Source organism: Peromyscus californicus, unplaced genomic scaffold, assembly GCF_007827085.1.
Source record: "Peromyscus californicus insignis strain IS unplaced genomic scaffold, ASM782708v3 Scaffold_5__1_contigs__length_169319896, whole genome shotgun sequence".
In the NCBI taxonomy this organism is placed as follows: Eukaryota; Metazoa; Chordata; class Mammalia; order Rodentia; family Cricetidae; genus Peromyscus; species Peromyscus californicus.
The window spans coordinates 105,708,403-105,813,477 of NW_026294573.1; the positions used below are offsets into that span (position 1 = coordinate 105,708,403).

Consider the following 105,075-nt stretch of genomic DNA (forward strand, 5'->3'; position numbering starts at 1 on the left):
GACTAGGAAGCCGCGTTAGGCTCCATTTTTGTGTGTTTAGAACCTTTTATTAACGCTTTCTCAGGTCTTCTGTGGATATATGTGGCCTGATGTTGGGCAATATTAGCAGGCAGATTTTTCTGTCCTTCCTGCCAGCTCCCAAATCTTGACACAGAGACTTATTATTAATTATGAAAGTTTGGTTGATAGCTCAGTCTTGTTTCTTCTTCTTTTTTTTTTTTAAGACTTATTATATATTCAGTTTTCTGCCTGCATGTATGTCTGCACACCAGAAGAGGGCACCAGATCTCATTGTAGATAGTTGTGAGCCACCATGTTGTTGCTGGGAATTGAACTCAGAACCTCTAGAAAAGCAGCCAGTGCTGTTAATCTTGGAGCCATCTCTCCAGCCTCCTTAGTCTTGTTTCTAATTAGCTCTTATAACTTAAATGAACCCATTTTTATTAATCTATGTTCTACCATGTGGCTTTTACCTCTATCTCATTTTGTGTTTCCAACTCCTTCCCTGTCTGTCTGGCTTCTCCCATGTCTGGCTGGTGACTCCCCCTTCTCCTTCTCCTTCTCCTCCTTCTCCTTCTCCTTCTCCTTCTCCTTCTCCTTCTTCTTCTTCTTCTTCTTCTTCTTCTTCTTCTCCTTCTCCTTCTCCTTCTTCTTCCCAGCATTCTTGCTGCCCGAAAATCCTGCCTAGTTGTTGGCTGTTTATCTTTTTATTAAACCAATCTGAGTGACTCTCAAAAAGATTATTCCACAACATGTCTGTCTACACCACCCCATAAAATGTAAAAATATGAAAAAAATTCAATCATATAAAAATCAAAAGACCCAGGTAACACACACACACACACACACACACACACACTCTTCTTATATATTCTTTGTTACCTTCCCAGCTGCCTCTGTCCATGAGTGGCCCTTCTCTGGCCTTCAGGAAGCCTTCCTTGGTAGTTTATACTAGAAAGAAAAGGCCCACATTGTCTGGTTGGCTCTTGATGCCTCGTCAAACAACTTGACACTGGCTCTTCTCTTCCTTTTTTTTTTTTCTCCCCCTTTCTTTTTTATTTTGAGACAGGGTCTCACTAGGTTGCAGCCTTGGCTAGCTTAGAACTCATTTCTCGCAGAGACCCTCCCGCCTCTGCCTCTCGAGCGCTGGGATTAAAGGTGTGCATGACTACTGCCTGGCCTGTCTTTTATTTTTGAGACATTGTCTCACAGTATATCCTTAGTTGGCCTGATACTTCCTACGTAGCTCAAGGTGGCTTTAACATGGGCTTAAGGACTGGGTTTAAATTCTTACTCCTCAGGGTTGGGGAGCATTTGCTTAACATGTGGGAGGCACTAGGTTCAACTGAAAAATTATATGTGCTCATGCCCCGCAGAGGCAGTCATTCCCAAGATCCTTTCTCTACAGCGTTCTTTCCCTTGGGCAAATAGCCATGATTCTTGGTCCTGCCTGCCTTATTGCCCCCAGCCTCCGCCCCCATGTTCTCTGTACTTGAGGCTCTCCATGACTTTGGAAAGGATGAGCATCCAGGTGCACTGGGGCTGCAGGAATTCTGGCAACTGGCAAATGCCAGGGTTGAAGTGCATCCCCTGCCTAGCTGCACAGCCCCTGGGGGACCATAGGAAGGGAAACACAGTTTCCCTTCCTGAAAGGGTGAAGTGGGTGAGCATGGAGCTCAGGGGTGGAGAAAGGTGTCTAGCATGTGTAAGGCTCTGGGTTCAGTCTTCAGCATTCCACAAAATGAAACCAACCATTGGTAGGTGGAGACGATCTAAAGGCCTGCCGCTGGGGGAGTCCACATTGCAGAAGACCTGCCAAGCAGAATGGTGGACAGCCACACATTGCAGAAGGCTGTGCTCCTACCTGGGAGCAAATTAATCTCAATGACAATTTGAATGAAAAAGAGCACATCCAAAACCTCATGCCTTTGGGTGTGGTGGTTAATCCCAGCACTCAGGAGGTAGAGGCAGGCAGAGCTCTATGAGTTTGAAGCCAGCCTGCTTTACATAGTGAGTTCCAGGTCAATCAGGGCCGCATAATATGACCTTGCCTAAATACCAAGACCCCCTTCTGTAGGTCCGATTTATTTATTGTTTAGAAGGTGTCACGGATGTGTGTGTGAACACAGAGAAAGGATTAGAAGATTATCCAAAGGTCAGCAAACAGAGATGGGTTTGTCAAGGTGCTTTTGGCTCTTTTGTATTTCCAGTGATTAAATTGTAAATTTTAATCTTTTCCCCTTTTCAAAATTTCCCCCCAATAAACCATTATATCTGATGGACGTCTTTGCCTATGCGTCTGTAAATAGTTAAAAATTTCAGTTAGGTCAACGTTAGTGTTTCCAGGCACCAGCTTGATCTGCCAGATTCCTAGTGTGGTACTGAGGGAAAGGTCAGTGGGAAGTGGGTGACTGCCAACCTTCCATGAGCAAACAGCTGGACAGCAGACGAAAATAGAATCAGAAAACTTATCTATGGTCTGGTGTGGTGGCGGTGGCACATGTCTTTAATCCCAGTACTCAGGAGGCAGAGGTAGGTAGGTCTGTTTGAGGGCAGTCTGGTCTACATACAAAGTTTCAAGCCAGCCAGTGCTACATAGTGAGACCACGTCTAAAAGGAAAAAAAAAATTTATGGAGATATGGTCTTGCTCAGTTTATCCTGGAATGCACTGTATAGCTTAGGTTGGTCTCAAACTCATGGGTATCCCCCTGCCTCAGCCACATTAGTGCTAGAATTATAGGCATGAGCTACCATGTCATTATTTTTTTATTGTTTTTCCAGTGCTGGGGCTTGACCCCCCACACCCTCATCCCCCCCCCCCCCGCCTTTTTTTTCTTCAGATAGTGCCCTTCTGTATAGCTTCAACTGCCCTGGAATTCACCAGGACTGGCCTCAAACTCACAGAGATCCACCGGTCTCTGCTTCAAGTACTGGGATGCACTATCATGCCTGACTATTGCTGGGGCTTGATCCTAGGGCCTCTTGCTTGTTAGGTAATCAGCACTCAGTTACATTCTCAGCAGACAAAATAATTTCTCAAAGACAGATGGAATGCCTAAGGACACATCAGAAGACTGACCCGTGGAACATCAACACTACAATTCATTTCCAGGGGCTTCACCAGCCCCCACCACGTTAGCTTTCGCCCTCCTGGTCTGCTGCTGCCTTCACAAACCTGTCTTCATTACTGAGCAGGAAGGGCTCCTTCCCTCTGGTCCTGATTCAGAGTTAGGAGGAGGAGCAGACACTTGCAGCCAGGACCCAAATCTAAGTCAGTTGCAAGACACCAGAAGGTCTCCACCGCAGGGCAGAGAGAGTGGCTGGACTTGACAAATAAAAATATAGGATGGCCAGTTAGAGAATTTCAGGGATATGGGGTTGAAGAGATGGCTCATTGGGTAAAGACGCTGGCCGATGAGTCGGACACCTGAGTTCAAGTCCCAGGACCCATATGGTGGAAGGAGAGAATCAACTCCTGTGGGTCTGCCTCTGACCTCCGCCTGCACCCCTACTCACTTCCCATAGGGCATGGTGGCACATGACTTTGGGGAGGGACAGGATGATGTCTGGGAGTTCAGAACTACCCTGGTCTACATGGTGACTTCCCAGCCAGTCAGGGCAATACAGTAAGCCACTATCTCAACACACGCTCTCATACACACACACACACACACACACACACACACACACACACGCTCTCATACTCACACACACACACACACACACACACACACATACACACGCACACACACATACACACACACACACACACACACACACACACACACACACACACACACACACACACACACGCAAGCGCGCTTCAAAACCCAAACCAATCAACTAAACAAACAAACAAAAAAACCCAAACCACCCCACGTACAATAAATAAAATGATGTTAAAAAACAAAAGTTTAGGCCGGGCGGTGGTGGCGCACGCCTTTAATCCCAGCACTCGGGAGGCAGAGCCAGGCGGATCTCTGTGAGTTCGAGGCCAGCCTGGGCTACCAAGTGAGTTCCAGGAAAAAGGTGCAAAGCTACACAGAGAAACCCTGTCTTGAAAAAACCAAAAAAAAAAAAAAAAAAAACCCAAAAGTTTAGGGCAGGGTGTAGTTCAGTAGTAGAGCATTGTTGTTTTTATGGTTTTTTTTTTTTTTTGTTGTTGTTAGCAAAAATAGTGCCTCAGATAAACCTCATTGGTTATGATACCGCCATTTTGCAAAGCTTGTTTGTGCTTTTTATCTTTCTTTCTTTCTTTTTTTTTTTTTTTTCCGACAGAGTCTCCCTAGGTAGCCCTGGCTGAATGTAGATCAGGCTGAGCTCACACTCACAGGGATCTGTCTGCCTCTGCCAAGCAAGTGCTGAGTTTAAAGGCGTGGCTACCCTGCTCTGCTGGATTGTTTGTGCTTTTTAAAAAATGTACGTTATTTGTTTTTGTATGCATCTGTGGAGGTCAGAGGACAACCTTTGGGAATCAGTTTTCTTCTTCCATTATTTGAGTCTTGGGATGTGACTCAGATAGTCAGACTTGGACTCACCCAGCCATCTCACTATCTGCTTGTTTTTTCTGTTAAATTTCATTTTATTTTATGTGTATGGGTGTTTTGCTTGCATGTGTCTGTACATCACATGGTGCCCACACAGGCCAGAAGAGGGCATCAGATCTCCTGGAACTAGAATTACAGACAGTTGTTATTTACCATATGGGTGCTGGGACTCGAACCCGAGTCCTCTGGAAGAGCAACAGCCTCTTTTTTTTTTGTTGTTTTGAGACAGAATCTTGTTTTGCTATACAGACTTGGCTGGCCTGGTACTTGTTATGTAACTCAGCCTTACTTCAAATATGTGATCCTCCTGCCTCAGCTTCACCAGTACTGGGATTAAAGGTCTTCACTTACCACACCAAGTGAAGACCTGGGATTGATTCCTGGCACACAAAGAAACACATACACACTATTCAGAGAAACAATTAAAAAGTTTTTTTTTAAACTATAAATATATCTTAAACATGGCAAATACTGTTTCTCTGAAACTCACATTTAACTGTCTTGTATTTTGTGTGGTAACCCTATTCAGAGGCTACCCTTAGGAGAAAGAGCTCTGGGTGTGCCCTCTCTGTCCCCAATTATCTGCATTGATCCTGTCCAGACTAGTGCGATTCATTATTCTGATCCGTACCTGCCTCCGCTCCTGGTGCCTTTAGCTGCCTCTCCCCTCTCCTCTGTGGAACCGTCTGTCTCCTAGCTTCCAGGTTTTTAGCAAGGAGACCACCTTCTGCCCTGCCAGCCCTCCCAGGCAACGCTCTGCAAACACATTGCTTCACTGGCTCTTCCATAACTTAACGCTGCTACCAGCTGGCTCCACAGCCTCTGGGCAGCCCAGGGCCCAGGTTTCCACCTCCCTCCCACCCATTCCTTCTTAGTCCCCCTGTACCCCACCGTCCTGGCCCCCCCTTCCTGTGATTCCCGGATAACCCTGAGATATCTGGGCTGATAGCACCTGCTCATTCTTTGACTGGACGCTCCTCTGGAATTGGCTGGAAGCCCAAGGTCTCCGGGGTATAGTAAAGAGGCTCCACTCTGCTCTTGGCTTAGTTAGATCCCTTGAGAGGCTGTGTGGCCCTTGGGATAGAGTGGAAACCAGGTAAAGCCTTTCATAGTAACTCGGGCCCATGCCTTCCCGCTCTGTAGGCCACTCTCCATTTCCAGATTAGGTTTTCACAATCCTCTGGGGCCTCAAGCAGCTTCAAGAGAGGTTCTCTTTCTCTCTGGCTGAATCTTGGAGGATTCAGCTTCCATGTCGCCTTTTCTGGAAGACTCTTGCCTCTCTAGATTGGATATTCCTTCTGCCTATTACCATGAATTCTAAGTTTCCTTTGCTTGCCTGTGAGACAGATGGGGCTGTCTCCACCTTGGTTCCACATCCAGTTAAGTAAATGTGCCCCTTGACTTGACCCTAACATGGATTCTCTCTCTCCCTTTCTAGTCTAACTGCCAAGCTCTGGCTTCATGGGAAACTGTGGTTGGGGTGTATTGTATGAGAAAAGATTCTATTTTTTTTAAAGCTTTATTTATTTGACTCAGAGTTTCTCTGTGTTGCCCAGGCTATCCTCAAACTCAGTACTTTTGACCAAAGCCTTCCAAGTGCAGGATTATACGTGTGCACCACCCCACCTGGTTCCATAGCTCCCCTACCTTTTTTCTTCCTCCAAGAGAAGGTTTCTCTGTGTAACCCTGGCTGTCCTGGTACTCGCTCTGTAGACTAGGCTGGCCTCGAACTCACAGGATTAAAGACGTGTGCCATCACACCCAGCCCATAGCTCACTCTTGACCTTACTTGATCTCTGACCGGACCGAACGCATAGGGCAGGGGTGAAGACAAGTGTCCCTCTTTCCCAGGGTGCAACTCTCCTTCCCTGGAAGAAATGCAGCAGTCTGAGCCCACTTAGGATCTGCTAGGGAGTGAGAGAGAACCTTTGACTTCTGGGACTGCAATCCTGAGCGGCTGGGAGAGTTGTGTTAGGTGTGTGTGCCTGCTCTGCAGGTTCCAGACATGGCCTGGTCTTTGGCTCCCTCTAGAGGACAGTATTTTTCCTCTCTTCACCCCCCCCACTCACTTTTTTCTTTTCTCTCTCTCTCTCTCTCTCTCTCTCTCTCTCTCTCTCTCTCTCTCTCTCTCTCTCTCTCTCCTTTCTTTTTTTACCATATATAGCACCATCTGGCCCAGAACTCACTATGTAGACCAGGCTGATGTAATTTGCCCTGCTTTCCAAGCACTGGGATTACTGTATGGCTCTGGATGACCTGGAATTTACTATGTAGTCCAGGCTGGGCTCAAACTTGTATCCCTCCTGTCTCTGCGTCATGGGAGCTGGCTGCAGACATGTGCCGCCATGTCAAACGATCTCTAGAGGATGGTTTAATCGCCATATAAGACTTTTGTTGTTGCTATTGCTATTTTTGTTTTTGAGACAGGGTTTCTCTGTGTAGCCCTGGCTGTCCTGGAACTCGCTCTGTAGACCAGGCTGGCCTCAATCTCACAGAGATCTGCCTGCCTCTGCCTCCCTAGTGTGTGCGCCAACACCACCCTGGCCCCATACAAGATTTTGGGGCCACCGCCTCCTATAACTTCTCCCATCAAGAAGCTGTGGGTCTCCCTGGGTTTCCTGCCCACGGCTTCCCTCTCTAACAGTAGGTGCCCACCCTCAGGCTTCAGAATTGCAGTCCCTGCTGAAACTTCTACACCTGCCCTGTTCTTCTAGGCCCATCCAGGCCCCTGAATCCAGAGGACCTCTTTGACTATAGGTGATCCTCAGGATCCTTCCTGACCCCACCCTCATCACTGAGTTCCCATTAATTTCCTGAGCTCCAGCCCCGTGCTGGGCCAACTGGATTTCCCCCATGGAGCCCAGGGCTTGTCTTTCTTAAGAGAGGCAGTGTCTAGAACACAGGGCCTAGGATGGGACCCCCAAAAGACCAGGTCTGGATTTTCCACTCCCCTCCAAGATGGGGACCCCTGAGGACAGGGCCTAATTTCCCTCACTCTTCTTCAGGTTGAGGGCTCTTTGAGAACTGACCCAGGATTGCTTTCCCCATCCTTCCTCTTCTCGGTTGACTTCTGGAAACTTCTACCTCCAGGCCCCATCTACATGGCTTTCTCTACAGCCTGGGTCTCAGGAGCCTCTGCACAATTCCACAGGCTATCTCTGGCTCTGGCCTTAGAGATAAGCCAGACACTTGACTTATAGGATTGGCCTTTCCTCTGGGACTATGACCCAGCTGCATACCTGGAACTTCACCTCTGATCTCACAATGGCTCAGAACTCCGTCTCCGTGGAGCTACTGGCAAGTGGCACAGGGATGCTATTCTGGGCCGTGTGTGTGGACTTGGCTTAAGTGGCATGAGCCAAACCCCTACCCTGCTGACCTCTCCTCTGGAGGAGCACAACACAGGGCCACCTTGGACAGGGCTAAGAGGCAGGCTCTAACTGAGGGCTCAGAGACGACAGAGCTCCCGTCCCAGCTCAAGTCTGCCACCACGATAGAGGAACAGACTCAAGGCCAGTTTTGACATTAACCGAGGGACCCAGATGGAGTCTGAGAAACACCTCAGCACTTCAGCAGAGTGAGTGGGGCTTCATAGGCCGGGACAAGCCCGGCAGGGACCACCTAGGGGTGACTATGGAATTGTTTGGGAAAGAAGGTTCGTCAGGAGTTGAAGTATGACCTTCTGTTCTGGTTCAGCCCCATGTGGCTGTGTGACATGGACAGATGAGCTGTAGCTCGGCCGTGGCAGAGTTGCTGAGTGGGGCAGAGTTTGGGAGGGTCTGTTGTGCTATGCCTGCTGGAGGGAGGAAGGAACCGCTGAAGATCCAGTCCTAAAGACTGGGCAGAAGAGAGGCAGGTCAGAGATGGATCTGCTGCTGGCTTCTCCCTGGAATCCTCCTCAGAGGCTGGGCCAGGACACAGCAGTTCTGTCATTAGGGTTAAGGATAGAAATTGACACTTCATCCAGAGAAAACTGGATAGAGCCTGGCCGAGGGCAACTCAAGAGTTAACCTTGACAGCATGAGAGGATGGGACACAGGTAAGTTTTAGGATAGGTGGGTAGATGGCAGACTTGGAAGACCAGGAGGACTTCTGAAGAGCCTGGTCTTGAGGTCCAGGGTCCTGAGACAGCATGGGTAAAAGGGTGGGACTGCAGGGCCCCTAGCAACTGCTTGAGGTGAACTTCCTCGCTCCCTCCCTATGACCCCCCTCCCTCAAGCTTGCCTGGGTTTGGGGGAATAACACTGGTAAGAGCTGCCGGATGACTTCTTCCCTGGGAACCCGAGGTCTGCTGGGAATGTGGGGTCAAGTTCCGTGTCCCTCAGCCCTAGGTTCCTTTCTGGTTCTGCAGCATCTAAAAATCAGAAAGGTAAACAATGAGCCCAACAATCCAGCCAAGGTGGTAAGCATCCCTCGTACCCCCAGCTCTAGTCCCTATCCTTAGCCCAGAGCACACCAGTCCTGTGCCTAGCATTTCCCTCAGGGCAACTGCTCTCGTGGGCCCCCTCTTTCCCACCCACCCAGTAACCCATGGGGCCCAGCCCACCTTTCTCTGATGCCCCATGGCACAGCCTAGATCAGGTTGGGCTCTGGGCTGAGGGAAAACTCTGAAGATCAAGATGAGGATCCAGGCAGGATTGGTGAACAGGTTCTGACTGTCCTGGTGTAAATGACACTTAGCTAAACCAAATCCATCACTTTTTTGACTCTTGGGCACAGCTCTCTTGGGGTGAAATAAAAGCCAAGTCTTTGCACTGGCCATGGCTTGTCCTCTGCCCCAGGCCTCGCTCTCCTTCCTCTCCAGGCTGCACTGACACATGCTTAGACTCCTTCAGCATCTGTTCCTTCTTCCTGGAGCTCTCCACACACATATCCACACAGTCCCTCCTTTGCCCCCTCCGCTAACTTCCATGAGGCTTCTCAGTAAGGCTTCCCGGGATTACCTCACTTCCGGCCACACTCCTTGCGCAGACCCTGCATTCCCAGTTGCCCTTCCTCTGGTTTCCAGATCTCCATAGGACTTGTCACCCTCTCAGGCAAGCACACTTGCTTATTCCATTTACTGCTGACTGCCACAGGAGCACAGATGTTTGTGCAGGGCCCTCTCTTGGACTTAAAGACGGAGCGGTTCCTGCATTGATGACACTGCTCTCTCAGCCATGTCCTCCCTTCTGGGCTTTAGACCCACTTCATAAGACCTGCTGGGGTCTCACCAGCAGCTCAGATCCCGGGTGAAAATGACCTTCTCCATGCCCCCCGACCTCCAGCCACATACTCTTCTTCCTGTGGTCTCGGCTCAGGGCTGCCCTTCTCCTCAGCTCCAGTGAGAAGTCAAGGCCACGCCCCCAACATTTCCCTTTCCATCATGGCTCACATCTACTCACTGATACCCTGAAGCACTTAGACCTCATGTCTCCCACCTTTGAGTCTACCACTAACCTGTTTCCTCAAAGCCCACGCAGCCACATCTGCCCTATTTCTCTTCATCCTCCAGATCCAGCACCTCCCCACATGCCAGCCCTGCGCGCCCCCTAACAGACACTGGTTCCTGAAACTCATTTTTCGTCTAGCTGCCCCTCCAACAGAGATTTTATTGAGCAAGCCTGAACCAAGGGTGAGGCAGGTTAGGAAGTTTCGGTGTCGATCTGGTTAAGAACAAGAAGTAGATGGCCTGGTTCTCATCTATTCAGCCAGTATTCACTGCCCATCTGTGGGCCTGGCATGAGGATACCTGGGGCAGTAAGACTCTGTCCCCCCCTTTCTTCCTCTCTATTGCTTGTTCATTCGCTCTCTAGCATCTCTGTGCTGGCCTGGCTGTGGAGCCCAGTGCATTTGCTGAACCCTTCCCTCATCTTCTGAAGAACCTAGCACTTGCTGTTCAGAGAGCCCAGCATCAGATTTTGCCATACCTCGTGTGCTCTACAGAGCGGCCCACTGCTCCTAAACCCTGGCCTGTGCCCCAAGCTCTGACTCCTGCGAAGAGACAGACACATTCAAGCACCGTTTCCCATCTGCTCCCCCCAGTCAACGCAGACTGCACTTTGAGCTCCTGGCCTACCTACCCTCTTTGCAAAGTGGCCACGTTGGTACACCCTTCTTCCTACCTGTTCCGTCTGGGGCTGTAGGGAGAAGGGGACTAGCTGGGTCATCTCTCCATGTCCCCGTGGTTCTCAGGTATCTCTCATCCCAGCTCTCTCTACTGCCCTGGGCCAGAGAAGGGGCATGGGGAGAGGCTACCAGGTTACCCATTAACTCAGCCGCGAGTTGAAGGGCCGATGGGCAGGAGGCAGACTTGAATCTTCTGTTGGTTGGTTTGGTTTGCTGCTTCAGGTCCACCCCGAGACCCACGATGGCCCCTGTGCACGTGCTCAGGCCCATGCAAAGGATACTGCAGAAGGAGATGGTGCGGGAGTGCCTGGCAGAGTTCATGAGCACCTATGTCATGATGGTGAGTGAGAAGGTGGCCTTGGGTGGGTGGGGGGCCCACTGCTGACCCCACGGGTCATAGCATTTCTCCCCCCGCCTCTGAGCTGGGAGCTTGGGAAAGAATCGGAGGAAGAGAAGCCTTTCTCATCAAGTCCTTTTTGGGACAGAAAAAGGCTCCTGCTAGGTCAGGATAGAATGGAATCGGGCTGGTGGATGAGGGAGGACGGAAAACCTATAGTGAGGAGATTGAGAGGCAAGGCGTGGTGGTGGGGGTGTGTGCAATGTCAGCGTTTGGGAGACCGAGGCAGAAGGACTGAAGCAACTTTGAGGCTAGCCTAGTGTACATAGCAAGTTCTAAGCTAGCCAGCTGCAAGGAACTGTCTCAACAGAACAAAATACAATGAATCAACAAGTCAGACAAGAAAGAGACAATGTTGAAAGACCCGGGCACGGGGGTGCACACCTGTAACATGAGCTTGAGGCAGGGCAGCTGGGAATTCCAGTCCTTCGTCTTACTGCTGCATCACAAGTTCAAGACCAGTCTTGGGCTACGAAAGGTGGGGAGACCTTTGAGAACTGCTGTGAGGGAAATGGAGAGGCTATCAAATGGCAATGGAGGGATGGCAGACGGCTCAGCAGGTAAAGGTGCTTGATGTGCGAGTCTGATCGATGACCTGGGTTCAATCCTTGGAGCTAAGGTAAAGACCGAAGGAGAGCATGCACTCGCGCGGTTGTCCTCTGACCTCCACACACGCACTCACTCACACTCGCGCGCGCGCGCGCGCGCGCGCACACACACACACACACACACACACACACACACACACACACAATTTTTAAAAAGTAGTAGAAGGCTGCAGCCGTATTTGGATTTCACAAGGTAACTGTGGGAAGGAGCCTGTCATCAGGCTGTTGTCGTTGGGGTTGGAGAGTGGGTGTTGACAGAGCCAGGGATGGAGAACAGGCAGACGGTGGGGAAGCTCTGAGGGGCCGTTCTGGAGCACAGTCGTGGGGGAGGTTCAGGAGGTCGTTAGACAGGGGGTGCTGCTGCTCAAGGGAGCCCGCAGTGAAAGAGGTAAAGTTCACCTCGCAGGGTGGTTATAAAAACTGTTCACACTTAATGACATGGGAGGGACTCTGGACACCGCGGCTCTTCTCCTAACCCTGACCATCAACATCTGGCTGCAGCAGGTCTCTCCCTGGCTCCCTGGGAAGCCTGACTTCCCAGTTTCCTGGTGTGGAATCCCAGCTCCTGGGTTTGGGAGTTGGGTATGAGTTCAGCCATATCATGTTCCATGTGATGCGCATTTTAACAGTTCACAGTTAGATTCTGTGCTGGCAAATGTGAACATTGGCATTGAGCTGGCAGACGTATATGAAGAGAGCCAAGTGCCAACACCCAGTATACATCACACACACACACACACACACACACACACACACGTACGTACATACGTGTGTGTGTATATATATATATATATATATATATATATATATATAGTTGGTTCCTTGTTATTTATTTATTATTATTATTTTGCTTTTCTAAGATTTTATTTTTAACTTTACATGCATGTGTGTGGGTATTGTATGCTAGCGCAGGTGTCTGTGGAGACCAGAAATGAGGGTTAGCTCTCCTGTGAGCTGCCTGATGTGGGTGCTGCCAACTGAACCTGGGTCCTCTGGAAGAACAGCCAGTCTTCTTAACCTCTGAGCTCTCTCTCCAGTCTAGGTTTTTTCAAAATTAAAAAAGTTTTTAAAAAATTGTGTGTGTGTGTGCACGTGCATGTGTCTATGCATGTGTGTGTGTATGTGTGTGCACGTGCATGTGTCTATATGCATGTGTGTGTGTATGTGTGTGCACGTGCATGTGTCCATGCATGTGTGTGTGTGTGTGTGCGCACGCGTGTGCACGCCACTAGGTTCCTTGTCATTTTGGCAGGCACTCTTGATACTCTCCTCTCTGCATCCCCCACCTCCATCCCTACCTCCTTTGGCTCCTGAGCTGTGGGGAGGACAACCTGATCTTGTTCCTCCTTAAGCCAGGGCAAAGTAATTCATTGATGACAACATTCCAGTCCTGTGAAGGCTGTTAGACCTTGGAACTGGGAGGCTGGCGGGCGCCTAGCAGGGACTGCCCATGGACTGACACACGGCCTGCATCTGCTTTTCTTTCTTTCTTTCTTTGGCGGTACCGGGGCTCAAACCTGGAACCTGCGCACTTGACAAGTGCTCTGTCACTGGATCCCGGTTACACCCTTGGTCCTTCCTTTTGAAGTTTTGTAATTGATTTTTTTTTCTTTGACATGTGTACGTCTTTATATTTTGTGTGGGCGCAAGCATGCCGCAGTGAGAGCTGGAAGGCCAGAGGGCAGCTCATGGGAGTGGGCTCTCTCCTTCTACGTGGGTCCTGGGGATGGAACTCTGGTTGCCAGGCTTGGCAAGTCCTTTCACTGGCTGGGTTATCTTACCAGCTTTCTTTCCTTTAAAAGTTTTATTTATTAGCCGGGTGGTGGTCGTTGGTGCACGCCTTTAATCCCAGCACTTGGGAGGCAGAGATAGGCGGATCTCTGTGAGTTCGAGGCCAGCCTGGTCTACAGTGTGAGATCCAGGACAGGCTCCAAAGCTACATAGAGAAACCCTGTCTCGAAACCCCCCACCCCCCAAAAAATTATTTATTTAAAACAAGACATTTCTGCACAGCCTCGATTGACTTCAACTTTGAACTCCTCTGCCCCTGCCTCCTGAGTGCTGGGATTAAGGGTGTTGTACCATCATGCCTGGCCTGAGGTAGGTACTATTATCACCCCTGTTTTACAGATGGGAAAATGAAGAGGTTCTGTGAGACTAAGTCACCTGCCAAAGTCGAAACCAAATCCAGGCCAGGCTGATGTCTGTCCTGATCCCTCATCTCTTTGCCCTCCCACTGAGCTTAGAGATGGCAAAAACTAGCTAGGGTCCCGGCATGCTGACTCTCCTCCAGCTGGGGCGGGGGGCACTTGCTTTCGGTCTCTGGGGAGTTGAAGAACACCTTCTGGGCTTCAGGCCCATCGGTACAGTGGGGGCAGAAACATTTGCTCCACTGATTTTCTGTGAGGTTTGAGAAAGACCACTTGTAAAAAGACCTTTCTGAGGCTAAACTTCTCTCTAGGACAGTGTGCTGTTGTTATTTTTAGTTCCTTGTCTTGGGCCAAGAAGTGGGGGCTTTTTTGGTGATAGGAAGCTCAGTGGATCACCAGGGTAAAGGTTATGCCAAAAAAGGCCAGTGTGACCTTGGGCTCTATTCTCTGCAGCTGGGATGAGTTGTTGTTCTGAGAGCGGGCTTCCTGGCCGTTGCTGGCACTTTGATGGGCTGGGCTACATTCACAGACCCGGGAGAGGAAGGGCTGGAGGCTTCAGAGCCCTGGAAACCTGGCTGTACATGGGAGGTACGGAGCAAGGATTGCAGACTCCCATGTCATGGACTGACGGAAGGGTGCAAAGGGCTTTGGTCCTATCTGTATAAGGGTGTAGTCACGGAGAGTGGAATGAAGGCCACTATTCCCAGATCGTCTCGTTTTTAAGAGCAGCTGAAACTTCCAAAATCAACTATGCTGGGTGGATCAGGGCCATTCACTGGCAGTTGGGAAGCCTGGCAGCAGGATCTCACCATGTGAAACTGGTTCACTCGTTCATCATCTTTAGCAAATTTTTAAAAAAGATCTATTATTTATTTAATGTACACTGGTGTTTTGCCCATATATATTCTGTGTGAGGCTATCCGGTCCCCTGGAACTGGAATTACGGACAATTGTGAGCTGCCATGTGGGCACTGGGAACTGAACCTGGGTCCCTCTGGAAGAACAGTCAGTGCTCTTAACCTCTGAGTCATCTCTCCAGCTCCAACAGATGGTTTTGAAGCAAGGTGTGGCGGCACATGAATGTAATCCCAGGACTCCAGGAGCTGAGGCAGGAGGATTGCCATGAGAAGGTCTGTCTCAGGAGCCAACAACATAGTCAATGGCGTTGAATGAGGAGAACGGAAGTAGGACTTCCTGTCTGAAGCCCCTCCATGCTCATCCAGGCCTTGCCGCTTCCCGTATCTCCCAGCCTGTCACCTGGCCTGGCCGCCTTCCACACCCATCAGCTCCTGTTTGCTCATGCTGTGCTCCCCCACCCCACCCCACCCCACCCTGACTGCACGTCAGGCCATCTCTGGGCACCTTGCCCCTGTCCTGGGCTCCTGCAGGACCCAGGGAGCCCTGCTCAACTGCCTCTCTCTGCTTTGGGGGCTGTCTCACTTTGCCCCCTAAGGTTTGTTTGTTGGTTGGTTTTACAATTGTTTGGTGTGTGTGTGTGTGTGTGTGTGTGTACGTACTGGTGTGTATGTGCATGTGAGTCCAGGTGCCCACAGAAGCCAGAGGTGTTAGATTCCCCCTGAAGATGGGGTTCCAGGCAGTTGTGAGCCCCCCTGACTCGGGTACTCAGAACTGAACTCAGGTTCTCTGCAAGGGCAGTGTGTGCTCTCAGCCACTAGCCAGCTCTCCCGTGTTTTTGTTTGTTTTAGACAGGGTCTCACTGCGTAGCCCAGGCTAGCCTCAGATTTGGGATTACAGGCTTGTCCTGCTATGCCCAGGTGCCTTGCTTCCTTTTTTCCATTTTTCGTGTGTGGTGTGTGGAGGCATGTGGAGGCCAAAGATCCAGGTTGAGAATCACCACCCTTCCACCTTAATCACTGACACAGCGGCTCTCAGTCAAACCTAGAACTTGCTGATTTGGCTAGTCTTTCTGGCTGGTCGCTCTGGGGATACGCCCTGTCTTCGCCTTCTGGGGTTGGAATTACTGGTGATTCCACACCACTCAGCGTTTAAGTGGGTTTCTGGAGATTTGAACTCTGGTCCTCACACTTGGGTGGCACGTACTTTAACTGCTGGGCTATCTCTCCAGCTCTTTTTTAGAGACAAGGTCTCACTACATTTATAGCCTTGGACCCTGACTGGCCTGGAAGATACTATGTAAAACATGACACCTCAAATTTAGACTAACCCTCTGCCTCTGGAGTGCTGGATTACAGGTGTGCATCACCATGCTAGGCCTGGCTCTTCGCAACTGTGCCCCCCACTCTGGAAACTGCTTGACCTGCCGCTCACCAGAGGAAATCATCAGGAGGCTCACTGTACCCAGTTCCTCCCCTTCCTGTGCCTCTCACCTGTAACCTGTGCATGTACCCACCTCCCTTCAGCTGGAGCAGATGCCTCCTTCCAGGGGCCTCTCCACCTCTGTACCAGTCACCCCCCCCCCCAGGTACTTTGCCCATCTCACTCTCCTCTCTCTCTCTCTCTCTCTCTCTCTCTCTCTCTCTCTCTCTCTCTCTCTCTCTCTCTGCCTATACCAAAGTCTCTCTACCCAAAACAACACAAGACCCAAACCTGGCACCAGTCTGGACCAGCTCTTTCCACTTCCTCCTTGTCTTTTGGGGTCGCGGCTCAATGGCACAGCACTTTCCTTGCATGAGTGAGGGACTGATTTTTCTTTCACCCTTACTGCTTCACACAACAGGAAGAATCCAACCACACTGTCCCTCAGAATTATCTTTGCTGGACCCAGTGACGTGTGCCTGAGACGGAAGGATAGTTGAGCTTAGGAGCTTGAAGCTATTCTGAGCAATATAGTGAGACCTTGTGTCCAAAGCACAAAAGGAAACAAAAAATTAGACTTTTCCTCACCACCATTTACCGCTTAATCTCTGGACCCAGCCACTGCCCCCAGGGCCTGACAACACAGGACTCAATACCTTACAGATGACTTTTGGAGTGTCACACCCGAGGGACTGCTCCTTAGACCTTTACACTTGTGACTCAGGCTGCCAAGACAGAGCTGACTCTGCCCTCCTCAGGATGCCATCTCTCCCTGGTGTCCATAGCATAATTTCTCCATTCTTCCATTTCAATATATGCTGCAGCTGACATTTCTAACACTTACCCTGAGTCCTGCACAGGCTCAGCTCTGTGCCCTCTCCTGGTATCATCATCCATTGATGGAGTTGCTGCCAGCTCTCATACCCACAATTCCTTAGGTTTTTTTCTTTCATAAACAAAGGCATACAAAGGAAACGCAATCAGTCAGATACGTAGTCTTTTCATAGTAGCCACATTAAAAAGGCAAAAGAAACAGGTGAAATTATTTTGAATTATGGTATTTAACACATATATTCCAAACTTCATGTCATAAGTAGTCAGTGGAAGACTACTAAAGTGATCCTCATTTCTGATTCTAGGTATGTGAAACCTGGTACATGTTTTTACACCTAACGGCAGGTCTCGTTTGTAGTAGCCACACTCAAGCACATAACAACCACGTGTGGTCAGTGACTGCCACGTTAGAGGACACATAGGCAGACCCTTTGCCAGCAGCCCGACAGTAGAGATCTCTTCACAACACATGTGCGAACACATGGACATCTCAAAGGAAGTGTCATCTGAGTATGTTTTTATTTTTAAAAGTTTATTATGAGCTGGGCAGTGGTGGCCGATGCCTTTGATCTCAGCACTCAGGAGGAAGAGTCTGGTGGATCTCTTGAGTTCCAGGCCAGCCTGGTCTACAGAGCGAACTCCAGAACAGCCAGTGCTACCCAGAGAAATCTTATTTCAAAAAGACCAACAGCAAAGTTTATTATGCTTTATTTGTGTGTGTGTGTGTACAAATGTGTGCTACATCACATCAGTGGAAGTCAGAGGACAACTTTTTGAAGTTGCTGTTCTCCTTCTATTATATAGGTTCTGGAGTCAAACTCGGGTTGTTTGGGTGGTGGTGAGCACCTTCTCCTGCTGAGCTGTTCTCACTGGCCCCTAAATGCTTTATGATGTAGGATCAGGTATTACAGGCAGAGGGGGTAGTTTTTGTTTATGATTTGTTTGTTTGTTTGTTTGTTTCTGGACAGGGTTTCTCTGTGTAGCCCTGGCTGTCCTGGATCTCACTCTGTAGCCCAGGCTGGCCTCTAAGTCAGAGATCTACCTGCCTTTGCCTCCCGAGTGCTGGGATTAAAGGTGTGCTCCACCACCGCCTGAGGGGTTAGTATTTCTAAGAACCCAAAGACACTCATGGCAGCAGGGATTTGCGTAGATGACTTCTTAGAGTCATGCTTGGCTCATCACGTGACAGGTGATGTGACCTTGAATAGGTCCTTCAGCTTCTTTAAGCTTCAGGTAGCCCATGTGTCCGGTGGGGAGAATAATAGTTCTTTCAGATGGACTGTTAGAACCTCCTTAGGCACGTAGTATGTCTTGAGGGGGCCAATTCACACCAGCTGTCCTCCTTGAAGCCCTGCTCCCACTCCAAACTTGAGACTAGTTATAGATCTAGCCTCTGAGTGTAGCATCCTATATCTGGATCTTTTTTATCCCCATTACTCAGCTCTCATTGACTCTGAGATGCTTCACTAGGGGCCAAGGAGGGAAGTTTATAAGAAAAGACTGGAGAAAGAAGGCATGGTCTTTTTTTTGCGGGGAGGGGAGCGGTTTGAGACAGTTTCTCTGCGTAGCTTTGAAGTCCTTCCTGGAACTCTCGGGTCTCCGCCTGCCTCTGCCTCCCAAGTGCTGGGATTAAAGGCGTGTGCCACCACCACCACCACCACCACCACCTCCACCACCACCACCACCACCACCCCCCAGCAGAAGGCGTGGTCTTTATAAGTGATACTGGGGAGGCCCAGGGACGAGGGCATAGGGGTGGGGTGGTGAGGAGCAGAAACTGAGTTTTGAGCCTTCCTCCGATGGGGGAGGTTGGGCCGGCAGCTCCCTCAGAAGTCCCTCCCTCACAACAGGTATTTGGTCTTGGTTCCGTGGCTCATATGGTTCTGGGACAGCAAAAGCATGGGAGCTTTCTTGGTGTCAACTTGGGTTTTGGCTTCGGAGTCACCATGGGAGTGTACGTGGCGGGCAGCATCTCCGGTGAGTGAGCCCGTATCTGGTCAGGCCAAGACTTTCTGGTGGGCTGCTTCTGTCCTCTTCAGCAAGCCTCTTCCCTGGCACAGAAGCCCCTTCTGCTGCACCTTTAGGCGACCCACAGGGAGGGGGGCCCCTGTGAAGCCCTTTCCTCTGCCCCTGTCTTCCCCAGACTCCTCACGGACCCTTTGACTCCCCCTTTTCACCAGCTGGCTTATCTTAGGCCAAGGAGTCACCTCTCTCCTCACTTGCCTTATGTAAAAATGGTGATGGCGGCCCCAGCTTTGTGTGGCCTTTTAAGGGTTACGTGAGAGAGTTCTTGTCACAGGAAACACACTCCATAAACAGTCGCCTTCCGTATTTATTGTCGCTGTTGCTGCCACGTTCATTTTGTTGCTCATTTCTCTACTTTTAACCCCCACCGCACCCACCTCTTCTCGTGATAGGGGCCCACATGAACGCAGCAGTGACCTTCACCACCTGTGCGGTAGGCCGAATGCCCTGGAAGAAGTTCCCCGTATATGTACTGGGCCAGTGCCTGGGCTCCTTCTCAGCTGCAGGCACCATCTACTTATTATTCTATAGTGAGTGTTCTTCCCGGGTTGTTTGCCTCCAGCCTCTTTTTCTGAACTATGGCTAGATGCCATCTTGGTATCTAGTTCTGGAAGGATGAGAAACAAACAAACAAACAAACAAACAAACAAACAAAAAACCTAGCCTAGTAAAGCTGTTGAAGAATTTCCAGCCGCTTACTCCTCAGGCTCCTGTCTTTGTCTCCACAGGTGCCATTTACAATTTTGCAAGCGGAGAACTGTTGGTGACAGGTCCCAAGGCCACGGCAGGCATCTTTGCCACCTATCTCCCTGAATACATGACCTTGTGGCGGGGCTTCCTGGATGAGGTCAGTGATGAGGGTGACTCACCTCAAGTTCCCGGTGACAGATAAAGAGGACGGATGAATCCTGGATGGGATTGTACCAAGACGTGTCTCTGCCACTGCAAATTTGGGGTCCTGCCTGAGCGCCTGTGACTTGGCCCATGTCCTCAGTGGGTTGCCATGACATTTACTCTCCAGGTATTCTTGACCGGAATGCTCCAGCTGTGTCTCTTCGCCATCACTGACAAGGATAACAGTGCATCACTTCAAGGGGCTGATGCCCTGGTGATAGGCATCCTTGTTTGTGTTATTGGGGTGTCCCTCGGCATGAACTCGGGATATGCAATCAACCCATCCCGTGACCTGCCTCCCCGCATCTTCACTTTCATTGCTGGCTGGGGCAAACAAGTGTTCAGGTACTGCCCCTGCAAGACCCCGTTCCTCTCAGCTTCTTGGGTGTCCCTGCATGCAGAGGGTGTGAGCTGTCAGGGCGGCACAGGAGAATCTTAGGAAGTCTCCAGGTGGTCTGGGATCGGGAGGGGCCCAAAGATCCTCAGCTGTGGATCCTGCTGTTGGACTGCCCCTGATTCAGGCTGAGAGTCCCTTAGGGTAGATGGGGTGGCTTCTTTGCTCACCCTGTGGTGGTCTGAACTAGATACAAGTGACATCCTGGGCCTCAGTGTCCTGAGCAGGCCTCCTCCTCTTTGCCTGCAGCGCCGGGGACAATTGGTGGTGGGTGCCAGTGGTGGCACCCACCCTGGGTGCCTACATAGGTGGCATTGTGTACCTGGGCATAATTCACCCCAGCATACCACGGAATCCTCAGAGACCGGAGAACTCTGCACCAGGAAACCAGAACGTAACCGTACCACCCAAGGTCCCCCTCACCTCCGTCACTTCCACCTAACCCGCCCCACCCCTCTGTGGCTCTATGCCTCTGGAGAGCTTCTAAGTAGAGCTCTCTGTGACCACAATCCTGCTGCAATAAAGCACACCTCACTGGCAGTGGTCCTCCTGCAGCTGAACTCTCTCCTGGGCTCTTCTGGGACCTTGTCATGTAGAGCAGGCTGGCCTTGAACTTGTGGCAATCTTCCCACCTCTGTCTCCTGAGTGTTGGGGATATAGGCATTTACCACCCTGCCTGCCATATTCCAGGGTTGTTCTTCTGGGCTCTTTTCTTAGCACTGGGGCATAAGGGCCAAAAGACACCAGCTCTTTCCAGCTCCAGGAGTGGTGTGCCTGGGAGAATGTCTACTTGGGGCCTCACAGTGATATAAAGACACCAGACAGACTGGTGGACCTTCATGCATTGGTGTATGTGTTGGGAGATGGGGGCCAGATTTGGGGACTCTCTGAGGGTATCCTGGGACGGTACTCCGGGGTCTCCTGCTTCTTCCTTCCTCCAGTTCTGAGCCGGAGAAGGCAAGGCCAAGAGTTTACACCAGGATTTCTCAACCTGTTTTCATGAGTGCCTTCCTCAGTGGCCTTTTAGAGTCACCCCCTGTGCACCCCCTCACCTTGAAACAGGGTATTATGTAACCAAGTCTGGCTATGAACTCTTTTTTTTTTTTTTTCCTGCTTTTCAGGACACAGTTTCTCTGCGTAGCTTTGTGCCTTTTCCTGAAACTAACTCTGGAGGCCAGGCTGGCCTCGAACTCACAGAGATCCTTCTGCCTCTGCCTCCTAAGTGCTGGGGTTAAAGGTGTGCGCCACCACTGCCCGGCTCCCTAGCTGAAATTTTAAAACTCCATTTCCAAGCCTGGTGATGGGATGAGGCAGGGGTCAGCAGACATCATCGTTCTGTCCTGTCATCAATTTCCATGAATGCTGAGTGAGCCCTGACTCTGTGCAGGCTCTGGAAATGCATGATGGATGAGGCTGGGCCTTTGTGTCTGAGGACTGTGTGTGTGAGTGTGTGTGTGTGTGTGTGTGTGTGTGTGTGTGTGTGTGTGTGAGAGAGAGAGAGAGAGAGAGAGAGAGAGAGAGAGAGAGAGAGAGTGTGTGTGTGTGAGTGTGCATGTGTGTATGTGTGTTGGCAGAGGGTGGTGAGGTGGAGGTGTGTGCAGTGTCCTTTACTGGGGCTGAGGGTCACACTTTATAGCCTTAGAGAACAGGGGACAGAGGAGGCTGGACTCCTTCTGGAGGTGGGGGACAAGGTGAGATTTATTTATTTATTTATTTATTTATTTATTTATTTATTTATTTATTGGTTTTCAAGACAGGGTTTCTCCGTGTAGCTTTGTGCTTTTCCTGGAACTCACTTGGTAGCCCAGGCTGACCTCGAACTCACAGTGCTGAGATTAAAGGCGTGCACCACCACCGCCTGGCAAGCTGAGATTTTAAAAGCTCACCTGAACTATACTACCAAGTGTTGGATGCTGGAACTGGGACAGATGGGTCCACAGAGAAAGTCATGAGACAATATGCTGAGAGGGGTATAAAATAATGATTATAAATGTTGGTTTAAAAAGGGGAAGTGTAAATGTGAATTTAACAGGAAGTTGTAGACTTTTCAACACTGTACACAAACTCCTTTGTTACAAATCAATATTTATGCTTCTAAAAAAATTATGCCGAGAGGAGCCAGCAGGGCACGTAACGGGCCAGCTCAGCACTGTAGCCTGCAGATGGGTTTTGCTCCATCCCTACAAGGACCACTGGCGGGGCGACATTTTGTGGGCATAACAAGCAATGCCGGGGATGGAGCTAGGGCTGTTTGCAGAGCTCTTGCTTAGCATGTGTGAGCCATGGGTTAGAGCCCCAGCACGCTACAGAGCTAAGTGTGGTGGTATATACCTGTACTCTCAGCACTCAGGAGGCGCAGGCAGAAAGGCCAGCCACGAGCTTGAGGCCATGGGTTACACTGTGAGCTCCCAGACCAACCTGGGCTACAGAGTGAGATTCCATCTCAAAACAAAGAACAGAGCATAAAGCCGTACAGTCTAGTTGAAAATAAGCAATATAGTCTCTGGACTTACACATGGATGTAACAACACTATTTAAAAGGAGAGATGAGGACTGGAGAGATAGCTCAGAGGTTACAAGCATTGGCTGCTCTCCCAGAGGTCTTGAGTTCAATTCCCAGCACCCACAGGGTGGCTCACAACCATCTGTAATGAGATCTGGTGCCTTCTTCTAGTGTCTAAGCACACATGCAGGCAGAACACTGTATACATAATAAATCTTTGAAAAAAAAAAGGAGAGATGATTTCTCTAAGGGCATGTTCAGAGCACAAGTTTCATGTAAGATTTTAATGATTCTCTAGTTCTAGGATTAAATGTATGAATTTGTTATGTGATTTTGCCTGATAATATATTGTGATATAAACTCCCCTGTGTATATGTCATGTATTTAAAAACAAAAAAAGAGCCTGAACTGAGCACAGTAACTCACACTTGTCATACTGAAGGTTCAAGGCCAGCCTGGGCAACTTAGTGAGACTCTGTGTCAGAACAAAAGTAAAATATATATAATAAAAGAGGGGGAGTGGGATGGTCGGGGGGGGGGGGGGGGCAGAGCTGCCAAGCCTGACTACTTGGGTTTGATTCCTTGGTCCCACACGATGGATGAAAGGAAACGACTCCCAAAAGTCGTTCTCTGACCTCCACATGAATGCTGTGGCAGTTGTGAGCACGCACAAACATGCACACGCATTTACACACACACACACACACACACACACACACACACACACACACACAGACTAAAAGAGATCAGGATGTGGTTCGATTGTAGAGTACTCACAAGAGACCCTGGTTCAATCCCCGGTACCACAAAAGAAGTAAGCAGAAGCTCTACAGAGGAAATAATCACAGCATGGGAGTGGAAGGAGGCTGACAGGCATGGAGAATGCTGGGATCACACGGGACCAGGAAGGGAAGAGAAAAGCTTGCGTGTACCTGGTGTCCCATGCTAGGAGGATGAAAGCCAAGTGATCCAGAGCTGGAGGTGACCAGGAAAGGGTTGGCCGCTACACGGCTCCAGCCTCTTGACCCCGGGCAAGCTCCTTCTCCCCAGGGGTCTTGTGAGCATGAACATATGAGAGGTCTACACAGGCTCCAGGGATGAGGGTCTGTCTTATCCTTCTGTTTATTGATTCTTTTCCCCATCCACTCCATGCAGGTGCTTTTACCTGCTGAGCCCCATCACACCTGCCCTGAAACGAGCTTTTGGTTTGCTGTTTTGAGACTTGGTCTCTTTATGTAGCTCAGGCTGGCCTCTAACTGATAACCCTCCTGCTGAGATTCCAGGCCTGTGGAACCATGGCTGGCTCCTGTAACACCTTTCAGTTTCTGCTCAGTGTCAGGCTCACAAGATCGTTGACCCCAACCACAGATCAGGCCTATCCATTCTCTCAGTAGTCGCTGGTTGAAAGTCTGTACTGTGGCAGGCACCATCTACCTTCAAGGATATAGACACAAGGAAGATCTTGTTCTTTGGCGTTTATATTCATGCACAGTCCATGGTGTGTGAGTGATAACGCCAAGGAGAAGGAAGAGGAGATAGGAAGTGGGAAATGTGAAGAGGAGGTGGGGGGCTGGAGGAGCCTTCGTGCTGGAGAACAAAGGTGATGAAGGGTCGGAAGGAGATGAGAGCAGAGAAGCCAGGCCTGGGAGACTGAGGCCAGGCCCAGGGAATAGTTGAGGGTAAGTGTTGGAGCAGAGCTGAGGAAGTCTCCAGAGGAGAGACAGGTCTCAGTGCAGGAAGGAAGGAAACAGCCAGGATGGGTGGGGTGGGCGTCACAGCACTTGTGGGCCTCAGTCTTTTGGCTTTGCTCATAACACATTCCTCTGCCATTCTTCCTGCCCCAGCACACACTGGCTGTGTGCCTCTCCCCTCTTCCGGCCTTGTTTTCCCATCTGTACAACGAGACTTGGATCTGTTGGTGTTTGGTGGCCTCCCAGATGACTTTTCCAGCACCTTGAAGAGCCATGTTATGACCCCACTCTCCATCCTGCCCCCTCTCCAGTTGAGTCTGCTGTTGAGAAGAGCAATGGGGATGAGGAGGAACACCTAGTCCAATGCTGGGCTCCTCTAGGTCTCTGGTTCGCTTCTCAGCCTGGTGGGAAGAGTCCCTCACTCCTTGTTGGGCCTGCCTTCCCACTCACTCTGGGTCTTGCTAGGGACGCTGGCTGCACTCAGCTCCGAGTGGCCTTATTGACCTTCTTCAGATGGAGTCTTGCAGCCTGGGAAGTGGTAGGAAAAGTCACCTCAGCCCAGGTGTTGCTGGTGTTAGGAGTCTGTCCCCGCACCAGCTCCATGACCGGCACATTCGAAGTTCAGGAGCTAAGCAAGGGGTCTTGCCTCTTATGTGCACGTGGCATGGTGCAGCTCCGTAAGCCCACCTGCGGGGAACCTTTACCCTCAAAGAGCTGGACACAGACCCCCCTCCTCTGTCCTCTCCTCCCCCCACTATCTCTTCTCTGTCTCTGTCTCTCTGTCTCTCTGTCTCTGTCTCTCTCTCTCTCTCTGCCCTCTGCACATGCTTCTCCCCCAGGCCTGGTTCTTCTGCCCTCCCTCCTCCTAATAAAGCTCTGATACTGGGTTTTGTCGTGGCTTGTGGCCTTTCCGTGCGGTAACTAGCGCCGCTTATCATTTTTCTTTTTTTCCAGAGCTGAGGACCGAACCTAGGGACCGAACCCAGGGCCTTGCACTTGCTAGGCAAGCGCTCTACCACTGAGCTAAATCCCCAACCCCAAAATTACCATCTTTTTTTTTTTTTTGGTTTTTAGAGACAGGGTAGCTTTGTGCCTTTCCTGGAATTCACTCTGTAGTCCAGGCTGGCCTCAAACTCACAGAGATCCGCCTGCCTCTGCCTCCCGAGTGCTGGGATTAAAGGCATGCACCACCACTGCCCCCACTTATCATTTTTAACAGATGTCCTGTACGTGAGGAGTCTGTAGCCACCCCTACCGGTGTACCCTCATTTGGCTCCATAGCCATCTGCACTGACCTTATTACAGGGAGCAGGAGGTCTTAGATCCTGCCACTTATATACATAAGGATCATATTGTACACTTGAAAGCCCAGTGAAGCCTCCAGCCTGGATCCAAGTACCTGCTCTGCTATCACTAGGTGTATGACCTGAGCTAAGAGGAAAACAGCTCCCATCTCACATTGCCGCTGCCGGAAAGACAGGGCTTCTGCCTGGCACACAGGTCTTATGCTGGCTGCATGTACTATGCAATCTCTCATCCAATCCTCTAACAGTCAAGGAAATTGAGGCCCATGTGTCTTGGCACCTAAGGGTATGAGCTTGGCTAGCTTTGGGTTTTGAATTGTCCAATTTTTCTGTAACAAGAATATAAATAACATATAGGAACAATTAAATGACAACCTCCCCCCCCACCACACACACACAAACACACACACACACACACACACTCACACACAGAACAAAATAAGCCAGCTAGGCATAGCTGCATAGGGCCTATAGTCCCAGCTATTCGAGAAACTGAAGCAGGAGGATTGCTTAAGCCCAGGAGTTTGCAGGCAGCAGGGTAACCTGGAGACTCACCGTTTCAAAACAAAACAACAAACTCCCTCCTTATATTGAAAAGCCCACATTCAAGTGTCCTGAAACTGCGGCAGGCTATTGAGACTCTGCGCTTCCCTTTGCTTCCTTGTAAGACAAAGACGAGGCTCAGGACTGAGGAGCTTTACCTTTGCCATAAACATTTCCCTGTGATCGAGCGTGGCTGGGTAGAATCTGCAAGAACTCATTGCGCCAGGCTGGAGTCCTGCTCATCAGAGACACGGGAGCTTCAGCTACAGGGAGCCAAGGCTCAGGGGTATGAGGAGGAGGAGGCAAGGCAGGGAGTGGCCGAGGGCACCACTGCCCTGGTCCTCTGCCCTGTCCTGTCGCCTGAATGATGTAGGCTTGTCTTTGTACCTCTTCTTTTTGTCCACTTCCTGGACACGATCTCACCATCCTTTAAATACCATTATGTATCATAGCTCCCCAAATTAGCTCCCGAGCCCCATCCTGTCTCCAGACTTCAGACTCTCATGTACAGCCACCTACTGGACAGATTTCCATCTCCAAAGCCGGTTCCTCCCACACTCTCCTGTGCAAATGGCAAACTCAGTTTCTCAGCTGCTCTGGCCAAAAACTTTGAAATCATCCCCGACTCTCCTTTCTCTCACATCCCACATGCTGCCAACAGATCCCTTAGGTATTATCTGCAAACTGTCCCCAGAACCCAGCCACCCCTCGCCACCCCACCACCGTCACCGCCTCTCTCGGATGACGGCCAGCATTGGGTGATAGCCTCTTTGCTTGAAGATGCTCGTCCTTGCAATCTATTCTCAATACAGGCTGGGATCCCTTATTACTTTAAAGTACTTTTTGTATGTGGGTGCTGTGCACACCTGTGGAAGCCAGGGCCACAGGACACCTCTAGAGCTGGAGGTTGTGAGTTGCCTGATTTGGGTGCTGGAAACTAAATTTGGTCTCTGGAAGAGCCATTGCTCTAGGCCTGGATCCTTTGTAAAAACTGAGCTAGATCTTACACATTATTTTGCCCAAAGTTTTCCATTGACCAACAAGGCCTGATGCTATCAAATTCCCTCTGCTGACCTCTGGATACCTGCTCTTCCCTGTTACTGGCTTCACAGCTCATGGCCGGCACCACTGCGGAGCCTTTGCAGGGCTGTTCCTGCTGCCTGGAATAGTTTTCCTTTGGGTATCTGCATGGTTTGTTTTCTCCCTCTGTGTCTACAGTCTGTATTAACTAGAGAGAAACATCTAAAAAGAAGTGAAAATGTGACCAAAAAAAAAAAATAGCCTTTAATCCCAGCACTCCAGAGGCAGAGGCAGGCTCATCTCTGAGTTTGAGGCCAGCCTGGTCTACAGAGTGAGTTCCAGGATAGCCAGGGTTACTGAGAAACCCTGTCTTGAAAGACCACAAAAAAAAAAAGGTGTGTGTGTGTGGGGGGGGAGCCAGGTGGTGGCGGTGCACCCTGTCTTAAAATATATATAAGGGAGGGGGCTTGTAACTTTGTAACCGTTACTAAAAAATTTGAACTGTAGTGCTTTCCTGATGCTAAGTACGCATCCCACTCTGGTTTAGGGTTCTATACTGCACTCTAGTGGCCAATGTAGAAAAAGTCCTGTCTTCTGAGAGGTTCAGCTTGTTCTGTTTGGGGAGATTTGGTGCATCTCCCTGCCCACTTGACTGGACCTGTTGGGCCACCCCGCACCTCCCCCCGCCCCACCCCCAGGGACTCTGAAGAAGCTGCCTCTGTTCTGCGGCGAGGACACAGGAGACCTACTAAGAATCTCAGATTCCCTGTTGTTTACGGGTGATCTTCAGAAAGTGACCTAACATACTTCTGGGGCTTCGAGGAGTAAAGGATGAATGTGCTCGTCGTGCTTGATCAGGTGGTTAACTGTTAGCCACTGTTAGGAAAGGCCACCTGGAAAGTGTGCAGAGATGGACTTCGGACTCCTCCACTCCTGTGTTGGGCACAGCAGACAGCAAAGTGGGGTCACTGAAAGCTCCCGCCCTTGCCAGTGCCACCTGACCACTGCTCCATTCCTCCCCTCCCCCACGCTACCTGCTGGGTGTCCAGGTCTGGGCTGGAGGCTTAGCTGTTCTGATGCCCTGTGGCATGTGGAGACGCTCCACCTCCCTGAACACCACTACCACCCTCATGATAGCCTGGGCCAGCACACAGGCAAGAATCATTGTCCCACTGGGAGGATGCAGAATCTGCTCAGCATATGAGCAGGGACCATCACGCCACCTGATGGATGCAGAACCTGATGCCCACTGTAAGCAAAGTGCCTGGGTCAGAGCAAGCCAAGGCAGGAACAGCGTTACCTCAATGTTCAGTCAGGCTCTCTGCACAGACATCTTAGCCAGGCTAAGAGCAGCCTGGACCGCTGGGAAGGACTTCCAAGTGAGTTCTACAGGAGGAAACTGGGGGGGGGGGGGGGGGGGGGGTTATAGCTCATTTTCTTGAGGACTTAGCTTCCTCCTGGCCTGTACACCAACCTTGATGCGCCACACACTATGGTCCCAAGGAGTCTGTTTCTTCCAGACTTGGCCTTTGTTAGCTGAGGCGCAAGAGTGGCTTCCACAATTTCTTCGAGGGAACCTTGGGAAATGGTACAGGAGATGCATGCTGAGGTCACGGGATGCGTGAGAAGCAGAACTTTCTTTTGCTGTGGGTCACTGAGAAGGTAGGCCAGTGAAGGCTGAGATGCCAGTGTGGTCTGCCAGTCTCTCCTTTTAGGAGAGGAAGCACATGTCCCACTTTCCTTAGGAAGCGAGGTCCCCAGCCTTTTAGACAGGAATCCTGAAGTCCAGCAACACAGGAAGGAATTCCTCAAACCTAAATCTACAGGACAGCCTCTCCCCTAGGCCTGTCTCCTCTACTCTGGCCTTTGAAACATGGCTGGACAGGATCCAGAGCTGTCTCTCCCAGACCTGCAATCAGGAAGGCTTTTCATCTAGCCATGAGATAAGAGTTCATTCTCTGGAAAGCTCTGGCCATAAAGAACACTTGCAGAAAGGATGGGGTGGGAGACAAGATGGTTGTGCTGGCACCCACGGTCCCTTCCCCACACTCCAGCCTGAGGTCAAGGAGACAAGTCCATGACCACATTCCGATTTTTTTCCCTTTTAATTTGAAAATGGCTTGGGAAGTCAGAACATTTTCTAATATGTAAAAATCATGATTTGGGCCCAGGCAGTGGTGGCACATGCCTTTAATCCCAGCACTCAGGAGGCAGAGGCAGGCCGTTCTCTGAGTTCAAGGCAGATCTCTCAAGTTAAAAAAAAAAAAAAAGGGAAGTGTAAAGTTTAATGTGAAGCCCCACACTTTCTGTTTCAAATGTCAAGTCTAACTGTGTAGAAGTTCACTGAGTTCTACAGACTTTGGATCTGGATAATTTTGGTGCTATATTTTTATTTGCAAGTTCCTTTTAACCTTTTAACAATAAACTTTATAATTAAAAAAATATTTACGCCGGGCGGTGGTGGCACACGCCTTTAATCCCAGCACTCGGGAGGCAGAGCCTTGCGGATCTCTGTGAGTTCGAGGCCAGCCTGGGCTACCAAGTGAGTTCCAGGAAAGGCGCAAAGCTACACAGAGAAACTATCTCAAAAAACCAAAAAAAAAAAAAAAAAAAAAAAAAATTTTACTCTGGTCTCTATGGAAAACACCTGTGGACTTCTGATACATACAGATCATAAGTGCAGCCTTGCTACCCTGGCTTGGGGTTTGTCCATGGCTTCCATGACTCACACAGATCCCTGTCAGCCTCAAGCCTCCCCACCAGCTTTTCTCTGCCCACTCTGGACAATTAATCCTCCCTCAAGCTCCAGCACACCTCCTTTTCCAGTCCCAGCATGAGGTTGGCACCAGGCACTCATTCACCAGGAGAGGCCCAACCGGCATCACATTCTTAACTCGGTTAGCGTTGTAGACAAAGGATGCTTCTGTGCTTTCCAGATGCCAACTATCATGTTCATGGACTCTGCATCTGATGCACCAGGGTGCGATTCCTTTAGTCCTCACAACCCAAGTCAGACAGGAGGAGCCCCCATCTATGCACTGGCAGGCCTAGATCTGAGAAGCATACACACAGCCAGATCACCTACTTCCCCTGGATTACAGCTGCACTTCCTGTTGGGTGTGAGGCCAGAGACCCTGTACTAAACAGGCCCAAAGAGCCACTCTGTTGTTTCCCACCACTTCTCTCCAGTCGCCCGTTCATACTGCTACACCTCATGCCTTCCTACAGAGATTAGGGTTAGGACCAAAGCGCAGCCCCGTTTTTCCTATAAAATTAAGTGCCTCTCAGCTGGGATTGGTGGTAGAGACCTGTAATCCTAGCACTCAGAAGGCTGAGCAATGAAGATTGAGAATTTAAAGCTTGAATGAGCTTAAGCAACTTAGTGAGATCCTGCCTCAAAAAACAAAATAAAAGTAAAAATTAAGTGCCTTGTTTTATGATTCCAAGCTTCTGGGGCTTAAAGGTTATTTTAAATTGAAAAGAAGCCAGGTGGTGGTGGCACATGCCTTTAATCCCAGCTCTTGGGAGGCAGAGGCAAGTGGATCTCTGTGAGTTCGAGGCCAGCCTGGTCTACAGAGTGAGATCCAGGACAGCCAGGGCTACACAGAGAAACCCTGTCTTGGAAACAAAAACAAACACACACAAAAAGAGTCCAGCTTGTGATGAAGAGGGGCCAGTAAAGATGGCCACACACCCGCCTTAAAGGAAACTGAAGAATGCCTGCAGTGGGCTGCTGGGCATAAGCTCTGGACTGTCGACATATTTCTTTGACTATTCAAACAGCAGTTCAGAGCTCAGATGTAGGGAGAGTTGGTGTGGCTGCTGAAGGCCTAGGAAAAAGCAACACAGGACAGCTGTCTGCATGAGAGTCTTTATCAACCAGAGTGGACTCAGGGCTACAGTGGACAGTTCACAGACCCACAACGTAAACATGGCAGAAGAGAGCTTGCTCCAAGTTCTTACCATTATGGGGCACAGTTAAACTGTCCCTGGGTAGGCTCGGTGATGTGGTGGAAGAATGCCAGGGACTTGAGAAAATGTAAATCTATATCCTGACCAATCTAGAGTTTTCAGTCCAAGTCTTAGATAAGACGGTTTAAGACCTGTATGATTCCAGACACGGTTTACCAATGGTCAGTACTTCATGTGTCTTTCCACATGAAGACTGTCAAGTCCACCTGGTGAGCAACTGGACAACCAAGACTATGGCTAAGTGCCACAAAGCTAGTTTGGGATAAAAAGTCTGGTTTATCCAAATAAAATACGATACTCCCTAACCCTCTTAGTAATCACAGTGATGAGGTGAGAAGCCTCTTCAATCACACAACTAAAAATCCAGTGGCTACACAGCCAGGGAGCTGGCCACAGTGAGATACTCGGGACAGGAGTAGACAAGGGGTTCTGACACTCATGCTTTGGATGTATCAGCACAAGACAGCGCGTGTCTGGGATTCTGCCGCGCAGCAGGAACGAGCATGATTTATCTGCTGGCAAATGAGTCTCCGCTACACAGAATCATTCTTTTATCTAAATGTATCTATCTTCTCAGTCCTGGACATCAAAGTAGTCAATCACTGGCTCCTTAGCTATCTTCTGTAAATTACTGCTCCCAGGATTCCTGCAAAGCAAGCAAAGAACAGTCAGTCTTGTCTTCTCTAGGGGAAATACACGACCCTGTTTCAAAAAACCAAACTCAGACCCAAACCCAAACATCAAAACCACGGCTTGTTTGGATGCACAGACCCTGCTGACCCAAACCTAGGCTGCCTGGGTAAAGAGAGGGTACTCTTGCTGAGGCTGTGCCTGTCCAGCTGACAGGAGCACCAATGGTTACAGTCCTGAAGATGGCCTTGTAAACTACCGCAGTCACCTGTGCAGAGGCTCTGTGCAAGCACGATAGTGGAGACACTTCCAGGACTGCCGTGTGGAAGGCTGGAGAGGAAGAGGGACCTGTGGGTTTCAGAGTAACTTTCAGCCATCTCCCTTGGCTCCAGGGGAGACAGGGAGGGGAAGGAAAGGAGGTGGTCCTCCTTTGTGATTCTTCAATATGCTGAGCATTTAACTGCTCTTGTACCAGCTCTCCTAAAGCCTGCAGTTTCTCTGTTGTTAAGGGCCATTGCTGAACCCAATGGTTAACAGGCTTGTCTGTTAACCATTTTAAAGGTTGGTGTCTTTGAAAGATAAACAGTTGTTGTGCCCTGTTCTTTTACAATCTGGATGGCTGGTGACTGCTCTTTATAATAATACCTCCTAATATTTCTCTCAGAAACATGTGTTAGTTTATGGTTTATTTCTCAGGTTGGAGGAGTGTTAATCTGGGTATTCCATTGTTGTAATAGATCACGGCCCCATAAATTCATAGCTATATTTGCCATATATGGCTTTAATTTTCCTCTCTGTCCTTCTGGCCCTATACATTTGAGCCATCTTGCACTCTATTTCACTTGAGATAATGTTCCAATCCCTAACAGCTGAACATTTACCTCCTGAAGAAGCCAATTTGAATGCCAAAATTCTGATGCAATTATTGTCACATCTGCACCTGTGTCTACCAAACCTTCCAAGAGAACGCCATTTATTCATATTTTTAATTTTGGTCTATGTTTATTTATAAAAATTTGCCAAAAAATTCACTTTATGGCTTCTCCTGAATTTCCTGTTCTCTCTGCTACAGCTGTTCTATCACCCCGAGCAGCCTGATTTATTCCAATAGGCATTTGGTTATTTGATTGCTCTGAGAAATATGTTTCTTCTACGATAGCAGGAAAAGTCTGAACTGAATTTGCCATGGGGGCTTGTGTGAGGCCCCTCTGGGAGTTTCCCAATGGCAGAGGCAGAGGATTACCTTGTCTGTCCCTTGTTGATCTACATTCGTTGGTCCAATGTTTACCCTTACCACACTTTCTGCATAATCCAGGGGCATTCTGTTGCCATTGTTCCTTGAATAAACATTGTTTCTAGGAACACTCTGTTTACATTCCCTTTGCAAATGATCTTGTTTACCACAACTAAAACACTTGACATTATTATTTTTCCTCAAAGCTTTTGATATCACCTCTCCTATCCACATATCATCATGGTCATGAGACTCAATATTAATTGTGTCCCTGATCCAATCCTCCAAGGGTGCTGATCTGGCCTTTAACGGCCTGATTATTATTCTGCCTGCTCCATTCGCATTCTCAAAATCCAAAGATAAAATTATTATCTGTCTAGTTTCTGAATTTGGTATCATTCTATTTACTGCTGCAGACAGCCTTTGCAAGAAATCTGTGAAGGATTCTTTCGGGCCTTGTATAACTTGTATAATAAGTGATTCAATTTTCTTCCCTGCTTCCTCAATTCTGTCCCATGCATTCATGGCTGCCATGCTGCATAGAATTAAGGTTTGGTTATCATATAAACATTGTCTTTGTATGTCAGCATAATCGCCTTCTCCAAGAAGCTGATCCTAGGAAATCTCCACAGCTCTAGTCCTACACTGTTGTCCTATTGTTTTAGCTTCCTCTTTCAACCAAGTTCTCCATTGTAATTATGCTCTGGCCTCTAGGACAGGTGTAATTAATTCTTTCCAGTCCTGAGGGATAATTCTATTACAATATTTCATTCCTCTGAGTACCCTTTGGGTTACATCCTACTGGTAGTGGAGTCTGATTGTAAAAAGAACAAGTAGGACATTTTCTAAGTATCCCCATAAGACTACTAGTGTCCACAATCAGTAGGAAGTAGCCTAGAAAACTACACCCACATTCCTCAAAAATGGATTAAGGACATTTGTCTTTGTTTAGAGATTGGTTACAAATTGTTATTGGTCATAGTCAATATCTTTCTTTCTTTCTTTTTTTTTTTTGGAGCTGAGGATCGAACCCAGGGCCTTGCACTTGCTAGGCAAGCGCTCTACCAATGAGCTAAATCCCTAACCCTGTCAATATCTTTCTAAAGAAAAAAGGGGGATAGGATATAGATATGATAGGATGAAAGGGTAGATTATTCAATATACTTTTAAAGAACAACAACTTGTGTAAAATGTTTTACATTGCCATAGATTTTAGTTTATTACAAATTTAAAGTTAATTTTGCTATACTGTATGTATATTTCTACTCTTGTTTAAGGTATTATGTTTGTACAGCTCATTTGAAATTGTAATGTATAATTAAGAAATACAGATTAATAATTAGTCTTCTATGATAGTCAAACTTATAGTCATATTAAGTTTTCTAGGTATACATAGATATAATTCAATTAGGTAGGTAATCTTCAAACTCTTCAAAGACCTATAGAATATGGCATTTAAAATGTTTTAAAAACTTAGACTTTCTGGACAGTAAGACACATCTGCTCCTGGCAGCACCGATTTACTTCAGAGAAAAAGATGGGCATCGAAGACACTCCATATGGAGTTTATCTTCTTCTTGGCAAAAATAGCCACTTGGGCAAGAAACTGTTCTTGCCTGAACTACTTGACAAAATGTCTTATAAACTGGACACACAGGACCCATAGGAAAGGAACCACAAAACTTTGCAAGGCGAGATGCTCCTTCAGGTTCCTGCTTCACAGAAGAAACTGCCAGACATTCTACAGGACACAGAGAAAAAAAATGACCGAGAGACTAGGCCTATGGCTGAATATGGATGCCCCAATGTTATAGAGGAATTTTGGATGACTGTCCAGGCAGGCAGCTGTCTCTGATATTCTAGATTTTTAGAAGTTGCTTACAATGCTCTTCCTGTTTACTTAGATAATATTATATCCTTCTGGGGTCTTTGATGTAGTTGAAGACTAGGTAGTTATAATTTTCCTTGGTTATGATAAAAGATAAATTAGGCCGGGCAGTGGTGGCGCACACCTTTAATCCCAGCACTCGGGAGGCAGAGCCAGGCGGATCCCTGTGAGTTCGAGGCCAGCCTGGTCTACAGAGTGAGATCCAGGACAGGTGCCAAAACTACACAGAGAAACCCTGTCTCGAAACACCCCCGCCCCCCAAAAAAGACAAATTAGATATGAAACTTTAGACTCACAAATATAGGATAGATAAAATATTTTTGCCAAATACAAATAGACTAGATATTGTAACTGTAATTCTTGCTAGATAACTGTTTTGTTATATGTAATTTTACTATGTTGAAGTTAAAACCTTCCTTTTAAATAGAAAGAAAAGGGGAAATGATGAGGATGTCATTCCATATGCTGTGAATATGTGTTGCTCTGATTGGTTGATAAGTAAAGGCCAGTAGCCAGGCAGGAAGTATAGGTGGGACAAGCAGGCAAGGAGAATTCTGGGAAGAGGAAGGGCAGAGTCAGGAGTCGCCAGCCAGACACAGAGGAAGCAAGATGACAAGGCAAAACTGAGAAAAGGTACCAAGGCACATGGCTAAACACAGATAGGAATTATTGGTTAATTTAAGTGTAAGAGCTAGTCATTAATAAGCCTGAGCTAATGGCCGAGCAGTTTGTAATTAACATAAACCTCTGTGTGTTTACTTGGGGATGTGAGTGGGAGAGATTTGTCCTGACCACTGGCGGGCTAGGACACACGAAAACTTCCAGCTACACCTCTGCTCAGCTGAAAAAACGCCTGGCAGATTCTTGCTTTTTTCTTTATACCAAAATAATATTTTTATCATAAAAATCATTTAAACCCTAGAGAAGTAGGTGGAGCAAAATGTGAAAGTCAAGGCTGGAGGGATGGCTCAGAGTACCACTGGCTGCTCTTGCAAAGGACCCAGGTTCAATTCCCAGTGCCCATATGGCAGCTCACAGCCATCTGTAACTCCAGTTGGAGGAGATCCAACACCCTCTTCAGAACTCTGTGGGCTCCAGACATGCTTGTGGTACACATATATACATGCAGGCACATGCATATATTCAACAGATCCGCCTGCCTCTGCCTCCCAAGTGCTGGGATTACAGGCGTGTGTCATCATTGCCCAGACTTTCATATGATTTTATTTTCTCCCTTTAACTATAATAAAACAATATTTAGAGTAAATACATTAGTAAAATGATAATGTCTTAACTGGTGGGTCTGTAAACACAGGCTTATCCATCACCCTTACAGGCACGGCAAATGCTGTTTCTTGAATTGGTCCCACCATGGACCATCTGTTACCCATCCCAAGTCACCCCTTGCCTGGCTTTATCTTCACTGTGTTGTGTGGCCGCGGTACTGAATCTCATCCCACATCTGAACTTCCTGCAGTGTCCATGTTTTTGCTGTTTTCACGCAGAACGCATCTGATCTTCACCGTGGGGTCCCGAGTCTTCCTGACAGTGCTGTCACTCCCAAATGCTGCACCCCTCCCCCTTCTTCAGAACCATCTTTCCCCGGGCATTGTCTAAGCTTGCTGTTGAACCCTCCAAAACTAAATAAATCTCTGAAAAAGTGAAAATCTCGACTTGCCTGCTCCACTGCCAACAGTCCCCCCACATCACTTCCACCTACTGTTAACTGCATCCATTTCTAAATGATCTGGAGTGGCAGATAACCCACCATACACTGTGGGAATTACATTCAGCTAGCCTCTCTTTTGTTTTTAATATTTAAAACATTTATTTATTTACTGTTATTACTTTGTGAGCATGGTGTGTGGAGGTCAGAGGACATGTCTGTGGAGTTCACTGTCTCCTTCCACTTTCTGTGGGTCTCGGGAGCTCAGTCAGGCTACCAGGCTCCCACGGTTAGTGCCTTATCTACATTGCTGACCCAGTGACTATTCTCTTAAGGCTTTGCTGGCTTGAACAAATGTGTCTGATGCCCTAATCAAAGCCTATCTGGACACTCACACCCTAAAGACAAGCCAAAGCAGGCCAGTGATGGCAGATGTAGCCCAGTGGTTACCCCTCCTAGCTCCTCTGCTCCCACAGTTCTACTGAGAAGCAGCTGAAGAATCCTTACTTGTCTGTCTGGTGTCGGTGATGAGGGATTGGTGGCGGAGGCCGCGTCTGTGTTTCTCTTTCAAGCACGCTGGTCAGCGAGGTGGGAGGACAAATGGATTTCCCCCTGAAGGAGGTAAAGCAGAGCGTGAAAAGTGAGGCCCCTGAGCAGACAGCCGGGTCAGAGCCCAGCCTCGGACCAGGCGGCTCCACTGCTGCACACACCCAGACACCACCTGTCTCAAGGGTGGTCAACCTGCATTCAATCTGTCCCCTCTGCCAGACCTGCTGCCCACTTCCTCCCATGCCACACTTGGTTTTTGTTCACTGTGCAGTTCTGTCTCACACTACCACCTCCATTTCCTCTGATGACAACACCGAGGCAGAGTCCAGCATGCTTTCTGTCCCCATCATGCCAAGATTAGAGCTGGGAGGTCAGAGGGAGGAACAGGAGACAGAGGGGTAGGAGCGCAGAAGTGATGAGCAGGCATTCTGCTCACACCCTCTCCACCTGCAGAAATGCCACCCCCAGCGTCTGCAAATGATCAGGGCAGCTGTGAGAACTGGGTATTTGCGTGTCCCTGCCCTGTGGAATGAGGTGTGGGCTTTACTCTTTGATGAAAAGACTTGTTCCAGAGAAATGTATTTCCCTTACATTCCTCCAGGAGGAAGAGGAAGTAACAAGAGCATATTATGGTGGCTGGTGTCACGCCTGCCCTGCTGACAGCAAGATCAACCCACCTGACGGCAGTGACCACGACATTGCGCTTTGGTTCACTGTCATAGCTCATGCTCTCCAGGCCGTAGACTTGGGCCAGGTCATGGATGATGCGGCGGTGGTCTCTGTTCATGGGGGGGAAGCAGTGGCTTTTCTTAAGACTCTTTCCCTATTGGAAGAAGAGAACACTGATGAGCATCGTCCCCTGGAAACAGAAAACACTCCTGACTTACCCGAACCACCACAAGAGCATAGCTAATCAAGGTGATTGATTGAGTTTTTCCTGTTGGAATCTTTATTATTATTATTTGTGCGGAGGTCAGATGATGACTTTGGGAGTTGGTTCTGTGCTTTCACTGTGGGTTCTTGGGATCAAACTCAGGTTGTCAGGTGTGTGTGACAAGTGCTTTTACCACGGAGCCATCTCATCAGCCTGTGACCACCTTTTTATAGAGGTTCAAAATGCCTACCATTCCCTACTTGTGTGTGTGAGCATGGCATCTTGCTGCAGGCAGGTGGACAGGGTAAGAGACAGAAGGTAGTACAGAGCTAGTGTTTCCTCCTGAGGGAGTCCATAACTGAGGAACGGTATTCCCAAGAAATGCCTAGGTACACTGAGGACTTAAAAACAAGGAACTCTCACGCCCCACAGAAGTTTGCTTACTCCAGCTGTGAGGTCTGCAGCTGTATGTACACAAACATAGAAATACATCTGCTCAGGTTTCCTACACAGAGAAGGAACACATTGAGTTTCCTTTTCAGGTTAGTATCCTGCTGGAAGTGGGAAGAGGAGGGAAGGAAGGAAATGGGAAGCGGGGGAGGAAAACAAACAGCCCCTTGGACCTCACCCCCAGTGACTGCAGAGGGAGCCAAAGCAGTACTGGCTCCTTCTTAACAAATCACTTGTTTCCCTTTTGCAGACAGGATCTCACTGTGTAGCCCTGGCTGTCCTGCTACCTGCTATGTAGACCAGGCTGGCCTCGAACTCAGAGATCCACCTGTCCGTTTCCTAAGCGCTGGGATTAATGGTGTTCGTCACTATACCCTGGTTACTAAATTACTCCTCCACGTGGAGTTACCACTTTGACATCCCTGGCGGAACGGGGCCCATCCTCCTCAGTCTGTCCCCCATCTTCACCTTTAGTCTCCCCCTTTGAGAAAACAAAGAGTGTGCCTCCTATCACAGGCGACCTTTCAGTCATCTGAGGGGCCTTCCACGTCTTCGAACTCCCAGTTACTGTTGAGCCGCCGCCTCCTCCTCCTCCTCCTCCTCCTCCTCCTCCTCCTTCTTTTTCTGTTTGTTTTTTGAGACAGGGTTTCCCTGTGTAGACTGTCCTGGAACTCACTCTGTAGACCAGGCTGGTCTGGAACTCACAGAGATCCATCTGCCTCTGCCTCCAGAGTATTGGGATTAAACGTGTGCGCTACTATGTCTGGTCAAGGGTTATTCTTAATGTACACTTAATTTAATTGTAGATACCTTTTCTATAATGATGGAAACAATCCAGGTTTCCATGAATGTTATAGTGGCTGGGCATTGGGAATCTGCAACCTTTTCCTATAACCCTCTAGGCTAACCGTGTTTCTGGAACTTATCTATTATTATTATTACTATTATGTATGTATGTATGTATGTATGTATGTATGTATGTATGTATGTATTTTTAAGTCAAGCTGGCCTCAGAGAAATGCCCAGTTGGGTGAGTTTACTTCCACCTTATTCACGGCCTCCACAAGCGTTTCCATTTCCTTCTCAATGTCGCTGACAAACTTTAGGTCTTTCCTGAAATGAAAAACCATCAGTTAATTCCATCTGTTCTTGCTCTTCTGGGAACATCTTCCACTCACCTCCTGCCTCCACAGGAAAGAGAGGCCAATGCTGGCAGAAAAAGCGCAGAGGTGAGGAATGTCACATGACAGAGTCGCGGCACAACCACAAAGAAAAGAAAGCAGTAGGAGCAAAGGAGGAGACACAGCCAGAGCCAGAAAAGGACCTGTCACTGCCCCAGAGAAGCACCTTGTGACGGTGAGACAGGGGTGAGAGGTGGCTAGCCATTCGTCTTCAGTACAGCCAATGCAGCCCTTGGAAGGCCCAGACAACTACTATGGGACCAGCCCTCAAGCACAAGTTCAGTTCTTCAAGGGGACAGCTAAACAGCATGTGATTTCTTGCAACATAAGTTAACTTTATCTGGCGTAATAATGGGGAAAACATACTAATTACAATATCTTATAATACTAACTAGAATACTCACAAGCCACAGGTTTACATACCTGGCATCATCTTTCAGACTGTCACTGAATTTTGATGCTGAAGAACGTACATTGAAAGGATCAGAATCATCACTGATGTCAAATGCCTCTGCCAACCTCCTGAAAGTGATTGAGAAACAAGCAAATGTAAGGGAAAGAGGAGAGGGGAATATACCATTCTGGCTTTGGGGCAAGGCGGTGGTACATGCATATGTGTGGATGTGGGGGGCAGAGGCCAACCCTGGGTGCTGTCCTCAGACGCTCTCCACCTTAGTTTTTGAGACAGGGCCTCTCCCTGAGACCTGGGTCTTGGCCAAGCTAGCCAATGAGTCCCAAAGATCCTGTCTCTATCTCCTCAGCACTGAGATAATAAGCATGTGACTCCACACATGGCTTTTTTTTTTTTTTTAAAGATTTATTTATTCATTATGTATACAGTGGTCTGCCCACATGTATGCCTGCAGGCCAGAAGGTGGCATCAGGTCTCATTATAGATGGTTGTGAGCCACCATGTGGGTGCTGGGAATTGAACTCAGGACCTCTGGAAGAACAGCCAGTGCTCTTAACCTCTGAGCCATCTCTCCAGCTCCCCCCCCACACGGCTTTTTACACAGGTCTGGGAAGCAAACTCAGGCCCCACGTTTGTGTGGACAGAGCTTTGTGACTGAGCTAGCTTCCCAACAACCCATATTCCTTGTTTGTTTGTTTGTTTTTCAAGACAGGGTTTCTCTGTGTAGCCCTGGCTGTCCTGGAACCCATTCTGTAGACCAGGCTGGCCTTGAACTCACAGAGACCCACCTGCCTCTGCCTCCTGAGTGCTGGAATTAAGGGCATGCTCCACTACCGCCCGGTTCATTTTGTTTTTGAAACAAGGTCTCATGTAGGCCAGGCTGGCCCCAAAATGCCTATGTGGCCAAGGATGACTGTGATCCTGCCTCTCCCTGAGATTACCACCATACCAGATTCATGGGGTGCTGGGATCAAACCCAGGGCTACTTGTATGCTGTTTTTGTTTTCTATACATACAAACCTATAATAAAGTTTAATTTACAAGTTTGGTGCAGTAAGAGACGGACATTAGCTTACCATAGACTGTAGTAACCTCAGCAGATGCTCTTACGTAAGTCAAGAATCTCACCCCTTTCACCACAGAAGTCACCCCTGACACACACTTTATTTTATTTTTTTTGAGACAGGGTCTCATGTATTCCAGGCTGGCCTCAAACTCATTAAGAGACAGGAAGGCCTTGAACTCCTAATCATCCTGCTTCCACCTTCCAAGTCTGAGACTACAGGTATATGAGGTATATTGTTTTGTTTTGGAACAGGGAAACAGTGTATGGCAGGATGGCCCTGAACAGCAATCCTCCTGCCTCAGTCTCTCAAAAACCAGCCAAGCAACCAATCAATTAGCAAAAACCATCCCCCCTACACACAGACACAGACAGACAGACATACACACAGACACACACACAAACACACAGACAGACAGACAGACACATCCTAAGCAAGCAAGCAAACAATAATAACAAACACCCAAACCAACCAAACCCTAAACAAAAAGCATTCCTACTCTGGAGCTATTACAAGGATTACTTGGACACAAACACTTTGATATTGCCATCAGCTGAGCTGACAGTTGAGATGCGTAAGTGACAACATGTGCGTAGTTTATTTAGTGTGGATATGTGGGACAAAGGAGTGAGTCAGACCCCAAGACAGAGTGGACAGGCATGAGGTTTTATTGCTTCACTCAAAATAGTGTGCAATTGGGGCTGGAGAGACAGCAGCTAAGGGCACAGCTGTTCTTCCAAAGGACTCAGGTTTGATTCCCGGCACCCACATTGTGGCTCATAACCATCTGTTACTCCAGTTCAGGGGATCTGACACCCTAAGACATGCAATTAGTGCATGGATATACATACAGGCAAAACACCCATGATATACACATGATATAATGAAAAATACCAATCTAGGCAATTGTGGTGTTGTTTTCAGAGAAAATATGCAAAATAGATGGGTCTAAATAAGGAACACAGTAGAGATCGGGATTATTTAGGGAAGGGTCTGCTGGTCTTGAGATCAGCGGAATGGTAAGTGGGGGATGACTTTCTTTGATGCTTAAGAATAAGGACCGGAGTTGGAGAGATGCTCAGGTCAAGAGGGGCTTCTGCTCTCCCAGGGAACTGGAGTTTTAGGTCTCAGAGTCTGTGTGATGCCAGATTCTCAGGCACCTGCATCTATGTGACATACATTCCCACAGACACATAAATACAATAAAAGTAAATCTTTAAAAAAAGACTGAGGGGGCTGGAGAGATGGCCCAGATGATAAGAACATTTACTGCTCTTGCAGAAGACCCAGGTTCGGGTCTCAGCACCCACATGGTGGATTACAACCATCCATAATTCCAGTTCCAGGGATCTTATCCCTCTTCTGACATCTCAAGGCACCAGCCATGTACACAGTGAACAGACAAGCATGCAGGCAAAACCCTCACACACATGAGAAAATAAACCTACAAAACAAACAAGCACAAAATATAAGGGCCGGGCAGTGGGGGTGCACGCCTTTAATCCCAGCACTTGGGAGGCAGAGGCAGGGGAATCTCTGTGAGTTCAAGGCCAGCCTGGTTTAATGTTTGCCTGGTATAAGCAAGGCCCTGGGTTTGATCCTAAGCATTGCAAAGAAAAAAAAGAAACAGGGATGGGGTGAGGGGTTAGGGTGGGAGAGGCAAACGAAACAAGAACAAGAATGTCCTTTTGGGGGGTTGGACTAGGGATCGAACCTAGGGCCTCATGCAGGGTAGTTAGCTCTCCCACTTGGCTATAGCTCCAGCCTTTTGTATTCTGAGATAGTCTCAGTGAGTTACTCAGACTGGCCTCAGATGCATGGAATCCTCCAGTCTCAGTCTCCCAAGTACTGGAAATTTAGGTGTACAGCACCATACCCGGCTTACGTTGTGTCTGTGTAGACTAGATGTTGATGTTGGGTGTTTCCCTTGACCAGCCTCCACTGTATTATTTTATTTTTCCAGACAGGATCTCTTTACATAGCCCTGGCTGTTCTGGAACTCATTATGTAGACCAGGCTGGCCTTAAACTCATAGAGATCCACCTGCCTCTGCCTCCTGAGTGCTGGGATCCACTTTGTTTTTTGAGACAAAGTCCCTTCTTGAACCTGGAGCTTGCCGATTTAGTTACTGGCTGTCTAGGAGACCCCGAGTGTCCGTCTCCATCCCACCCCCACCCCACCCCCAATGCTAGAGTACAGATGTGTGTCATGCCGAGTTTGACTTATGGGTCTAGGGATCTGAACCCAGGTCTTTATGCTTGTGTGGCAGATATTTTATAGACTGAGCCATCTTCCCAGCTCCTTAGGTTTTCAACAGTTTTTAGAGCCTCTTATCTCTGCTGGGATCGGGAAGCTGGCCAGTCACAAAAATAAGCATGTTGTGGCATGTGAAATTTACCCCACACCCAAAACCACACAGCTCATGTTTCTGAACATGCTGAAATTACCCAACGGGTTTATCTTAGATGATTCGACTCTTAATGACCAGAGTCTTCTGCTGACAGCAGCTGAGACTCAGAACAGATGCTGGGTGATGAAGGGATGCCTCCTCCCATTAGCTACACGGGGCTCACGAAGTGACAAGCTATTGAAACCACTTACTTTCTCCTTTCCAGGGCAGAGCACTCCTCATCACACTGCAACCTTGACAGACAAACGAAACAGATGGTCAGGCACAGGCTCTCTAGCTCCCGTCTAGTAAGAAAGCCCCAGGTAGACTATGTGAGAACACAGCGGCCCTTCCTTAGGGCCTGGAAGCAGTTATGAGGCTGTCTGTTCTTCAGGGTTCACGAGCACCCCCTGCCGGGGAATCTTATTGTCTTCCCTAAGGTCCTTCACAAGGGGAGATGAGCAGGTCTCACACTGGAGTCTAGCAGTCCTTTGTAGACTTCAGATCGTTCCTCACCTGCCTTTTTAGACACAGCCACCACTTTGGATCTTGGTTCTGTGGGCCGAGCTAGACAAATTTAGGTCTCCCCAGCTTTCTCTGTCAGCCAGCTGAAGTGAGGCATAGGAAACCTACTTTGGTCTCTGCTGTGTCCTGAGCAGGACTCACTGTGTTGTGGTGGGTATGGTCCCAATATCCCAGTCTGTTGAATGCCAGCTGTGTGTGAGATGCTACTATGAAGGACTGAGACAGATGAATTCCTGAGAAACTGATGAACTGGAGAAAGAAGGCACACACTTCCAAAATTACCTGGCTTGTTGGACTTCCTTCTTGGTAATGAACTTGCTGATCTCCACTGAATCTCCAAGCTGCATGTCCATTATTTTAGAGGCCATAGAAATAGCAGCTATTCTGAAATATAAAAGAAGAAAGAAGATGAGGCATTGTAGTTTCATAAGAGCCTCTGCGTGCTAGGGATACAGAAGCTGCCTTCAAAGCTCATCAACCACAAGATAGTTAGTGTGACCTTGGAAGTTCATCTATTATTACATGTTTACTGTAGTACTACATGTAAACTGCTGACATGTTTATGGTATACATATTCAGTCAGATTCTAAGCAGCTGCACAGGAAGGGAAGAGTTAATACAACTTTCTATCTCCAGAACATCCAGGCCAATGCCCAATATACTCTATTCAAGTAGCCAATCAGGCCAGACATGGTGGCACATGCCTTTAATCCCAGCCCTTGGTAGCCGAAGACTGGTAGATCTCTGTGAGTTCAAGGTAAGCCTAGTCTACATAGTGAGTTCAGGTCAGCCAGAGTTACAAAGTAAACCTTGTCTGAAAAACCAAAAACCAACAAACAAAACTGACAAATAGCCAATCAGATATCTACGGAAGCCTGTAGTAGCCATGGTACACCTTCACATCTAGTTAAGAGATATATATAGCCAACCATTCCCTAACACTCCACCTCTATACACAGATCTCTGTACAACCCCATGGTGTCAATACTTTAGGAGGCTATAAGGATATCTACCAGAACAATCAGAAAACCCAAGCTTGTAACGGACATGGAGTGCCTTAGCTGTGCCGCAACAAAAATAGGTAGAAGAGTAAAGCAATTTACCTAACTTCAAGATGTCTTCCTTCTATCTCATGGTGTAATTAGATGAAAAAGGCGAGGAAAGAATGGGAACAGAAGAAGCAAAGTATTTCTTTTACAAATTAAAGGCAAGAAAAGGCACTTAAATATTTAAAAAAATTATCATTGTATATACATGGTGTGCGTGTGTGTGCGCGCACACGTGCACGCGTGCTGGCGGGGCACACATGCCGTGACACACATGTGGATGTCAGAGGACAATTGGTGAAGTCATTCTCTCTTTCCTCCTTGAAGGGACGTGCCTCCAGGGATGGCACTCAGGTCTGCACTAGAGCCTTTACCTGCTGAGCCGTCTTACCAGCCCGGAAAAAGCACTTTAACGCACCTCAGATACCTTAGAATCTTCTTTTTTCTAAAGATCGACTTTATTTATTTATGTAATTAATTACTGTGTGTGCATCTACTGTGAGGCCATGGGTCTGTGTGGGTGTCTGCATGCAGAGGCCTGAGAGGGCACTGGATTCCCTCAAGTTGGAGTTCTAGGCAGTTGTGAGCTGCCTCATCAGGAGGCTGGGATCCAGACTCAGGCTCTCCTAGCTGCTGGGTCACCTCTCCAGCCCTAGATGTAAAATGCTACTTGAAAAACCGTGTAAGCGGGGGAGGGGCTGGAGAGATGGCTCAGCGGTTAAGAGCACTGGCTGCTTTTCCAGAGGTCCTAAGTTCAATTCTCAGCACCCACAGAGTGGCTCACAACCATCTATAATAGGTTTGGATGCCCTCTGCCAGCAAGCAGAGCACACATACATAAAATATAAAAAAATTAAAAAATTAAAAAAAAAAACCCAAAAATGTTCTAAGGGACTAGCAAGATGACACAACAGGTAAGAAGTGCTTGCAGCCAAGACTGACAATCTTTTTTGCTCCCTGGAACCCACATAGCAGAGGGAGAGAACCAACTCCCCCAAGATGACCTTTTACTTCCACATATGTGCTGTGCCATGTCTATGCACACACGTGCACACACGTACACACACATGCACACAGACAATAAGCACACAATTTTACAAAACACAAAAACAACTCCCAAATAACGACACCACCCAGTTCCTAGGGCTGGAGCTACAGCTCAGTGGCAGAGCACTTATTCAGCTAGCATGTGCAGGACCCTGGGTTCAGCCTCCAGCCTTAGAGAGGAGACGCACGACTCCCCTTCAAGCGGACCCACCAATTTCAAGGACTTATGGAGCACTAACCTTTGATAAGTACCGGACGCTTCAGAGCAGATCACCATTTCTTTTCTTCTTCCACATTCACACTGTAACTCTACCTGAAATATTAGTGAGAACGGAGTGACTCTTCCCACAAGAGAGCCAGGTGAGAACCAGGCAGGCTTCACTTTTACAGCCTTCCCAAATCAAACCGCATGGAGAACAGTCGTGAGCTTCTCTATGGGCTCAAGAGGCTACCCACCATCCGTGCGGACTGCGGCTCGGCAATGGACATGTCCTTTTATAATGCCCCTTCCTTTTTTTTTTTTTTTTTTTAAGACAGGGTTTCTCTGTGTAGCTTTGGAGCCTGTCCTGGAACTCACTCTGTAGACCAGGCTGGCCTCGAACTCACAGAGATCCTCCTGGCTCTGCCTCCCGAGTGCTGGGATTAAAGGCGTGCGCCACCACCACCCGGCTATAATGCCCTTTTCTAGAAAGTACTTCTCTTCTTATTTCCAGTTGAAAGGGCAAACCTAGAATGAACCTTGGAACACTGAATCTGGGGTACACGGACCTGACGAGGGTCCAACCAAGGCCAAGTTCAGATGACCCCTCTGCTTTCATCTCCTCAGGGCAGCCCTTCCCGACCCCTCAACCAAACTAAACCTCTCATTACCTCCCACGAGGGTGCAATCACTCCTCTCTGACACCAGACTCCCAATTACCCGAGTCGTCACTTAGCTATTATCTGTCCTATCGTATTGTAAGGGACTACGTCTCTTGTTCACTAGGGTTGGCACCAGCATCTCACACGGTATCACACACAGACTCATTTCTCTTGGCGACTTGCACTCCCTAGATGCACATCCAGGGGCCACTGCAGTCAATTCTGGATTCACTAGTACCCGGGTCAGCACTTACCTTGGCTTTACAAGCTGTCACAGGGCAGGGTAAACTGGGGGTGGCAGGGTGCCATACATGGGTGGCCACAGTCAGCTCTGGGTGTGGTACAGGGCTGCTTGCAGGCCTCATCCACAAGACATTCTCCTTTGTGACAGAGTCTCTGACATTTGTGCATCCCACAGGGTAGCATGGCACCGCAGGGTAATCCACAAGAGATATCAACCAGGTGACAGGGGATGTTGCTTCGTAACTAGGAGAGAGAGAAGTAGCCAGATTCTCATCTTTGTGTGGGTTCTGGGTGAATTTTCACTCTTAGAATGCATTCTTTTACATTGTTTGCTTTCTTTTTTTTTTTTTCCAGCACCGAGGCTGAATTGGGAGCCTCATGCATGCTAAGCAAATACTGTACCCCTGAGCGATGTTCCTAGACTTTAGACTCTTCAGAAAACGAGCGGTATGTTTTGTTTTGACATGTATTAATTGTGTGTGTGCCATGGGACCCATGTAGAAGTCAAAGAGCAGTTGGCAGGAGATGCTTCTCCAGCTTCTGGCATGTGGGTCCCAGTGACTAAACTCAGGCCATCAGACTTGGTGGCAGGTGCCTTTACCTGCTGAACCAGGGGCTGGCCCTGTTTGGGAATTTTTGAGACAGGATCTCCAATAGTGCAGGCTGGCCTCAAACTATGCAGCCACAGGTAGCCTTGGATTCCTGATTTTAGGATTCTATGCATGTGCCATAGTGCCTGGCTTAAATAATTTTTTTTTTTGGAGGCAGTGTCTTAACTATGTAGACGAGGCTGGACTCAAAGCAGAGATCCACCTGCCTCTGCTTTCTGAGTACTAAAGTTGGGTACCACCACACACAGCCATAAAGATTTAAAAAAACAAAAATCTCTTTAACTGAAAACTGATTTCCCCCCCCCCCCCCCTCCCCGACACAGGGTTTCTCTGTGTAACAGTTCTGGCTGTCCTGGAACTTGCTCTGTAGACCAGGTTAGCCTTCAACTCAGGGATCTGCCTGCCTCTGCCTCCTGAGTGCTGGGATTAAAGTTGTGCATCACCACTGCCCAGCAACAGTTAGATTTTCCAAGTCCAAGTGTCCAAGCAGGCAGGAAAGAAAATCAAATGGGAACTTTGTTTAAGGATAAAGCTGTGGCAGCAGCCATGTGTGACCTAAGAAACTTCTTAATAAATGGGTAATAAACAGATGAGACCAGGTAACTAGGGAATACTTTTGAAATGCTGTAACCATGATGGTGGTACATAATTACTGTCCTAGCACTCAAGAGGCTGAGGTAGGATGAGTGAGTTTGAAGTCAGCCTGTCTTAACATTCCAAGTTTCCCTTCCTCCCCGCAGAACTCCTACGTCAAACTAGAATGAGATGATACCATCACTCAGTCTTTTAAGTCTTTGAGTTTTAAAAACTAAGCCTTATATGGCAGGACAGGAATACCCTTGGCCCTGCTGCAGGGCTGTCTTATGTGACTAAACATTCAGCTATTCCATCACATCTCCCAGCTGATGGTCTCAGAACTTCAGGTGACCCTGTCATAAAGAATGACAAGCTAAGGACTGGCAAATTGGCTCAGTGGGTAAAAGCACACGCTGCCAAGCCTGATGAACCGAACTCAATTCCCAGGACTCTCACAGGAGTCCAACTCCTCTAAGCTGTCATCTGACCTCCACACATAACTCTGTGGCACCCATCTCACACACACACACACACACACACACACACACACACACACACACACACACAATTTTTTAAAAATGAAGGTGTCAGGTAGTGGTGGCACTGGGAGGCAGAGGCAGGCGGATATCTATGAGTTTGAGGCCAGCCTGGTCTACAGAGCTAGTTCCAGGACAGCCAGGACTGCTACACAGAGAAACCCTGTCTCAGAAAAACAAACAAACAAACAAACAAAAGAATGAAGAGGCAACAGGAACTCTCAACTCATTTTATTTCTTGAGAAACTACTTGCTTCTAGGTCTCCCATTTTGGGGGCGGGGGCATTGGAAACTTTACTACTATGAGATCCAAGTTGTTTTTGAGACAGCGTTTCTCTGTGTAGCCCTGGCTGTCCTGGAACTCTCTGTAGACCAGGCTGGCCTCAAACTCACAGAGATCTGCCTGCCTCTGCCTCCCAAGTGCTGGGATTAAAGGGATGTGCCACCACTGCCCAGTTGAAACAGGGTCTTACGTAGTACAGGCTGGCTCTGAACTCTTGATCCTCCTGCTTCCACATCCCCAAGTGCTGGCATTACAGTTACATGCTACTATGCTCTGCTTCAAGATTACTTTTATGTATCCACTCAAATTCCTACAACGGCTGTTGAAATTTGGAAACAATTTTTATCCCAGTACACATGACTTTTTAATTTGACATGGAGTCTTGCTGTGAAACCCAGGCTAGCCCTGAAGTCTGCCTTCCTTCCTTTCATTCACCCTTTCTCACGTTGAGATCACAAGCACTTGCTATCACATCCAGCTCCACTGACCCCCAACTTCTACCTTTGAAGAGGCCTCCAGATCTAGAACACACATGCTCCTAACTGCTTCGGAATCAGGGATATGTTTCGCTTATGATCTGTGCTCTTCTCACCCATTCCTCACGTGACTTGCTGGTATCTTAGCGTCCTTCATAGCGTTATTTCCTCTAGAATGACTTTCTTTGGCAGATCTATCCCCCTAGGGCTCTGCATTCCTCACATTCCTATACTTACAATTGTCTGTTTCTATCTGCTCACTCATCTTGTGTCAGTCTTGTTAACTTTTGAGTCATCCCATACCTAGTCTATTACCTGGCATAGAGTAGGTATTCAATTATTATTTACTGAATAAAGATAACACATGAGTATTTTATAGCACATAAGCTGACAGAGAAAGTAAGATCCACAGAATGAATATAGTGGCACATGCCTGTAATCCCAGCACCTGGGAGGTAGAGTCAAGGGGATCAGGACTCCAAGATGTTTGGCTACCTGGCCAAGTTCAAGGCCAATTTCAGCCATATAAAATCCTGCCTCGCCGGGCGGTGGTGGCACATGCCTTTAATCCCAGCACTTGGGAGGCAGAGGTAGGAAGATCTCTGTGAGTTCAAGGCCATCCTGGTCTACAAAGTGAGTTCCAGGACAGGCCCCAAAGGTACACAGAGAAACCATCTCGAAAAACAAAACAAAACAAAACAAAACAAAACAAAACAAAAATTCTGCCTCAAAGCAACCACAAAAAGAGAAGGAACATGAAGGACTATTACTTAAGTTCACAATATATCATTTTGGGAGTAGGAGAAGCATGTATCACATATCCCTGATTAAACAACAAAATGTTAAAGAGCATTCCTTTCACTGGCTAGGGATAGAGCTCAGTCACAGGCCCTTACCATTTCCGTTGCTGTGATAAAATAGCCTGACAAAAAGAAACAGAGGAGGAAAGGGTTTATTTGGCTTACAATTCCAGGTTACAGTTCATTATTGCATTAAAGTCAAGGCAGGAACTCAAGCAGCTAGTCTTATCCACAGTCAAGGGAAGAGAGAAATGAATACATGCATGTTGCTTGCTTGCTGCTCAGCTTGATTTCTCCATCCATACAATTTAGGATTTGCTGCCTAGAGAATGGTGCCTCTCACAGGGCTGTGTCTTCCCACATCAATTAACAATCAAGATAATCCCCCACAGACACACCCACAGGCCAAACCTGATCTAAGCAATTCCTCATTGAGACCCTCTTCCTGGGGGATTCTGGGTTGTGTCAAGTTAACAGTTAAACCAGCACAAGCCACCCCTAGTCAAGTTAGCACACAAACATGCCACTTTGAACAATAATTTTACATTTCTTGTCCTCAAATCTCATGGTAATATCTTAATATAAAATATAGTCCAACTGCAAAAAAAGCCCCCCAAAGTCTTCAAAAATTCCAACACTTCAAAAGTCCAAAGTCTCTTTAAAAGTCCAAAGTTTCTTAATTGTGAGCTCCTGCAAGATAAAAAACAAGTTACACACTTAAACATTCTTATTCCAAAAGGGAAGAACTGGGGCATAGGAGCAGCTACACTGAAGCAAAACCCCAATCCTCAGGTCAGTGTCCAGCATGGGGAACTCAATCATAATGTAATCTTCCAGGCTCCAGGGGGCTTAGGCAGCCTTCCTTCTTCACCTCTGACATCCACAAGGCACACAGCTGCTCTCTTAGGCTGGATCCATCCACACCAGCAGCTCTCACTGGTGGATATTCCCAAATTCTGGCATCTCCAATACTGTGGGGTCTCCAATGCAACTGAGGCTTCCCCTTTACGAATGGCCTCTCCGGGGCTCTCTGAAGGGACTTGGACCCTGCCACGTGGTATCTGGCTTCAGCTGCTCCCCAGGACCTCTCTGTGCCTTCAAAACCAGTGCCATGTGATAACTCCTACAACACCATTTCTGCTGCAGCTTGCGGTGTAGCCTGGCCCCTGGACAACAGCTACGCTAGCTTCTTTGCTTACCCCAGGAAATCCTGTCTCCAGGAGGCACAGAAGGTTTGCCCCACTGGTGCTGCTCTCCTACCAGTCGTGACTTTCTTCAGCCCCAGTCTGATCAGCACACAGATTATTGGCCAAAATTACACGAAAAGCCCAATTTTTGATAAAGTCCTTACCCCGCCCCCGCCCTCAAGAACCAGCCCTGGAAGGGCACATGTTTCTTCCAAGCTCCTACTAGAATGGCCCATTTAGCTCAGTCAACAGCATTCAATGGCTTATGTAGCCCAGTTCTAGAGTCTTCCATATCCCTCCCCCAAACCACCTGGCCAGATTTATCCCGGCAACCGCCTCAGTTTTCGGTACCAATTTTGGTTCTAGTTTCATCTACGGTGCTGTGACAGAAGAGCCTAAGGAAAGCCCATGGGTGGGAAATGGGTGTCTGCCTTACAGTTCCAGGTTACAACCCACCCCTGCAGGGCAGTTAGGGAGGAACGCAGCAGCTGGTCACACCACATCACCGTCACAGAAGAGGGACTGCTGCTTGTTTTCCTGCTGCCAGCCTGAGCTCTCCATCCTACACGGGCCTAGGGACCCGTGCCTTCCACGGCGGACTGGGTTCATCAATTAACAATGATAATCCTCCCAGACATACCCACAGGCTAGCCTGGTCTAAATAATTTCCCAGTAAACTCTCTTCTCTGGTCATTCTAGGTTGTATCAAGTTGTGTTATCAAAAACTAACCTACACACCCAACATGTGCAAAAGCCTTGGCTTAATTCCCAGCACAGCAAACAAAGAAAGCGTTTTTGTTTTTGTACCAGAACAGCATTTTCATAGCTATCTGTAATAAATATGCATCAAAAAACTGTAACTTGTGTATGTGTGACTGTGTGATCACAGATGTGCCATGCCGCCTGTGTAGAGGTCAGAGGACAATCTGAGAAAGCTGGGTCTCTTCTTCTACCACGTGATCCAGGACTGAACTCAGGCTGCCAGGATTGGCAAGCACCTTTATCCACTAAACCATCTTGCTGGCTCCTAAATATACATCGATACCTAAAAATCTTATTTATTTATTTGTTTGTTTGCTTGTATAAGTCTTTTGCCTGCATGTATGTATGCATGCATACCTTACGCCCTCATATCAGAAGAGGGCACAGGATTCCTTAGAACTGGAGTGACAGATGGTTGTGAATTGCCCTGTGGGTGCTGGGAACTGAAACCAAGTCCTCTGGAAGAGCAGCGAGTGCTCCTAATAGCTGAACCATCTCTTCAGCCTCTATTTACTTATATAATATTTAAAATTCTTTAAGAATTTCACACACAGTCTGGTGGTGGTATCAGACGCTTTTAGTCCTAGCACTTGGGAGGCAGAGGCAGGAGAATCTCTAAGTGTGAGGCCAGCCTGGTTTACAGAGCAAGTTCCAGGATGGCCAAGGCTACACAGAGAGACTCTGTCTTGAAAAACAAACAAGCCGGAAAGGAAATTTCATACACAATGTACTTTGATTATATCTATCCTCAATATTTATTCATATGTATGTGTGTGCGAGCTCGCATGTACACATACACACGTGTGTACACATGGAAGTCAGAGGATAACTGTGGAGTTGGCTCTTTCCTTTCACCACGTGGGCTCTGGGAAGCAAACTCAGTCACGAGGTTCGGCAGCAAGTGCCCCTATCCATGGAACCATCTTGCTGGCCCAAATATGCCCTTTGAAAAAGTTTGTTCTGGGGACTGGAGGTGGTTCAGCAGTTAAGAGCACACACTGCTCTTCCAGAAGACCCAAGTTAGTTCCCAGCACCTATGTCAGGGGCTCACAACCTCCTACAACTCCAGCTCCAGGGGATTCAATGTCTCTGACCTCTGAGGGCACCTATAGTCATGTGTGTACACATACACGATTAAAAATAAAAAAATAAAAGATTAAATTTTAAAAAATGAAAAAATATGTTTAAAAGGGTTTATACCAATCAGCCAAACGTGGCTTATAGGTTAAGAATGAAGGTGTCCCTGTGGTAGAGGCTGTATGGCCAGTAATAAGGATAAAAAGCTGCATAAGGCCTAAGGGAAGGCAGCTGGTAGAGGCTGTCTCTACTCTGGATGCTGTCATTGAACCACTTTTCCTAGGCCAGTGACTATCTAGCCCATGCTGGGCAACCTAGTGTCTTTAAATTCAGCATGTGCTCTCATGGTCAACTCAGCTGCATTTCTTGCTTGTAACCAGATTTTAAAATGATAGAACAGGGTTAGAGAGATGGCTCAGTGGGTAAGAGCACTGGCTGCTCTTCTGGAGGACCCAGGTTTGATTCCCAGCACCCATATGGCAGCTTACAACCCCATCTGTGACTGCAGTTCCAGGAGATCTGACGCCCTCTTCTGGCCTCCATGCACACCAGGCATACACATGGTACACAGACATACATACAGGCAAAACATTCATACACATGAAATAAAATAAATTTCAAAAATTTATTTTACTTTACTATTTACTTTCAAATCCTGGAGTTCGAAATGTGTGTGTGCATGTATGTATGTGTGCATACAACTGTGCTATGACATCCATGTGAAGGTCAGAGGTCAGCTTTATGCAGTCAATTTTCTCCTTCCACCTTTTATGTCGGTTAAAAGGATTACACTTAGGTTGTCAGGTTTGTTATGGTGTCTTTAAGCTCAGGCAATTGTGCCAGCCCCTGGAAATGTTTGTTGTGTGCTGATTTTAACGTCCAAGTGCAAGGTGGTAAGAGAAAGCTTCTGCTCCTTGGACTGTATTTACTCTGAGAAAAGAGACTAACAGAGTTTAAGCAATCAAGCGCACACTTCTGACTGAACAAAGGACGCACAGGAGAGAGGAAACTTACCTCATGCTTGCCCATGCACCACTTCTGAGTCAGGAACGTACAAGGAGGACACTTCTCCTCACTGTGACAGGAATGATACACTGCGAAACAGAAACACGACTTCAGAGATATTTCCAAATAAGGTCACGGATACTATAAACGTGTTATAAATGGTGTGTAACGTCAGACTTTCAAATCCTAGAGTTTGGACTTATTCTAAATGGTCACAAGGAAGTAGAAACGTATCTGGCTAGGAAGATGGCTTAGCAGTTAAAGTCTGCTGCTCTTCCAGAGGACTCAGCTTTGGTTCCCAGCACCACGTTGGTGGCTCACAACTGGCTGTAACTAGGGGACTGAATGTCTTCTTCCTGCCTGTGCTGGCATCCATACATGTAGCAAATACACACAGACATGCACACACACACACACACACACACACACACACACACACACACACACATTTTTAAAAAAGAAAGAGGCTGGAGTGTGAGAAAAGGTAAAAAGATGGGAAGAGGCATGCCAATTCCAGAAACAGGTCAGCCTTCCCATGATGCCCAAGGGACAGCCACCTGGTCTGCCTATGCTTCTGTCTGACTCTTAGCTAACTAATGTCCAGACACCTGTCATCTACTCTGTGTCAGATGCTTCTGCTGTGGGCTGCACAGACAGCTCAACACTTAAAATGGCTGCTCTTCCAGGGACACAGGTACAATTCCTCGCACCCATATGGTGGCTCACAATCATTTGTTAGTTCAGTTCCAGGGACTGATGCCTTCTTCTGGCCTCCAGTCACCAGACATACAAGGGGTGCACAGACATTTATGTAGGCAAAATATCCATTTACAAAATAAACTGTGTAATGATTTAAAATGCTTCAACTGGTTACTTTCAGTGCCATGATTAAGGAAGTCCTCTATTCTTTGCTTCCTATAGTCCCTCTTGTGTTCTAGGTCTCCGACACAAGGGTGGCTGTCTTGTTACTGGGCCCAGCTACATGTATAGGTATTTGACCACTGTTCTCTAACTCTCAGGAACACAGGACTCTAGTAATGGGAGACTTTTTTCATTCTCGTGAGTTCCCTCTGACTGACACCACAATTTATAAGTTTTAAAGTTCTTACTAAGGATACTACCCAGCAGGATTTGGACATTGTCTGTAGTTCCTGCAAGCTGGTGGAAAAGAGGGGCTGCATGGGAACTGGCCTGGACACTTCATGCTGGTATGACTACCAAGAAAGGAATTTACAAACCATGCTGGGAAGATCATTCCAAGTTTCCCAAGAAAGCGTTTTCCACTTCATGATCAATTTGCTTAGTTCTGTTTTACTATATTAACTTAAAAAACTGAGAGCCGGTCATCTAATTTAAAGTTCAAATCACATGGCTAGACTTAGTGTAGGTATCAGCTCTGGTGCCTTGAGTTATTATTTCACAGGGGTTAATAAATGAAACAATGTACCTGCTGTGTATCGGTTTGTCTGAGATTGAAACATTCTACCCTAGAGGGAAGCTCCTTAAGCCAGAGGGTAAACTAACTTGGAATAGTTTCAGGAAGTTCCTGAAACTGACCAGATTCACTAGGTCCCTTGGTCCCTCCCTCCTTCTCAGAATAAACAATAAAGCCTGCAGAAAGTCACTCTCAGACAAGCCAAGCTGCAAAGAAGACCTGAGACCAGACTAGCTGCCTGGAGGAAGCTTACAGCAACTGAGGCACCTGGAAAGGCCACTCTGCAATATGTTGAGCTTCCTGAAGGTTATGCAGAGTGCTCCAGGTTCCCAAATTTTTGTGAACTGTCACCTGTGCTGGGGTGGGCTATGTTGATTCAGCTGTCACTGAGTCATTTCTGTTCCTGTAAGTAACCCCTTACCCATATTCCTGTAAGTAACATCAATAAAACTTGCTGGTTCACCAAGTTGGACTTTGGTGGTATCTATACTTTGGTCTGCTATGGGCTCCCTATCTGGGGGAGTGGATTTATGTTTTGTGTCTCCCCAGGAAGTCTTGTCACAGAGTAGCATCTAATATGATCTGGGACAAGAGTTAGCAATTAGGTTGGGTAGAAAGGGAAGATGTGATGTGATGTCAAGTGGTTTTTGGCCTGGTATCTATAATAGTTTATCAGAGAAAAACTAAAAACAACTTAAATATCCAGCAACATAAAATGGGACTAGAAAAGCAGAGGCCTATCCATGCAACACAGCAGTTCTCAAACTATGGGTTATGACCCTTGGGGGTCAAATGACCCTTTCAGAGGGGTTGCCTAAGACCATTGGAAAACAGATATTTACATTACAATTCATAATAGTAGCAAAATTACAGTTATGAAGTCACAATGAAGTAATTTTATGGTTGAGGTCACCAACCATGGTGAGGAACTATATTAAAGGGTCAAAGCGTTAGGAAGATTGAGAACCACTGATTACCAGGTCACTTTATCGCTATTTTAAAAATCAATGTTGTTGAAGAGATGGCTCAGGGGTTAAGAGCACTGACTGTTCTTCTGGAGGTCCTGAGTTCAATTCCCAGCAACCACATGATGGCTCACAACCATCTGTAATGAGATCTGGTGCTCTCTCTGGCCTACAGGCAGAACACTGTATATAATAAATAAATAAATCTTTAAAAAAAAAATTACTGTTGATTCCCAACATCTACATGACAGCTTACAACCACCTGTAACTCCAGTTCCAAAGGATCCAATGCCCTCTTCTTTAGTGGACACTGCATGCAACTGGTGTCTATTTTAGAGACAGACACACACAGGCAAAGCACCCTCATACATAAAAATAAAATTCAACAGTCTATCGGAGAGCAAGACAGCTCAGTGGATGAAGATGCTGGTCACCAAATCCACCAACCTGTGCTCTATCCTCAGGACCTAAACGGTTAGAGAGACCAAATCCACCAATCTGTGCTCTACCCTCGGGACCTAAACGGTAGGAGAGACCAAATCCACCAACCTGTGCTCTACACTTGGGACCTAAACGGTAGGAGAGACCAAATCCACCAACCTGTGCTCTATCCTCGGGACCTAAACGGTAGGAGAGACCAAATTCACCAACCTGTGCTCTATCCTCGGGACCTAAACGGTAGGAGAGACCAAAGCCACCAACCTGTGCTCTATCCTCAGGACCTAAATGGTAGGAGAACTGATTCTTGCAGGTTGTCCTCTGACCTCCACATGTGCTATGGCACATGTATGTCCATACTAGTACACACATGCATATTCACGTGCACATATACACACAAATAGAATTTAAAATAAATATGTATGTGAGAAAATACAAATTGGTACTACATTGTTGAGATATGGTGGTATATGCTTGTAACCTCAGCACTCAGGACACTGAAGCAGAAGGATCAAGAATCTGAGGCCAGCCTGATAAGACATGGCAAGCTAGAGGTCAGGCTGGCTACAAATTAAGACTATCTCAACCCCTTTGAAAACAGCCCAAGAAACTACACTGTTAAAAAAAAAAAAAAGATAATAACAAAAAATAAGCAAGTTTAAAATCATTACATTCAGAAGGACCTCACTTTGAGTCTAAGAAAAAAGGCAAATATATAATATATATATATGTTTGACATATATGTGCATACAGACACACAACTCTAAGAAGGTGACATATGGAAGGCTAGAGAGACGGCTCAGTGGACTAGAGTCCAGTTCTTAGGACTCCAATAGACAACTCACAACCACCTGTAACTCCAGCTCCAGGGGACCTGACATCCACTTCTGCTTCTGTGCTCATGTACACACACATAACTAAAATAAATCCTTTAAAATGCTATGATAGGTGAATTAATATCAATCTTTTGACCCAACTTTTAAAAAAGATTTATATATTTAATGGATATGAGCTCTATCTGCATGTATGGCTTTATGTCAGAAGAGGGCATCAGATTCTACTAGAGATGGTTGTGAGCCACCAGGAGGTTATAGGGAACTGAACTCAGGACTCCGTAAAGGGCAGATGGTGCTCTTAACCACTGAGCCATCTTTCTAGCCCCTTGACTTAAAATTTTTTTTTAAATTATTTTATTTTTATGTGGTGTTTTGCCTGCAAGTACATCTGTGTAAGGTGCCAGATTTCCTGGAACTGGAGTTAGACAGTTGTGAACTACTGGGTGCTGGGAATTGAACCTGGGTCCTCTGGAAGAGCAGCCAGGGCTTTATTTAACCACTGAGCCATCTCTCAAGCCCGACTTAAGTTTTCTATAATTTAATTTTACTTAATCAACATATTGCTTCTTTAACAAAAACCAAATTCAAGATTTTATTTATTATTTTTACTTATTTATTTGCTGTGTGTGTGTGTGCGCGCGCGCACACGCGCGCGTGCGCATGGAGATCAGAAGACGACTTTCAGGAGTTGGTTGTCTTTCTACCATGGGGAGCAGGGACTCAAACTCAGGTCACCAGGCTTGGGAGTAAGCACCTTCACCTGCTGAGTTAGCTCACTGGCTTTTTTTTTTTTTTTTTTTTTTTTTTTGGTTTTTCGAGACAGGGTTTCTCTGTGTAGCTTTGCGCCTTTCCTGGAACTCACTCGGTAGCCCAGGCTGGCCTCGAACTCACAGAAATCCACCTGGCTCTGCCTCCCGAGTGCTGGGATTAAAGGCGTGCGCCACCACCGCCCGGCTAGCTCACTGGCTTTAACTAAATTATTTTTAATTCTGTGAAAACAACGTTCAGTAGAGGCAGCAAAGGAAGAAAGTCTCTGAAAGACAACAAACTAGGGTTTCTTCCAAACTTTGGGATGTTCCTGACAGCTACAAGTCTAAAGAAATGCGCATGTTGTCAAATCACAGATACAAGACACACCTTCACAGAAGCAGGGGAGCCACGGCAGCTAACCCAGAACGGCACAGCTACACAACACATTCTAAACCACTGGGTAGGAATAAGCTGTGAGGTGTGGCAACACATGGGACTCACCTGGATGGTCACATTCATGGATTCTGGCACAGGTTTGGGTACACTCAGGAGGCCTAGTCCCACAGGGAACTGGTGGGTAGATCACAGAGGCGCCACAGTGACAGGTTAATTCATCAAAACCTGAGGGAATGGATGAAACAAGACAAGCTTTCCTGAGTTTGGGGTACACGTGGATGTAATAATTTGTCGTTGATGTAGCCTCCCGCCGAGTTCTGGGGTTGAACTCGGGATTTTCAACCTACACATTTGCTGTCCTCTTGCCTCTGCCCTGCTCTTCCCCGTACTGTCTTTATAGGAATGCACCACCACGTTTGGTTCCCTGCTCTTCCCCGTACTGTCTTTATAGGAATGTACCACCACGTTTGGATCCCTGCTCTTCCCCGTACTGTCTTTATAGGAATGCACCACCACGTTTGGATCCCTGCTCTTCCCCGTACTGTCTTTATAGGAATGCACCACCACGTTTGGTTCCCTGCTCTTCCCCGTTCTGTCTTTATAGGAATGCACCACCACGTTTGGATCCCTGCTCTTCCCCGTTCTGTCTTTATAGGAATGTACCACCATGTTTGGCTAGGAATAACTGAAAAGTCTTATCATGGTTGAAATAGTAAGGCTTAGGTTAAAAAACTTTTATCATTCTAAGTAAACCAATTGCTCAAACTATGCCAAGAAACTTTTGTTTTGTTTTTGAGGCAGGGTTTCTCTATGGAGCTCTGGCTACATGTAGTCCTAGAACTCACTATGTGGACCAGGCTCGCTTTAAACTGACAGAGATCTGCCGGCCTCTGCCTCCAAGTGCTGAACACAAAGACATGCGCCACTACAACCAGCTCCAGAAACTAAATACACAGCGAGTACTCACTGGCTTGCCAGCAGGTCTGACAGTTCCCTCGGTGACAAGGCTCTTCACACCGATGAAGGCCACAACGGAGTTTCCTCCCACAAATCAAAGGACACTTGTGCTCCTTGTCCTAAGAGGAGAGGTTTCTATTAGTTCATGATTTTTCCTCCATTTCGCAAACAAAATAAAGACAAAGCTGCCCACATTTATGAATTAAAGGACTGTGGGAAGGGCTTCAAAACCATCAAGGAAGCGGGGGGGAGATAGGAAAGACGCAAGATCAGTCATGAGGAGACACTTATTGGAGCTGAATATTGTGTAGATAGCTTCCTGTACTGACTCCCTGCTTTTGTTTGAATTTTCTGATAATCAGAGAAAGGCTTTAGGCTTCCAAACACTGATTTATCAACGTTGGTGTAACACATGATACCATCGCTCTTCACTTTGTCAAGACAAAGCTTTTCACACCCGTGTGCTATGTACACAGGTGTGGGAACGGTTGGAGGCCCGGGGCCAGCCTCAGGCGTCATTCTCAGAACACTCTCGTCTCCTTTGAGGTAAGGTCTCTCATGAACCTGGAGTTCATCAGTAAGCTAGAACAGCTTGCCAGCAAGCTCTCGGGGTTCTCCTGCCTATTCCCCAGCACTGATAATCAAGCACATATCACCATGCTCAGCATTTTTTTTTTACAGTGCTGAACAAGCATACCCATTCCTCTTCAATAGACATTAAATTAATTTGGAAAAAAATCGTAAAGACAGTGGAGAATGTTGGGCAGTACAGTCAGTCCTGTGGTTCTTCTCCAATAAGAGCTGCTCTCTCCAGCCCTCTGTCTAGGAGGAGTGCATCAGCAAAGTCTTGCTTCATCAGACTCAGCCTTCTTGGTCCTCCAGCACGCCCAGCATTTTTAGTATGTGCAAGGGTTCAAATGCAAGTCCTCACTGTAGGGAAAAGGGGCCAGTCAAGGAAACCCACCCTGGATCTGAGACCAGAGCTAGTGAAGGAAACCCACCCTGGATCTGAGACCTGAGCCTGTGAAAGAAACACTTTAGCCCTGAACCCAGAACCCAAGAAACATACTTTGGCCCTAAAACCAGAGCCAGTGAAAGAAATATGCCCAGGCCCTAAAGTTAGAGCCAAAAAGCTAAAAAGGTCGAGTGAAAGCAACACACTTGGCCCTGAAACCAGAGCCAACTCTGGCCCTGATCAATGAAACCAACCAATCCCTGAGGAGGAAAACTAACCAATCCCTGAGCAGAAAGTCTTCTCCCTGGAGAAACTCCACCCCTACCAAACCCGATATAAGCTCCCCTGCCTGTTGAGCTATGGGCTGTCCTTTCCCACTCTGGCAGAGGCAGCCACTCTCCTGGACTCCTCCTTCCCAAATAAATCTCTTTCTTAAAAGTCTTGGGTGAATATCTCCATTCGCCAGTGCTGAACAGAAGACCCTTGCTGAGACTTTCCCTTAGGGGTACTGAGCAGAAAAAAAACCTTGCTGAGACGTTCCCTTAGGGGACTGAGCAAGGCTGAGCAGACAAAATTACCAACTTTTCACGGGAGCCGGAGGAGATTGCTACATTTCTGCAAAGGTAAACCCTTTAGCAGAGTGAAGCAGAAGAAACATCTTGGGCCAGAGAGAAGCAGCAGAGCCCTGCTGGGAAGTCTTAAGGGGGTGCAGAGCAAAGCTCAGCTATAATGGCTCTCTCTAGGAGAGGAGCAGGATTGCTATATCCTTCGGGAAGCCCATCCCCCACTGCACCCCAGCTTCAGGTATAGCCCGACTTCCCAACAAGTCAGGATACCTCTCCCTCCGGAGCTGTAACACTCACACTCACGCTGTGAGGCAAGCACTTTACTAACTTAACTATATCCACTGCTGTAAAATATAATTTTTTTTTCAAAATATAAATTTTTAAAGAATATTGTACCAGGTGTCGTGGTACATGCCTTTAATACCAGCACTTGGGGGGCAGAAGCAGAGGTAGGCAGATCTGTGAATTAAAGGCCAGCCTGGTCTACTCATCTATATAGTAAGTTCCAGGCTAGCTAGGGTTACATAGTAAGACCATTAAAAAAAAAAAAAAAAAAAAAAAAAAGGAACACTGAAGTTTGTATGCATCTATACATAGACACAAATAACATATACAAATATATATTTACACTACCTTGTTATTGTTATTATTCTGCCTTGTTTATATATATATAACCATGTACATATACATACATGTTGCCTTATTTATATGTATCATATAGCATCTCATTACATATATATGTATACACATATAGATAACACAATACCAATGTCAGGTAGTGGTCCAACATTAATTCTACAGAAACAAATATTTTAAATAAATGAAATTGTGCCTTTAAAAAGTGCCATAGTCAGCCAGGCATGGTGTTTTTACACTAGTAATCTCAGCACTAGGAAGACAGAGGAGGCAGGAGAATCCACCCTAAGTTCTAGGCCAGCCTGTTCTACAAGGCAAGTTCTAGGCTAGTCTGGTCTTCTACAAGGCAAGTTCTAGGCTAGTCTGGTCTTCTATAAGGCAAGTTCTAGGCCAGCCTGTTCTATAAGGCAAGTTCTAGGCTAGTCTGGCCTTCTACAAGGCAAGTTCTAGGCCAGCCAGGGCAATAAACGGAGAACCTGTATTAAAAACCAACACCAGCATACTCATTCTGGCCTCTGATATGACTCAATGACTACATGAAACCCAAAGCTCAGATTGCTAAGTCATGCTAGTTTGTGCTGGGACAGCACAGTCACCCCAAAGGAGCACTCTACAGTTGTCTTGGGAGCTGCTTTTGCAGAGGTCCATGTTTGGTCCTCAGCTTCCATGTCAGGCGGCTTACAACTGCCTGTATTCCGTTCCAGAGGGTCTGACACCTCTAGCTTCTGCAGGCACCTGCACTCATGTATACTTACGCCATACTGACCAACACAGACATACACACACAAAACTAAAGAAAATAAAAAGAAAATCTCAAAAAGAAAAAATAAAGCTTCTTAGAACTGGGGTCGGAGGCCTTCTCCATGTCCCCTTCTTCCTCTGTGCCAGTGGATGCTGTGTCTGCTGAGTGCGCGTGGGGACTAGGAGAGCTCTGACTGCTGTTTAGTGGCCACATTCCAGAGGGCTGAGGATTCCAGATGAATGGAACCAGATTACACCAGCAAATGCTAAGTCCACTTACCACACAGCATATCTCGTTACATTTATGCCGTCCACACAATCGTTTCTTGTTACACCGCTTGTCACACATAAATGTAGCATCTGTTACAGCCAATTAAAGAAAAAAATAAACACACAAAGATGTGAATTTTCATTCAACATACCTATGAGTGATTACAGGCTGAAGAAACACAAATGTAATAATGTACATAAATTACTGATGAAAATGCTTTAAAAATATTATTTTCACTTGTCAAAACCAAACCAAACCAAAACAAGACAAAAAAACAAAACAAAAAAACAAAGCTGATTAATACATGATATGGGTAAGGATGTAGAGAAAAGGTGTAATCATTCTTCGTAGATGGAGTACATACATATCTAACAAAAATTCAAATGAGCTCTTGAGAGTCACTTGGTGGTAGGGTGCCTATGGAGCCTGTTGAAGGTCCAAATGATCCCTAGCATCACACACAAAAAAGAAAAGATGGAGTGTAGTTCCATGTTTTATATATACTTTCAAAAGTAGCTAGAGTTAGGTTAGCTCAGTGTTACAGCACTTTTCTAGAATGTGTGAGGCCCTGAGTTCAAGCCCCACCAAGAAAAAAAAAAAAAAAAAAAAACAGCCAGGTGGTGGTGGCGCACACCTTTAATCCCAGCACTCGGGAGGCAGAGGCAGGTGGATCTCTTTGAGTTCGAGGCCAGCCTGGTCTATAGACAGAGATCCAGGACAGGCACCAAAACTACACAGAGAAACCCTGTCTAGAAAAACAAAAACAACAACAAAACAAAAATAAAAACAAAACAAAAAAAGGCCAGGACACCTAAGGCATACACAAAAGGCAGAAAACATAAATTGTACTCAACAAGACAAAATACTTTTGTGTATGAAATTGTAGGACACCATAAAGAAAAGAAATGGCAACAACTCACAAAACAAAAACATTGCAAATTACACACCTCTAAAGCATCTAAGATCCAGATACATATTACAAATTGACAACAGAAGGACGAAGAACCCAATTTTTAAAAAGTACAAACGACTCGGAGACATCTTTTCCCTCAGAAGACACACAAATGGCCATAAGAACATAAGGTGTATAACATCACTAGCCATTAAGAAAATCACAACTCCACCCAATTTACGTTATGACAGCTATAATTTTTTTTTTTTTTTTTTTTGTCACTGTGTAGCCCTGGTTGGGCTAGAACTTCATAAACCAAGTGTGGTGGTGCATGTCTGTAATCCCAGGACTCAGAAGGTATAGGCAGCACAAGTCTAAGGCTAGCCTGGGTTACAGAGTGAGACCCTGTCTCAAAAATAAATAAAATCCAAAAGTTTAAGTTATTTAGGGGCTGAAGAGATGGCTTAGTGGTTAAGATCACTGACTGCCTTTCTAGAGGACCTGGGTTCAATTCCCAGACCCCACATGGCAGCTCACAACTGTCTGTAACTCCAGTTCCAGAGGATCTGATACTCTAACACATACATGCAGGCAAAAATACCAATGCACACAAAATAAAATAAACAAATTATTATGGGGCTGGAGAGATGGCTCAGAGGTTAAGAGCACTGATTGCTCTTCCAGAGATTCTGAGTTCTCCTAGCAACCACATGGAATCTCACAACCATCTATAACAAGATCTGATGCCCTCTTCTGGCATGCAGGCAATGTGCAGACGGAACACTATACATAATAAATAAATCAAATCTTAAAAAAAAGTTATTTAAACAAAAACTTGTTTGAAAAATGGGCATACAGCTTGATGTGGTGGTGCACACCTTTAATCCCAGCACTCTGAAGGCAGAAACAGGTTGATCCCTGAGTTTGAGGCCAGCCTGGTCTACAGAGCAAGTTCCAGAACAGCCAGCATTACACAGAAAAGCCCTGTCTTAAAAAAAAAAAAAAAAAAAAAAAAAAAAATCAGGATGGTAGAGATGGTTCAGTGGTTAGGAGTACAGTCTGCTCTTCCAGACGACCTGGATTCAATTCTCAGTACCCACATGGCAGCTCACGCTCCAGGGGATCTGACACCCTCACACAGACATACATGCAGGCAAAACACCAGTGCACAGAAAATAAAATCATAATTTAAAAAAACAAAACAAAACAAAAAACCTGGGCATAACGGTGCATGCCTATAATGTCAGCATTCGGGAGGTCACTCGGAGGATCAAAAAGTCAAGGGCATCCTCAACTATATAGTGAATTAGAGACCAGCTTGAGCATAAAAACCCCGTCTAAAAATGAAAAAACAAACTAATGTATAAGTTTTATAATGATATTCATTATTCCCAGTAGCCAAAAAGTAGAAATCACCTAAAGAGGTATCAGCTAATGCATGGATAAATAAAATGCAGTATATATATTGATAAAATGGAATATTATTCAGCCATAAAAATGACAAACTTCAAAAAAATGCTAAATAAAATAAACCAGGAAGAGATTATACATCGTAGAACTATTCATGAATTTGACTTCTCTGTTGTTACTTTCAGAACCATCCTCATCAACACTGCTCTCCTGAACAGAACAAAAGCTTCTACTCTGTACATACTGTCATCTAAAACGAGTTTGAGGGTGACTTAGACAAGACTCCATGATGGCTTTCAAGACAGAAAGGTACAGATCAAAGGCTAAAGAAAATCTGAGTTTCTGTAGCTTTAAGACACACTCCAGACCAGCTGTCCCATGAGTGTCTGACCCACTCTCTGGTCTCTGCTTCCCATCTTGCAGTAGGAATGCTGGAATTATACCACATCTGGCTCATGTGGGCTCTAGAATTAAACTCAGGTCATCAGGCTTGTTGGCTTTACCAGCTGAGATATCTCAGCCTTATTTTTATTTCAATTTAGGAGACTATACAGGGCTATAATGCAGGGGGGCCTGAACTTGCTATGTTAATAGGTTCAGACAGGCTTCAAATTCTCAGAATGCTGGACTATAGTCATATAGGCATATAGTCATGTACCACCACACCTGGCGTCAATTAATTTTTAAAAAGTATTTCAAAGTAAGCAGTAGACATGAATGTATTTAGCTTAGCTTTTTTTTTTTTTTTAAGAAATCTACTAACTAGAATTCAATGTATGATTTTCCCCTTTTACTGTAAAAGTTACAAATGTAACAGACAAATCTTCAATGTTTCTTCATTGAATTCTGCCAAACACATAACTCAATATTTTGTGAACACACAGGGCATTATCTTCATTCCAGAAAGTCCCCTTGTGCCCCATTATAGTCATACCTTCACTTTTAAGACTGGTACATGGAAGCTCCTACAGAAAAAGGAAAAGAAACAACAGCCACTTTAGGAGTAATTAAATGATCCTTGCAGAAGAATACAAAATGTAACACTGCTATTCACCAACTCCAGCCTGGAGCTAGCCCAATCAGGGCAGTGTGCTTCACACACAATAGGACCCAGATTTCCTGACTTTTCATGCAACAAGATTCCAACAATCTTTGTGGTTTGGTCTTAACACTCAGAGCAGATTAGGAATCATGAAGTCTGAAAAGAAAGGGGTGGCTAAAGGTATCAAAATGAAGAGAAATAATTGCCTGACCAGGGCACAAACAGCAAAATCCATAAAAAGAAGATTTAAGAATGGAGAATCCAATATAGGCATGCTGGTACACATCTGTGATCCCAGCACTCGGAAGGTACGGTTAGGACAACCAGTTCCAGGATACACATCTGTGATCCCAGCACTCGGAAGGTACGGTTAGGACAACCAGTTCCAGGATACACATCTGTGATCCCAGCACTCGGAAGGTACGGTCAGGACAACCAGTTCCAGGATAGCCAGGCAACATAGTGACACATTGTCTCAAAAAATTAACTCACTAAAAAAAATTAATTTTTAAAAATTAAAAATAGAGCTGGGTGGTGGTGGCACACACCTTTAATCCCAGCACTCAGGAGGCAGTGGCAGGTGGATCTCTGTGGATTTGAGGCCAGCCTGGACTACAGAGCCAGTTCTGGGACAGCCCGCCAGGGATACATTGAGAAACCCTGTCTCGAAAAACAAAACAACAAAGACAAATATTGAAAACAGGTAATAATCTGCCATCATTTAACATAAGGACAAACACCTAACGTGCCTCTGAAAATACATAACCAAGAAAACACTATTACTGTGGTTTCAACTATACGAGAGGACCCCCAAGGGCTTACCACATGCCATCTGCTGCGGCATGACCAAGTGGAACATGTGTGGTAAGGCTGATGGATGATGGGGCCTGCATCGGTTACAGGAGGTGGAAGGCACCTGCTGCCTAGAAGCTGCATCTGTATTGGGCTCATTTTGTAAAAATGGCTCTGATTTACAAAATTGGTAATTGGAGCTGCAAACAAATGTGAAGAGGTATATAAAACTGAAGTGCATGCCTATAATCTCAGCACTCTGGAGGCTGAGGCAAGAAGACAGCCTTGAATTCAAGGCTAGCCTGGGTGGTACAGAGAGGTACAGGGGCTACAAATTGAGACCCTGTCTCAAAAGAACAAAATTCAAACCAATAAAAAGAAAAGAAACAAAACAACATCCCCCAGATTTGCTTTCATCCCATTACAAGAAATATTTTGTGAAAAATTCATGTAGCCAGGCATGGCAGTATATGACTTTAATCCCAGCACTGGGGAGGCAGAGGTAGGCAAATCTCTGAATTTGAGGCCAGCCTGGTCTACAAAGCAAGTTCCAGAACAGCCAGAAACCCTATCTTGAAAAAACAAAACAAAACAAAAAAGAAAAATCCATGTGGTTAAATGAAGAGGCTTCATACATGCTAAACACATACTCTATTACTAAGCTACACTCCCAACTCCTTCACAGTCAACATGGCATTTGTATAAGTATAAAGTCATGCTGCAAAATGACATTTACATATACTGTGACTTTCAGAAAAAATACCTCATAAGCTTCACACAAACTAAGTTATATTACATTTACTTTTCTTTCTTTTATTTTTCCCTTTCATTCTGAAGCTTATCCGTTAAGCTAACTATATCTCCAAACTTATTTGGGAATCAGCGGTTGTCCAGACCTTGGCTACTTTAATAAAAAGAATCAACTGTTGAGGTCTATCTCCACTGCAACCTATGCTCTTCAGAGGAAGTCCTGATAAGTGCAGAAATGACTTCCTGGTAGAGGAGCAGGACAGCTCATTACTTAGAAGGCTCCATCCCAAGACAGCCATGGAAGACTGCAAACCTTTTCCAGTTAGAGACAGAAATGGGTACTAAAGCCCAGCTCCCAAATGCTCAGATGCCACTTTGTAGCCCAAAGCCCAATCAGACTGACTACCCAGGACTAAAATTAGAAACTGAATTCTGACTTCTGTACTTGACTCTCAAGAGGTACTGTGTAATCAAATGCCATTATTTGTCTATGGTTTGTGTCAACTGGATAGTCTAAGCATAGGACACAGAAGCAGGCTGGCCACATTGGATAGTCTTAGGGTCACACAGTATCCACAGCTCTGGAAAGACGGGCTTTATAGGTTAGTAAATCATACCAGTATGACAATAAACCTCGAAACACACAGGCTTGCATGAGCCTTCCTGGCTGGAGTATTCTCTGTACATTGTCAGCTACTGAGAAGGTAATGCTATCCCGACTCCACAGGGAAGGACAAACAACAAACAAAAGTTTCATCTGGTCCTTTCTTGGATTCTTTCCTACATTTCCTCTACTGACTAATTGTAATCTGTGTCCTTTCCTGGTAATAAACCTGCAACAATGGGGCTAGAGAGGTAGCTCAGTGGTTAAGAGCAATGACTTCAATTTCCAGTGACCACATGGTGGCTTACAGCCATCTATAGAAGGATCTGATGTCTTCTGGCATGCAGGTGTACATACAGATAGAGCACTCATACACATAAAATAAACAAATCTTAAAAAACAAGAGAGAAAGAAAAAGGAAAGCTGCAACAATGACTGTGACAGTTTTCAGTGAATTCAAAGAATCACCAAATTATCCAGCTGTGAGTGGTCCTGGGGCCCAGGGACCTGCAGCTCACATGGCAATTCAGCGAGCCTGTTGGCTACTTTAGCAGCTATCTAAACTCTCCAGTGAGGAGTTCCGAGGGCTGTGTCCAAGTCTCACTTGGCTAAATCCCAGCAGTCTGTTCCTTTCTTCACATCCGTACCTGGTAGCACCGCCTGACCCCCATGACTGCCTCTGAACTGTGAGTGCCACAACCCTGAAGGTTATCCTATCCTAAAAATGGTGCACAGTGGGTGCATGTGCCAGTGTACGTCGGTGGGGCTCAGTGAATCATACACTGGAGTAACACGGGGTTACTTTGGTTCCTCCTCGCCCACACTCACCATGTAAAAAGGCAATGATGACAGTGATTTCAATATGGTTAAAGGTTTACCTTTGTTCTGAAAGAGCATCTGCAGGAAATAACTGATGTGCGAGAGCATGGTCCACAGTCTCCTTCATGGCAGACCTTTTCACAGGTATGGATGAAATCTTCAATAAAAAGGGAAAGAACTGGGAGTGAAAATTGCAGTGACTTATTGTGATACTTCCAAACTCACTACCAACACTGTTTTTTCACCTCTACTCCCAGTAACTCCAAAATTAGAGCTGAGGGAAGAAGGATGTGGCCAGTGTTTCTTCCTCGGCTCCCCTTCATCCAGGCTGGGCACTTTCAAAGAGAGCCTAGCATCAGTCATTAGAATATTTTTTGGTATGAATGCTGCTTGCTGAAGCAAAGCATAGATCTCCTGACCTTTGCTTTAGGTCCCAAGTGTTCATATTAGATTCAGATCTCCCTAGAAATGCTCTGGGATCTAAAAGTTATCTGGAGATCATAGGTAATTCTAAAGCCACAATTAATTAAGGCTTTGTCTGTATAGACACGGACAGTCTACATTCACCTCATAGCTAACTAAATTTCGGGTCAACTTTTTTGTTTTTTTCCTTTCTTGAGACAGGGTATTATTATGTAACCCAGATGGTCTCAACTCTCAATCTTCCTGCCTCTTGGCCTGAGTGCTGGGATTACAGGTGTGTGCCACCACACCAGGCCCAGGACAAGTCCTCTTTCAGAGGCTCATGGGAAGTTAACCACAGTTGCTTTCATGTTTACAGTGCTGTTATATTTGCAGTCCAAGTCAGTGTCTCTCTCTCTCATGTTTGTTTTTTAAAATTACAGTTTATTTATATTCAAGCCAGTTGTGGTGGCACACACCTTAAATCCCACCACTCACAAAGGTAGAGACAGGCAGTTTGGGGCTAGCCTGGTCTAGAGAGTGAATTCTGAGGCAGTGAGAGCTACAGAGTGAGATCCTGTCTCAAAAGAAACCAATTAATTTATATTTATTATTTATTGTGTGCGATGTGCACACATGCCACATGTATGTACAGACCTAGTTGGTCTTGAACTCACAGAGACCTGCCTGCCTCTGCTTCCCGAGGGCTGGGAATAAAGGCGTGTACCACCGTTTCTTTTGTTTGTGTGTGTGCAGGCATGCCATGGTGGAAAGGTCAGAGGACAACATGTAGGAGTCAGTTCTCTGCTTCCACCATGTGGGTCCCAGGGACTGAATCAAGTCATCCATCTTGGCAGAAGCACTTTAAACATCGGGCCATCTCACCATTCCTATCAATAGTTCCTTCTAAAATCAATTCAACTTTTTGTTTGTTTGTTTTTGAAGACATGGTCTCATGTAGTCCAGGCTGGCCTGAAAAAATACTATGCAATTTTGGATAACTTTGAACCACAAATTCTCTGCCTCTACTTCTCAAGTGCTGGGATTACAGATATGTGCCACCATACTTGGTTTGTGTGGTGCTGAGGATTGAACTCACAGCTTCACTCATGCTAGCAGCCCAAGAAAAAAAAACTTATACTATCTTTTATAATTACTTTCTAGTACTCTATTTTAATTTTTTATTTTTGGAGTGGATTTGAATTTCCATTTGTGTTTACTTGCTTTTAGCCTGCAGAATTACTTTTAATATTTATTGTAATGAGTCCTTAGGTTTTGCTTATATCACTTTCAAAAGATTGTTTTGCTCCATGCAAGAGTCTAGGTTAGAGTGTTCCTTTCCTTTCTTTTAGCACTTTGACAGTGTTACCTGCTTGTGATGTTCTCTGAATTTCTTCTGATGAGAAACTCAGAAGAAATCTTCCAGAAAGGAGTTCTTTCGTATCTCATGACCTATTTTTCTCTTGTTGCTTTTTAAAACTGTCTCCTTGTCTTTGAATTGAAGTATTTTTATTACATGTCTGGGTGTGAATTTCTTTGCATGGAGGACGTTCTTGATATATAATGTTTTTCAATAAATGTGAAAGTTTTCATGCATTACTCAAGCATTTTTCTTTTCCTTCCAACCTTCCTCAGTCCCACTCTAGGAATACTAATGTGTTTAAAGGTGTCCCACGTTTCCATGAGGCTCTGTTCAGTTCTCTTTTCTTAATATTCTCCCTTCCCTGCTCGCTTATTCTAACACAAGGTTCCAAGTATCCCAGAATTACCTGAAACTCGCTATGCAGCGGAGACTAACCCTGAACTTCTGATTCTCTTGTCTCCAACTCCCAAAGACCATGAGGAACAGGCCTTAAATTGATTCTGTAATCAAATATGGCTTTGAGCCCCCAATCCTCCTGTCTCTATCTCCTGAGTGCTGGGGATCAAAACCATGGCCTTCTGCAAGTTAGGCAAGCACCTTACCACCTGAGTTACATCTCCAGCTCTCCTCTCTCTCTCCCTTTCTCTATTACTTGGGATTGAAAGCAGGGTCTAATATATATACTAGGTAAGCACTGTACTGAGCTACTCCCCTAGTCCTATTGACCATTTCTTCTGTTAGAACAAATCAATTGTTGAGCATCTTTAATGAACTCTGTTGTCAAACTTTTCATCTGCAGAATTTCCATTTGATTCTTTCCTGTTGTTTCTAAAGCAGTCTCAATACACAGCCTCTTAGAATGGCCTCGACCTGAAGATCCCACTGTCTTAGTCTCCTGAATGCAAGTACCATTACTCCAGACATTTTTGTTTGTTTGTTTTGTAGTTTCTCTTTCTCCTATATCTTAGCTGCAGCTCCTTTTCTTGACTGACGTTCCCTGTTTGATGTGACTCTGCCTTCTTCTGCCTTCTTTTACCCGTGTGGCCTGGTTTCCTTTGGTTTAACAAGCACACTCACAATGTCCTAACTCTGACGTCTGGTGCTCTCACAGGCAGTTTCTGTTCCTGCTTTCTTTCCTTGCTTTGCTTTTCTGAACATCAGTTAGCTACTAGTACAGCAACTGTAGATTGCCTTAAAAGCCTCGCTGTTACATAGCTTAAAAAACTAAACCAAGGGGTTGGGGATTTAGCTCAGTAGTAGAGCACTTGCCTAGCAAGCACAAGGCCCTGGGTTCAGTCCTCAGCTCCGGAAAAAAAAAATAAATAAAAATAAACCAAACAAAAAATTATTTATCTTATGTGTGTGTGCATGTGTACATGTGTGCGCGTGCTGCGAGCACCATGGCACTCATGTCGAGGTCAGAAGACAATCTGTGGCGATCAGTTTTCTCTTTCCACCATGTATGGGTTCTGGCAACAAGTGCCTTTACCCACTGAACTGAGATTCCCCCTCACCCCCGAGACAAGATTTCTCTCCGTGTAGCCCTGGCTGTCCTGGAATTCATTCTGTAGACCAGGCTGGCCTTAAACTCACAGAGATCCACCTGCCTCCGCCTCCTCAGTGCTGGGATTAAAGTCGTGGACCACCAACACCTGGCTGCACTGAAAGTCTCTCGCTTTTTATTTATTTATTTATTTATTTATTTATTTTGAGACATTGCTTCATTATGTTTTCTTGGCCGTGTGGAATGCCTTTATTTTTTATTGGACTTACTCATCTTATGTGTGAGTGTTTTGCCTGCATATACATATGTGTACCATGTGTGTTCTTGGTGCCCTTGAAGGACTGACTCCCCTGGAACTGAAGTTGTGGATGGTAGGGAGCCACCATGACCATCATGTGGGTGCTAGGAATCAAAACTGAGTCCTTTACAAGGAAGAGCAACAAGTGTTCTTAGTCACTGAGCCACCGCTTGGCCTGGAACTCTGTAAGCAGATCAGCTAGGCTGGCCTCTAGTGCTCACAAACTTGCCTGCCTTTGTCTCCTGAGTGAGAGTTGGGATTAAAGGCATGTGACAATTATCTAGCTCTATAGCATTTGTGGTTGTGATTTATTTTGTAATGCGGTCAGACTACTTCAAAGCCATCTACTTCCCTTACAGTATGAAGTTACTAGTGTTCTTTGGGCAGCAAAGCCTTGGAAGTACACATTTGCCCAAGGTGACAGCAGGTTTTTTCTAACTTCCTCTTTCCTTGAGATAAACCAATTAAGATGGTTTGGGTAAATGGTGTGCCTTGTTTGGACTACATTCAGGCCTAAGACTCCATGAATCCATTGTTTTGGTTTTTTTTTTTTAACTATATCCGGAGGCATAGATTGCTCAGCAGTCTGATCCTATTAAATGTGGTCAAGAAGACAGTCTTTGAGATTTGTCCTGACTTCAAAAAGGCTCCTTTTAGATACCTCTTTCCCTGGTTCTTTCCTAGTGAACTAGCCAGAATGGCTCTGAGTTAGAGCAGCTGCTATCTCGTTAGGGTCCTCCAAGTGCTGGGACTGCAGGTGTGTGTTACCACATCTTTTTTTTTTCTTGAGACAGGTCTCATGAAGCTTAAGTTGGCCCTTGAACTCCACAAGCATATACCACAACACTTAAAAGATTAGGTATTTCTAAAAAGAATATAAGTTTCCAAAAAAATTTTAACTACTGACCAAAAATAATATCTGCAAAACTTATTAGGCTGGGGAGATGCTCAATGGGCGAAGTGTCTGCTGTCCAAGAACGGGAACCTAAGCTTGGGTCCCAACAGCCACCTAAAACTAGGCTGAGCCAGAAAGTCTAACCAAAACAAGGTTCATCGGAGGAGGAGCCCATGTCTCAAGAATAAAGTGGAGAGTGACGGAGGAAGACAACTGAGGTTGACCTCTGACCTCCACATCTGCGGGCACACACAGATACTCTTAATTACAAATAGCAAGTTAAATCCAACACAGCACAACAGCATTTAGGAAAAATCAAAAGCATGTAATACATAGGAGATTGTCTAGAAAGCTCTAGAGGACTACAGAAAGAAGTGATATGTGGATGATAACTCAATTGTCTTCCATGTATTTCCGTACTGTTTCAAAGTTTTAACGAGAATATATTGCATTTCATTCAAAACCATTTTTTAAAAATTAATTGAAAATTAAAACCAAAAGAAATAAATATACAACAACCTGCTAGGGAGTGGAGATGTAGCTCGGAAGTAGAAGGCTAGCTTAGCTGGGGCCTGGGCTAGACACTGAGCCCCAGGTTAAAAGATCCGCAGCAGCACAGCAGTTACCTTGGAAGCCCCTCATCTGGCCCTCTCCACGGTCCAACACCACAGGTTACTGCGTTCTCCTGTTCTAGTCTTCCATTACCCACTTCACAGTTCCTTTTTCTAACTGTGCCAACAGAACAGCTGAGCCTCGGAACAGGGCTTCTGGACACCGTTTGTGAAACTGTTACACAAGCAAAACCATGTCCTTCCAGAAAACAGAAGATCTGACCATCTTTCTGGATTTAGAAGTGATTTGATGTCCATTTTACACACAGAGAGAGTTCAAGGCTAGCCGGGCTACATGAGACTGTCTCCAAACCAAACCAAACTTCTAAACATAACAATAAATAAAGTAGAATAAGGAGCACATTCCTATATATAAATTTAAAATCAGACAGTGAAAAAGCATTAAATACTCCACTGACTTCTGCTGGTACTTAACACACTAAACTAAGCCTGCCTGCCTTTTCCTGAAAAGATGCATGATTGGTCAGTGAGTTCTTCCTTACTCTCAGTTGCCTACCTTTCTTCTTCTAAAGTCATGCCTTTCAACGCTCACTCAATAAAGACACCAAGTAACAGCAAAACCACATCTGTACATGCCTCAAAGACCAAGTCACACTCAAAAACATGTCCGCCATTCCACCACTGGCTGACAGAGCAACAGAGGCTAGTTGGGCTACATAGTGAATTCCAAGCCAACCAGAGCTACATACAAGATCTTGTCTCAGAAAACAGAGCAGTACAACAAACAACCCCCAAACAAACAAAACTCAGTATTATTTTATATCTATATATAATTACAATGAAATCTTCTAATCTCTATATCCAAATAACCAAAAGTCACAAAAGAGGAAGAAGCAAGGCACCATTAGAGATCAGAAGGCAGCCACTAAAAATATTAACGAGAAATAAACAACACAAAGCCGCAGAAGGCACACAAACAATCCAAACTGCACACAGGTGTAGAGCAAACAGCCGGACAAACCTCGGGGGCCAAGGTCATCACTTTAGCCAGTGTAACAGGTCCACAGAAAGATGAGTACTCAATCAGCGGGGGCAAGAAAGTATCTCCAGTTACTGGTTTCTTGAAAGATAATATGAGCAGGGCGGCGGCGGCGGTGATGGTGGTGGTGCACACCTTTAATTCTGGCACTTGGGAGGCAGAGGCAGGCGGATCTCTGTGAGTTTGAGGCCAACCTGGTCTACAAAGCAAGTTCCAGGACAGATAGGACTGTTACACAGAGAAACCCTGTCTCGGAAAATCAAAAAAAAAAACAAGAAGATAATACAATCTGGGTATGGTGGCTCATATATCAGTCATCCCAGCCCTGGAGAGACTGAGTTAGGAAGCTAGCCACCAATTTGATGCCAGGCTGAGCTCCACAGTACCAGGCTTGCTAGGACTGCACAGTAAGGCCCTGTCTTAAAGGAAAAGTTTGGAAAAGCATTCACCCCCAACGGAGCTCAAGTGGTGTCATCCTCAGCTATCCAGGAGGCTTAGCTAGAGGCATTCTTTTAATGCTTTAACTGGCTGAGATTCTGCCACATTTAGAAATTCAGTTCCTAACTATCCCATCCATAGACGTGTTAGCATGTTCCTATGACAAAAGATGACATTTAAACACTTGTGGAATGCTGGATTAGTAAAAGTATATATAGTGTTTGTACTAAAGTAGGCGCTAAGAGAACTGACGATGTTGTCAATAAAGTTGGAGAAATCCCTTGGAAATCTGTATTTTCACATGTGTATTTTGAGTATGAAAGAAAACAAAGTACCTATCCAAATTTGATCATTGTAAGAACCTCTGCTCTTAAGAGCGGCATTTACTACTTGGTGAAAGCATCACTGTGGTTAACATTTATATTCATTAAAAACAAATCTTCTTAATTTGTATTTTATGTGTGTGGATATTTGCCTTTATGTGTGTGTGCACCACGTGTGGGCCCTGCCTGTATTCACGTGGGCCAGAAGATCTCCTGGAACTGGTGTTATAGACAACCAGTTGTGAGCCACCTTGTGGATGCTGAGAATTTATCTTGGGTCCTCTAGATGAGCAACGAGTCCTCTTAATCACTGAGCCGTCTCTTCAGCCCCCAAAGAAATATTTTCAAAACGGATTTGAGGTCAACCAGTTACCTGAGGAACCACAGGACAAGGGTTTGCCACACACTTTTCCACAGGAAGGAACAGGATCCATGCATGTCTTCCGACCATTACTTCCAAGTTCCAGCAACTGGCTGAGAGGTGTTTGGCCACAAGGGCAACAGCGCACCAAATGGGGGAGCCGTGGGCAAGGCTGGCAGGGCTGAGGGTGGCACACTTGAGAACAGGTATGGCTCCCACACTTCAAGTCCCTTTCAAGAAGAACAACAGACAATGACATCGCTGTTCCATAAAATGAAGCTTTAATCCAAAAGCAACTTTAATCTAAGTAAGAAAGACGTAAAACCTTACTTGCCACATATCTTTAAACAGCTGAAGTCCCCAAATCCATCCGACTTCCCCACATCTGTTCCACATAACACATCTCGGGAGGTGCTGCCACAGTAGCACACTTGAGGACACAATTTAAAGGACAAATTAGTAACCTACCCATGTGTTAAAAACATTCCCAACAATCTAGAAATGGTCATCAGCCCAGGTCAGACATGATGCAGAAATTCATGGGGTTTATGCAGCAGCTCCCTGGCCACCTCAGAGCGTCCCACGGGAGTGAATACGAAGTTCCCGTTCCTCTGCCAACACCTCTCTGTGCCTCTGCAGCATACCCTGCAGACTGCCTGCCTCCAGGTCAGAGGACACAGTTCAGTATCTAAGGCCACGGGGGAACACAATGGCTTGTGAGGCTCTCTGGACATGTCAGAGGGCAGAGGGGTTGACATCTACATTTCCCATCTTCACTTCAACCAAGCAAAACGGATTTGATGCTTTCTACATCAGGGTTCACACAAAATGCTTTCAAAAACGTCTCTGCTATTGAAAAAACTTATCATAATATGAAATTCTTAATAATTTGGATACTACAGTTAAATTTGAAGGGTTAATTTTCATTAACTTATACAATTTTCCTGATAAGTGTCCCTTACATTTTTTCACAATGGATATTTATCACAAATTAATCCATGCATGTATACCTTGCTCACATGATAAATGGTGACTAAAAGCACAGAAACAAAACTGAAATTCTGTGTAACTAATGAATGCTAATTTCTCCCTAAGGACAATTTAGGCTTTCTACTAGCACAGAAATGAACATCAGAACAAATGTAATTGAGTTCAAGGCCAGCTCGGCTTAATAACAAGTTCTAGGCAGGACATGGCTACATAGTGAGAACCTGTTAAAAAAATCATACCCATAAAATAAAATAGTGTATTAAACAAATCAAAAACTTCTGCTGGCATATGGGAAGAGGGAAGTCTCAAAGTCACTGAAACCTAAACTTTTTACATTTTAAAAATAAACACTCCACTGCTGGAGGCATGGCTCAGTGCTTAAGAGTACTAGTTGCGGTCGGGCAGTGGTGGCGCACGCCTTTAATCCCAGCACTCGGGAGGCAGAGCCAGGCGGATCTCTGTGAGTTCGAGGCCAGCCTGGGCTACCAAGTGAGTTCCAGGAAAGGTGCAAAGCTACACAGAGAAACCCTGTCTCGAAAAACCAAAAAAAAAAAAAAAAAAAAGAGTACTAGTTGCTCTTAGAGAGGACCCAACACCCATGTGGCGGCTCACAACCGCCTGTAACTCCGGTTTCACGGATCCAGTGTCTTCTTCTGGCCTCCTTGGGCCCCAGGCATGTATGTGGTACCAAACACATCAATTCCACTGATCGCTGGAATTCATGAGGTAAAAAGAAAGAACTGACTCTCCACAGTTGTTCTCTAGTCTCACATGTTATAGCATGTGTCCACATACAGACTTTCATACATAATATATAAATGTCATAAAATGTAAAAGAATAAAGTAGAGAGTAATCAAGGAAGGCACCCAATGTCAATTGCAGGCCTTCACATGCACACATGACACATGACACCTGTCAGAACACACTGGTGCCCACACATGTGAACATGCTTATTATACACATGAACATATACCACACAATCATATACATGTGACAGAAAATCACACTAAAAATAAAATGGAGTTCTCTGGCCAATCAGGAAGTGATCATGAATACACCAAAAGGCTGTCTGTGGGTACGCTTAGTACAGAGACAGAACCACAAGATGACGGCAGCAGCCACAGCTGACGGTCAACATGGCAGCCACAGCTGGCTGCACAGTACTATGGAACCAGCATGTACTGAACATCCTGAAGCAGTGTTCATTACATTCTACATAAGGCTGAAAGAGGTCCTGGAAGAACCACACATGTGGCCAAAATACTGAACGGCCAACTGCTCAGTCCCAGCCTCTTGGGAAGGCAAGAAAGAACCCTGGGGACAGGAGAACCACCTAGGCAACAAAATAAAGCCAGTCTGTCTCAATAAAGAAAAGAAAGGAATGTATCTAAGTTCGCTGTTCCTTCCTCCAGTTAAAGGACATCTGGGTTGTTTTCAGTGTGAGGTTCTTAGAAACACACATTCCTGTATCACCCTTTCTTATGTATGCAAGTATCAGTGGAATGGCTGGGTCAGAACATATACATAGGCTTACTTTCATAAGAAACTGACAAACAGTTGTCCAAAGTGACTGTACATTGTGTACATCTGCCAACATAGTATGAAGATGCCAGTGGCTCCACCCTTGCCAACATCTGGTTTTTAGTCTTTTTCATTTTAGAACCCTAGTAAGTATAAATAGAAACCTCATTATGGGCTTGGTTTTGATCCCCATCCCCCAGATCCTCTAGTGTAGGTTTCTGTGAAGTAGTTTTGTTTTAATATAGTTGACATAACATACAATTCCAGAAAAATCCACGAGCATTGCTAACAGGTGTCTACACCACTTACCCTGGTTTAATATGATCCGGCAAGGCTGGCATTGACCCCCATGGCACAGCTCAGCACAGTGGTGCTGACCACAGTTCAAAATATTCTCACAGGCGTTAGAACAGTTAACTGAGACAGCCTGACCACAGCGAACTGTATGCCTAGAAAGACAGACAGACACAAATACAGCACTCTGAAAGTCCCCACTATACAGACAAAATACAGTAGAGTCCAAACCCTTCCCTCAACACCCAATAAATGTTTCTCTTGACTTTGCTGCCCCAACCTAAGGGTTTCCTTCTAATTTTTAAAGATTTATTTTTATTATTTTAAATTCTGTGCACATATGTATGTAAGAGTATGTCTGTGAACAGAGATGCAGGTGCCCACGGAGGCCAGAGATGTCATATCCCTCAGAGGTGGAGTGCCCAGCAGGTGTGAGCCACCCCACATGGGAGTGGGAACTGACCTCAGGTCTTCTGCGATAGTCAGGCGAATTTAGTCACTGAGCAGGCCCTCTAGCCCTCCTCCTTCCATGTTTTATTTCCTCAATGACTCTCTCCATCTCCTCCACTTCTTTCTCCTTTGTTCCCGTTTTCTACCCTGCCTTTCTCTCTTTGCTGTTTTCTAATCAGTGGTGAAATGAAGGCTAGTTCTGAAACTTAGTCCTAGGTAATTAATGGTCATTCATCTGGTTTCTACTGAGCAGCATGCAGAGGGAAAGAAGCTGAAGGATGGGTGAAGTCTGGCTCCTCTCCCTCTGCCCGGTTTCCTCTTAGAAACAGGGAAGAAAGGAATCAATAGTGTGCCCAACCCGATCCACCCAGACTCCAAGCACAAGAGCAGTTTCCTGGGGTCAGGCACGTCTACACTGATACAGCCGTATACTTACTTATAAGACGCTAGGCAGAGCTTTGTCTTTTCTCCCCAGAGGTCCTGGAACCAAGTCCCCAGGGATACCAAGGGACGACTTTCTTTACATCTACCATTCACTTCTACCGCTTACTGATCTTTTATGTTAGACATTCACAAGGGAATCATGCATATGGAAACTGAGTTCTTCCTCAGTCCAGTTCTAACTTTACCTGGTCCGTCCACATTCACATGTTTTAGTTGTAAAAGCAGGGCAGGGTGGGCAGGGTCCAGGATGGCAGAGACTGGAGAAAAAACAAGCTTCAGTGAATAAACTATATGTACCAAAACTACCCAAAGCTGCCTCAGTTGTGCTCCACTGTGAACACGGTAATGTTCATGGGAAGGACAACGGTTGAGGAACGGCCTTCGTCAGACTGTCTGTCTGACGTCAACATGTCTGGGGACACTGTCTTGACTGATGATCCATGGGGAAGAGAGTCAGTATGCAATGTTCCTCTGGCCTCTGCTCCAGTTCCTGTCTCCAGGCTCCTGGGTAAGCTCTTTCCCAGGCTTCCTTCGATGGTGGGTTCTGACCCGTAAGATGTAGTAAACCCTTTCCTTCCCAAATTGGTTTTGGTCAGTTTTTCATCACAGCAACAAAAGCAAACTGGGACAGGCAACAAGTAAGCCACTGTGAATGTCTTAGTACATCTTGAAAGCCACCTAAATAAGAAACACATTAGTCGGGCACAGTGGAGGCAGAGGTGGATGGAGGAGCTCTGTGACTTTGAGGCCAGCCTGGTCTACAAAGTAAGTTTCAGAACCTCCAGGACTGTTATACAAAGAAACTCTGTCTTGAAAAACCAAAAAAAGAAAGAAAGAAAGAAAGGAAGAAAGAAAGCAAGCAAGCAAATTATATTTTTAAACAGATGAGGTAGCACACAATCCCGGCACTGAAGAAGCAGAGGCAGGAGGACTACTGCAAACTGGAGGTCAGCCTCATCTACACAATGAGTTTCAGGCCAGCTAAGGTTACATAGCAAGGCTGTTCAAAAAACCAAGAATAAATACATAGGAAAAAGTTGACATCATTATCATTTCAGAATAACAATCATTTTAGAAAAACAAAAGTAGCTGGGCAGTGGTGGCGCACGCCTTTAATCCTAGCACTCGGGAGGCAGAGGCAGGTGAATCTCTGTGAGTTCGAGGCCAGCCTGGTCTCTAGAGCTAGTTCTAGGACAGCTAGAACTGTTATACATGGGGGGGGGGGGGGAAGAAAAAAGAAAGAAAAAAAACCAACTCAAAATATTGCTTTAGTTTGGATTTGACAAAGATGACACTTTAAAATAGATGGCCTTGGTCCAACCATAATAGCACGTGTGTATAAAAATACCTTGTCATACCCGGGTGGTGGTAGCCCTCCACTTTAATCCCAGCACTAGGAGGTAGAGGTGGAGGATCTCTGAGTTTGAGGCCAGCCTGGTCTACAGAGTAAGTTCCAGGACAGCCAGGGCTACACAGAGAAAAACAAACAAAAACCCTCAAAATACCTTGCCACTCTTAATGGTAGATCACTTGCCTAGTACATGGGAGACCCTGGATTGGATTGGAAGGAAGGACGGAAGGAAAGAAGGGAGCAACGTGCTCTCATCAGCTGGTGAAGTACTAACCAGGCACTGGGCTGACAATGCTAACAGTGACAAGGAGGCTGACATGGGGACAGCAGGCTGATAAGCAGCAGAATCCCAGCACAGGGATTCTTTGTTCAAAACAGGGGTTTCTGCTGGGCATAGTGGCTCACACCTGTAATCCCAGTACACAGGAAGCTGAAGCGTGAGGATTACAGAGTGGCTGAGGGCAGCCAGGGCTATAGCTTGAGATCCTGTCTCAACACACAAAACAAAATCACAAACCAGGGCAGTGGAGAGGGCTTAGCAAGTAAAGGTGCTCCTCGCTCTGAGCCTGGCGACCTGCTGAGTTCCAGTCCCAGAAGTCACATAAAGGTGGAGGGACAGTCCTAACTACACAGAATGCTCCTCTGGCTTCACATGTGTGCTGTGGCCTGCACACCCACACATAATAAAGCCTAAATAATAAAGGACTTCTTCAGGACAGTTCCATACATGTATATGACGTATTTTTGATGTTCACCTCCCCCTCCCTACCCCCATTGGCTTTTCTTGTCCGCTCTTTCCACTCCAGCTGGTCCCCTTCTCCTACTTTCATGTCTTTAAAAAAAATAAACAAACAGGCTAGGCATGGTGGCATATGCCTTTAATCCTAGCATTTGGGAGACAGAGGCCAGCCTGGTCTACAGAGTGAGTTCCAGGCCAGCCAAGACTGCTACACAGAGAAACCCCATCTCTAAAAGCAAGCAAGCAAGCAAGCAAACAACAACAATAAAACCCTAGAATCTACAGGCTGGAGAGATGGCTGGGTAGTTAAGAGCACTTTCTGCTCTTCCTGAGGATCTAGGTTCAATTCCTAGCACCCATATGATAACATGGGTCTGCAATTTGTATTCTGGGGAGGAGCATTCTAAATGAAGGCAAGTGCAATCCTTTGGGAATTAGAGGCAATTACAGTAAAGTCTAATTAATCATACGGGGAGCAGAATTTCGTGAAAAAGAAAAACAGGTACTCCTTACGTCCTAAAAGTACTATCATAGAGGATGCTGGGCAAATGCCTTTCCCTGCAGGGGCTGTCCTATACACTCCAGATTAGAGCAACAGTACAAAACAGTGGAAGGACCACTGGCTTCCACACCCAGTCCCATCATTCCCAGCACTGCAGCACTGGGCATGATGCTCACCTCTGAGCCATCTATAAAGTGGAAATGGTCCTACCACATCACTGGGCTGTGGAAAGGATAACGTATGTAGAGTGCCTACTACAGATTCAGTGCTCAGCAAATGCTCTGTCACTCTTTACTCCATCTTGTTACATGGCAACAGTATGTGTACTAAAGCCACTAGCTCCCCAGAAATCTATCACTCCAACTTACAGGTTACAGGAATGCGGACAGTCCTGGCCAGGCTGTCTCTTCCTACAAACCTCACCACAACTGTGTGGGATTTCATTTCTGCTCCATTCAGGATTCTTTACTTTGCCTACAAACATAACAGACGAGAAAGTCAATGCTATAAATGTCAACCATATTCTCAACTTTTACGAAACAGCACAATACAGCTAGACAGTGTGAAACTTAAGCATGGTTTTCAGTAGTACAACTACGTTATCGCCTTCTAAAACAAAAAGCTGACAGTAACGCTACTTATCAAACACTCTGAGCACGATACAAACCTCAGGATTACCTGAAAAAGACAGTCATTTTTACCTGTGAAAATGCCATTTTGACTACCGAACAAACTCTATTTTTAAGATAAATACTTACTAGATAAACCCTTAATAAATCTTAAATAAAGGACAAAGAATTATCTGTGGTAATGATCAGAAGGAAAAAAAGGCAGAGCGCTGGGGTACAGCTCAGTGGTAGGGCGCTTCCTTAACACCTTCCATGCCCTGGGATCTCTTCTGGCACTGTGGGGGAGTCTGAGGGGTGGGTAAAGAGAGGACAGAGGCTCTGAAGTAAACCAGGAAGAGACTGTGAAACAAAGACATGAACCCCTGCAGAGGAGCCAGGCTCTAAAGCTTCACAGTAGGCATAAAAAGGTGGCAATTTCATAGCCAATGTCGCCATATCAGTCTTCACAGAGATTCCCCTGTAGCTTGGGCTACAGAGTGAAATTCTGTCTCAAAAAAGTCACAATACACGCATATCCTTTAAGATAATTAAGTCCTGCTATATTCTGTCTGCCTAATTTCCCAGTGGCTTCTTATTTCTAACTCACATTCCCTTTCCAGTAGGATATTAAACTCAGATTTTTGGTAAGAAAACATACTCAACCAGCACATTCCACACAACGAGAGGCCAGAATGAGATGAGGTTAACAAACGGGGCATACTCTGGGAAAAAGGCATCTGAAGGGAGACAGTAAAGTGAAGGTGTAATGAAAAGGGGAGCCAGGGATACGGCTCAGTGGCAGAGTGCTTGCCCAGCATGTGTGAGGCTCTGGGGTTGACCCCAGGACCCACAAGAGGGGAGGGGGAATATGTTTGCTAGTGAAGGAACCAGGGATTGAGTAACAGCTAGTCATCAAGAAAATAAGAGGAATATGAGCAAACTGGCTAGGACAATAAAGATAGTATACAAAAAGAAACAGAACAGGCTCTTTTTTTACGAAGGGGATGAATGGTAAAAGGTGTCAAGGGAGTCATGTTGCAGAAAAAGTGACTCGGAAGGCCAGGGTCACTGATGACTTCTGAGGACAGTTTGAGTGAGGCAACAAAGGTAGATCCAAACCTAGCGGTTCAAAGGGAGAATCACACTGTCAACAAACAGTATCAACTAGAGGAAGAACCGTGACCCTGATGGCATGGGCACAGGAGAGCTGGCTCCGCCCTCTCACCTGAGGCCCCAGCAGCCCAAAATGACCACCTCAGCTACCACCTAGGCCCACAGCTGGGCCTTGGGTTGGCTCACTCTAACGACTATGTAATCTGGGATCTCCTGGAACTTGTGAAGGGACTGATCCCGTGGAACAAAACCAGCAGGATATCCCAGAGGAGCTCCAGTGAGGATCCAGTGACGATGGTGTACCAGAAACCAGAGGCCTTGAACCAGACCAGTGACTCACTGCAATGAACATTTGCTAGTAAAGCTGACTGGACAAAAGGGTATACTGTGACACACTGCAGCTCCCAATGCCAGCAGATGAATGAAGAGGTGTTGGAGAGGCAGGAAAGATGGAGGAACGAAGAGGTTCTTTTTTGGTTTGTTTGTTTGCTTGCTTTTTTTTTTTTCCTTTTGAGAGGAATGCCACAGGAGTGAGGGAAGGATATGGGGGGAGGGGGACCGAAAGGTGAGTGAAATTAGGGTGCATGATGTGAAATTCCTAAAGAATCAATAAAGAATCTATTTAAATTAAAATCAAACAAACAAAACCAGGAAAACTATTCTATAGAGAAGGAAGATTCAAGGTTAATTTGTATTACCAGTTTATAGAAAAATCTCTCCATTATAAAGACAAATGATTGATTTCTTAAATTAAACACTATCTTTACTCACACTGCTTAAATCTAAAATGTCAAAGGTGTTACAGCCAACATTGAGAGAGAACCCACATCAATATCTACCTCTGCCAACTGATTGCCCTGGTGAGGTCAGCCTCAAGCTTAGAACCAGCATGAGCCTGGTTGGCATAATGAAAAGGCCCACCTCCAGAACAGCCTACCAGGAGCACCAAGCCCCATGGCTCCACTTGGTGATGGAATGCATAAGTACAACATTATAGCCTCTTCCAGCTTTGAGGTCTTATCAGTGACTTCTGAAAGGAGCCCTGTGGACCACTGAGGTACAATGTATGAATAAAAAGTACTCTAGTGTATGTAAACAGACTTACCACAGAAACAAGTGTAGGTATTAGGAACATGTGCAGAAACATTCTGACAAGCCGGGCACCTCCAACCACTCTGGCCATCTGTTAAAAAAAAAGAATATACAATCCCTTTCCATATCGTAAGCTGGGTTAGGGATACAGCTCAGCAGCAGGGAACGTGCTTTGTCTATACAGGGCCCTAGGGCTTAATCCTTTGCACCCTCCTGAAGCGGCAGCACAGCAATTCTAAAATTTTACATCTGGCCAAGTGCAGTGGCATATCCCCTTAATCCCAGCACTGGGAAGACAGAGGCAAGAGCTGAGTTCAAGACCAGCTTGGTCTAGTGAGACCTTGTCTCAAAAAGAAAAAAAGTAAATCTACAGGAATTCCCATCATTGAAGTAGTTAGAATTAAAATGCTGAGTATTATCAGACATTTAAGAAACAGATCTAGGCTCTTAAGTAACTCTCACCCTGAGCTGTCCCCCTGCAGTGTATTAATTCTGTCCTATTGCTTTACTTCTGAATAAAGTTCTCAAAAAAGAAAAGAAAAAAAAAATCACAGTGCTGAATGCTTCGTTAAATACTGCATTCAGGCTACAAAGACTAATGTGGTGAATCAAGTAGATATCCATGTTGTTCAACCATCTCTAATACCAACATTAACTGAATAGTGACTTGAAAAGAGGTATACAGGAAAATCCCTATGTCCTGAATTAACAAGCCACAGCATAAGGAGTATATATTTCCAGCAAGATCTGTATTACCCGTAAACACTAGTGTACTTTAGGAAGGGCCTAGATACTACAGAGATTTGTGAAATGCAGAAACAACCTAATATCTGGAGGATAAATTAAACAATTTATATAAATGTCTAAACAAACTATAGATATATCTGGTTTCTTTGGCAGGGTCATACTATGTAGCTCTGGCTAGCCCAAACCCTGCTATGTAAAGCAGGCTGGCTTCACACTCACAGAAATACACCTGCCTTTGCTTTCCAAGTGCTGGGATTAAAGGTATGGGCCACCACCTCCTGGCTAGTTTTATTCTTTTTATTTATAAATGCTCTTTTTTTTCTCCGAGACAGGGTTTCTTTGTGTAGATTTGAGCCTGTCCTGGAACTCGCTTTGTAGACCAGGCTGGCCTGGAACTCACAGAGATTCACCTGCCTCTGCCTCTTGAGTGCTGAGATTAAAGGCGTGCGCCACCACCGCCCAGCTAGCACTTTGAAGGTAGGTTTATCCAAGCGGTGAGTGAAAAGAGCCCAGGAGACATAAACAACCGACCTGCCTGAGATGCAGGGGAGCGGGCCCATTTCTTGATGCAGTTCAGGTGGAAGACGTGGAAACAGCTCTGGCAGCTCCACACCGGGGCTGTGACTTGAACCAGCTCACAGCACACCATACACTCGTATTTTTCCGTAGTTAGTTGCTCGATGAGGGAACCTGTTTAAAACAAATGAACAAACTGAAACATAGAAAACCACTCCTCACTTCAGTCAATAAAGAAACACATCATTTGAGAGCATATTCTAACAGACTTAAAGGGACAGCTGATTCTGAGTAAGTGGCTATTCAGACTTTGAGGCCAAGAAAGGGCAGAAGTTGCTGAGACAGGACTGAGAAAGGAGCCGTGTGGGTAGGGATTCCGACAATGGAGGAAACATTCTCCCAAATCCACCCAAGTCATTGAGAGCTGTAGCTCAGGCCTGTGATCCAGGGTTCAGGAGTCTCACTTGTGCTCAAGATTTCAAGACCAGCCTGGGCTATATAATGAAACCTTGTTTCAAAACATCACAAATAAAATAATAAATAAATAACAGTAAGTATTGAATAGACTTAAAAGTATTGCAATCATCTGTTGTTCTGATCTTTCCCCTGTTGATTGTCATTTTATTTACTTATTTAGAAGTTTTGAGAGAGGGTCTTGTGTAAGAAAGGCTGGTCTGGACTCCTTTCCCTCCTGTCCCCACTTCCCAAGTGCTACCACACCCAGCTAGATTGTCTTATTCACTATTCTTACTTTATTAAGAAGCAACTTTTTTGTTGCTGTTGTTGAGACAGTCTTGCTGTGCTGCTCAGTTTAACCTCAGTCCTCCTGCCTCAACTTCCAGCGGGCTGTGACTGCAGATATGCACCACCCCTGCCTTGCAACTACTGGTTTATAATCCAGCTGCAGTGACGTTGGGCCACTAAGATACAAATCATGCAGACATGTTGACGGATGGCCACCAACTGTGGAACCCCCACAAATTACTGGTAAGTCCTTTACAAAGGCTTTCTCTCACACATTCTACATTATGTCAGTAATTTGCAGAATGTATCTAGACTCCAATTGCTGCTGCCCTCATCTGGTCTAAGCTGCTTTCTGTTACCTGGATTATTACAGTGCCTTCCTTACTACTCTTTCTACTTTTGACCATAGCAACACGAGCAGCAAATTGTAAATTAAGTCTGGCCTGGAGGCTGTAAGCCAGCGATCCCAGCTACTTGGCAGGCTCCCACAGGAGGACCACAAGTTTATGATCTGTCTGATACAGAATGATGGCGAGGCTAGCCTAGCCGTCTTAGTGAGACACTGTCTCACAATAAGAAGAAAAGAAGGGAGTAATACAACTCAGCAGGAAAGTGCCTGCTCGGCACCAAGAGGCCCCAGGTTCAATTCCCACTTCTGGTACAGGGGTGGTACCGAAAATTAGATGTACTCTTCCAATTAAAACAGAACAAAACAAAGAAACAACTTTATGTGTATGAGTGTCTTGCCTGCATGTGTACCACATGTGTGCCTAGTGCCCTCAGAAGTCAGAAAAAAGTGTCAGATCCTCTGGAACTGGAGTTACAGATGATTGTGAGTTGCCATGTGGGTGCTAGAACTGAACCTCGGTCCTCTACAAAAGCAGCCAGTCCTCTTAAATGCTAAGCCATCTCCCCAGGCCCTTGTTAACAGCTCTTATCTTGTGACTGTAAAAGCCCAAATCCTCAGTGGCCCCCCCACCTCCTCCTCAGTCTCACTGCTCTTCGGGTAGATTCCTTCCTGGGGACTTTATGCTCCCTACTGTGCCTACAAGACTTGCCCTAGATTTCTGCATGGCTCGGCTCCTCGTTCACTCCAGTATTTACTCAAAATGTGACCTCCTCATGAAACAGTCCTCAGTCACACTTACAAAAATTACAATTCGCTCCCTGAACATAATCTGTTCTCCTTCCACACTGCATGTTTCCTTAACTACCTGCCAGTGTCAGGCATCATGGTTAATTCCTGTAATCCCAGCACGCCAGGTGCTGAGACAGGAGGATCAAGACTCAGAGGCTCACTTAAGCCACATAGTCAGACCCTGTCTTATAAAAAGAAAACAAAACTTATCTGATAAACCATGTGTTATGTATTATACATATTGCTTATTATCTAACTGTATATACAGAGTGTACTCCCCTTGGAAACAAAGATTTTTATTAGAGTGGTACCTTAGACACAGTGGGCAACCACAGTAAAAAAAAAAATAACAAAGAGGTCCTAGAGAAGGAAATATAAATCTCTCACTGGCAACAGTACCTTTCTCTTTGGTTTGAGTACGACATGTCTAATGTGTAAAATATGGTAGTTGTGGAACTCTAGAGCTGCTCTGTGCTGGTAAACTATCGGGTTGGAGTGCCAAGATTTGTCCACGGTAGGTGCCGGTCCTGTCTGACCCCAGTTCTTCTTCAGTTTCCATAGGCCTGAAAAACACTAGGGTTCCCCATCCTTTCTCGGCCATGACCGTGTCTACTGTATGACTCTAGTTGACCAGTCTATTAGTGAAAGGACACAAGACACCGAGACAACCTGGGGAACCCAGAGACCTCATGAAGCGCTAACCGACTGCAAACTGTGCAGACACACCGATAACCTTTTTTTCTGTCTCCAACCCCAACTCCCCACCGAAAGTCTCAGATCCTTACACTGAGGTCCACCCACCAAATAACGCTTTCAAAAAAGCGACAACAAAGCCTCTGCTGTAAGCTTTCTCTAGCACTTTGACTGTGCTTTCTCTGAGGCTCACCTCTCCATGTGGCCACTGCTGACATGAGGCTAACCTCCACACTAGCTGGACTCAAGCGGCATCCTCCCCCACCTGTTCTTTTCTCCATTCTTCTCTAGAGACTACAGCTTGCTTTCCTAGGAGTTTTTGTTTTAAACTGTAGTAAAGATTGTCCTTGAGTTTAAAGAACAAAACCAGAAACAAACTGTTCTAGTTTGCTTTTTATTGCTGTGATAAAACACTATTACCATAAGCAGCTTGGGGAGGAAAGGATTTATTTTAGCTTACATCTTAGTCCACTGTGAAGGAAGTCAGGAATCTAGAGGCAAGAAGTGAAGCCATGGAGGACCACTGCTTACTAGCTTGCTTTTCAGGCTCATCTTCAGTTACCTCTTTCTTTTTTACATTTATTTTTATTTCATGTGCATTGGTATTTTTTACCTGCATGTATATCTGTATAAGGGTGTTGAATTCCTGGAACTAGAGTTACAGATTGTTCTGAGTTGGCCGTGTGGGTGCTGGGAATTGAATCCAAATCCTCTGGAAGAGTAACCAGTGCTCTTAACTGCTGAGCCATCTCTCCAGCCCTCAGCCACCTTTCTTATACGTCCCTGGACTACCTGCCCAGGGGTGCCATTGTTCACAATGGGGTGGGCCCCCACATCAATTATTAATCAAGAAAATTCCCCCCCCCAGACCTGCCTACAGGCCAATCTGATGGAGTCATTTTCTCAGTTGGAATTCCCACTTCCAAGATAATGTTAGTTTGTTTTAAGAAAAAAAAAAAAAAAAAAAAAAAAACCTAACCAGCAAACAAACAACAAAACCACAAAGCTAACACTTGGCCTGGTGGCACATACCTGTAATTGCAGCACTAGAGAGGCTGAAGCAGGAGTTCAAGGCCAGGCCAGGCCACATACAAAGTCTGAAGACAGCCTAGGGAACATAATCTAACCCTGTTTTTAAAAAACAGAAAACTAGCCGGGCAGTGGTGGCGCACGCCTTTGATCCCAGCACTCGGGAGGCAGAGCCAGGCGGATCTCTGTGAGTTTGAGGCCAGCCTGGGCTACAGAGTGAGATCTAGGACAGCCACCAAAACTACACAGAGAAATCCTGTCTTGAAAAACCAAAAAAACAAAAACAAAACCAGAAAACTAGCCAGGCAATAGTAATCCATGCCTTTAATCCCACCACTTGGGAGCTTTCTGCCTCCAGTGCTGAGACTAAAGGGATGCACCACCACTGCCCAGCTAACAGCAGCTGAGACTAAAGGGATGCACCACCACTGCCCAGCTAACAGCAGCTGAGACTAAAGGGATGCACCACCACTGCCCAGCTAACAGCAGCTGCTCTTTTTGTTGGTTGTTTATTTGGAGACAGGGTTTCTCTATATAACAGCTCTGGCTATCTTGGAACTCACTCTGTAGACCAGGCTGGCCTTGAACTCACAGAGATCCACCTGCCTCTACCTCCCAAGTGCTGGGATTAAAGGCATGCGTCACCACTGTCCACCATAGTCTGACAAGGCAGCTGCTCTTTTTTTTTTTTTTTTTGGTTTTTTGAGACAGGGTTTCTCTGTGTAGCTTTGCGCCTTTTCCTGGAACTCACTTGGTAGCCCAGGCTGGCCTCGAACTCATAGAGATCCGCCTGGCTCTGCCTCCCGAGTGCTGGGATTAAAGGCGTGCGCCACCACTGTCCACCATAGTCTGACAAGGTAGCTGTTCTTAAAGAAGTTGATATAAATGCAGGGCCAGGGAGGCAAAGGCAGGTAGATACGAGTTCAAGGCCAGCTTGGGCTACACAGAGAAGCACTGTGGGAGTGGGGTGCGGGGAGTTCAGTGGGGAAAAAAAAAAGCCCTGGGCAGGTATAACATCATTGATTAGGTCAAAGTCTCACAACAAATCAAAAGGAGACCAATAAGGCAAAAGTTCCCAAGGAAGAGCTTCCATACTGAAGTTATCCCGTACCTCCAATACACACAGAGATCTTGCTAAGTAGCAATTTGTCCAAACTCAGTCTTCCCCAGTGCTAGTACCAAAGGTATGTATGCTCCCTGTCATACCTAGCGCTGCCTTGATGAAATACACACTCAAGGCAGAGTGAGGAATATCTTCCAACACTGTAAAGGGTTATTTGCAAAGAAGGGGACAGAATTACGGTAACTATGCGAGAGTCATGTGCTTCTTCAGAAGAACCAAAAGGTAGAAAGTACTTGCAGGAAAGTATTTAGTTCAACAGAAGTTCTGTGTAACAGTCAGAGCTGACTAATAACTAAGAGCTGTGTGAAGCAAGAACACCACAAGGAAAAAAGAAAGAAAGAAAGATATGGTATCTAGGCCAAGGACAGTGGTCCGTGCCTGGAATCCCAGCACTAGGAGGCAGAGAAAGGAAGATTTCTGTTAGTTCAAGGTCAGCCTGGTCTACATACCAAGTTCCGGGCTAGGGCTACACAGGGACACCTCTGGGGCTGGTGGTGGGGTGGTGGTGCATACCTTTAATCCCAGCACTCAGAGGCCAGAGCTCCATAGGAAAGAAAGTATCTTCTTTGTAACTAGTCTAAGACAGGGCTGTCAGGAAAACAAATCATGGGTTCTGGGGTTTTTTTTGGTTTTTCAAGACAGGGTTTCTCTGTGTAGCCCCTGGCTGTCCTGGAACTCACTCTGTAGACCTGGCTGTCCTGGAACTCACCGAGATCAGTCTGCCTCTGCATCCTGAGTGCTGGGATTAAAGGTGCAAATTATGGTTTCAAGTGATAAATTTGAAAACGAAGTATATATAGTGATACAGAAAGACATGCTTGCTAAGGACTGGAACAGATAAATACTATAAGGATAAGAAAAGGCTCCCTGGATATGTAACTAAACCAGCTTCTGAAACATCTATAGTTTACTAGTGGAGCTGGAGCATAAACCTTTTAATCCTAGCACTTGGGAGAGCAGAGGAACTCTAGGAGTTCTAGCCCAGCTTAGTCTCCATAGGGACTTCCAAGCCAGTCAGGGATGCACAGCGAGATCCTGTCTAAAAGGAGTTTATTGTTGAAGAGATGGCTCAGTGGTGTACTGATCTTGCTGAGGACCAGAGTTCAGTTCCCAGCACCCCGTGGCAGCTCATGATCACCTGTAACTTCAGTTTCAGGGGATCTGATGACTTCTTCTGGCCTCAGAAGGCTTCTTGGCATACACAGTGATGCACTTACACTCAGGTGTACACACACAAAAATAAATCTTTAATTCCAGCACTTGGGAGGCAGGCAGATTTCTGTGAGTTCAAGGCCAGCCTAGTCTACATAGCAAGTTCCAGGATAGCTAGGGCTACATAGTGAGACCCTGTCTCAGAAACAAAAACAAAGGGCTGGAGAGATGGCTCAGTGCTTAAGAGCACAGGCTGCTTCTTCCAGAGGTTCGGGTTTGATTCCCAGCATTGGTGGCTTACAGTGAGTTCTCACTTCAGTTCTAGGGGGGTCTGATGTCCTCTTCTGGCCTCCATGGGCACCAGGCACACACACAGCACACAAATATACATACAAATGAAAGAGCCATACACATAAAAAATTGAAAGTAAAAACAAAACAAACAAACAACAACAACAACAAAAATTTAGCAGTGAGCTAAGGGGTAGGCACTCTAGCTAGAGGGAACTGCATACAAGAGCTTGGATAACAAAACAGGAAGGGATCTGGAATAAAATGACATAGAGCATGGCAACAGAAGATGGGACTGTTGAGGACAGCAGACGCCAGTATCTCCAGGTGACAGAACCCGGGACAGGAATGATGGCTCAAGATGTGTTTTGGAAAAGCTGTTCTCTGATGATGGAGCAAAAGATGAACGGGAAAGAATTAAGACACGAGACAGGACCAACGCAATGGAGCGAGCAAGTTGAAAGAAGATGTAAGCTTGTAATCAACAGGAGCAACGGGATGTTACCATGTCCTGCTTCTGCTAGCTTAGCTCACAAAGAATCTAACAACCAGACAGCTGCACCGTCTCCAGCTACATTTAAAGCTCTTACACAATGATTTAGTGGAGGAAAATCAGTAAACCAAAAAAGTGCTGGGCCTGGAGGTGAAGGCTGGTAATACCAGCTACTCAGGATGCTGAGGCAGGAGCAGCACAAGTTCAAGGCCACCCTGGGTAACCTATAAAGAGTGTCTCAAACCAACAACAAAACAGAGTAAGAGGGTACCAATGAGGGCAGCAGCGGGTAGGGGCAGGATCCAAGCAGGTGAGGAAGTGAGGCAGAGACTTCACTGTGTTACCTTTTTATTGTCTAGTTTCTAAATGATTGGAGTGTACTGCTTGAAAACTCACATCACGCCATCTTTCCTCCCCTCCAGGCACTTACCTGTGTGTGTTTCCACATTCTTCAGCATATGGTTCTGTTTGCCTCTGGGGAAAGGAGAAAGCACTTGGGGGTCCTGTCTCCGTGCAGCAGTCTTCTCTTGGCCAACCCTTCTGGAAGACTTGTTGACAACTGCCAGATTCCCAGTGTCACAGGCTGACTTCGTCAGTCTTTCTCTGAGATTGTCCTTTGGAATGGGGGGCATGTTGTTTCTGGGCCCTGAATTTATATGCCGCTGACTCTCTTGTTTGGGTGGGTTCCTGCCTGGTCGAGGTCGGGCGCCCTCCACTTCCCAGGGAGGTCTTTTCTGTGGGTGTCTTCTCTGCTCACTCCGTCTCGACACACATCCATCCACTCCAGCTTTTCTACAGGGCGCATCTGAGAAGTCAGCGTGGGAAACACCCGCAGGTCTGCTAGCTTCATCCTCAGACTTGGGGCTCACTCTGTTTCCCCACTCACATTTGAGTTTCCCTTTGGCCTTTGGTCCTCTGCCATAGTTGTACGTAAGCTGGGCTGCCTTCTTGGGCTTGGCGCCCCTGGGATCTGCAATAACCACATCTGCCTCGCTCTCAGAAGGGCTGTGCTCCCTAGGGTCTGTTCCACTCTCTGACCTGGCCACGCTTTCTAAACTAGATGCATCTGACGTCTGGTCAGTGAGCCCTTGTGCTCTCTTGACTCTGCTTTGGTGCTTTTCATTCCTCAGTTTCTGCCATGGCTGATTCTGAAGGCCATGGTTCTTGGGGGACTTATTAGACACCTGGAAGGAAGCCTGGTGACTCCTCGGCTTGCTTCCAGAGGCGTAACTGTGCTGATGAACAGCAGAGATGTCATCATAAGGGGCCTGCCTAGGAAGGTGACAGGGAGGTGAGGAACTATAATTTCTTCTGCCGATCCTATTAGCGTCTAGTCTTCTTTGGGGCCCGCAATTTAGACCAGAATTTTTTCTCTCCTGAGGAATGAACTCAGCAGCATCTGTATTGAATTTAAAAGTGCCTAGGAAACAAGAAATAGATAACCAGTAAGAAATTAGTGTTACTTATGAAGCCCACAACTCTAAAAGGCACATGTAAAACTATTTTCTTAAGGACAGTGTATAAAATAGGCTTAATGAGATCAGTCTCTTATGAAAGTGTTGGGCTCTCAGTCCTTGCGGAGGACGATTAGTATCCCATGTTTAGTGGCCACACTGATATCCACTGATGGCCTAGGCCATCTAGCACTATGAACATGCATTTATCCTAAAATCTTAGGAGAGCCAAAGCCAGGCATGATAGTATGCACTGGCAATCCCCTCACTTGGAAGTCAAACTCAAGAAGAGCCTGAGCTACATGAGAACCTATAGCCAAAACCAACACCTTGGAAGAAGACAGAGCATGTTGGTACATACCTCTAATCAGAGCACTGGAGAGGCCTAGGCAGGAGAATCAAGAACTTGAGACTAGCCCAGGTTCGAGAGTGAGACTTTGTCTCAATAAAAACTGAAGATCAGGTTTAGGGATGCGGTATTGGTCAGGAGTTCCATGTGGTCTTTCAGAACACTAAAGCAGCATTGCATAATAGCAAGCAAACAGGCTTTGAAATCAGCTAGAATGGGTTTAAAGTCTGAATGAGCTTAGGGCTTAGTTTCTACATCTATAATGAAGGATAACAATGTTTATTTCAGAGTTATTATGGCCCCTAGAAGAGTCCACACAGACAATATTAGCATAGTGAGTTGGTTAGTCTCCATCTCTTCCCCCAAGGAATACAGTTTGGGCTTTTTACATGTAACTCCTACAACATGTTCTAAAATTTCCAAGTGTTAAAATGTAACCTTACTTTAACTTCAGCCTACTCATCCCCCCACCAGGTGATTCTGAGTACAGCCAGCTCAGTTCCTGAAGCCTAAAGAAACCATCAACGGGCACTTTTAATCCCAGCACTCAGGAGGCGAAGGCAGGCAGGCAGATGTCTGTTAGCTTGAGGCCAGCCTGGTCTACACAATGAGTTTCAGGTCAGTCAGGGCTACACAGTAAGACCCTGTCTCAGAGAGAGAGAGAGAGAGACAGAGACAGAGAGACAGAAGACAAACTATGTGCCTAATGACACAAACCAGTCAGTAAGAAAGTCAGTTACAGTAGCAATCAACAGTCTGTAAGGCATGAATTTAAGTCCCTGCCTACCATTTAGTTTGTTCTACATCACCTATTTTCCGCCATTTGAGAAAAGGCCTCACTATGTAACCCAGCTGCCTTCAAATTCACTATATAGCTCAGGCTGGCTTCAAACTTAAAATCCTCTTGCCTCAACCTTCTAAATGATGTAATTACTGGCATGCACTATCATGTCCTGCTTTATTATGCTTTAATGTGTTACTCAGTCCCAGTTTTTGTATATGTAATGGAGAACATAATCCCTACCTCGGAGCCGCTAGGGATCCTAAGTTAGTAAAGTAAAGCAATACCATGCCTACAATGGTTAAAGTGATACCTTATTATTGCTTTTAGAGCTACAATTATCTGAAGACAGACTCCAATGGGTATGCTGAAAAACTTGGCGATTTCTAAGGCTTGGCACTTTTTAGGTACTTAGTATGTGCCACACACTCTTCTAGGCACTTTTCATGTGTTAACGTCCTTATTCTGTTTTAAATCTGTATGTGTAGGTATCTGTGTGTGTACACCATGAGTGTGTGGGTGTCTTGAGGCAAGAGAAGCTATCAGATCCCCTGGAGCTGGAGTTAAGGCAGTTCTGAGTCACCTGGTGTGTAGAGCTAAGAACCAAACTTGGTCTTCTGGAGGAGCAGCGAGTGCTCTTAACAGCTGAGCCATCTCTCCAGCCCCATTAACTCACGTAATCTTCACGTTCTTGTTGAGAAAACTACAGCACAGTGACCTGCCCAAGGCCACGGGCACTCCAAGGCAGGCTCGGAATTCTGACTTAGGACACGTAGCACTCATGACTTCGTGCTTATTCATACAGTGCACACTCACAGCAGAGAGCACAGAGACACAGCCAAGGCCTGGCGAGATCATAAAGGCCATCGAGAAACCTCTCACTCAATCAGGATTTGTCCCAAACACTTCCACATAGGCAGTGTTCTGAGGGTGGGGTAGAGAGCCTCACAAAACGGCAAGAGGATTTAGACAAACTCAGAGAGTGGCAGAGGCACTCTGGAAACGAGATCAATTTAAAAGTGGGAATAGGTAAACTGCACCAAGAGGTGCTATACATTTTTCTCCTGCTATGAAGAAGCAAGGATGGAAAGAGGGGCTAGAAAAAAGGTCAGTAAAGCTGCCTAATAGCCTGGTAACGGATGTTTCACATTGTGTAGTACTGAACAGATCCAGACAATGCTGCGCCTAGTCATACACAGTTGTTTTCACTAGACCTAGGCCGAAGCCCCCAGAAAGACGGTTAGAGACAGGAAAGGGAAAGGGGCACATGAATCAGGAAACTGTGCCATGGCACAAGTCAGACACTCGTTTCACTATTTGAAGTGGAAGTGAGCTGTAAGTGAGCTGTCTTCTCGCCAGGGCATCACTGTAATACAAGTAAGGGGACCAGAGAACCAACAAAACACAGCACAGTAGTGTTGTGTACAAAGACTGATCACGGGCAGAGGCAGGTGGAGCTCTGAGAGTTCAAGGCCAGCCTGGTCTACAAAGCGAGTTCCATGACCCTTTCACAAGGGTCATGAAAGACCAACAGAAAACACAGACATTTACATTACAAGTCATGACAGTAGCAAAATTACAGTTATGAAGTAGCAACAAAAATGATTTTATGGTTGGGGGTCACCACACCATGAGGGTCCCAGCATTAGGAAGTTGAGGACCACTGGCTTGGGGAGTGTGTGAGCGAGAGTCAATGTTAAGGCAAGGACAAAGACTATAGAAACAAGGAAGTAGGGATTTCTTGAACAAGGGGACTCAAAAAATGCTTTAGGGAGTGGAAGTAGTAACCTCGTGCAGAGTCCTAAAGGCTAAAGTTATGAGTCACAACTAGCCCTCACTCAACTCTGCTTCAAATACCTAAGGGTATGGAAGTAAGTCAGAGGTAAGAAGATCACCAGATTCAGTTTAGTGTATCTGCCTAAAGTTTTCCACTCCCCAAGATGATTTTTATATCCAAGCCAAGTCTAGGGTACACCAATGCAGTGTGTTCTTCCACTCACTCTTTAGACTGAGCCAGGATGGACACCTTACCTGTGGCTCAGTACACAAACACACGCACAGCCTTACTAGTGTGCTAATAAGATGTGTCAGAAACACAACTATAATTCAAGCCAATGCTGCACGTTGCTGTGCTGATTTTCAGGAAGAGCAGGCCATGAAGTCAAATCTATGGAATGGGTTGTGACAAGTATTTTTTTAAATTGTAAAGTTAACAGTACGTTGTTGGTAGTTAAAGAAACCACTGCTTCTCCCCCTCAACCCTCAGCCCGCCCTTCCAAGACAGGGGCTCAGTACGTAACCCTGGCTGGCCTGGAACTAGATATGTAGACTAGGCGGGCCTCAAACTCAAAGATCCTCCTGCTTCAGCCTCCTGAGTGCTGGGATTACAGGCGTGTGCCACCATGCCTGAGACCACTGAAATATTTGGTTTACTTAAAGAAATTTTTTTGGATGCGTCCGCACCTTACAGAGAGGAGGGGGACTGGATATATGCCACGTATGTGCTGATACCCTTGGTGGCCAGAAGAGAGCGTCAGATCTCCTAGAATTGGAGTTACAGGTGGTTGTGCGAACCGACCATGGTTCTCCTGGAAGAGGAGGTAGGGTTTTTTATTTCGGTTTGGTTTGGTTTTGTTGTTGTTTTTCGAGACAGGGTTTCTCTGTGTAGCCCTGTCTGTCCTGGAACTCGCTCTGTAGACCAGGCTGGCCTCGAACTCAACAGACATCCACCTGCCTCTGCCTCTCGAGTGCTGGGATTCAAGATGTGAGCTACCACGCCCGGCTTGAGGTAGTGTTCTTAAACACAGCACCGACAACTCTCCAGTCTCTTGATTCACTTTTACGTTAGGTAAGTGCACAAATATCCCAGTGCTAAACGTTTCTTTTTGATCGCTGTCCACTAAATTTGAAACCCCGGATCTACCGATACACCCTGAATAAAATGGAAATAACTTATATTAACAGTCAAATGAGGCTGTCTCCACCACGGAGGAGCTCCAGGAAGGAAAGTGAGCCAACAATCAGGCACAGAACAGGTAGGGTCCGGGAATTAGCTTACTGCCTCCAAACTGACAGATGAGGGCACTGAGACTGGGATCACACACGTCACGGCAGAACGGGGTTCCAACCCCCTCGAGGCTGGCCCCGCTGGCGCGCGCCCGCGGCTCGCCGCCGCTCCGAGAGGTTGGGAACACACCCCTAGCCCTGCGCGCAAACTCGCTGGACTCCAGGGCCCGCTACCGAGCCTCGCCTACGCCCGCCCGCCCGCCCGCCGGACTCCGCGCCGCGCTGCCTCGGGAAGGCCGGAAGGAGCTCCGCGGGGGCGCGGGTCGCCCACGGCCGCTCGCTGGGCACCGGGACCCGTCCGCTCTCCTCGGGAACCCAGGGGCCGAGCTTCAGCACCCCGTGGAAGATGGTGGCGGGGTCCGGACGTGCAGCGCGCGTGGCTTGGCCCTTGCGAGCCACTGTCCCCCGCGCAGCACGCGCCCCTCTCGCCACCGCAAGGGCCCGCACCCCTTCCGATCTCCTTGCTGACTACACTGCCGCACCCCAGAGGTCCCGCGCGGGGAAGCGGACAGTACCTGAGACCGGAGGCGCCTCCGCCATCCCGTGCTGTGCCGCAGCACCTCAAGCGAGCCCCGCCACCGAGCGAGCGCTGTCACTTGGTCACGTGTCCCGGATTTCCGGCGCCGAGGATTCGCTCCTGCGCGCGTGTGGACGGCCAGGGGGGTGGTGCCGCTCCAATAGACGGTGGAATGGCGCGTTTGGGACGTCAGACAAATGCGACGGGCCTGGGCGGAGGCGGGGGACGGGCGGGGGTGCTGAAGAGGGCTCGAACGGCGGGAGCTGGTGTTCTCCGGTTGCAGCGCCTTTTTGTCATGTCCTGCCATCTGCCCAGCTTTAAGTGGTCATTTTGCATAAAAGGTAGAACTCCTTCCTGAATATGCATCGTGTCTCCCTCCTACAGGACCCTTAAGGGCAGCGTCCATCAGTCTCTGGCCAACAGCAACAGGAATCTCTAGTTTGAACACAGAGAAAGCAAGCATAGGGGACAGGTGTTTTAGAAGTTGATTTAGGTGTTACAGGGACCAGTATCTCCTTTTGTCAACCTGCTGGTGAGCAGTCTCTAGACATCACCACTCGAGTAGTTTGGTTGAACCATGGAGAATAGGTTTCCTGTACCTTTGAAATCTTAATATAAAGTAGCATTAGAGGAAAGAAATGTGAAACATGTGTTTCGTTACCTTAATTCACTTTCTTATGCCTTCAGAACTTTGGTTTACGGACCTTGAAACACTTTCTTGGCCCCTCAGAACTTTCTTAAACTTCCACATCCTCCATCTAACCATTTACCACAGACACGAGCAGTTATTACTGAGAGCAAGTTCCTGGAGAGCCTTTGGTTCTGTTTTGCTCTTCTTTCTCTGTCACAGTCAGGTGGCCAGCCTGACACAGGACAAAGATTTTGGAGGAAACCTTTAAACAAACATGCTTGGGTCTAGAGGAGGAGCCATAACCAAACCTCAGAGCCAGCTTTCCAATAAAGGGGAACAACTTTAATATTATACACACTCAAAAGACGTTTGAATCCCTGTTAAACTGAATCCAGTGACTAGAAGGCTCGGAGACAAATTCTGAGCCCTGGCCATCAAAACAAGCAGCACTAGCAGTGATGGCTGGCAGCTGGCAGAGGAGAGAAAGCAGAAACAAAACCAGTCAACACAGAATACAGAAAGCTTGCAGACTCAAAGGAGACCAGTCAGAAACAAAACATGTGGTGGTCACCATCATTCATACATTCAGTTGAGCCTGAACCATTTCCATCTCTGGTTTCCTGTTTGCCACAAGACTTACAGACACACCAGAAAACACAGACCCACCTGCACATATAGACAGACAGCAAAACTTTCCCAACAACCAGGACCAGGTGGGCTGGTGACATCCGGTTTTGCCCTGGATGGGAGTGAAAGGGTTTTGTAGTTGGATGATTAGAGGAGGATTATGTTTGGCTAGAGAAGGGTTTAGGGTGTCCCATAATTAGGGATGCACCCGGGAGGCTGGCAAGGGAGACGGTGTGTCTGATCACATGATTTGGAGGAGGGGAAGGGTTGGCAAGCCTGGGGTCAAGTGGATTGGGGGAGAGAAGGAAATAGAGGCTCCCACTTTGGCTAAGAGGTGCCTTCTCAGCAAGGGGATGGATGGGTAAGGTGAGAATTTCTAAAGATACAACTAAGTGGTGGGGTTTGGTGAGGTTGGTAAAGCTGTCCCCCTATTATAGCGGAACAAGGAGAGGTGGGTCCCTAAAACTCCATCAAGACCAAGTAGATGGCCCTGGTGTCCAAAAGGAAGGAGATGGGTCACCCTGATACTGTGATGGCTACCCACCTACCTGATATCCCCACCATTGTACTTGACCAAAGCATTGACTTATGACTTCTTCCATTCTGCAACTATCAAAGTTCCTATAACCTCTTTCTTCTACAGTAGAATGTGTCAGGGTAACCTTAAGCCAGTTTGTTTGTTTCCTTTTTTTGTTTGTTTCTTTCTTTTCAAGATAGGGTTTCTCTGTGTCACAGCCCTGGCTGTCCTGGAACTCACTTTGTAGACCAGGCTGGTCTCAAACTCACAGAGATCCGCCTGCTTCTGCCTCCCAGGTGCTGGGATTAAAGGTGTGTGTGTGTGTGTGTGTGTGTGTGTGTTTCAGTGTGCCTGTCTGAGTGTGTGTATGTATGAATGTACACCACATTCTGTCTAGGTGTTCTTGGAGGCCAGAAGGTGGCATTGGATCCCCTGGAGCTTGAGTTACAGGCAGTTGTGATGTCAAGGAGCTGTTAGTGATTTTAAGTCATACACACACACACACACACACACACACACACACACACTCACACACACACGTTTCCGAAAGATTATTTGTACATGATGAATTCAAGGAAGTAAAATCGTGCATAAAAGGATAAAAGGGAGCAGGTCATTCATTCCAAAAGCTTATATGAGATATATCTAGGCCAGTGAAAACTGAGAAGGGAACTTGAGAAACACTTAGGAGTTAAAAGCAAGGATTGGAGTCAGTGGAATAACTTAGGGGATAAAGGTATCTCCTACCAAGCCTGAGGGCCAGAGTTCAATCCCCAGGACCTCCATGGTGGGGGGAGAGAATTGACTCCTGCAGGTTGTCCTGTGTGCCTCACATGCACACACAGTGGCACATGTGCCCCCATAATAGATAATGTGATTTTTTAAAACCAAGGCTTAATGGTTGGCTATGTAGGATGAAGCAAGACGTAGGCATTGAAGACAACTCTAGAGCATTCTGTCTGGATGATAGGATAACGATTTCACTAGTTGGGAGGGAAAACAGCAGAGATTTGGGTCTAGAGAAAGTGATGGGCTGTCTTTGCCATGTGACTGTGAGGTGCTTGTGTGAGTCTGGAACAGCCAAATAACTGTCTGGCAAAGAGCTGGACATTTGGAGTTGTCAGAAACTACTAGAGATCCACAGCTGGTTAAAATGTAAAGAATAAGTGACCATGGGGTGCCCGGTCCCAGTGGGGTACATCTATAACACAATCTCTATACCTATGGGATCATTTCGGTAGAGGGAACATCAAGATTTTAAGAGAGGACCAGGTGGATGCTTGCTGTAATTTAGTGTCTTCTAGATAGGACAGAGATGTTGCATTTATGAAATTTTAATATGGTTGCCTAAACAAGACCTGCATAAATGACAGCTCCAGTTGACATACCACTGTGAATGGAGGAAATTTTACAAGGCTCCCCCACTAGATGAGGATCAGTAGACAGCCAATGGCTGCTGAGGAAGGGAGAAACATTTGTCACCAAGGATGAGTCCCCGACAGGCTATCCAAGCTCAAGTGTTCAGCCCTACACACGTGCATGTGAGCAACACTAATGGACTTAGTAGGTTATACATATTTATGCAGGTGATCATTATAGAAGAGGCCACGAGTTCAAGAGAGTGGGGGATATGGGAGGAGCTGAAGCAGGGAGATGGGGGTGCGAATCATGAATACGGTGTACTCATACCTAAAATTCTCAAGGAAGTTTAAAAACAAAACAAGTAGGATTCGGAAACTCAGGAAGACTAGAGCTAGAAGCATGGATTTGAAGGTCAGCAGTGGAGGTCTGGAGGTCAGCAGTGGAGGTCAGCAGTGGAGATCAGCAGTGGGGGTCTGGAGGTCAGCAGTGGAGATCAGCAGTGGAGGTCAGCAGTGGAGGTCAGCAGTGGAGGTCAGCAGTGGGGGTCAGCAGTGGGGGTCTGGAGGTCAGCAGTGGAGGTCAGCAGTGGAGGTCAGCAGTGGAGGTCAGCAGTGGGGGTCAGCAGTGGGGGTCTGGAGGTCAGCAGTGGAGGTCTGGAGGTCAGCAGTGGAGGTCAGCAGTGGAGATCAGCAGTGGGGGTCTGGAGGTCAGCAGTGGAGGTCAGCAGTGGAGATCAGCAGTGGGGGTCTGGAGGTCAGCAGTGGAGATCAGCAGTGGAGGTCTGGAGGTCAGCAGTGGAGGTCAGCAGTGGAGATCAGCAGTGGGGGTCTGGAGGTCAGCAGTGGAGGTCAGCAGTGGGGGTCTGGAGGTCAGCAGTGGAGGTCAGCAGTGGAGATCAGCAGTGGGGGTCAGCAGTGGAGGTCAGCAGTGGAGGTCAGCAGTAGAGGTCAGCAGTGGAGGTCTGGAGGTCTGCAGTGGAGGTCTGCAGTGGAGGTCAGCAGTGGAGGTCAGCAGTCGGGGTCTGGAGGTCAGCAGTGGAGGTCTGTAGTGGAGGTCAGCAGTGGAGGTCAGCAGTGGGGGTCTGGAGGTCAGCAGTGGAGGTCTGCAGTGGAGGTCAGCAGTGGAGGTCAGCAGTGGAGGTCAGCAGTGGGGGTCTGCAGTGGAGGTCTGCAGTGGAGGTCTGGAGGTCAGCAGTGGAGGTCAGCAGTGGGGGTCTGCAGTGGAGGTCAGCAGTGGAGGTCTGGAGGTCAGCAGTGGGGGTCAGCAGTGGAGGTCTGCAGTGGAGGTCTGGAGGTCAGCAGTGGAGGCACGAGGGGGGCTGAGGTTTCACTAACAATCGAGCAAAGTATGGTGGATAAAACCTGGAATCCTGACGAACACTAACACTCCAGGGGTAGAGAGAGGGGATTTCAGGGGGCTGTAGAGGGACAGTCAGAGGTCAGGAGAAACGAATACTGTGGCACAGCCAACAGTGAAGACTTAGGTAGAAGGACTGCCACTTGGTGGACTAACATGGTGTATGTGGACAGCCAAATGTGACCCATCAAAAATTAAAAATTACAAGACCTTGGAGGTGAGTGCAGTATGGCTACCGTGGGCTGGTGAGGAGAAAGCTATTTAAGGGAGAGCCAGAAAGCTTGCAGCCACGCTT

General features: G+C 46.5%; 2 protein-coding genes, 1 long non-coding RNA gene and 1 other non-coding gene across 5 annotated transcripts; 1 reads left to right on the plus strand and 3 right to left on the minus strand.

The window, feature by feature from the left end:
• The first annotated feature begins 18,626 nt into the window (after positions 1-18,626).
• Aqp7 (aquaporin 7) lies at positions 18,627-23,677 on the plus strand. Its single transcript, XM_052718285.1, has 5 exons — positions 18,627-18,899; positions 19,340-19,477; positions 19,676-19,794; positions 19,969-20,186; positions 20,485-23,677. The coding sequence occupies exons 1-5, from the start codon at positions 18,722-18,724 to the stop codon at positions 20,675-20,677; spliced, it is 846 nt and encodes a 281-aa protein (XP_052574245.1). The 5' UTR covers positions 18,627-18,721; the 3' UTR covers positions 20,678-23,677.
• LOC128097640 (uncharacterized) lies at positions 19,443-26,885 on the minus strand. Of its 2 annotated transcripts, XR_008213928.1 has the most exons (4): positions 26,435-26,885; positions 23,671-24,957; positions 19,817-20,011; positions 19,443-19,554 (listed from the first exon to the last, which is right to left on the minus strand). It is a non-coding gene; the product is annotated as an uncharacterized LOC128097640 (long non-coding RNA). The 2 variants fall into 2 exon arrangements; XR_008213927.1 differs by having other exon boundaries at positions 19,531-20,011; positions 26,435-26,881.
• Positions 26,886-31,153: 4,268 nt separating this feature from the next.
• Positions 31,154-100,424, minus strand: Nfx1 (nuclear transcription factor, X-box binding 1). Its single transcript, XM_052718454.1, is given in 25 exon segments — positions 31,154-31,914; positions 37,194-37,298; positions 37,913-38,058; positions 39,606-39,672; positions 40,164-40,262; positions 43,818-43,859; positions 44,413-44,514; positions 46,463-46,536; positions 47,339-47,377; positions 47,379-47,570; positions 54,650-54,729; positions 59,566-59,685; positions 60,428-60,536; positions 63,596-63,675; positions 66,823-66,853; positions 69,955-70,052; positions 77,103-77,320; positions 77,421-77,520; positions 79,912-80,051; positions 80,976-81,047; positions 83,751-83,856; positions 86,209-86,286; positions 87,474-87,632; positions 94,551-95,540; positions 100,286-100,424. Coding segments are annotated over 25 exon segments (3,345 nt in total). The 5' UTR covers positions 100,311-100,424; the 3' UTR covers positions 31,154-31,841.
• On the minus strand, positions 61,172-61,300 carry LOC128098074 (small Cajal body-specific RNA 4). Its single transcript, XR_008214106.1, has one exon. It is a non-coding gene; the product is annotated as a small Cajal body-specific RNA 4 (non-coding RNA).
• Positions 100,425-105,075: the final 4,651 nt, after the last annotated feature.

Excerpts from the sequence above, each read along its gene's own strand:
- Aqp7 (XM_052718285.1), top strand. The coding sequence starts at position 18,722 with ATGGGGGAGGTTGGGCCGGCAGCTCCCTCAGAAGTCCCTCCCTCACAA. Across the intron at positions 19,478-19,675 it reads CATCTACTTATTATTCTATA|GTGCCATTTACAATTTTGCA; the intron begins GTGAGTGTTCTT and ends TTGTCTCCACAG. Across the intron at positions 19,795-19,968 it reads GGCGGGGCTTCCTGGATGAG|GTATTCTTGACCGGAATGCT; the intron begins GTCAGTGATGAG and ends TTTACTCTCCAG.